Here is a 144,179-nt window from a genome sequence, read left to right on the forward strand (position 1 = left end):
TTCGTGCTAAAATATTTAATTTCAAAAAGTTTAGTGATTAAATAAAAGAATTAATAGTTGAATGATTAAAATAGAACAAATAGATTAGTCACTATTTTTATACTTTACAAAAAAATCTAACATGCTGTAGCTTTTCCTAGGACACTTTTATTCTGTCGGCATTGTGAAAGCAAAGCTCCTTAGCAAAAACAAAAATTATGCAATAACGTGATTCAAAAGCAAATTTGCAGGAGTATAAAATATTTAATGTATTTGTATAAATTGAACATAAATTTAATTTAAGGAAGAAAATAAAAGTGAAAAATAACAATCATGAAACTGAGCATATATAGAGAAGAAATGTAATATAATACCTGTTAGAGAATTATAAGATAAATAAAGATATTTCAACTGTGCTAGATTACCAATTTATTGTGGAATTACACCTACACAACAAAAATAATTTATTAAACAAATATATATATTTTATTTTACTTTTTAAAAATCAAATTTAAAGGTGAAGGCTTAATAGTCTAAATTTTATAAGCACCAAATGGATTTTGTAATTTAGACCAATTAATTTTTTTACGTCTAGCACCAAAGACATATAATATATTTGGATACAATTATTTTCAAATTTGAGTAGTAAATAATTTTGGTTTTTACCCCTTTCGTTTTCTCCTCTATTCTGTTTCTGTATTGTCTTTCTGCCTGCTGAGATATAGAGAAAATTATAAGTTAAAACACGGTATAGAAACGACGTCGTTTCGCCGAAAGTTTAAGAAACATTTGCGGCGTTTTTCGCCAAAACGCCACTAAAATTTAAAGTTAAAACAGAAACGACGCCATTTTATTAAGCTGTAATGCACATTTCTGGCGTTTTCTGAATAAACGCCAGTAATAATTAATTTGCTTAAGCTAAACGAAGCCGTGTAGGCAATTTTATGTCAGTTTTGCGGCGTTGGTGTAAAAATGCCACAAAAAATTAACAGAAACAGTGCTGTTGAATTAATATAGAGAAAATGCTAAGTATAAAAGCGTGTACAGAGACGATGCCGTTTAGTAAAAATTTTAAGACACTTTCACGGCGTTTATTGAAAAAACGCCGCTATAGCTTGTGTATTTGCGACTTTTCTTGACAAGCGCCACAAAGAATGAAGGTTCTAATCCGAAACGGAGCCGTTTTGCTTAGATTTTAATGCACATTTCTGGCGCTTTCCTTTAAAGCGCCACTAAAAATTAATTTCCTTAAGTTAGACGTCGACGTTTAGCCAATATATCAAGTCACTTTTCCGGCGTTTCATAAACAAACGCCACGAAAAATTAACATAAACGGCGCCGTTTAGTTAATATAGAGAAAATGCTAACTTAAAAATCGTGGACAGAAACCGCGTCATTTAGCAAAAATTTTAAGTCACTTTTGCGGCGTTTTTAGTAAAAATGCCACTAATTGTTAAAGTTGTAATCGAAAACTGCGCCGTTTTATTAAGCTTCAATGCAGAGTTCTGGCGTTTTTTTTAAAAACGCCACAAAATAATTATTTTACTTAAACCAAACGGTAACGTTTTAAATAATTAATTCTAAACGTTTTAAGTAATATTTATAAGAATTATATAAAAATATTAAGTTTAGGTTTTCTTGTTTTTTTTGTTTGTATTTTTATTTCATTTCTTATAATTTGGTCCTATATATATATCCAAAATAATTAATTATACCTATATATATATCCATCCATATATATATATCAATGTTTTTTTAACTTATTTATTAATTCTATTTAAACTAATATTAATTAAATACATCAATTGGTTTAGATTAAATTTTTAAAATATATTTTTAAAAAACTAATTACTCTAAACCCAAAACCCTGATCTGACCCCAAAATCCCTAAACCTTAAATCTCAAACCCTAAATCCATACAAGTGTCCACCAATCATTGCTATTCCATTAACATATGTAAGTTTAAATACAATTAATTAATCTGTTATTTATTCTATTTATTGATTTTTTTTCTATTTCTTTAAGAATTATTGTTTTATCGTGCTTTAATGTGGTGTTTTATTAATTATTTCAGATTTAGTTGGTTAATAATTTTTATTTATGTTCAAAAATATAAGAACATATTTAAAATATAAATTAAAAAAACTACATAAGATCTAAACCCTAAGTCCCTAACTGTTCACTTCTAACCCCTAACCCTATAACCCTAACCCTAAATTCATACAAGTGTCCACCAAGCTTTGTTATTCCATTTACATATGTAAGATCTAAACCTAATACCCTAACCCGACCCGCCTAAATCCCTGGCTAAACCATAAATCCCTAACTCCTAACCCATAACGTCTAACCTAGCTCCTGACCCCTAAACATTAAATCTGATCAGCTCTTACATCATATATATACACTCCTGATCAATTACAATAACCTTAAAATAGTAACCCGGCCCTAAATATGACCTAGCTAAAATCTTAAATTAATAATCTTATATATTATACTGAACCGAGCACTAAAAATACTGAACTGAGATGGGATAAGATGGGGATATCCTTTTGGATATAGCTTATATCGATTTTGAAGAACCAAATCTTCACACAATTTTAAAGATCCAAATTAATATTTTCTCTTTTACAATTATATAAGAAATTAATTAATATATAAATTAGAAAACACTAGTTAATCTAAACTGTAAACCATAAACCCTAAAATCATAAACCCTTAACACATAACCTCTAAACCTTAAACCCCAACCTTTAAACCATAAATCATAGACCAAATACGATAAACTAAATATATAATAACCTACATTATATAATGCATGGTTAAGACCAAAACTCTGCGTTTTGGTTAGGATATTTTTCGGCGCTTCTCAAAAAGCGCCGCTAATACTATGCTTTAGCGGCGATTTCTCGTGGATGCCACTAATTCCAGTATACATCAAGACTTAAACGCTGCGTTTTGGTTAATATATTTTGCAGTGCTTCTCAAAATGCGCCGCTAATAGTATGCTTAAACGGTGTTCTCCCATAAGCGTCACTAATTCTAATATACCTCAAGACAAAACTCTGCGTTTTGGTGAGGTACACTATGCTTTAGTGGCATTTTCCAGTATGTGCCACTAATTACTGTATACATCAAGACAAAAACGTTGCGTTTTGGTTACGAAATTTTGCGGCGCTTCTCCAAACGCGCCGCTAATAGTATGCCTTAGCGGCGTGTTCCCTTTGCGCCACTAATTCTAGTATACCTCAAGACCAAACTCTGCGTTTTGGTTAAGATATTTTGCGGCGCTTCTCACAAAATGCCACTAATATTATGCTTTAGCGGTGTTTTCCCTTAAGCGCCACTAACTGTAACATACACCAAGACCAAAATGGTGCGCTTTGGTTAGGATATTTTGCGGCGTTTACCCATAAGCGCCACAAATTCTAATATACCTCTAGACCAAACTCTGCGTTTTGGTTAACATATATTGCGGCGCTTTTCGTAAGCGCCGCTAATACTTGCTTTAGCGACGGGTTTTCGTAAGCGCCACTAATGCTAATATACAGCGAGACAAAACGATGCATTTTCGTTAAAATTGTTGCGGCACTTTCGACAATGCGCCGCTAATACTTCCTTTAGCGGCATTTTATCATAAGCGCCACTAATTCTAGTATACATCAAGACCAAAACGATGCGCTTTGGTCTTGAGATTTTGCGGCGCGTTATGGTAAACGCCGCTAATGATGTTCTTTTACGATGTTTCGCAAGATGCATCGCTAATGCCTGATATTTAGCAGCATTTTATTTTTTGCGCCGCTAATGCGCGATTATTAGCGACGCTTGTCATCCAAATGCCACAAAAGATGCCGCTAAAAGCTTGTTTTGGTGTAGTTCTGGATCAGTGATCGTTTAAGGCTTAAGGTGTAAAAGTGAGGTGTAAAAGTTAGAAATAAGGTGTGGGTTTAGCCAAATAAAGTCTGAATAATAATTTATTAAATGATTACTTAATTATGAGTATTTTATATTATAACATGCACTAAAATGTGATTAATTATGTATTATGAGTAGACATAGTGATTGACAAATTCCTTAAATGGCTTATTACCAAGTAAGTAATTTTGATTTGTTAAACCCGTAATGTCACCAATATGTTTGAGTGTTGTATTATGTTGGATGAAATTATATGTTTGACCTGACTCTCATGATATGTGATCATATGATAATTTGTGATTTAGTAAATCTGATTTTATGATGAAACATTGCTATTGTTCTGTTATTTTCTATTCTAGTAAGCATGTGAATAAAATCCATGCATACTATTTCTATTAACAAAAAAATATGATTTGCATGTTAAGCATGCCTATTATATTGTATCTATAATAAAATCTGATCGCATGTTAAACATGCCCTCTGAAATATTTTTGTTTTTGTCTCTCATATCACATGCATAGGGTTGGGACGATATTGAAAGGAGGAAGATTCTGACAGTTTAATGATATACAAATCCTGGTGGTTTAACCACATTTCTAGCTCTAGTGGCTTATCCACATGTTTTTGTATATGGCAGCTTGTCTACACTATCCGGTGGCCTATCCACAACTTTGGTATGTTATTGGATGGACGAGTTCTAGGAAACTCTTTATGGTGTGTAGCGGAGTTACGTAGGAATGTTTTTCCGAAAATTCTGTACTGGTTTCTGAAAAAATTTCTATCAACATCATCATGCATAATGATAGCTGTGAAATATGAATGCTTATATATTTTTTGTTATTTTTTGAAATGTATGTTTAAATTATTGTTGTATTTAAGTTGAGACTCACACTAAATTTTCATAAGCTCACTCCCCCCACAAAGTTGAACTTTCAGGTAACCTTTGAGAATAGACCTGAACTCGGCATTCAGAGCATTACCTTGGACATCAGACTATTTTAGATATAGTTTTTTTTAATAAGTTTTTATTGGTTTGCTTTGTAATTTTATGTATTCTGGTCTGTGGCTTGTTAACTTGTCATTTGGGGATTTTTTTTTTTTGCATGCATGGATTATTGAAACGTAATAACCGGTAAAAGCATGATATTTGGCCTAAGTAAAATCTAACATTGTTCATCAATTTCCGCTGCATTGGAAAGAAACAGTTTTCGAGAAGCAAATTGATAAGGCAACTAGATTTTCAAAACAACTCGAATAATAGTTTTTCTATTGCATTAGTTGACATCAAATTTTTACAAAGCAAAGCGATAAACAAACGGTTTTTCCAAAAACATCACTACTGATATCTTAAGTGTAGATGACCTAATAAATAAATGTTTTAAATTTACTTCAAGGTACAACCATGGTTTTCCTAAAAAAATTGATTTAAGGTTTTTAAAAGTGCTGTAGATTAGCTTAGTCATTTCGGTGGTTAATATAGCCTTTCAATCTCGCCAAAACTTTTAGACCAGGTTCGGGAGGTTGCAATGCACATATCAAAGGAAGATAAGACTAAAACATGTGTATCGAGAGGCCAATGAAGTTGCTGACTCTGGCAAAACTGATGATTCAGAAGCCTTAGGGACATATTGTTAGAGGATATTGTAGGGCATACCAGGGATTGTGTTACATCCCTGCTTTTTTAAACTAATTTGATGTCCTTTTGTTCCCCTCGAAAATAGGGTTTTATTATTAAAATAGAGATTAATTGTCTTTCTATAATTAGTGTGGAAAGACCTTCTAATATTTAGTAAATCTATCCATAGGTTAGATTGGATAGGACAATGTTTACTTTTCTTTGCAATCTTATCCAAGAGCAACTCAAACCATCTTAGCGACCCATTTTGCTATTTGGAATATTAAAATAATGAAAAAAATAATTTTCTATTAATATTTATATATTTATATAATTAACTTTAATTAATTTTTTTAACATTAAATAGGAATTTGGAGTACATCAGTCTAAATTTATTTTTTTTTGTCTAATGCTTAACTTAAAGAAGTTTAATGAAAACCTTAACATTTGGATAGATATAATAATTATTAAAAAATATATATAATCTAATGGAAAACCTTAACTTTTGGTATTAAGAAAGTATATTAGTATAGGATAACCCTAGTAATGCGCCCCCAAATCATTATATGAATTGATTCTCCAATTCTCAAATCCATGCCTCAGAGTTCTATCTCTTTCTCTTGTCAAAACAATCCATATCTAAGCTATAGTTGTAGAAAAATGAAATTGTTAAACTTCACAATCCAAATAAGTCCAAGTGCATTAAGTGAGATTGCTTTATAGCCTTCAAATTAGGCTAATAAGTATATGGGGTCATTAAAGAAAATGAGTAAAAGCAAAAACAAAATTTTCTCGTAGGGTAATGGAGAAGAAAAAGATCTATGAAAAAATATATAATTTTGATAAATAAATTAGTATCTATTTTTTATTTGAAGTTTTTAATCTTAGATATAACACCCTACCTTAGCTAAATAGCTCACCCAAAATGCACATTACACATCTAATCTCTTTTGAAAATGCAAAATTTCAAAAATTGACAATAGTATGCATGTCAAATTCATATAATTAGTTTCAATGATATGATATTTCAATTTAATTTTTGCTTTAAATTAAGTTTATTGTTTTTCTATATAAAAACAAAGATGAAGCGGGGGGATAGGGGTTTTCAATAGAATTTAATTAAAAAAAGAATAATTTTTATAATAAATGAGCACATTTATGCTTGTAAGGCTGATAAAGCTTTCATGGTCCATTTTGTACTAGTTCATATCAATTTTATATAGAATATCAATATCATTTTTACTTATTCAAGCCCAATTTTAGAAAAAAAAATTTGGGTTTGAATGAATGATTAGATTAATTTATATATATATAAATACAGCAACAAAATACATGCAAAAATTGTAATGATTTGCCGACACAAGGACATGGCAGGAAAGCCTTATGAACGGGCAACTTACACAAAAAAGCGCCTTTTTTTAAATTATCGAAATGGGCCTGATATTTAATTATTTACTGGAATGGGTCATTTTTCGGTAAATCGCGTCCACGTCAGCTCGATGTCAGGGGGCGTGCCAGCAAGTCGCGGCCACGTCAGTGCAACCGTCAAAAATTTGACTGTTGCCCCCCAACGGTCCAAAAAAAAACTATAAATACCCCTCAACCCTTTTTTTTCACAAACTCATCCTCTCTCAAATTTCCTCTCAGTTTCCTCTAAATTTCCTCTCAATCTGCTCTTAAATTCCTTCCAAATTTCTCTCAAATCCATATTTAATCTCAATTTGCTCTCAAGTTCCTCTTAAATTTCTCTTAACTCCCTTTTTTTAAATAATTTTAATTTTTTTTAAATTTTTTAAACCGTAAAAATTTGTACGATTTCAGCAATGGCCGGAGAATTGACTCGTCTTGATAAGCATCACATATCGGTGGAACAAATGAAAATGGTAAGTGTTAAATTTAATTTTTAAATATTATTTAAGAATTTTTTATTTATGCATTTTTAGATAATTATTAATTAATTATTTGTTATAAAAGTCTGTAGATCGGGTATTGGAATGCAATATCCGGAATATGCATGGTCCTCCATCACCGTTGGTAGAGAACTACTTGCGAGAAGCGGGTTTTTGGCACGTGGCGACGGTAGGCCGAGGATGCAAGGTGAACTCGAAACTAATCAGTGCATTGATCGAGAGGTGGAGACCCGAGACGCACACATTCCATCTTTCATGTGGAGAGTGCACTATCACTCTAGAAGATGTCAGTCTGCAATTGGGATTGCCGGTGGACGGGTACCCAGTCACCGAGTCAGCCCAATCTAGCGATTGGGGGCGGTGTGCTACGAGCTTTTGGGCGCTATTCCGGAGAAAATGGAGGGAGGTAAGATCGAGATGGGCTGGTTACGTGACACATTCCCTGATCCGGATGAAGATTCAACCAAATTTGAAAGAATCCAATATGCTCGGGCATACATTCTTCAATTAATTGGAGGTTATTTGATGCTCGACACGTCACGGAGCCTCCTACATCTAAGATGGCTGCTGAAACTCGTTGATTTTAGAGCAGCCGGTGAATTGAGTTGAGGGTCTGTCGTCTTGGAAACGTTATAGCAGGAGATGTGCGGGGCGACGCGACCGAGGAGAGCAAAAATCAGAGGTTGCCTGTCACTGCTGTAGTCATGGGCACGGTTTCGCTTTCCATTTCTACGTCCTCGAGTGGACCACCCATATACATTCCCACTCATAACGAGGTAAATTTTATATTAGATTTTACAATTATTGTGTAGATTTTAAAAAATAAAAGTATGCTAAAAATTTATTTAATTAGGTGGAACCATCCGGCAAGTCATGCTCAATTACCTACCTCTCTTGAAGATATACGACTTCTATTAGACCAATGGTCGGAAGCACAAATAAGTATTAAATAAAATAGATATTTCCATACATTCGCTAGTCGATTGGTATTTAGTATTTAGTATTTAGTATTATGTATATAACTAATATTTCTATCATGTTCATATAGTTTCATTGGACACCATACGAGGATCCAGCAATTCGGGCAGTAATTCCGGAAGAGTTCTTACAAAATTCGAACACTTGGCACGTGAAAGTCGCATTGATCAACTATGCAACCGTGGAGATGCACCAGTCAGACAGGGTGTTACGACAATTTGGATGTAGACAACCGATTCCCATGGATCCTGAGGTGTTTGACGATCACCACAAAATCAACCTTCGGTAAGCGAATACGGATTGGACGAGATTCTGGTCCGAGTACATCGAAATGTGGGAAGATCGGTATGCTTATATACCTAATACGGAACCGATCATCGTTCCGGAGTTAGCGTGCGTGCCGGAGTACATGCCATGGTTTAGGATCCATGGCAAGCTGTATTTACTATCGCCAGAGGAGAGGCAGCGGCAATTACGTATCCAAAGGGAACAACGTGGCCCTTTAAATCCAAGAAGAAGGGACGACAACGCAGGGCCATCAACTATGCCCAGAAATTTGCCCAGCCCATCATCAGCGCCCATAGAATCAACAGGCCCAGCGGGAGCACAGACACAGTCACCCGGCCCAGCAGTTCAACCGATAATACTGACGCAACCGCCTTTTCAGATGATGCCAAGTGCGTTTCCTAGCCCTTTTATGTATCCTAACCCTTATATGTTTCCTTTTCCGAGTCCTATGGCAGGTTGGAGCCAATGGCCCGGGTCAGCTCCATTTCCTGTTACGCCGAGTGGACCGCCGATGTATAGGCCAGCGACGCACGAGGGATCACAAGAGGGGCCATCGGGAAGCTCTTTATTTTACCAATCCCCACCACCATATGGTTTTCAATCACCATCGCTGTTGTTGATGCAAACACCTCCACATTCACTATTCTATCAAGCTGGCTCATCGTCCCAACTCCGACAACCAGATGTCGTACCCGAAGAACCAGAATCCCCGTCGGAGGAACCACAACCACGGCCAGAAGCTGGACAAAGGAGGAATCCAGCGCGTAACCGTCGACAGCCGCCATGTGGCACTGAATCCTGCGGGCACGGAGATTGATTTTTGTATTTCAATTTATTTGTACAAATATTTTGAATATTTTGATATTATTTGATGTAATAAAATAGAAATTTTTGAGTTATTACTAAAAAACCCTAAACCCTTAAAATTAAAAATCCTAAACCCTTAACTTAAAACCCTAAACTAATTTAATTAAAAACCCTAAGCCTTTAAAATTAAAAACCCTAAACCCTTAACTTAAAAACCTTAACCCTTAACTTAAAACCCTAACCCTTAAAATTAAAAACCCTAAACCCTTAAAATTAAAAACCCTAAACCCTTAAAATTAAAAACCATAAACCCTTAACTTAAAAACTCTAAACAATTTAATTAAAAACCCTAAACCCTAAACCCTAACCCTTAACTTAAAAACTCTAAAACCCTAAACTAATTTAAACCTAAAACCTTAAACCTTAAACCCTTAAACTTAAAAACCCTAACCCTTAACTTAAAAACCTTAAACCCTTAACTTAAAAACTCTAAACTAATTTAATTAAAAACCCTAAACCCTTAACTTAAAAACCCTAACCCCTTAACTTAAAAACCTTAAACTAATTTAATTAAAAACCCTAAACCCTTAACTTAAAAACTCTAAACTAATTTAATTAAAAACCCTAAACCCTTAAACTTAAAAACCCTAACTAATTTAATTGAAAACCCTAAACCCTTAACTTAAAAACCCTAACCCTCAACTTAAAAACCTTAACCCTTAACTTTAAAACTTTAAACTAGAACTTAAAAATCGTAACCCTTAACTTAAATTTATTTGATAATTTTCCTAACCATTAGTACAATTTTTTGAGTTAATAATTTTACATTCACATAATGTTAGATTTGGAAAAATGTTTTAACTGGTACTAAGAATTAATAATTTGACACCACTGCCATAATTTTACTAACCATTAATACAATTTATCAATTAATAATTTTACAAATATAATTTTTTTACAATTACATTCAACTATTGCAATTAGGGCATGATCGACTTGTATGGTCTGGATTCCTACACCATCCGCACAACTTTGTTTGACTGGTTATTTCTCAGATATCCATATTGTTACGTGTTCTAGTCGAGCAAGGTCAACCCTTTGGTTTGCGACGCAATTCTCTATCCGATAACAGCTTAAAAGGAGCAAGAGATATAGGCGGCCACTTACGTTTATTTAGGACCGGTGGGAAAACGTGTCTCCAAATGTTGTACATGTTTTCTAATTTGTACACTTCGTCCACATAACTCATCAAATCTAGACGGTGATTCTAACAAGCTGCAATAACATGAGCGCATGGATAACAAAGTGCATCAAACATCCCACAGTCGCAAGTCCTATTTCGCAAGTGTACACGATATTGCCCACCAACAACACTTTGGTGTGGTTTGTCAAACTTTGTCACGCGAAACCATAAGTTGTCTCGATCGTGACACACTGTGTGCATGGTGTTTGCCCGCGCCTTGGCCTTGTTTATTTCTTAAACTACCTTACTGCACCATACATGGTCTCCCTGCATCTGGCCTGCATAGCTTGCTACTCGCTTTCGAAATAGCGCCGCCAAACGAAAATATGTCTCTTGCACAACCGATGTTATCGGTAGATGGCGCGTTCCTTTAAGAACAGAATTTATGCATTCAGCCAAGTTTGACGTCATATGGCCATATTGTAGGCCACCGTCGTATGCTTGTGCCCACTGTTCGAAATGTATGTTACAAAGGTAGTACGCCCCTTCTCCGTTAATTGAACATAAAATTGCCAATATCTCGTGAAAACGGTCTTTGTTTATTTCATACCTTGCCAATATAAGTTCATAGCGAATATTATATACCACTTCTACCAATAAAACTAATTAAAATTGACAAACGAAATAACACAGATATAGACTAAATACCCATGTTGGTCACTTGTCGTCATTCGCTCTTAGATGGATATTGCCTATAGTAGTTGGAAGCAACGTGTCTTAGGCAATATCGATGGTGTGTGCACTGCCATAAGCTTCCCTATTGATCAAATGCAGCTAGTATACCGGCGCCCCGGTCTGAAATAACATAGATATCAAGTTGGGGGCACACATGCCTCCTTAACCTAGAGAGAAAGAAATGTTAGTCATTAGACGACTCCCCCGGTGTTATTCCAAATGCAATTGGAAGAATTCTCCCACCTCCATCCTGTGTCACTGCAAGCAATAGCCGATGAGTATACCTACCAAACATAAAGGTACCATCAATTTGTACCAATGGCTTGCAATATGGAAATGCGTCTTGGCATTGCTTAAAGGTCCAAAACAGACGTTTGAACACTTGGCATCCACGTAGCAATCGGCCATTGTAGTACGCGTTTTCCGTTTCAAGGTCTGTGATGGCACTTGGGACGTATCTCTCTAGCACTTGACACTACTGCCATATTTCATTATATGAGGCGTCCCACCCACTATGCATCTTCTCCAATGCCTTTTGCTTAGCTATCCAAGCCTTGCGGTAAGAGGGCGTGTACCCCATTTGGCTACGGATATTGGAAATTAACACCGGCATTGAAGTCCTAGGATCTGCTTTTATCATGGGCAGTATCAAGCTAGCTAACATAGCTAAATCCATCTTAGGATGATCTTGTGAAACACCTATAAACGGAGTACATTAAATAATGCAACATTACATAATAAAAGTATTATTCAGATACCGTCAATACTGTACCTGCAGTACATGTATGTGGACCTTTGTACTTTTTATCTCTCACAACCCTGTCCTTTTCCTTAACGAGGCGTAGATTTTCCATGAACATGTGCCGTCTTACACCGCATACTTCGCCTCAAACTTATCAGATTTCGATTTAACGACGTGGTAGTTAACGTCGTTTTTTTATGCTATGTTGTTTCAAAGCACCAATAAAACTATCCTTATTGGTAAACTGATTACCAACTTCAAATTCACCCAAATCTAGCCCTAAACTTGTACGATCACGCAACCGGTGTGGTAGATCTGGAAACTCTAACGCATCATCTGCAGACAGATCGACATTATGCATGTGAGCTGGAGGTGAGTCTACTCTGAATCGTGGATTTTCTTCTTCATCTGAACTCCTTTCATCATCTTCAGGTTCTGTTGGAATAGGCTCCGGTTCCGAAAATAAGCCAACTTCTGCACTATTGGGCCCGGGCTCTCGAGGTGGATCCACATCGAATTCATCTTCTAACCAACAATCATCTGCACATACGAGGTCCCCTCACCAGTTGACGTCGTAGGGAGTACATCATCCCTTCTTCTGGGTATCTCATAACGTCCCCAATTGGATGTAGATTGTCAACCACTAGAACTTGATGTCGTTCCCCAGTACGTATTTACAGCATCAAACATCGAGCCACCGACGTACATGTCCCATCCACCGACAGAGTGTCTTGCAGGGGATGTGCGTTCAACACCGCTACCAAACATGGGCTGTTCTGTGTTTTGTAACTCGCTAACCGAATGTCGGCCAGGAGTCGTGTATACATCTCGAACATCGGTCGCAAGTACACCACTTGGCGATGTAAATTGTACATATAACTCAATATAAGGTGCTCCACTAGCAAGATGAGTCTGCACCATTGCCTCTAAGCTACAAGCACCTTTTATGTCGAACGAGTCATATGTCACCGGATCAACAAAAGAGCAGAATCGATACTGTAATAAGGCCCAATCGGCCTGGGTCCAAACTAAACAAAAACATGTCAGACCCAACAAATAGGTGGCCCAATAGAGGCCCAATAACCGATTTGCAAACCCTAGCCCAGCAAAAATTAATTTGTTGAAACCCTAGCCTCATGTTCAGCGCCGCAAGCCCCCAGCAGTCTCCAGCAGACGTCCCAAGCACCGCACGTCTCGGGGCTGACTTCTCCACGCGCACCGTTCGCGCGCACGACACCTGCAAAGAACAGACTCAAAAGAGTCCGATTGAGATAAAATAGCAAAAATAATTAGCAGATATCTTTTATTTCTTTTGATTTTTCGGGCTATAAAAGCCTTTGAAAATCTGTAAAAAAGGGGAACAGAGGGTGGATACTGAGAATTACAAAAGAAAATATTGAGGAATACAAATATTTCTTTCGAAGGTGAATCGAGTTTCGGATTTTCTTTCTTTTTTCTTTTTATTTTCTGCTTATTTGTTAAAAAAAGATATTCAAGAGGGTGAGGGGCTTACCTTCGAAGCTCCGCCGATGAAACCCCTGCTTGCCGCGTCCAAATCAAAAATCCGGTGGAGGGTTGAGGCTTGAGGCAGTCGCGCGTTGCGGTGGCGGCGCAAAAGAGGGCTAAGGCCGAAACCCTATCAGAGGAAAAGGGGACAACCCTTTCTTTTTTATTTTATTTTTTTTATTCTGCAGCAAACTTTTTTTTTTACATTTTTGTGTTTAAGTGATATTTTCAAAACGGCGCCGTTTTCATTAAAGCAGACCCGCGCGGTGACCCGACCCGAAGGGGAGGATCTGCACGTTCTTGCTTTTGATGGTACAATTACACATTTAGCCCCTGCCATTTGCGATGCGTTTCAATTAAACATGTTTTGTTTTTTAAATTGAACCGCAAATTTTAGTTTTATTTCAATTTGGGCCCATCACTGCGCAGCGTTTTGGAAGGACAGGATAATTTCCCTTTTAGGTCCTCCACTGTTACGCGCGCATTCAAGTGACCCATTTTTTTAAAATTTTCATTTTAAATTCGGCCTTTAAGATTCTTTTATTTTTGATTTAATCCTTCATTAGTCATTTTAATTTTTTTAGTTTTTCTATTATTCTTATACATTTACACACGTTTATATAATATATATACATCTATACATATATTGGTTTTTTTATACATGCGCATTTTATATATATATAATTTTCTTTTCTTTTTTTTTTCTTTTTTTGCTTTCATATTTTTTACAAAACATATATGTTTTGTGAATTTTATTTTCAAAAAAATGATTTCCGTAAAATACATGCACATGCGCATTTGTTTTATATAATACATACATGCATATATTTATACATACGTTTTTCCTTATATCCTTATTTTATTTTCTTATTTTTTATATACTTTATATTATGTATACAGTTATATATTTTATTCTGTAAATATATACATATGCATTTTTATATACTTTTATTTTATTTTTAATACATGTTTTTTTGTTTGTTTTATTGGATACATTTCATTCCTTCTATTTGCATGTATACTTGTATATATGTGTTAGATATATGTGTGTTAGATATGTTTGCAACTTTACTGTTATATTGTATTTGTATATATATATTTGCAAATATTTATTCGTATATGTTATAAATTAAAATATCTGTACCATATTATACATTAACTTTTTAACATACCCTTTTAAAATATATTTTGGTTTTAACCATTCATCAAGTTTATTTTCTTGATTCAAAGGTTTTTTTTTTGAATAAAAGCATTATTGGAAGTTTGGGATTTTCAAGGGAAATTGAGCCCTAACGTATCGAGTTCTGATTTTCTTTGTCAATCTTAAATGACAGAGAATATTCTTTATTCAAAATGCATGAGCATAAAAATCATTTTTGGGAACTTAACTTGTCGTGCCCTAACGTATTGGGTGTGGCCTGTTATTTTCTTGAAATGAAGATTTTCGCATAAAATAAAAGTGATATTCAAAGTTCGAGGATTATGAGGAATTGTACCCTAACGTATTGGGACTCGATTTCTTTACATGACTTGAACAATTGGTTATCCTTTTGCAAATTTCATCATTCAAGCTTATTTTAAAATCTTTTTAACTTTCGACACTAAGACATTAAATGATCAATTTGGTACCGATTTTGGGCGTTACGAGGGTGCTAACCCTTCCTCGTGCGTAACTGACTCCCAAACTCGTTTTCTCAAAATTCGTAGACCAACATAATTTTTAAGGTAAGCCGATCACACCTTAATAAAGGATCGGTGGCGACTCCAGTTTTATTTTTAAAGTCAACAACCAAATTTTTGTTTTTCAAAAAATGGTTTCGACAGCTTGGTGACTCTACTGGGGACTTGAGAGTCGAGCCATGAACTGATTATATTTGTCTTTGTGTCGAAAATCAAAAGTTTTTTAAAAAAATTTCATGAGTTCCCTTCGCATTCATTTTTTTTTTATCTTGGTATGTTGGTAACTTTGCATTTGCATCTTACATTTTACCCTTTAAGTGGGAGCGAGAAACTAGTCATTGTGAGGTTTTCACCTCCGTGCAGGGTAGTGGACCACTTCCGGGATACATCCGTACCTATGTCTTCGTGAGATTTTCATCTCCGTGCAGCCATAAGGAAATGTATCCCCCTGAACTGAACTCGATCTATATGAGCTTATAATGGGTGAGGATCGAGGAATCTACTGGTTCGGGTACCCTTACTCTAGAAACTAAGCCTCATATAGTGAGCTTTAGGAACTTGACCTAGGTAGAACTATCCCAAAACCCTAGTGGATTCCTGATTAAGTGTTTCTTGCTATTTCATGTTTGTATTGGATTATATCTCTATATGTGATACTGACTTGGGTTTCTTTTGTTTTGATTGCATGACATCATGATTGCATAGCATTTCATCCTAAAAGGGCATTAGTTAATATTCGGTTGCTAGGTAGAAAGCTTATCATGGAAAAAGGGTTTCTTGATAAGGTGGAAGATAATGTGGCTGTCCAAACTTGGTTTGAGATAACACAGCAGAAGAAAGGTGATAGTTTGGCCGAAGGATATGTGTCAGAGTTGTGGGACTTCACTCGTGTTAGCGTGACTCAGAATAGCCTACAGGAACTAAAAGAAATTTGGGACCGGTGGAATGATGAGATTAAGCAGCTCTTCTACTCCAGCTATGGAGACCTACCTTACTTGCTCGACTTATAGGTGGATAAGCACTTATTTCGTGCCTTAGCCCAATTTTGGAATCCTGCTTATAGTTGCTTTAACTTTGGAAAAGTTGACTTAGTGCCTACGGTGGAAGAATACACGGCATTGCTTCATTGTTCAAAAATTCAAGTGGACAAAGCCTATTCAAGAGCTGCTAATGTTCCAACCTTTTTGAAGAAATTGATGAATATTACGGGGATGAGTGAGCAATGGGTCATAGCACGAATTAAACAAAAGGGAGATAGTAAGTGCATTCCTTGGAAGAACCTGAAAGATTTAATTCTAGCACACCCGGATACGAGGAAGAAGGTTGATGTCTTTGCCTTGGGTATTTACGGTTTAGTTGTCTTTCCTAAAGCTTTGGGACATATTGATGAAGCAATCACTAACCTTTTTGACCGTCTTGACAAGGGGTTACACCGGTTCCAGCAATTCTGGCAGAAACCTTCAAATCTCTGAATGAATGTCGAAGAGTAGGTGAGGGTAGATTCATTGGATGCACGCAGCTCCTTTTAGCATGGTTTCACAATCACTTTTGGAAGGTGGATAAGGTTTCCTATCGGGTTTTTTCTGAAAATAATTCGCCCTTGAAGGAAATAGTGGCATTACCGAGGCAGGATGATATCTCAGAGGAAAAATGGATGGCAACTCTTCAGAATCTTCAAGAGGGGGATATTGAATGGAGAGCTCCTTGGATGCTGTCAGATGAGATCTTATATTTGGGGGGCTATTGGCTATGCACCGTTATTGGTACTGAGACAGTATAGGTCAAGGCAGTTCGTACCAACAACCCATAGATTAGCTCAGTGTGAATTCTCGTATAAGTGTGATGGTTACAAGAAGAAGATACGAGAAATGACTAATGCTTGGAGGCAGACTCGCCGATTGAAAAGGTTGGCAGTAGGTCCATCAACGACGCCTGAATATATCGAGTGGCTAAATAGAAGGATCAATGATAACATACCTGTACCAGGTCAAGGAGACAGTCAATTTGTAGAAAAGCATGTACATATGGTCCTTTCTGAGCTAGAAATTATAAAGCAAGATTTTGAAAGAAGAAATTCTGAGCTTGAGAAGAAAATAGAGCAAATGGAAGAGGAGAAGATGAATTTAAGGTTGGACATAGATGTTCAGAAACTGGAAACCGAAGGCTTGAGAAAAGGGAAGTGCAAAGTCGAGGAAGATTTGAATAGCTTGAAGACGGATTATAAGAGACTACGTCTGTCAGTGAGAACTGCCGGATTGGGAAAAACCTCAGAGCAGTGGCGTCAAGAAGTTCAAGAAGAAAAGGTCAAGGCTGATAGGTGGGAAAAGATATTTCAGGAGGCTCAAAAGCAAAATAAGTCATTTGAGAGGAGTTTGTCAGAAAGCCAGAATGAAAGAGATAAACTAAAAGCTAGAGTGGCCGAACTTGAGAAGATTGTTTATCAATACCGGAATCGTAATTCAGTGGCGAAACTGTAAGCAAGTTTAAGCAGGATCGAGCAAATGAAGAAAACTATAGAGGAATTAGAGATAGCATTGCAGAACTATGAAGCCAGGATTGAACATCTGGAAGCAAACGAAGATCATCAAAGTGAACAGCTTCACTATCTCCAAGATCAAGTTGCAAGAAGGGATCACGTTATGGGAGAAGCTGTGGTTCAGATTCAAGGGGTAGCTGAGCACGTGCAGACTTTGGCAATACAGGCTGATATACTAAGTGTGAAGTACGAATCGGAATCAGATCGGGGGCAGAAGTTGGCATCATTACTTAGGGAGATTAAAGTTCTAAGTATTAGGGCAAGGCCTTATTTATAGCCATTTTATGTAAAGAAATTTTTTCTCTAGTAAAGTTTTCTGAGTGGAATTGAATTATAATTAACGCCTTTTTTGCATTCACCTCATGCATCGCATCATATGCATTAGCATCGCATTATATGCATTAAAGACCTTTATTAAATCCTAATAAGTCAAAATCATTGCTCAGTTAACCTGGAAACCAACCAACCAACCCAACACCGATACGGCACTCGAGCAAAGACAAAAGATATGGATCAGAGATTGGAAAAACTCGAACAGTGTCAGAAGGAGATGCAAGACCAACTTCAGCTACAGGTGCAGGAGCGGTTAGATAAGATGAAACAAGAGATGTCTGAGAAGATGCGAGAATCCCAAGAAGATATAGTGGCAAAGTTAACCCAACTGATAACTAAGGGAAGTGATAAAGGAAAGGGCCCCATGGCAAATGTCGATGAGGGAAATGATGATGAACCTCTCTATCCTCCAGGTTTCACCCCACCACATATGCGAACTCAAGCTGAATACCCGGTAAATCTACTGTCACCATCATGCCGCAACAATTTCGAGCTCGTGTTTTCCAAGCTAGATCGGGATCTAATCCCGAAAATAATCCTATTAACTCTGTCATTCCTGACTTTGATGAAATGGTTGAGAAGGAAAGAATGAAGGAGGAGTTATCGAAATAGTTAGAGGAAAGGTGTAGGTGGCTCGAGGAGAAGTTCAAGGCAATGGAGGTCACTGAGAGTTATCGAGGCATTGACGCAAAAGAGCTGAGTTTAGTGCCAGATTTAGTACTCCCTCATAAGTTTAAGATGCCTGAATTTGAAAAGTACAATGGGACAAGCTGCCCAGAAGCTCACATCATCATGTTCTGCAGGCGAATGGCAGGATATGTTTGTAAAGACTAACTCTGAAGATTGGTTCATGGAGGGACTTGGCACAATCGTTCATGAAACAGTATAGTCATGTGACAGACACGGCTCCTGATAGCATCACCCTTCAAAACATGGAGAAGAAGCCGAGTGAAAGCTTTAGGCAGTACGCACAGAGATGGAGGGAGGTCACGATCCAAGTTCAGCCACCGCTCCTGGAAAAGGAAATGACCATGTTGTTCATTAATACCCTGAAGGCACCGTTCATTACACATATGTTAGGAAGTGCCACAAAAAGCTTTCCTGACATAGTCATGAATGGCGAGATGATTGAGAACGCCATCAGGAGTGGGAAGATCGATGCGGGAGAGACTAACAGAAGATCGGCTTCGAAGAGGAAAGAAAACGAGGTGAGCAACGCGAGCATGTACAACAAAGGTTACTCGAAGTCAGTAACAGTGAGTCGGTCAGGAAAGGTGGCTGCCAATCAGCAAAGCTCGTCGAGACAAGAGGTCAGTGCAAGGCAAAATACTGAGAGGCCCCAATTCACGCCAATTCCTATGTCGTACAGGGAACTATACCGAAATTTATTTGACGTACACGTAGTTTCCCCTTTCTATCTGAAGCCCTTGCAACCCCCGTATCCCAAATGGTACGATGCGAATGCACAGTGCGACTATTATGTGGGAACAACAGGGCATTCCATAGAAAACTGTACGGCCTTTAAGAAGTTGGTTGAAAGGCTAATTGGTATGGGTGTCGTTAAATTTGATGACTCGACCAAGGCAGAAAATCCATTACCAAACCACACTGATGGTGGGGTAAATATGATGGGCGAAGACAAAAGAATCAAAGCAGACATTGAGGATGTGAAAACTCCTTTAAGATGGGTCTGGAAGAAGATGGTGAAAAGGGGACTAGTCGTCTCAGAAGGAAGTTGTGAAAAGAGGGGGAACTACTGTGAGTTCCACCATGAAGTGGGGTATGAAATTCAAGAGTGTACGGAGTTCAGAGCTATGTTACAAGGCATGATGGATAATAGGGAAATGGAATTCTGTGAAGGGGTTCAAGAGGAGAACCATGTATGCACGTCAGAGTTGGCATTGGGAGTTCCGAAGGCTACCCATCCTGTGGTCATTATCTCGCGACCTCAGAACAGTGAGGTTGGGGCACGAATAACACCAAAAGTAATCATTCAAAAACTGGTTGTGTTTGCATATAAGGATAACAGAAGGGTTCTTTAGAATTACAATTGTAATGTGACAATCCTGGGGAAGGAGAATTTAATCAGTAAAGAGGATCAGGATGAAGGAGGGCATTACGAATAGATGAAGGCTCGAGTAGAGCCAATAAGAGAAGAAACTTCGGTTGGAAAGAAGAAGAATACGGTCGAACCTGAATTATTGGTCAATGAACCAATCAAAGAGGAGGAAGCTAGAGATTCTTGAAGTTCATAAAGCATAGCGAGTACAGCATTGTGGAACAGCTGCACAAACAACCAGCTCATATATCTGTGCTAGCTTTACTCCTGAACTCGGAGGGACATCGAAATGCACTACTGAAGGTGCTAAATGAAACTTATGTGGCCGACGATATCTCTGTTAACAAGTTGGATCGACTGGTCGGCAATATAAGCGCTGATAACATCATATCCTTTAGCGATGATGAAATACCACCTGGGGGTATAGGATCTACTAGAGCTTTACACATCACTGCAAGGTGTAAAAGGTACACATTACCAGGAGTTCTGGTAGACAACGGGTCGGCACTGAATGTATTGCCTCTATCCATGCTCAACAGGCTACCTATGGATAGTTCACATATGAAGTTGTGCCAGAATGTAGTGAGAGCATTTGATGGCACCGAAAGGAAAGTCATGGGAAAAATTGACATACCCTTGTTAATTGGCCCAACTATCTATGAGGTGGACTTCTTGGTTATGGACATCAAGCCTTCTTACAGTTGCCTATTAGAAAGGCCATGGATTCATTCAGCAGGTGCGGTACCGTCATCGTTACATCAAAAACTGAAGTTGGTGGCAGAAGGCCGGGTAGTGACGATAAATGCTAAAGAAGATATCATTGCATCTGTGACCAACGATGCACCTTATTTGGAAACAAGTGATGATAAAATCGAGTGCTCTTTCCGTTCCTTGGAGTTTGTAAATGCAACATTCATCCGTGAGGGAAACAAGATCCCGATGCCTAGAATATCAAAGACCACAAAGATGGGTCTGCAATTGACAGTTGGAAAGGGAGCTTTGCCGAGAAAATGGTTGGGGAAATATCTTCAGGGCCGAGTTGAGACTCTAGTGTTGAAAGACAAGCAGGACCGTTTTGGCTTAGGATACAAGCCAGATGCTAGGCAGAGGAGGATAGAGCAACAAAAGAAGTGAGAGAGAAGAAGCGCTCGTTTGACAGGTGATGAAGTCAAATGGGAACCCATGACCTTTCTTCACCTATCCAAGACTTTTGTATCGGGAGGATTCGTCTATCAAGGAATGCTAGGGGTCGAAAGTATTGGCATGGAGTTAGAAAGTATTCATGTCGTGTATGAAGAAGTGACAGGAGGAGGAACATTGCAGGATATTCGACCTTATGAACCGGGAAGTGTGCTAAACAATTGGACTACAGAAGAAATACCTGTAGTTTTTAGGATTTCCTCAGAGTAATGTCCAGAACACCCTTATTGCTTTTAGCCTAGAAGTGATAAGGATTCCTTTGTGAAATAGGCTCATGTCCAAATCGTTATTTTAATAAAGTTCTTTTTGCAGTCATTTTTGGAGCAAATCTTTCTTTCCATAAGAGCAGTTATTTTGAATTTCTCCCAAACTACACTTGCATTTCATTCATGACCATATTGCACCAAACAAATTCCTGAATCCTTATTGTTTTTCATAACAGGTCCTACGATATCAATGATACAAATGTCACTCTTACAAATTTAGAGTCTCCTTTTGAACGAAACATGTGTTTAGAGGGATCGCATGATTTTGAAGATGACGAAGACTGTGGTTTGTCTCCTGACTTGTTGAAAATGGTAGAAAGGACTGAGAAGCAAATCCTACCTCATAGGGAATCAATAGAAATTGTGAGCTTGGAGGAAGGTAAAGAGGTGAAGATCGGATCGGATATCTCTGCAAAGACAAGACAAGACCTCATCAAATTACTCCGAGAGTTCAAGGACGTGTTTGCATGGTCATACCAGGATATGCCGGGGTTGAGTACCGACATTGTAGTCCATCGTCTCCCTATAAGAGAAGATTGCAAGCCAGTGCAGCAAAAGCTCAGAAGAATGAGGCCTGATATCGTGTTGAAGATAAAGGAGGAGGTCCAAAAGTAGTTTGATGCCGGATTTCTGCAAGAAGTCAAGTATTCTGAGTGGGTGGCTAATATCGTACCAGTTCCAAAGAAAGATGAAAAAGTACGAATGTGTGTGGATTATCGGGATTTGAGCAAGGCTAGTCCAAAGGACAATTTCCCATTGCCCCACATCGACACATTGGTAGACAATACTGCGGACTTTTCATTGTTTTCCTTCATGGATGGTTTTTCTGGGTATAATGAGATAAAGATGCATCCTGAAGACATGAGAAAGACTACGTTCATTACGTTATAGGGGACATTTTGTTATAAAGTGATGCCGTTTGGATTAAAGAATGCAGGAGTGACATACCAAAGAGCCATGGTAGCCTTGTTCCATGATATGATGCATAGGGAAATCGAGGTTTACGTTGATGATATGATCGTGAAATCTAGAACGGAGGGCGAACATGTACGGGTCTTGAGAAAATTATTCTTAAGATTGAGGAAGTTCCAGCTCAAGCTTAATCCAGCGAAGTGCACTTTCGGGGCCAGGTCAGGAAAGTTACTTGGCTTCATAGTCAGTGAGAAGGGAGTTGAGATTGACCCAGATAAAGTCAAGGCAATACGGAATTTACCTTCACCCCGCACTCAGAAAGGAGTTCGAGGATTCCTCGAAAGACTGAACTACATTGCTAGGTTCATTTCACAACTAACCGAGAAATGTGACCTTATATTTCATCTTCTGAAGAAACATAATCCTGGTACTTGGGATGAAGAATGCGAAGAAGCTTTTAACAAGGTGAAGCAGTATTTGTCTAATACTCCAGTGTTGTCACCACCTAGCCCGGATAGGCCCCTGATATTGTATCTGACAGTATTTGATAATTCCATGGGGTGTGTGCTAGGCCAACATGATGAAACGGGGAGAAAAGAAAGGGCGATATATTATCTCAGCAAGAAATTCACTGACTGTGAAATGAGATATTCGCCTATTGTAAAGTTATGTTGTGCTTTGATTTGGACAACCCGAAGATTAAGGCAGTACATGTTATACCATACGACTTGGATAATATCAAAGTTAGACCCGTTAAAGTATATGATAGAGTCAACTGCTTTGAATGGGAGAATGGCCCGATGGCAGATCTTACTGTCTGAATTTGATATTGTCTATGTGAGCCAAAAGGCTGTGAAAGAGAGTGCAATTGCTGACTTTCTAGCTAGTAGAGCTTTGGAGGACTACGAGCCATTGAGTTTTGATTTCCCAAATGAAGACCTGATGTGTATAGCGGCTACTAAGAAAAATCCACAAGAATGTCACGGTTGGAGGTTAAACTTTGATGGAGCCTCGAATGCTGTGGGCAATGGAATTGGGGCAGCCCTAGTGTCTCCGAATGATGATCATTATCCTTTTACTTGCAAATTGGATTTTGATTGTACAAACAACATGGCAGAATACGAAGCATGCATCATGGGTATTCGTGCAGCTATAGAGCGAAGAATCAAAGTGTTAGAGGTCTATGGGGATTCTGCATTGGTGATATATCAGCTCAGGGGTGAGTGGGAAACAAGAGATCCCAAATTAATCAGTAATCGAAAGTTGGTCCTTGAATTGATTAAAGAGTTTGAGGACATTACTTTTTGCTATCTCCCACGAGATGAGAACCAGATGGCTGATGCACTAGCTACTTTAGCCTCCATGATCAAGGTGAACAGACATGAGGATATGAAGCCTATCCAAATGAGTATCTATGAAGACCCGGCTCATTGTTACAATATCGAAGAAGGGGAAATTGATGATAGTCCTTGGTATCAAGATATACTACGATATGTAAAAAATCGTCAGTATCCTGGCCAGGCAACAAAGAATGAAAAGAGAACTCTGAGAAGACTAGCCATTGATTACGTCTTAGATGGGGAGATCTTATACAAGAGGAGAAAAGATCAGGTACTGTTAAGATGTGTAGATGCCGTGGAAGCAAAGAAAATTCTGGAAGAAGTCCATGAGGGCATCTGTGGAACGCATGCCAGTGGGTTCACAATGGCTAGACAGATTATGAGATTCGGGTATTACTGGTCCACCATGGAAGGGGATTGCATCAGTTACTCCAAAAAGTGCCATAAATGTCAAATCTACGGTGATAAAATGCATGCACCTCCTTCGCCTCTTCATGTCATGACCTCTCCATGGCCTTTCACCATGTGGGGTATGGATGTCATCGGGCCAATATCACCGAAGGCTTCAAATGGGCATCGTTTCATATTTGTGGTTATTGACTACTTCACCAAATGGGTAGAGGCTGCTTCGTATGCTAACATTACAAAGTCATCAGTCAGTAAGTTCTTGAAAAGGGAGATCATGTGTCGGTATAGAATGCTTGAAAGAATCATATCCGACAATGCGTTGAACTTGAACAACAGCTCAATAGCGGAAGTCTACAGTCAATTCAAGATCAGACATCACAATTCATCGCCGTATCACCCAAAAATGAATGGTGCAGTGGAAGTAGCTAATAAAAATATAAAAAAAGATTGTGGGGAAGATGACTGAGACTTACAGGGACTGGCACGAGAAGTTACCGTTTGCCCTCCTTGCTTATCGAACGTCAATCAGGACCTCCACCGGGGCAACGCCTTTCTCCTAGTTTATGGCATGGAGGCAGTCTTGCCCATCGAAGTTGAAATCCCTTCTCTCTGGGTTTTAACTGAGTTACAATTGGATGAAGCAGAATGGGTTCAATCTCGATACGATCAGTTGAACTTGATAGAGGGAAAAAGGCTAAAAGCTATTCAGCATGGTCAGATGTACCAGAAAAGAATGATGCGAGCCTACAACAAGAAGGTCCGACCCAGAGAATTTCACGAGGGGGACCTGGTGTTGAGAAAAATTCTTCTTCTACAAAAAGATTTTAGGGGGAAATGGATGCCGAATTGGGAAGGTCCTTATGTTGTAAAAAAGGCCTTTTCTGGAGGAGCCCTGATTCTGGCTGAAATGGATGGAAGAAACTTGCCTAATCCAGTAAATTCAAATTCGGTCAAGAGATACTTTACTAGAAGAAGGGAAGGAACCAAGGTGAAAACCCGCAAGGGGCACTCTGATTCCAAAAAAAATGGAGAGGCTAAGGTGAAAACCCGCAAAGGGCGCCTTAAGACCAAAGGGGATTTGAGTTGAAAACCTGAAAAGGGCGGCTCAAATTTTGATTGTCATATGGTAGTCTTGTTGTACCTAAATCGGCAGAAAGGAATAGACGACATCTTGGGGCATCAACAAAATACTGTGAATCTCCGAAACACGTGTTGAATTCAGAAGGGTCTTCGAAAAGCTGTATAGAGAAATTCAAGCAGAGATATCTGGGGCACCTATTCATAATATTTGTATTGAATTCGTTGTTTTAAAATATTTCATTCTTTTTCAATATAAATGTCCCCAGACAATTCCTCTATCATTGACAATCCATTGCGAGCTATGCTCCCAAACTAATTTTGTTTTATTCATCGTTATGATCTTTTCGCAAGCATGTTGCATTAGAATGACAATTAATGGACTAATAAAACTTTCACAATGGAAGTTTTTCATATTACTCTAGAAATTTCTAAATAATACAGGAGCCTGAAGCAGGACTATTATTTAGACTTCACCGAGTTAAAAGGTTGGAGATATCTAGGAGTCAAGAGTCAAGATTAAAATTTTCAAGTTTTGACGAAGCGTTGTTGTCACAAAGGAAGCCTTAATGATCAATAATGACTTTAAACATTCAATATTCATTTTTCATGACATAGTATTCAAATGTCATTCATACACGCCTAGTTAGGAGCATGTGATTCATTTGATCATGACATCCTAATCATTAGGCATAGTTAGGTTCATAAAGTGAATTATACAGGTCCTGTTCCCCAAAGAACAGATCGGCGAAATCATAAAGCCTTATCTCCCTGAGCAACAGTGGAGTAGGTTGAAAAGCAGCAAATCCTGTCTTCCTATATTGGTAACGAAGTGGATCGAATATACAGATCTTATCTTCCCATACTGGTGGTGAAGTAGATCAAAAAAAGCAGATCTTGTCTTCATGTACTGGCGTGAAGTAGATCAAAGAAACCAGATCTTGTGTTCCCATACTGGTGGCGAAGCAGATCGAAGAAAACAGATCTTGTCTTCATGTACTGGCGTGAAGTAGATCAAAGGTAACAGATCTTGCCTCCCCATACTGGTGGTGGAGCAGATTGAAAAAAAGCAGATCTTGTCTTCATGTACTAGCGTGAAGTAGATCAAAGATACCAGATATTGTCTTCCCATACTGGTGGCGAAGCAGATCAAAGGAAACAGATCTTGTCTTCATGTACTGGCGTGAAGTAGATCAAAGGTAACAGATCTTGCCTCCCCATACTGGTGGTGGAGCAGATTGAAGAAAAGCAGATCTTGTCTTCATGTACTGGCGTGAAGTAGATCAAAGATACCAGATCTTGCCTCCCCATACTGGTGGTGGAGCAGATTGAAGAAAAGCAGATCTTGTCTTCATGTACTAGCGTGAAATAGATCAAAAATACCAGATCTTGTCTCCCCATACTGGTGGTGGAGCAGATTGAAGAAAAGCAGATCTTGTCTTCATGTATCGGCATGAAGTAGATCAAATACAACAGATATTGTCTCCCCATACTGGTGGTGGAATAGATTGAAGATTACAGATCTTATCTCCCTAAGCAGTAGTGGAGCAGATCAAATATGGTGGATTTTACCTCCCTGATGTTGCAATGGAGTACATTGAAGCCAGTAATTCTATCTCCCTGGGCAACAGTGGAATAGATTGAAGATTACAGATCTTATCTCCCTAAGCAGTAGTGGAGCAGATCAAAGATGGTGGATTTTACCTCCCTAAGGTTACAGTGGAGTACATTGAAGCCAGTAATTCTATCTCCCGGGGCAACAGTGGAATAGACAGAAGAAATTAATCCTATCTCCCTGAAGTTGTAGTGGAGTGGATTAAAACCGCAGATCTCATCCCTCTGAAGTTGTAATAGAGCAGATTGCGTCAGGATTATAGCAGAACAAGTTGAAGCTATAAGACTTATCTCCCTGAAGTTGCAGTGGAGTAGATCAAAGATGACAAATTTTGTTCTTTTGAGAAGCTGCAAAGTATGAATCATATCTCCCTGGCATTGCAGTGGAATGGATTGAAGCACTAAGTTCCTATACCTCTGAAGATGCAGTAGGAAGGAATGAAGCTACTTGAAGAATAGAAGCACTGAAGAAGTTTAAGGCTCAGTGAGACCAGGCATGATTGGGCCTTGTAGTCTTTGCTCTATTCCCGTTACACGACAATGACCAAAGAGGGGCAGCTGTAATAAGGCCCAATCGGCCTGGGTCCAAACTAAACAAAAACATGTCAGACCCAACAAATAGGTGGCCCAATAGAGGCCCAATAACCGATTTGCAAACCCTAGCCCAGCAAAAATTAATTTGTTGAAACCCTAGCCTCATGTTCAGCGCCGCAAGCCCCCAGCAGTCTCCAGCAGACGTCCCAAGCACTGCACGTCTCGGGGCCGACTTCTCCACGCGCGCCGTTCGCGCGCACGACACCTGCAAAGAACAGACTCAAAAGAGTCCGATTGAGATAAAATAGCAAAAATAATTAGCAGATATCTTTTATTTGTTTTCGATTTTTCGGGCTATAAAAGCCTTTGAAAATCTGTAAAAAAGGGGAACAGAAGGTGGATACTAAGAAATACAAAAGAAAATATTGAGGAATACAAAGATTTCTTTCGAAGGTGAATCAAGTTTCGAATTTTCTTTCTTTTTTCTTTTTATTTTCTGCTTATTTGTTAAAAAAACATATTCAAGAGGGTGAAGGGCTTACCTTCGAAGCTCCGCCGATGAAACCCCTGCTCGCCGCGTCCAAATCAAAAATCCGGCAGAGGGTTGAGGCTTGAGGCAGTCGCGCGTTGCGGCGGCGGCGCAAAAGAGGGCTAGGGCCGAAACCCTAGCAAAGGAAAAGGGGCCAACCCTTTCTTTTTTTATTTTATTTTTTTATTCTGCAGCAAACTTTGTTTTTTTTTTTACATTTTTGTGTTTAAGTGATATTTTCAAAACGACGCGATTTTCATTAAAGTAGACCCGCGCGGTGACCCGACCCGAAGGGGAGGATCCGTGCGTTCTTGCTTTTGATGGTACCGCGCATTTAGCCCCTGCCATTTGCGATGCTTTTCAATTAATCATGTTTTGTTTTTTAAATTGAGCCACAAATTTTAGTTTTATTTCAATTTGGGCCCATCACTGCACAGCGTTTTGGAAGGACGAGATAATTTCCCTTTTAGGTCCTCCACTGTTACGCGCGCATTCAAGTGACCCCTTTTTTTAAAATTTTTATTTTAAATTCGGCCCTTAAGATTCTTTTATTTTTGATTTAATCCTTCATTAGTCATTTTAATTTTTTTAGTTTTTCTATTATTCTTATACATTTATTTACACACGTTTATATAATATATATATACATCTATACATATATTGGTTTTTTTATACATGCGCATTTTATATATATATAATTTTCTTTTTCTTTTTTTTTTTTTTTGCTTTCATATTTTTTACAAAACATACATGTTTTGTGAATTTCATTTTCAAAAAAATGTTTTCCGTAAAATACATGCACATGCGCATTTGTTTTATATAATATATACATGCGTATATTTATACATACGTTTTTCCTTATATCCTTATTTTATTTTCTTATTTTTTTATATACTTTATATTATGTATACACTTATACATTTTATTCTGTAAATATATACATATGCATTTTTTATATACTTTTATTTTATTTTTAATACATGTTTTTTTGTTTGTTTTATTGGATACATTTTATTCCTTCTATTTGCATGTATACTTGTATATATGTGTTAGATATATGTGTTAGATATGTTTTCAACTTTACTGTTATATTGTATTTGTATATATATATTTGTAAATATTTATTCGTATATGTTGTAAATTAAAATATCTGTACCATATTATACATTAACTTTTTAACATACCCTTTCAAAATATATTTTGGTTTTAACCATTCATCAAGGTTATTTTCTTGATTCAAAGGTTTTTTTTTGAATAAAAGCATTATTGGAAGTTTGGGAATTTCAAGGGAAATTGAGCCCTAACGTATTGGGTTCTGATTTTCTTTGTCAATCTTAAATGACCGTGAATATTCTTTATTCAAAATGCATGAGCATAAAAATCATTTTTGTGAACTTAACTTGTCGTGCCCTAACGTATTGGGTGTGGCCTGTTATTTTCTCGAAATGAAAATTTTCGCATAAAATAAAAGTGATATTCAAAGTTCGGGGATTATGAGGAATTGTACCCTAACGTATTGGGACTCGATTTCTTTACATGACTTGAACAATTGGTTATCCTTTTGCAAATTTCATCATTCAAGCTTATTTTAAAATCTTTTTAACTTTCGACACTAAGACATTAAATGATCAATTTGGTACCGATTTTGGGCGTTACGAGGGTGCTAACCCTTCCTCGTGCGTAACTGACTCCCGAACTCATTTTCTCAAAATTCGTAGACCAACATAATTTTTAAGGTGAGCCGATCACACCTTAATAAAGGATCGGTGGCGACTCCAGTTTTATTTTTAAAGTCGACAACCAAATTTTTGTTTTTCAAAAAATGGTTTCGACAGATACGTAATAGACAGAACTTTCATTGGCGTCGTTCCGAAAATTTTACACCTAATTCTTTTACGAAGTTCTGTCAAATCTATGTTCTGGTTAAAAACCAGTCGCACCGTATTTTCCGACAAAAAGAACACCATTCTCGGTGTGGCAAACCTCACCATCGTAGTAAATAACAGCACTAATATGTTCACTCATATTTGAAACTCTAACTTGCTTAGCCTCTCTAAATTGTTTCTGCTGTGACTTATGCATTCTAAGAACATTTTCTGCCTAATTTATAGCCTCAGCCCAAACATGCTACTATAGCAAAAGCGCGTTCACGAGGGCGCGCTTTCACAAATTCTTCTCAAATAGCATCCTGCTAGAAGCGATTTTATACTATTTGCTCAGAAACGTCAACTCGAAATTATTTCTTCCATGACCTACTGTTGTAAAAGCGCGTCCACGAGGGCACGATTTCACAAATTCTTCTCAAATAGCATCCTGCTAGAAGCGATTTTATACTATTTGCTCAGAAACGTCAACTCAAAATTATTTCTTCCAGGACCTACTGTAGCAAAAGCGCGTCCACGAGGGCGCGATTTCACAAAATCTTATCAAACAGCATTCTACTAGAAGCGATTTTGTACTATTTGATCAGAAACGTCAACTCGAAATTATTTCTTCCAGGACCTAAAATCCCTAAAAAGCCTGAACCCTAAACCCTAAAAGCCAAAAAACGTAACGTGGGAAAAACGGCAAAATCGCGTCCCCCGGAACGCGCTACCTGGCATGAAATCGCAGCCACGTCAGCGCGCTTTGTTGCCACGTCAGCAAAGCGCGCTGACGTGGCCGCGACTTGCTGGCGCGTCCCCTGACATCGCGCTGACATGGACACGATTTACCGGAAAATGGCCCATTCCGGTAAATAATTAAATACCGAACCCATTTCGGTAATTTAAAAAAAAAAGGCTTTTATTGGTAAATTACCCCTTACGAACACCCATTATTTTGTTTGCAGTTTTTTTCACGGTATCATCCAATAAGTGCAAGTCCTTGGGATCTACAACTGGGCTAAAAAAAACTACAAATTCCAAATACAATCAATTAAGAAAGCCATAGAAGCTTAAAACCATGTCCCCATGTTGAACTACAGAACCAAATGTTGTCAATTCATTACTAGTCTATTAGACAGAACTCCAGAATCTACTTGCAAGCATATGTTTTAGTTAGTACTAATCAAGGAACATAAGCAATCCTCATGCCAGCAATAAGATTAAAGAAACTGAAAGTGAAGGGATTCGTCTTTAAAATTAGAGCTAAAATGACAAATTTTATAAACATTAAGGGTTAAATTTATTATTTTTTGTTTTAGACTTAAGATTAAATTAATAGAATGTGTAAACATTGAATGGTTAATTTTGTTATTAGGACAATAAAAAAACTCACATTAAAATTCTGTTAGTGAGTTAACCGAAGAATAATTAAAATATTTAATTTCAAAAATTTAAGTAATTAAATTAAAAAAATTAATAATTAGATGACCAAAATAGAATTAATTACATAATTGAGTGGCTAAATTATATATTTTTTCAATCAATTCGCTGGCAGAAACTTGATGCTCATTTTCGTAACATTTGAACTTGATAAAAATAAAAATAGTTATTTAACTTTTGATTCAACCCATATTTTTAGGGTAAATTATAGAAATGGTCACTAAAGTATTGTCTACGTTCTATTTTGATCACTAAACTTTTAATTTTTTCTATTTTGATCACTAAACTATTCAAAATCAAATTATTTGGTCACCGAACATTAAGAGCGGTTTGAAATTTGATGGAAGTGCTGATGTGGGTGTTTTTATTGGTCTAATAACAAATTTAGCCCTCTAATGTTTAGACATTCCATCAAACTGATCCTAAATATAAAAAAAATATTCAACAAATTTAGCCCTTAATGTTTACAAAAGTTGTCATTTTAGTTAAAAATTTTGTAAAAGATTTTATTCAAATAAATTTCTATTATATTTTCATTCAAATTAAGAGTAAATTATAGTATCACTTAGCATTTTGTGAGTAGTTTGAAGCAACTTCATTTTAGTAACCTTCTTTATGGTAGCAAAGTGGATAAAAATGGGGATTAATCTGTTTAAATAAGAAATGAATATAATCTATCAAAGCCTGAGAAGAGAGCAGTACAGTTAGCTTGAAAATTTTCAATTATGTAAAAAGTAACAAATTCCAAAGATACATTGCTAATTTTGGTGACATAGTCAACCCTGGTGCAGTTCGAAGAGTTGGACCTGGAGTAGCAACCTCAACAATCGGAAGACTCTACCACTAAAATCAAGTTACTTAAAACTACTTCATACTATAATTTACCGAAAGGAGATTAATTTGAATGAAAATATTTTAGGAATTTATTTGATTAAAATTTTTCATTGAATTTTTTAGATTTGAATTAAAATGATAAATTTTGGAAACATTAAAGGTTAAATTTGTTAATTTTTTTAATATTTAGGATCAAATTGATAGAATATCTAAACATTAGAAGGTTAAATCTGTTATTAGACCAATAAAAAAAAGCTCACGTCAACACTTCCGTCTAATTTCAAACGGCTCTTAATGTTCGGTGATCAAATAATTTAGTGACCAAAATAAAAAATTTAAAAGTTCGGTGACCAAAATAAAACACAAGCAATACTTTAGTGATCATTTCTATACTTTATGCATTTTTTTTAATTAAGAACCAAAATTAACTAACCAACCATATATGCATATCATCTATACTATTTATAAAGCCCTTTATTGAGTTTGTATCACGAGTCAATTAGGCACCAACTTGATTAAAAAAATTATGACAATATTCTTCCGTAATTAAAATAAGCTTCAGCATACAAGGGTACTTTAGTCTTTTCATTTTAACAAAAATCAATAAAAAAAATACATATAATGAGATTTGAACCCATGTCAGTTGGATTAATAAAACCTTAAATTTATGACTCAATCAAAACTCATTTTGATATTTTATATACACTTTTATTTTAATATGCGCAATTCGATACCATCGTTAGTTGTATATATTAATAATATTGTTGATTGAGTCGGTACCATTATAATAATTTTACTCATTTAGAATTTTTAATATGAAGTATTTATGTGTTTAATTCCAAAATTAATGCAGATTTATTTTTGTTTTTTTGGTTTCAATCCCCCTTAATAAAACCCATTTGTATCCCATCAATATATATATATATAATATTGAGATAATTTAAAAAATTCATGCTAATAATAATTCAACCAAATGCTTAGATACACCTAAAATTCTAGAGTTGAATAACAAAGTAAGATTTTAAAAGACATTATTACTAGATTTGTGCATGAGTCAAGTAGGGTTTCTAACAAATTTTCACTTAAAATAAGAGTATTAAACAGTCAAAAGGATTAGGTTTAGTTTAGGCTTTTCATTTTCGTTTTCCCATTTTATTTTTAGGCTTTTTTTTTGTAGGTTGTTAGGTATTAAGCCCAAAACTGTTCCAGATTTGTTTTTGGTTTTGATCCCCTTAATAAAATTCTCTTGTTTCCTGTAAATATGTATATATATAATATTGAGATTATTTCGAAAATTCATACTACTAATAATTTGCACCCAAAATTCTAGAGTTGAATAACAAAGATTTTAAAAGACATTATTAGTAGAGTTGTCTATGAGTTGGGTCGAGTTCAAGCTGAGCCCTAATAAAAGTTTAACTCAATCCCAGCCCGACTTAAAAAATGGATCTAATTTTTTGCTCAAGCTTGATTCCGATAAAAATACTAAAATCTGGGCCCAGTCGTATTAATTTTTTGTTATTCTTTTATATAAAAAAAATTAAAAACATATTACATCAAATACACTAAAAACATTAAAATAAATGTTTTCAACAAATTGAAAATAAATTTAAAAATTGTTATACTTAAATAACACTAAGATAAATGCGACTTAACAAGCAAATATCTCTAAAATAGTAGCAAAATTAACAATAAAATAAGAGTTATATAATATCCAAACAATAACAACATAATAATGACATGGTAGCAAAACAGCGAGAAAACAACAAAACAATTTTTTTTTACAAATTTGGGTCTGGACCGAGAAAAAAACCTTATTCGAGACCCAATTTGTTTTCTAAATGAGTTTTTTTTTCCAAACTCATTATTCGGGCCTATACTTTTACCCAAACTTTTTTACATTTCGGACCAAATGACCTGGCCGTCTACAACTCTAATTACTCCTCAAACAGAGCTGCCTAAACCTATCCTAATGACATTCATCTCTAATCTGCTTCAAACCATAAATTCTCACCAGAAATTCTTTGGTGCTGGTATACTTCTCAACCCTCCATCTTTACCAGGAACCACAGCATCAGAGTATCTCCTTGATTTGTTTATCTTCATCTTAACACCAGGGACCTTACGTGCTAATGACTGCCATATCATCTGAACTGCATCCCCATCTTTTGCTGGATATTGATACTCAAACAATGCCTCCACTTCTTTCAACTTCTCCCACATTTGTGTCCATTCTTCCTTTCTTATGCTCCTAATGAGGTTTATAAGGAAATTTTCTTTGACAGCATCTGAAGTACGAACGAATACACAGAATTCCGAGTAGTCGAGTATGTCTTCGTAGGGGAGTTCGATGTCATCGCTGATAATCACGGGTACACAATGGCTGGCAATAGCATCGAAAAGGCGGTTCGATGATGGTGTATCCCCTGCTATGTTTAGGCAAAACTTGGATAAGCGCATGCCTTGGCCAGCTTTGATGACACCGTTGTTTTTGAGACTTCCAAAAGCGAAATGTACGTCCTTTTCATCTTTTAGAAGATAAAACAATTCTTGTCGAGCAAATCCACCCTACAAACACCACGAAATTCCTAAAGCATATACATATAAAATAAAATAGGAAAGGTTGGTAAGGTGGGGATACTTACATCTTTCCTGTAAATGGAACCTTGGAAGAACAACAAAGTTTGGCGGCTATCGAAATCGGAAGTATCATTGGCATAGCTTTCAACCATATGTTTGTAAGGAGCAATCACATCTTTGTCTACATTTGCAATATTTAATGGATACCTACCGAAATCAGCAAGTATGAAAATTGAAGGCCAAAGTTGCATCCTAGCATCAAGCATACTATTTGGATGGTGAGCCATAACAATATGGTCTCTTCCACCTGACATCTTCCATTCCTTTTGAGCCGTCAAAAACTTCACCAACTTGGCCTGCAACACTTTGTTCACGCTCTTCTTCTGATGGGGATTTTGCTTTGAAAATCGATTATAACTCAATGATGAAAAAAATGGTACAAATATAAGATCAGCTTCACTGGAATTTTGCACTCTCATTGCAACTCTGTTGTTTGGATTGTCGGAAATTTCAGAAGCTAAGAGGTCCAGTGTGAGCCAATATTCTATACTGTGTTGCAAATTCAATCCCTCAGGATAAGGGGGGATTTCAGTTCTAATATCAGGCCAAATACGATCACCTTGGGGCTTCCAATCCAACAGTCCAAAATGAAACTCTGGGTCTAAATCATACATGAAAATCTTAAGTGGTTCTTTAACATTGCCATTGCAATTCATTGCCCCATCTTTATCTTGGAACCCTTGTTCTCTCTTTGGAGGTTCTTCCTCTCTCCCTCCATTGTTTACAAGAATCGCTCGACTTAATCCATTTGATGATTGGGATTTGACATGGTGGAAAAAAGTGGGAAGCTTTTGAGTTGTCAACACTTTACGATCCAAAGGTCGAGGGCGCCCCGTTGAACGCAACACAAACAACCAGGATAATACGAACAACACTATGGTGGTCAAAAACAAGGCAAAGAAAGATTTTCTTGCGGCAGAAGAGCTCTGTTTCTCGGCCATGGTGATGTATCCAAATACCAAGAATCTATGCCATCTCTATATTCAACTCCATTACTCAAACTATGAATCAACAACCAAAGTATGTTTTAGCTAATTTCTTTCCAAAAGCTGACAAAGGAAGCAACCCCAGAGTGGAATAAAACCAATCCAGACTCTCGGAAGGGAAATTAAAACTATTATCAGTGAATTGTTGTGGGTGGACCGATGAACAAGAAAACACAAAACTGTATAAGAAAAAGAAACAGCAAGTAATTAGGCTTTGTTAGTTTTGATTTTGTGTTCCAGTTTTCTCTGGATTTTTGTTTGGAAGAGAGAATGGAGGAAAGTGAAACGTGGGAATAGGGTCTTACTGAAGAAGCGGGCTTTCTTTACAGTTAAGACTTCTTCCTTGTGCCTTTCCCCGTTCCAAATATTTATCCTTTAAATTTATTTATATAATTATGTAATCGATAAAATTACATATAAATTTATCTTTTTCATTTTTTACCAAATAAAATTTTTACATTTAAACTCTTTTTTTTTTTCATTTGTTTATCAAATAAAAATTCATTAGATACATATATTTATACTATTATTAAATTATAGCAAAAGAAAATAAAGTAATGATTTCTTTAAGTATCATCGATACTATTTATATTAATATTAAATTGATTGAGTGTGGTGCAATGGGTTAATCCGACATTTATTTATATTAATATAAATTAACTGAGTTTAGTATTAGTATGTTTTATAATAAAAAATTTCAACATTTAAAATTTTTAAATGTATTAAATCACCATAATAAATTTTCGTTTAATTCACATTTTTTTATAAAAATACGTTGAATAAAATAAGTATATAATTACTCGTCATTGAAAAGATTAAGTTAATTTTAATTTTTCAAACTATATTTAACATAAATTATTTCTTTAATTTTGTTAAAGAATAAAATATTAAAATTATTATATTTAGTTTTTATCCAAAATTATCTACAATGATATAAAATATTATATTAAAAATTATAAATTAAAATTATTTTCAAAAATCAAGATTTATTGTTATCAAATGACATAATTATATTCTGCACCTAATTCTTATTAACAAAACAAACATATTATAATATAAATATAATATAAATTCAATACTTATTAATACTTAATTTTTCATTACTTAATTTTTTTTAATTTATTAAACAACACATTAATTAAGAAAGAACATAAAAACGATTTTTTTTAAAAAAATGTTATTATAAAGGTCTTTTATTTCTAGTTTTTAATGTAATTTATTTAAATAAAATAATTTAAATCACTAAAACTCCATTTAGAAAATCTACTTTTATCTTGAAAATCTAACATAATTACTTAGATAAGTTAATATTTTTTATTTCTTTCAGCAATATGGTAATGTGATATAATCCCTATTAGATTATATTATGTAATAAATAAATTTAAAAAATGATATAAATAATAAGTAAGATTTTGATTGAAGGGTAAAGTGTTAATGTAAAAATACTAAAAAGGCATACGTGTATTTTTTTCTATTTTTCTATATAAAGGATATACAATGTTAAATTTTTTTTAAAAAATAATACAATTTACTTTATAAAATAAAGATATTTTTGTCTTTTTAACTAAATTAATACTCGGTTAATCCATGACACGGACTCAATTAAAAACTTTATAAATGTAAATATATTTAATAAAAAATTTAAAATAAGATTAATATTCTTATTTAAAAATTACAGATACAATTTAAAATATAAAAAAATAGCATTGACTATTTTCATTATAAAAAGATTTACAGATATAAAATAAATTCAAAGTTAAAAATGTCTTTGTCCTTTTTAGGCACACTTTCTAACCAAATTAAACCAGTGATTATTATATTTAAGTTTTTTTTACTGAATTAGTATCATAAATTAATTGGGTACAAATTTAAGTAAAAATTGACTAAAAAGGCATTCTTTTTGCAAAGTTTTTAAACACAATATATCTAAAAAAACTAGACTGTGATGAACTTGAACCTCAGTCTTTAAAGTATCAATTCTATCATTTTAACTAGAGATTCAATTTTTTATACAAAATTTCTATAAATATCTCTTACATATAATTTTTTACTCACATTGATGTTATGCCATAATGTAGTATGATATGAAAAAAAAAACTTTGCTTAAATCAAATAATTTGAAAAGAAAAATGAAATATGATGAAAATATTATATGAAAATTTACTTATAATATATATGTATATATAAACGTTTTAAAATCTACATAAAATAAACATTTGACATATTAAAATGTATTGAAATATACAAATATCTTAAAAGCATAAAAATAAATTAATATAATAAGTAGCATAAAATTAATATAAATTAATATAAAAATATTTAATATTACTATTTACATAAATAATAAGTAATTCTTACGACTCAAACTTGCAACGTAAATATCATATAAATAATTTTAACAAATAGACCAGAAAATCACAAATTTATTTGCTTTTAAGTAACTTTGAATTCAAATTAAATTTACAAGGATCTAAACCCAATAATGCTAAAGTTCAATAATATACATCATTTGGAATGCATGTTTACTCATTATCACATATAGAGGATGACTTCCAAAATTCCATGATTATTGTAGTAGGTTGAGTACACTAACCCTGTGCTTAAATAAGAGGATAAGTAGTGGTATCACCTTCATTCCTATCTAAAATTTATTATTTTTGTTATTAAACTAAGATGTTGTTTGCATTTATATTAATTATTTAAATAATATCTATAATATTAGATTAATTTATATTTAATGTATTGTTAAGAAGAAATTTTTGTGTTTATGTCGATGTCTAAAAAAAAATTGAGTTTGGAAGTCAATTACATGTAGGTAAGGTTGTAGCACTTCCATAACTCCCAAACTTGATACCTTTTAACTACATATTGCTCGAATAATTATGATCCCAAATATATTTTTAAAAAAATAATTTTATTTTTTCGAGTGAATCATATTATTATATAAACAAATATTTATTTTCATATCTCTCGATTGGATGAAACATAAGAAATTTTGTTTTTACATTTGAGAATTGTGACTCAATTTTGAGAAGGACATTCTTTCTTTAATTATAATAAATAAAATCTGTCCTAACAAGGTGAATGAATCATAAGTTATACAAAACATGAAAAATAATAACAATAGAGTTGAGGGAGGAACACGAAACGACAGGTCGAAATAGGGGTGTGCATAATTCGGGTAAAACCGAAAAAATTCGGTTAACCGACCAAATTCGGTTAATCGGTCGGTTAACCGACCAAATTCGGTTAATCGGTCGGTTAACCGAATTTTTTCGGTCGGGGGTCGGTTAATTTTTTTATGATTTTTCAGTTAACGGTTAATTCGGTTCGAAACCGGTCGGTTAACCGAAAATTTTCGGTTAACCGAAAAAATTAATAATTAAAATTATCCAACCCAACCCAAACTCAATTACCCAACCCAATAAAACTAAAACTAAAGTTTACCCAATTACCCAATCCAATAAAACTAAAACTAAAAGACAACCCAATTTACTAAAGTCTAAAACCCAATTTACTTTAATAATTTATAAATTTTTTAAATTTTAAAAATAAAAAATAAAAAAAAATCGGGTATTTTTCGGTAATTCGGTTAATTCGGGAAATTCGGGTAATTCGGGTAATTCGGGTAATTCGGGTAATTTTTAACCAAAAATAAAAAATACATAATTTTCGGTTAATTTGGTTAACCGACCTTATTAACCGAAAAAATTTCGGTTCGGTTAAATTTTTTTTAAAAAAATCGGTTCGGTTAACGGTTAAAATTTTTGGAAGGTCGGTTAATTCGGTTATAGTAATTTCGGGTCGGTTAACCGGTCGTTTAACTGAATGAACACCCCTAGGTCAAAATGGGGATATGTTCTTTGGAAGCTGAAACCGTCGGTTTTTTGGGAAATGAAAGCGCGGTTGGGCAGTTTTTATTCTTGTTTCTTTTATTTTGGATAAGTATTTTTATTTTATTTGATTAACTCAATCACATCAACTTAATTAAATGTTTAAAGTTAGAAGTTGGCAGAAATAATTTTTCGCAGAAATTAAATTTTAAAATAAAAATTTGAAATATATTGACCTGCCTTAAAATGCAATTCTGAATAAATAAGTTTGACATTTGCTTTTACAAATCATTGTTTGAAAATCTAAAAAAATCTAAATGAAAACTTTGCCATTAAAATCATACTGAATTTGAGCTAATTATTATTTTTTAAGTAAAGTACATTCATAATTACTCAACTTTGATTAAAATAACAAAATAATCATTAAATTTTGAAAAGTGATATATTAATTAGCGATATTGGATGTTAACTAGAAACCTAATTTAAGAATCCTAACTGCTGGAAGAAGAAAAAATATAAAAAAATAATAAAAAGAAAGAAAACACAGATACCCACTATCTATCTCTTTTCCCCAAAATTACGCCCCTTCGACTGCTCATGTCCAACATGGCTATTAGAGTTAACGTTCAGTATGTAAAAAGAAACTAGCCGCAGCCGATCAACTTCAAGATTGCATACACATTGAAAGAGATGCAAGAATATAAAATATTTATATATGGAATGCACATGAAAGTTACATCACATATCAGAACAGCTCAGTGAATCATGTAAGAATACCATTAATTAGTCTAAAGTGATACTTATATTAAGATTGTCAAATCACATACCATTTGCATTACCTAATCAGAGGAAATGGTATCTGTTCAGCTAAATGGAGTGAGAAAGGAGTATCATAGATAGAAATTTCAAAAGCCATATGCTTTTCTAACAGGCTCCACTATGTCATGTTCCCCCCCCCCCTTTTGTTTTTTAAGTACCCGTATCTGAAACATGATTGGGCATCCAAATACATTCAAAAACTTGAAAAACTTGAGAGCATAGCTAAATCAGACACATACTCATATCCGAATCTCATCCCAAGCCCGTGTAACAGCCACTATGCCTGTCCTTTCTACGTATGAAGATTTTTTATATTTTAAAAAATAATTATTGTGTTCTAGTCAAAGCAGAAAAGTTTTCTGGCATTTACTATCCTTCATTCCGAGAAAAGCTTATCAGTATTATCTGTCATATTTGTACTTGCATTGCGGCTATGCATGAAAAAGGGGAGAAAATATATCGGGACTTCATATTCCGATGAACCTTCTCTGCTCCTACGAGATTTACTGAAATCTGAGCCAGATAAAGAACGAAAGAAAACATGTTAGGAGATAGCCACATGAGAAAGGCAACAAACCTGGTTCAAAACGTAGTAGACTTTGAAGCGACCAGGGTACTTGGCAACAAGGCTATCCAACTCTTCCTGCAAATAAACCACTTGAATTTCACTTCTTGATCCATTTTCTAATTCTTGTGAACTAGTCACTAAGCACCCATGCCCGTATTTCATCCTCAGTGTGTACATTCACAGCAGCCATAATAATCATTGCAAATTGAATGTACAACATTAAAAAATAAATAAATCTATTCAAGGAAACTTGGAATGTGGTCTTTAATAATGATAACATGGAATGAAAATTATAAAATCCTCCATGATGTTTTTTATTATTTTATAAATTAAAAGTTCGAGTCATTCCAAGTCCTACGAGGTGACCCTAAAGGCCCTGCCCGGGGTAAGATATAAGCACCAACAGGCATGTGATCTGTTGGTAGAGTGTTGGACTCTTAGTTCCAGAGACCAGGGGTCACACTTCGGAGACATCAGAAAAAAAAAAAAGTAGGACATAAGCAAGGGTTTGGGCCAATCATATGCTCGGACCCTACTGCACCATAAAAAAGGGTCAGGCCTAGTACACAATTCCATTCAGGGCCCAATATAGCTCAGCATTGCTCGTAGAGACGAGCTATTCTATTCTCCATAATGGAAGACAGAAGAAGCCTGTCCGGGGTTTGTTACTTCGATCCAATTGAGTCGTTGAAAGATAAAAAAACAAAGTAGAAAGTAAAATACCTTCAAAAGAATGTCCTCATATGGAACATTGGCATAAATAAGGTGTACGTTTGTCATGTCTTTTGGGTTCTCCAACATGGCTCTGGCAAACTAATCACAAACCAAAACCAGAAAACAAATATCGGAGACATGTCATACAAATATTTAAAATTTTGCAACAGGCTAAAAATAAAAGAACTAGTTGACAAAAGATTGACATACTTGGAATGTAAGAGCCCATTTTTGCCCGGGCCCAAATATTAAAAATTACAGTCCATTAACAAAAATAGACCCAATCCAAAAGCCCAAAACTAATAACAGCCCAATAGCCCACAAGACTTAAAAATTTTCAGCCAAACCCTAAGTTCCCTAGCGCCGCAAGCTTCCATGCGTGGCCTCCTCATCTGCCACACCTCCAACGCACGCCTCTGCCACTGCGTCTGACACCTCAGCCGCCTCTACCACTGCTACCTGCAAGGAAAGGTGAACACGCAACAACCAAGAAGCCAAGCACAAGCACACAACAGAAACAAACAAAAATAGTAGAATAGAGAGTTGTTCAAATCGGCTATAAAGGCCTAGATCAGATCCTTGTATTTTTTTACGCACACCAGTTAATCGAAAACAGAACAAAGATTCGAAAAGGTTGAACCATCTTTTTTTTTTCTCTCTGTTTTCCGTTTCTTTTCATTTTTTATTTTATTTATTTGTCCAAATCTTTTAAAAATTAGTTTAATAAATAATAAAAGGATAAGAAACGGAAAAAAAAAATCGTACCTGGAATCGCCCCGTAGGCCGCCGCCGGAGATCTCTTTCTTATCATCGGATTCGGGTCAAAAGGGGCGCACGGGTTCCCTTTTCTTCGGCCTTCAGGTCAGGAAGGCCTGGCCTTCGAGCGTTTCTAAACGTGGCTGAAAAGCGCATCTCTTTGTGTCGTCGGTAGCTAGTCGACGGCGGCATAGCCGATCGCCGAAGGAACCCCAGGCCGGAAGAGGGGACTGCGTGAGAAAGAGGCCATGGGGACTGTTTTTTTTAAAATAATGTTAAACTACTTTTTGGTGGTCTTTTAGTTTTTATATCAGGCATAATACGGCGCCGTTTGAAGGGGAGACCTGCGCATTTTTGCCCTAATGGGTAATTCGCGCCTTTGGTCCCTCCAATTCTGCGGCACCTTCAATGTAGCCTTTTATTTTACTAAATTTCGGCCACAGAATTTTGCGCCTGTTTCAATCCAGTCCTGCGCAAGAACAATGCGCATAAGGGATGGGGAATATGCACAATCAGTCCCTTATGTCCTCAGCGCATTTCATTTCGGTCCCTCGCTCCATTTTTTTTGAATTTTTTAATTATGCCCCTCAATTTTATTCTGATTCCAATCATGCCCTTTACCTTTTAGCTCCATTTTTTTATATATATTCTTTAAAACTTTTTCTTTTATTATTTAGGATTTTCTTTTATGCATTATTTTATTTCAAATTGTTTTAGATCAATTAATATTTATCTCAAATTTTATATTTTATTTATTTCAAATATATGTGTGTGCACTATCCATTTTAAATTTATATGTACTATGTAATTTAAATTGTTTCTCATGCTATTTATTTTGATATTCTTTATATTGTTCATTTCCAAACTGCTTTATTTTTATTTATTTCAAGTTTTTATAAATTAAGTACTTTATACATTATTTTATCTCATGATGAAATATGTTATATATATTATATATATATGTTAATTATTTTGAAATTGTTTTATACTTTTTTTAATCTATTTTTTTTCCTTTAAATGTTTTATTTATTATCCATTTTAAGATTATTTGTCCTTATTTCACGATTTTTGCATGTACATATGCATTATTCATTTTAAAATTTTTCATATATAATATTTTTGAATTATTTTGTATATAGTTGATTCTCAAATTTCCCCTTTTTTACAATATTTATTTAAAACTTGTTTATTATTATTTTAAAATTGTTCTACATTTTATTTATTTTAATTTGTTCCATACCACTCATTTTGAAATTGTTATATATGTTATTTAATTCATTCGTCTTTAATTATTAATACTAGTATTCAAATAATGTATGTTGAGTGTGTATTGTCACTGTGTGTACCATAATTAGTTTACTCGTATTTTCATATTATTGTCATACATTTGTGTAATTATCCATGTATCATTATTCCATGTTTATTATTATATTGTTATTTCACGTCATTATATTGTAAATTAAACTCCGATATAGTTATCCAACTTAGGTTACTTTATTTTATTCCAAACAAAATAAATGCTTACCTTCAAATAGATTACCCGCTAGTATTCGAAATGGAATTTTGCTAAATAAGGCAATATTTTACATTTTGGAAATTCGAGAAATTGTATCCTAACTTATTGGGTCTCGATTTTCTCATTAAACCTAAATAGAAAAATATCCTTTTAAATTTCCAAACACATAAAATTCTAAAAATAAAGGTAATATTCTATATTTAGAAAATTTGAGAAATCGTGTCCTAACTTACTGGGCTTTGATTTTTCTCGTTGATTTTAAGTAACCGAATATCCTTTTAAAATTAAATAAATGAGGTTTAAATAAAAAGTGAAATGCAAACTCACTCTCAAAATATGAAATGTCGAGTCCTAACTTACTGGGTGTGACATCTTGTTACTTCGAGATAATGAGGCATTTTCCATTTTTGATTTAATTAAAGCATTTTAAAATCAACATTAATAAAAGAGGATCGTATTTTAAATCTTTTCAAACTTTCAGCTTTCGACATAAAGACATTAAATAATCAACTAAGGTACCAATTTTGGGCGTATCGAGGGTGCTAACTCTTCCTCGTGCGTAACTGACTCCCGAACCCATTTTCTCAATTTCGTAGACCCAAATCGTTGTTTTGATAAAATCAAATCGTTTATTAAAAACAACCACTTTTTAAGGTGATCCGGTCACACCTCATTAAAAAGGATTGGTGGCGACTCCTGTTTTTGTTTTCATTTTTAAAATCCAAGCCGACCCCGTTTTAGTCAAAAAAATGGCGTCAATAGCTTGGCGACTCCACTGGGGACTAAAAAGAAAGTCAAGCCACGAGTTGATTAATTTTTGTCTTTTTGTCGAAAATTGAAAATTTGGTTTAAATGTACGATCCTTTCATTGCATTTTGTCCATCGTTTTTGTGGTCTTTAATGTGTTTACCTTTTTTGTTCAGGCCTTTTGATATTTCTGCAAATTGCATTGCATGATCGTGGGTCGCACCTTTTAAGTGGGAGTGAGAAATTAGTCATTCGTGAGGTTTTCACCTCCGTGCAGGATAATGGATCGCTTTTGGGATACATCCGTACCTATGTCTTCGTGAGATTTTTATCTTCATGCAACCATAGGGAAATGTATTCTCCTGAACTGAACTCGGTCCGTATGAGCTTATAATGGGTAAGAATCGAGGAATCTGCTGGTTCGGGTACCTCGACTTTAGAACCAAACCGCATATAATGAGCCATAGGAGGCTACCCTAGGTAGAACCACCTCGATCCCTAGTAGTTTCCTGAATAGTAGCTTTAATTATTATTTCTTGTATACTTTGAATTTTAGTTTATTTTTATACTGACTTGCTTTGCTTTTACCTTGATTGTGATTGCATGGCATTCTCATCATAAAAGAGGTGTTGATCCGCGTTCAGTATTTAAATAAAGAGCTCAACATGGAAAGGGAGTTTCTTGGTAAAGTCGAAGATAGTGCGGTAGTCTGAGTTTGGTCTGAAAAAGTTCAGCAAGAAAATGGTGATAGCCTCATGGAAGGATACGTGTCAGAGCTATGGGATTTCACTCGAATCAGTGTAACTCAAAACAACCTACAAGAATTGAAGGAAATTTGGGATTAGTGGGGTGATGAGATCAGACAGCTCTTCTACAGTAACTATGGTGATTTGCCTTATCTACTCGACGTAAAGGTAGACAAACACTTGTTCCGAGCCCTCGTGCAGTATTGGAATCCCGCCTACAGTTGTTTCACATTTGGGAAAGTAGATTTGGTACCCACGATAGAAGAATATACGACCTTGCTTCGATGTCCGAGGATCTAAGTTGATAGGGCCTATTCGAGAGCAGCATATGTCCCGACATTCTTGAAGAAATTAATGAGTATTACAGGAATGAGCGAGCAATGGGTTGCGGCCCGAATTAAGCAAAAGAGAGACAGCAAGTGCATGGCTTGGAAAAATCTGCGAGATCTGATCTTGGCACATCTAGATGTGAGAAAAAGGGTCGATATTTTCGCTTTGAGCATTTATGGTTTGGTCATTTTCCCCAAGGCGTTAGGGCATATGGACGAAGCAGTTTCAGATTTGTTTGACAGGCTTGAAAAGAGGGTCACACCAGTCCCAGCAATTTTGGCTGAAACCTTCAGATCTCTAAATGCGTGTCGAAGAGTAGGTGAAAGAAGGTTCGTCGGATGCGCGCAACTGTTATTGGTATGGTCTCATAGTCACTTTTGGAAAGTAGAGAAGATCACTTATCGGGTTTTCTCAGAAAACTACTCCCCATTAAAGGAACTAGTGGCTATACCAAGACAAGACGATATCACGGAAGAGAAATGGATCATGATTCTCCAAAATCTTCAAGAGGAGGATGTCGAGTGGAGAGCCCCGTGGATGATCCCTAATGAGATTTTGTATCGATGTGGAGAGTTTGATTTAGTTCCTTTGCTCGAAATTTGGAGAGCTATTGGATACGCCCCTCTGCTAGTCTTGAGGTAGTACAGATCTAGACAGTTCATACCGGTGACACAAGAGTTGGCTCAGTGTGAATTTTCATTCAAAGAAGATAATTACAAGAAGAAGGTTCGTGAAATATCAAATGCTTGGAACCAAATCCACAGAATGAAGGTACTTGCTGTAAACCCAATGACAACTCCCGAATATAGTTTGTGGTGGGGAAGAAGGATCAATGATAACATCCCCGTATCAAGCCAAGAAGATGTTCAACCGATAGAAGAGCATCTACAAGTGGTTCCGTTAGAACTAGAGATCATTAAACAAGACTTTAAAAGGAGAAGTTCCGAGCTGGCTAAGAAAATTGAGCAACTAGAAGAGGAAAAGATACGTTTGGGATTAGATGTCGATATTCACAAGTTGGAAGCTGAAAAATTAAGGAAAGGGAAGAACAAGGCTGAAGAAGATTTAGATAGTCTAAAAACGGATTATAAGAAGTTACGTTTGTCGATAAGAATAGTGGGTTTGGGAAAAACATCGGAGCAATGGCGGCAGGAGATCAAAGAAGAAAGGACCAAGGCTGATCAGTGGAAGAAGAAATTTCATGACACCCGAGCTTGAGAGAGCGTTTTGGAGAAAAGCTTGTTAGAATGTCAGAATGAAAAAGCAAGGTTAAAAGCCCGGGTAACAGAGTTAGAAAAGTCGTTTCACCTACACCGTAATCGCAACTCTCTGATCGAATTGAGAGCAAGTTTAAGTAAGATCGAAGAACTAAAGGGAAGGATAGGAGAGCTCGAAGACGCATTACAAGATTCTAAACTGGGAGTGGAGCTTCTAGAGAGGAGTAATGAGTAATGGTAAGATCAATTCCATCATTCTCAAAGTCAGATTAGAGATAGAGATTACATTATGGGCGAAGCCGTGACTTAAGTACGAGAAGTAGCGGATCATCTACAAACCCTAGCAGTTCAGGCTGATGTATTGAGTTTAAATTATGAATCAGAATTAAGCCGAGGTCGAGAGTTAGCTTGGCTCCTGAGGAGTGTTAAGGCTTTGAGTATAAAGGCGAAGCCGTATATGTAGTCCATTTTATGTAAAGAAATTTGTTTTCTAAATCGAGTTCTTCTAATAAAATTGAATTAGAATCAATGCCCCTTTTGCATTCATGCATCTACATTACATTACATTACATTACATTACATGCATTAAGTTTCATAAAAGGACCCTAATAAATTAAAATTATGACAGTTACCCTGGAAACCAGCAAAAATCCACCAATTAAATATCACTACGGTACTCATCACCAAACGAAAGCAATGGATCAGTGGTTAGAAAGATTGGAACAATTACAAAAGGAGATGCAAGATCAGATGCAGGAACGACTGGATAAAATCCAATAAGACATGCAAGAATCCCAGAACACTATGATGAACCAATTAAAACAGTTATTGGCTGGAGGGAACGATAAAGGAAAAAGCCTTGTAGTTGATGCTGGGGAGGATCACGATGACCCTGCTTATCCTCCAGGTTTCACCCCAACTAACATCCAAGCACAACTAGAGGCGTACCCGTAGAGGGTACCTGTTACCATTAGACCTCAATATCTGGCTAGTGCCTTGGTACCAGTGCATTTTCAAATAGGCTCGGGTTCTAATCTCAGGAATAACCTCACCAATCCTGTGGTCCCGGATCTCGATGACGTGGCAGAAATAGAAAAGGCAAGAATGGACCTGCCAAAACAACTAGAGGACTGATGTAGATGGCTAGAGGAAAAATTTAGAGCCATGGAGAACATCGACTATCATTGTGGAGTTGACGCCAAGGATCTGAGCTTGGTCCCTGATTTAGTACTCCCACCTAAGTTCAAGATGCCGGAGTTCGAAAAATATAACGGGACTAGTTGTCCTGAAGCTCATATAACTATGTTCTGTCGAAGAATGATAGGATACGTCAACAATGATCAGTTGTTAATCCACTGCTTCCAGGACAGTTTGATCGGGTCTGCAGCCAAGTGGTACAACCAGCTGAGTCGTGCTAAAGTTAGTTCATAGAGAGACTTGGCGCAAGCTTTTATGAAACAATACAGTCATGTTACGAACATAACACCCGATCGAATTACATTACAGAATATGGAAAAAAAGCCTAGTGAGAGTTTCAAACAGTACGCCCAGAGATGGAGAGAGGTGGCAACACAAGTCCAGCCACCCCTGTTGGAAAAAGAGGTCACCATGCTTTTTATTAATACTTTAAAAGCCCCATTCATCAACCACATGTTGGGGAGTGCTACCAAGAGCTTCTTGGATATGGTAATGTCCGATGAAATTATTGAAAATGCAATAAGAAGCGGTAAAATAGACGCGGGGGAAAGCTCCAAAAGACCAGCCCCGAGGAAAAAAGAAAGCGAGGTAAACAACGTAAGCACGTGTAGCAAGAGTTATTCGAAACCAATTACTGTTGGCCCTCCAAGAACGATAGCCACTAGTCACCAAGGCCCCTCAAGGCAGGAGCCCAACACAAGGCCTAACACAAAGAGACTTCAATTCAAGCCCATTCCAATAACATACAAGGAACTGTATCAGAAGCTATTTGATGCGCACATAGTATCTCCATTTTATATAAAACCCATGCAACCTCCATACCCCAAATGGTATGACATAAATGCCCAATGTGAATACCATGCAGGGATATTAGGACACTCAATTGAAAACTGTACTAGGTTTAAAAAGGCGGTGGAAAGATTCATTAAGATGGGAATTGTAAAGTTTGACAACCTATCAGGACCAGACGTGGCAGGGAATTCGTTACCCAATCATTCTGATAAAGGGGGAAACGCGATAATCGAGGGCGGGAGAAAGAGAATCAAGGTCGACATTGCAGAGATAAAAACCCCACTGAGTTGGGTTTGGAGACAAATGATAGAGGGAGGTCTCATCAAACAAGATTCAAAGGAAAGGCTCGAAGGAACGAGGACGTACTGCGAGTTTCATGCCGAATAGGGCCATGACATCCAAAAATGCGCCGAGTTCAAAATCATGGTACAAAATCTGATGAACAACAAAGAGGAGGAATTTTATGAAGAGATCAAAGGACTAGAAGAATGAGAAGTCTATGCCTCGGAGGAAGGACCTACGGGAAAGGCCCAAAATCACCCAGTGGTGATTATTTCGAGGCCAAGGAGCTCAGGATCTGGAATACAAATGGCGCCAAGGGTCATAATCCAAAAACCGATATCCTTTCCTTACAAGGATAGTAAAAAGGTTCCTTAGAATTATGACTGTAACGTGACAATCTCGGGAGAGGAGAACCCGGTAAACGCTTCAGAAGAGGGTAGTGATGTAGGCTTCTATGCTCGTAGTGGAAAACGCTACGATCCAGCAAATGCAATAGTGGGGACCATAAATGGAAAAGCCTTAGCAATTGAAGCAAAGACGGCCAAAATTGAAGTCATATCTCTCTAAAGATGCCCTGAAGTGGATCAAAGCGATAAGACACAGTGGACTGGAAGGAGGCTTTGAAGAAGAGAAGCACCCAAAGAAGTTAAGACTAGGCAGGGCCAAGCAAAATTGGCTCTTTTAAGGTCTTTGCTCTATTTTCGTTACACAACAATGAGTAAAGAGGGGCAGCTGTAAGAGCCCATTTTTTCCCGGGCCCAAATATTAAAAATTACAGTCCATTAACAAAAATAGACCCAATCCAAAAGCCCAAAACTAATAACAGCCCAATAGCCCACAAGACTTAAAATTTTTTACCCAAACCCTAAGTCCCCTAGCACCGTAAGCTTCCATGCGTGGCCTCCTCGTCTGCCACACCTCTAACGCACGCCTCTACCACTACGTCTGACACCTCGGTCGCCTCTACCACTGCTACCTGCAAGGAAAGGTGAACATGCAACAACCAAGAAGCCAAGCACAAGCAGACAATAGAAACAAACAAAAATAGTAGAATAGAGAGTTGTTCAAATCGGCTATAAAGGCCTAGATCAGATCCTTGTATTTTTTACGCGCACCAGTTAACCGAAAACAGAACATTGATTCGAAAAGGTTGAACCATCTTTTTTTTCTCTTTCTGTTTTTCGTTTCTTTTCATTTTTATTGTATTTATTTATTTATCCAATTTTTTTAAAAATCAGTTTAATAAATAATAAAAGGATAAGAAAAGGAAAGAAATCGTACCTGGAATTGCCCCGCAGGCCGCCGCCGGAGATCTCTTTCTTATCATCGGATTCGGGTCAAAAGGGGCGCACGGGTTCCCTTTTCTTCGGCCTTCAGGTCAGGAAGGCCTGGCCTTCGAGTGTTTCTAAAAGGGGCTGAAAAGCCCATCTCTTTGTGTCGTAGGTCGCTAGCCGACGGCGGCATAGCCGATCGCCGAAGGAACCCCAGGCCGGAAGAGAGGACTGTGTGAGAAAGAGGCCATAGGGACTCTCTGTGTTTTTTTTTCAAATGATGTTAAACTACTTTTTGGTGGTCTTTTAGTTTTTATATCAGGCATAATACGGCGCCGTTTGAAGGGGGAGACCTGCGCATTCTTGCCCTAATGGGTATTTCACGCCTTTGGTCCCTCCAATTCTGCGGCACCTTCAATGTAGCCTTTTATTTTACTAAATTTCGGCCACAGAATTTTGCGCCTGTTCCAATCCAGTCCTGCGCAAGAACAATGCGCATAAGGGATGGGGAATATGCATAGTCAGTCCCTCATGTCCTCAGCGCATTTCATTTCGGTCCCTCGCTCCATTTTTTTTTGAATTTTTTAATTATGCCCCTCAATTTTATTCTGATTCCAATCATGCCCTTTACCTTTTAGCTCCATTTTTTTATATATATTCTTTAAAACTTTTTCTTTTATTATTTAGGATTTTCTTTTATGCATTATTTTATTTCAAATTGTTTTAGATCAATTAGTATTTATCTCAAATTTTATATTTTATTTATTTCAAATATGTGTGTGTGCACTATCCATTTTAAATTTATATGTACTATGTAATTTAAATTGTTTCTCATGCTATTTATTTTGATATTCTTTATATTGTTCATTTTCAAACTGCTTTATTTTTATTTATTTCAAGTTTTTATAAATTAAGTACTTTATACATTATTTTATCTCATGATGAAATATGTTATATATTATATATATGTTGATTATTTTGAAATTGTTTTATACTTTCTTTTACTCTATTTTTTTTCCTTTAAATGTTTTATTTATTATCCATTTTAAGATTATTTGTCCTTATTTCACGATTTTTGCATGTACATATGCATTATTCATTTTAAAATTTTTCATATATAATATTTTTGAATTATTTTGTATATAGTTGATTATCAAATTTCCCCTTTTTTACAATATTTATTTAAAACTTGTTTATTATTATTTTAAAATTGTTCTACATTTTATTTATTTTAATTTTTTCTATACCACTCATTTTGAAATTGGTATATTGTTATTTAATTCATTCGTCTTTAATTATTAATACTAGTATTCAAATAATGTATGTTGAGTGTGTATTGTCATTGTGTGTACCATAATTAGTTTACTCGTATTTTCATATTATTGTCATACATTTGTGTAATTATCCATGTATCATTATTCCATGTTTATTATTATATTGTTATTTCACGTCATCATATTGTAAATTAAACTCCGACATAGTTATCTAACTTAGGTTACTTTATTTTATTCCAAACAAAATAAATGCTTACCTTCAAATAGATTACCCGCTATTATTCGAAATGGAATTTTGCTAAATAAGGCAATATTTTGCATTTTGGAAATTCGAGAAATTGTACCCTAACTTACTGGGTCTCGATTTTCTCATTAAACCTAAATAGAAAAATATCCTTTTAAATTTCCAAACACATAAAATTCTAAAAATAAAGGTAATATTCTATATTTAGAAAATTCGAGAAATCGTGCCCTAACTTACTGGGCTTCGATTTTTCTCGTTGATTTTAAGTAACCGAATATCCTTTTAAAATTAAATAAATGAGGTTTAAATAAAAAGTGAAATGCAAACTCACTCTCAAAATATGAAATGTCGAGTCCTAACTTACTGGGTGTGACATCTTGTTACTTCGAGATAAAGAGGCATTTTCCATTTTTGATTTAATTAAAGCATTTTAAAATCAACATTAATAAAAGAGGATCGTATTTTAAATCTTTTCAAACTTTCAGCTTTCGACATAAAGACATTAAATAATCAAATAAGGTACCAATTTTGGGAGTATCGAGGGTGCTAAACCTTCCTCGTGCGTTACTGACTCTCGAACCCGTTTTCTAAATTTCGTAGACCAAAATCGTTGTTTTGATAAAATCAAATCGTTTATTAAAAACAATCACTTTTCAAGGTGATCTGATCACACCTCATCAAAAATGATTGGTGGCGACTCCCGTTTTCGTTTTCATTTTTAAAATCCAGTCGACCCCGTTTTATTCAAAAAATGGTGTCAACATGGAACATTGGCGTAATGCCAGAGCCTCCGACAATCATCCCAAATGCTCTAACTTGACCAAGTTTATACCTGAACCGCCCCGGGTAGAAAAAATTCATGGAACAACATTAAGAAAATTATAACCAAAGGTGAATTCTCAAGTTGAACAAGATTCAGACAAGGCAAAAAAAAGCCCTAGGCAGCAAGCCTTCAATAATACAAGGAAAGCATTTAAACAAACATGATGTGTTTGTATTCAATAGGAAATGCATTGAAATGGTAAGGTTGCAATTTATGGAGATAATCTAATATTTCAGGTTGCAATTGTAATACTCAATTCTTAGCCTGGGTCCAAAACCATAAATGAATACCAAATTTAAATTACAAACCACAGCCCAATTACAGTGTGGCCCAAAACAAAAATTTTCAAAGAATAGCAGAAACCCTAGGCAGCTTTCTTTCTTTAGCGCCGCAGCAACCGCCCCATCGCCCCCACTTCGCTGCTCAAACGCACAGTAGCCCCGCACAATGCATGTATTTCACGTACCTGCAATAAACCACGAGCCATAAATAGCAAGAATAACAGAAATATAGCAAAGAGATATTTTTCTTTTTTGGTAAAGATTCGGCTATAAAAGTCGATTGATAACATGGGGTTAGACGAATATTGTATCGAAAATATTGAAAGATACGAAAACAAAGAATCAAGGAACAATTTTGAAGGTGATTTGTTTTTTTCCCCTTCTTCGATCTTTTTTTTCATCAGTTTTTATCTTTATTTCATATTTTAAAAGATAATAACAGGAAAAGAGCGCTTTCTTGGTTTCGAGCACCGTATGCGGTGGTTCCACGGTTGGCACAACAACGGCGGCGTGAAGGTGCTAAGGTCGAAACCCTATCAGACGACTCATATCCCTTTCTGTTTTTTTTTAAAAGAATGAAATAGAAATGTTTTTTAAGAAATTTTTTGGTTTTTAATAATATAAGCAAAATGGTGCCGTTCGGTGAGGCAGGATCCGTGCGTCGACTCGACCCTCAAGCAGGGTCCGCACACTCTTGCCCTAAGTGGGAAATTTTCGTTTTTGATCATTCTGATTTGTTTCGTTATTTTAATTTGTTTTCTTTATTTTCTGAATTTCCCCCATTTATTTCCAATTTTATTTTTTTAAATCCCTTTAAAACGCAGTGTTTGAAAGGTTTGGGTAAATTCCCGATTGGCCCTCCAGGGTACGCGCACTTTGGGTAAATTCACTTGTATGGATTTTCTTCCAATTATATATATATTCCACTTATGTAAACTCTATTTTTAACTCTATTTTGGATATATTTCAAACTTATATATATTATTTAAAATTGTTGTACATTTAATTTATTATTTCAATTTCCATTCTTTTAAGCCATTTGTTCTCTAGTTTTTTTAAACTTGTACATTTTATGTATGTTAATTTACTTGATACTTCTTTAGGATTAATTCTTAGTTCATTGGTATGTTAATATCAATTAAATACATTTTGAGTCGGCTTTATAATGCATTTCGAGGTTTCGGGAAATAGGATCCTAACTTACGGGGTCTTGATTTCCATGCTAGCTCGAAATGACCTTTTTCAAAAGCATGTGTTTTTAAATAAAATTAAAGGCAAGTTACATGTCGCCTTTGGGACTTCGAGGGATCATACTCTAACTTACGGGGTTTTGACTTTCTCGTCGAACTAAAATGGCTAAATATTTCTTATCTTTCAAAAATCGCTAAATTTCAATAAAGTTTTTAAAGGTTAGCTCATTATTGAGGATTCAAATGTTGCATCCTAACTTACAGGGTACGACATTTCATTGCCTCGACGCGAGAAGGCCTTTTACACTCGTTCAAATTTATCCAAACGTTTTTTTTAATGTATAGTATCAATAAAATGGGAGTCATTTTTTCTAAAAATCTTGGATTTTCATCATTCGACTATAAGACATCCATTAATCAACTAGGTACCAATTTTGGGCATTTCGAGGGTGCTAATCCTTCCTCGTGCGTACCTGACTCCCGAACCTATTTTTTTCAAACTTCGTAGACCAAAATCATTATTTTAGTAAATCAAATATTTTAAGATGTCCCGATCACACCTCGAAAAAAGGACTGGTGGTGACTCCATTTTCGTTTTCAAAGTCGACGCCCGTTTTAAAAAAAAAGTGGTTTCGACAGCTTGGCGACTCCACTAGGGACTCCTTAAAGAGAGTCGAGCCATAAATTGATTAATTTTTGTCATTTTGTCGAAAAATTAAAATTAGTTTTAAATCACAATTTCCCCTTTGCATTCATTGGTTTTCATCATGATATGATTGCTTAATTGTTTTAAGTCTGTTAGTTTATTTGCATTTTGCATTTCATGGACAATTTTACCCCCTAAGTGGGAGTGAGAAACTAGTCCTTCGTGAGGTTTTCACCTCCGTATAGGATAGTGGATTGCTTTCGGGATATATCCGTACCTATGCCTTCGTGAGATCTCCATCTCCGTATAGTCATAGGGAAATGCATTCCCCTGAACCGAACTTGGTCCATATGAGCCTATAATGGGTGAGGATCGAGGAATTTGCTGGTTCAGGTACCTGTGCTCTAGAACCCAAACCACATATAGTGAACTTTAGGAACTCACCCTAGGTAGAATTACTCTTAACCTTAGTAGATACCTGATTAGGAGTTTTTACTATTACTTGGTTGTATTGTATTAAATTGATACTGACTTTTTGTGTTTTACTCTGATTGCATGGAATTACAATTACATGTCATTTCATTATAAAAAGGCGTTGGTTTGTATTCGTTGCTAGATAGAAAGTTTATCATGAAAAAAGGGTTTTTTTATAGAGTGGAGGATATTGCGGCTGTTCGAACTTGGTCTGAGATGATACAACGCGGAAAAGGTGATATCTTGTCTGAGGGATATGTATCGGAATTATGAGACTTCACCCGTATTAGCGTAACTCAGAACAACTTGCAAGAGTTGAAGAAAATTTGGGATCAGTGGAATAATGATGTTAGACAGTTATTCTATGCTAATTATGGGGATCTGCCTTATTTGCTTGATATGAAAGTAGACAAGTGTTTCTTTTGGGCTCTCGCCCAGTTTTTGAACCTTGTCTACGGTTGCTTCATGTTCGGGAAGGTTGATTTGGCGCCTATAGTAGAGAAATATGTGGCTTTACTTCGGTGCTCGAAGATTCAAGTGGACAGAGTCTACTCGAAAGCTGTAAATGTACCGACCTTTTCGAAGAAGCTAATGAATATAACTGGGATGAGTGAGCAGTGGGTTACAGCTCGGATCAAGTAAAAGGGGGATAGCAAGTGTATTCCTTGGAAGAATTTGAATGACCTTCTGCTAGCACACCCAGATACGAAGAAAAGGGTAGATGTCTTTACTTTGAGTATATATGGTTTGTTTGTCTTCCCTAAGGCTTTGGGACACGTTAACGAGTGGTTACTGACTTATTTGATCGAATTGATAGAAGAGTTACACCAGTCCCAGCGATTTTGGCAAAAACTTTTAGGTCACTGAATGCATGCCGAAAAACGAGTGAGGGTAGATTCATTGGATGTATGCAGCTCCTATTTGCATGGTTCCACAGTCACTTTTGGAAGGTTGATAAGGTTTCATATCGGGTCTTTTTTTAAAATTATTCTCCATTGAAGAAGATAGTTGCTACACCAAGGAGGGATGATCTCTCAGAGGAAAAATAGATGGCCATTCTTCAGAACCTGCAAAAGGAAGACGTTGAGTGGAGAGCTCCGTGGTTGCTTCCGGATGAGATCTTGTATCGGTGCGGATATTTTGACTGGGTTCCTCTGCTTGGAATTTGGGGAGCTGTTGGTTATACCCCATTGCTAGTGCTCAGGCAATATAGGTCAAGATAATTTGTGTCTACAACTCAGGGACTAGCCAAGTGTGAATTCTCATATAAGGGTGATGGTTACAAAAAGAAAGTTCGTGAGATGTCCAATGCATGAAATCAGACTCACCGAATGAACAGATTAGTTGTGGGTCCAATGACAACTCCCGAGTATAATGAATGATGGGTTAAAAGGATCAATAATAACGTTCCTGGGCCAAGTTCAGAAAATAGTCAGTCGATAGAGGAACATTTACGAGTTGTCCTTTCTAAGTTGGAGATTATAAAGCAGGATTTTGAAAGAAGAAATGCAGAATTAGAAAAGAAGATAGAGCAAATGGAGGAGGAAAAGATGAATTTGAGACTGGATGTAGACATTCAGAAACTTGAGACCGAAAAATTAAGGAAGGGGAAAAATAAGATCGAAGAAGATCTAGATAGCTTGAAGACGGGTTATAAGAAGCTGCGTCTGTCAATGAGAATTATCAGGCTTGGAAAAACTTCTGAGCAGTGGCGTGAAGAGATTCGAGAAGAAAGAAACAAGTCAGACAGAAACAAGTCAGACAGATAGGAAAGAAAATTTCAAGAGGTTCAAGCACGAAATGAAGCATTAGAAAAGAGCTTGTCAGAGAACCAAAAGGAAAAAGGCAAACTAAAAGACAGAGTGGTTGAGTTAGAAGGGTCTCTTCGTCAATATAGAAGTCGAAATTCTGTATAGAGTTGAAAGCGAGTCTAAGCAAGATTGAAGAGATGAAGAACATAATAGAAAAGTTAGAAACAACATTGCGAAATTGTGAGGTCTGGATTGAGTATCTGGAAGCAAATGAAGGTCATCAGAATGAGCAACTTCACTACTTTCAGAATCAAGTTAGAAACAGGGATCATGTTATAGGAGAAGCTGTAACTCAAATTCGAGAGGTAGCAGATCACCTGCAGACTTTAGCAGTACAGGCTGATACGTTGAGCGTGAAGTATGAATTGGAGTCAGACCAGGGACAAGAGTTGACCTCGTTGCTTAAAAGGATTAATGTCTTGAGTATTAGGGCAAAGCCTTATTTGTAGTCCATTTTATGTAAAGAGATTTATTTTCTATTAAAGTTTTCTAAACGTAATTGAATCAGAATTGATGCTTTTTTGCATTCATTTTCATATATTGCATCATATGTATTAAAAACTATTAAAATGTTCTAATTGATCAAAATCATTCCTCAGTTAACCTGGAAGCCAACCAGCCAACCAAACACCATTACGGTACACGAGCAAAATCGAAAAATATGGACCAAAGATTGGAAAGGCTCGAACAATTCTAAAAAGAAATATAAGATCAACTTTAGCAGTAAATGCAAGAGCAGCTCGAGAAGATTCAGCAGAATATGATGGACAAGATGATAGAATCCCAAGGAAATATGATGACTCGGTTAACGCAGTTGTTGGCTGAAAGTAAGGATAAAGGGAAAAGCCCTATGGCCGATGTTGAAGAGGAAGGTGATGATGGACCTCTCTATCCTCAAGGCTTTACTCCTCCACATGTGCAGACCCAGGCTGAAGTTTACCCGCGCAAATCTTCTGTCACAGTTAGGCCTCAGCAGTTTCAGGCCGACGCTTCGAGGTCAATAAATTTTCAAGTCGGATCAGACTTTAGTCTTGAGAATAATCCTGTTAATCCTGTTATCCCCAATTTTGATGCGGCGATCGAAAAAGAAAAAATAAAAGAAGAATTACCAAAGTAATTAGAGGAAAGATGGAAGTGGGTTGAAGAGAAATTCAGGGTAATAGACAGCACTGAGAGATATCGCGGGATGGATGCTAAGGATCTGAGTTTGGTTCCAGATTTGGTGCTCCCTTACAAGTTCAAAATACCAGAATTTGAGAAGTATAATTGAACCAGTTGCCCTGAAGCCCACATCACCATGTTTTGTAGGCGAATGACTGGGTATGTCAACAACGACCAATTATTAATACATTGCTTCCAAGATAGCCTCATAGGGGCAGCATCTAAATGGTATAATCAATTGAGCCGTGCTAGGATTAATTCTTGGAGGGATTTGGCACAGGCTTTTATGAAGCAGTATAGTCATGTGGCAAAAATGGTTCCTGATAGAATTACCTTGCAAAACATGGAGAAGAAGTCGAATGAAAGTTTCAGGCAGTACGCACAGAGATGGAGGGGGGTTGCAGTTCAGGTCCAGCCACCGCTTCTTGAAAGAGAAATGACAATGCTCTTTATAAATACGCTGAAATCCCCATTCATCACACACATGTTAGGAAGTACCACAAAAAGCTTTTCTGACATAGTCATGAGTGGTGAGATGATTGAAAGTGCTATAAGGAGCCGAAAGATTAATGTTAGAGAGAATAACAGAAGGCAAGCCTCAAAGAAAAAAGAAAATGAGGTGAAAAATGTGAATACATACAAAAAATCAATTACGGTGAATCAGCCAAGAAAGGTAGTGGCTAATCAACAGAGTTCATCAAAACAGGAATCTGGTGTAAGGCCAAGTACTGAGAGGCCCCATTTCACACCAATTTTAATGTCATATAAGAAGTTGTATCAGAATTTATTCAATGCACACGTTGTTACCCCTTTTTACTTGACCCCTTTACAGCCTCTGTATCCCAAATGGTATGATGCGAATGCACAAAGTGATTACCATGTAAGAACTACGGGGCATTCCATAGAAAATTGTACTACTTTTAAAAAGCTTGTTGAAAGGCTCATCAATATGGGCGTTGTCAAGGTAGATGATGCATCTGGTACAGGAAATCCGTTACCCAATCATACTGATAGTGGGGTAAACATGATGAGTGAAAATATGGGGAGAAGGGTCAAAGAAAGTATTGCTGAAGTGAAAAACCCTTTGAAATGGGTTTGAAAAGAAATGGCAAGAAGAGAATTAATCATCTTGGATTCAGAGGAAAGTTGTGAGACCAAAAATTATTGTGAGTTCCATCATGAGGTGGGACACAAAATTCAAAGATGTGAAGAATTCAGAGTGCTGGTCCAAAGCATGATGAATAATAAAGAAGTAGAGTTTTATGAAGAAGCAGAGGAAAAAGAAAGTATATGCATGTCAGAATCAATGATGGGGATTCCGAAAGTAGATCATCCTGTGATTATTATCTCATGCCCTAAGGTTAACGAGGTTAGGGCACAGATGACACCGAAGATTGTAATTTAGAAACTAGCAAATTTCTCATATAGGGATAGCAAAAAAGATCTCCTAGAATTATGAGTGCAATATAACAATCTCGGGAGAGGAAGCTTCGGTCAGTATTACAAAAGAAAACCAAGAGACAGGTTCTTATACGAGTAGTGGGAAGTACTACGATTTGATAAATGCCCAAGCAGAACCGGTGGAAGGAAAAATTATGACAGCAGAGCAAAAGAAGGAGAAGCCAGTTGAATCTAAGCCATTGATTAATAAGCTAATAAAGGAAGAAGAAGCACTGACTTCTTGAAATTTTTGAAGCACAGTGAGTACAGTGTCGTAGAGTAGCTGCATAAACAACCAGCTCGTATATCTGTGTTAGCTTTGCTCATGAGTTTAGAGGTACATAGAAAAGTGTTGATGAAGGTGTTGAACTAAAAATATATGGCTAATGATATTTCTGCCAACAAATTAGATCGGTTGGTCAACAATATAAACGCCGATAATTTTATCTTCTTCAATGATGATGAAATACCAGCTGGAGGTATGGGGTCCACTAAAGTTCTGTACATTACTACTCGGTGCAAAAGGTACATGTTGCCGGGAGTGTTGATTGATAATGGATCCGTATTGAATGTATTGCCCGTATCCACTCTTAATAGACTACATGTGGATAGTTCACATATGAAAACGTGTCAGAATGTGGTAAGGGCATTTGATGGAACAGAAATGAGGGTTATGGGAAGAATTGAGATACCATTGCTGATTGGCCTAAATACTTATGAGGTGGACTTCATTGTAATGGATATCAAGCCTTCCTATAATTATTTGTTGGGGAGACCTTGGATACACTCAGCAGGGGCTGTGCCTTCATCACTGCATCAGAAGTTGAAGTTAGTGTCAAAAAGACTGCTGGTGACAATAAATGCCGAAGAGGGTATTATCACATCAATAACTAGTGATGCACCATACGTGGAGACCGATGATGAGGTGGTGGAATGTTCATTTCGGTCCTTAGAGTTCGTGAATGCAACGTTTATTGCTGAGGGGAATAGAATCCCAGTGCCAAAGATATCCAAGACTAGAAAAATGGGTCTTCAATTGATGGTAGGAAGAGGAGCTGTACCGAGAAAAGGATTGGGAAGACATCTGCAAAGAGGAGTTGAGGCACCAGTGCTGAAAGATAAGTTTGATCGTTTTGGCCTAGGCTATAGACCAGACATAAAACAAAAGAGAAAGGAAATGGAAAAGAGAAAGGAGAGAAGAAGGGCACGCCTAAGTGGAAATGAAGTTAAGTGGGAGCCTATGGCTTTTCCTCACATATCCAAGACCTTTGTATCAGAGGATTCATTTATCTTGAGCAAAGAATGCTTAAAGACGAAAGTATTGAAGAAATCCTGGGAGATGTTCATATCAATGCCATAGACACAATTGAAGAAGGGACCTTGCTAGATATTTGTCCTTATGAACCTCGGAGCGAGCTAAACAATTGGATTGCGGAAGTGATCCCTATAGTTTTTAGAGCTTGTTCAGAGTAAGTTCGGAACATTCTAGTTGTTTTTAGCATAAAAATAGGAATTGCTTTATGGAATATGCACATGTTGAACGTTATGATTCTAATAAATACATTTTTGTATTCATTTTCGAGCCAGTAGTCTTTCATTCTTTGTTAGTAATTATTCTTTCATTCTTTTTTCACATCATTTTTTATTTCATTCATAATTATATTGTGCAAATAATTATTCATAAATTCATACATTCTCTGTATATTCTTTGGCACCTATTATAGGTCCCCGGATATCAATGATATGAGTGACACCACTTCAAACTCAGGATCACCTTTTGAGCAAGACAGGTGTTTAGAAGGATCGCATGATTTTGAAGATGAAGTAGACTGTGGTGTATCTCTGGACTTATTGAGAATGATAGAATAAGAGGATAAGCAAATCCTACCTTACAAGGAATCATTGGAGATTGTAAGCCTATAGGAGGGACAAGTGGTAAAGATCGAAACTGACATTACCGCAAAGACAAAACGAGACCTCACTGAATTACTCCGTGAATTCAATGATGTCTTCGCATAGTCATACCAGGATATGCCTGGGTTAAGCACTGATATTGTGGTACACCATCTTCCTATAAGAGAATATTGCAAGCCAGTTCAGCAGAAGCTCAGAAGAATGAGGCCTGATATTGTGCTAAAGATAAAAGAAGAAGTCAAAAAGAAATTTGATGCTGGGTTCTTGCAAGAAGTCAAGTATTCGGAATGGGTAGCCAACATTGTCCCTGTCCCTAAAAAAGATGGAAAGGTACGAATGTGTGTGGATTACAGGGACTTGAACAGGGCCAGTCCAAAAGACAATTTCCCGTTGCCTCACATTGACACTTTGGTGGATAATACGGCAGGCTATTCACTGTTTTCTTTCATTGACAGCTTTTCTAGATACAATCAAATAAGGATGCATCCGGAAGATATGAGAAATGCCACATTCATCACTTTGTGGGGGACGTTTTGTTATAAAGTGATGCCCTTTGGGTTAAAGAATGTGGGAGCAACTTATCAAAGAGCCATGGTGACCTGGCTTCATGACATGATGCACAAGGAGATTGAGGTTTATATTGATGACATGATTGCAAAATCCAGAACTGAAGAGGAGCATATTCAAGTCCTAAGAAAATCATTTTTGAGACTAAGAAAATTTCAGCTTAAGCTTAATCCAACAAAATGAACCTTTGGAGCCAGATCAGGGAAATAGCTGGGTTTTATAGTCAATGGAAAAGGAATTGAGGTTGACCTAGACAAAGTCAAGGCAATACAAGATTTGCCTCCACCACACACTCAGAAAGATGTACGAGGTTTTCTAGCAAGATTGAATTACATTGCTCAGTTCATTTCGCAACTAACTGAGAAATGTGACCCTATATTTCGTCTTCTGAAGAAACATAATTCGGGTGTATGGGATGAGGAATGTCAGAAGGCTTTTGACAAAATAAAATAGTATTTGTCTAATACTCCAGTGCTATCACCATCTAGTCTGGATAGGCCATTAATACTGTATTTAATAGTGTTTGACAATTCCATGGGGTGCGTGCTAGGCTAACATGATGAAGCAGAAAGGAAAGAAAGGGCAATATACTATCTCAGCAAGAAATTCACTGATTGTGAAACGAGGTACTCGTCACTGATTTCAAAGTTAGACCCCTTAAAATATATGATGGAGTCGACTGCTTTGAATGGGAGGATGGCCAGATGGTAGATCTTGCTTTCTGAATTTGACATAGTGTATGTGAGTCAGAAAGCCGTGAAAGGGGGCGTAATAGCTGACTTTTTAGCTAGCAAAGCCTTGGAGGATTATGAGCCTTTGAACTTTGATTTTCTAAATGAGGATTTGATGTATATGGTAACCACTGAAGAAAATCCCAAATGGATTATGTGTGGAAGCTAAATTTTAATGGAGCCTCAAATGCTGTGGGTAACGGAATTGGGGCAGTCCTAGTATCTCCAAGCGGAGATCATTATCCTATTGGTAGCAAACTGGATTTTATTTGTACGAACAATATAGTAGAATATGAAGCATGCATTATGGGCATTCGTGCAGCTATTGAACGTAAAATCAAAGTGCTAAAAGTGTATGGGGATTCCGCGTTGGTGATATATCAACTCAAAGGAGAATGGGAAACAAGAGACCCTAAACTGATCAGTTATCGAAGATGGTTCTTGAATTGATGGACGAGTTTGATGACATCACTTTCTCTTACCTCCCACGAGACGAAAACCAGATGGCTGATACATTGGCCACTCTAGCCTCTATGATTCGAGTGAACGAGTTAGAGGACATGAAGCCTATTTAGATGAGCATTTTTGAAACCCTGGCTCATTGCTATAGTATTGAGGAAGAAGAAAAAGATGACTATCCTTGGTACCTGAATATACTGCAATATGTGAAAAATCATGAGTACTCAGATCGGGCAACGGAGAATGATAAGAGAGCATTGAGAAGAATAGCCATTGACTATGTACTAGATAGGGAGATCCTGTGCAAAAAAAGGAAGGATCAGATACTGTTAAGATGTGTGGACGCAGTGGAAGCTAGAAAAATTTTAGAAGAGGTCCATGAGGGTATCTGTGGAACGCATTCAACTGGTTTCACAATGGCTAGGTAGATCACGAGATTTGGGTACTATTGGTCCAATATGGAAAGAGATGGCATTAATTACGCTAAAAAGTGCCATAAATGCCAGATTTATGGTGATAAAATACATGCACCTCCTTCACCTCTTCATGTTATGACTTCTCAATTGCCTTTCTCCATGTGGGGTATGGACGTCGTTGGGCCAATATTGTCGAAGGCTTCTAATAGGCATCGTTTCATCTTTGTGGTTATTGACTACTTTACCAAGTGGGTGGAAGCTGCTTAATTTGCAAATGTCACGAAGTCAGCAGTTAGCAAATTCTTGAAATAAGAGATCATATGTCGATATAGAATGCCTGAGAGGATCATATCCGATAATGCACTGAATTTGAACAACAGCACGATAGTGAAGGTCTGCAGTCAATTCAAGATCAGACATCATAACCCGTCGCCGTATCGCCCAAAGATGAATGGCGTGGTGGAAGTGGCCAATAAAAATATCAAGAAAATTGTAGGAAAGATGACTGAGACTTATAAACACTGGCATGAGAAATTACCATTCGCCCTTTTTGCTTATAAAACGTATGTCAGGACTTCGACCGGGGCAACACCTTTCTCTCTGGTTTATGGGATGGAAGCAGTTTTACCTATTGAGGTTGAAATTCCTTCTATCCGGGTATTGGCTGAGTTGAAATTGGATGAAGCAGAATGGGTCTAATCTCGATACGATCAGTTGAACTTAATAGAAGGAAAAAGGCTAAAGGCTATTTAGCACGGTTAGATGTATCAAGGGGAATGATGCGAGCCTACAATAAAAAGGTTCGTCCTAGAGAATTCCACAAGTGGAAGCTAGTGTTGAAAAAGATCCTTCCTATACAAAGGGATTTTAGAGGAAAATGGATGCCAAATTGGGAGGGTTCATATGTTGTAAAGAAGGCCTTTTCAGGAGGAGTTTTGATCTTGAGTGAGATGGATGGTAAAGATTTGCCAAACCTTGTAAACTCAGATTCAGTTAAGAAGTACTTTTCTTTAAAAAAAAGAAAAAAAAAGGGAAAAAAATGGAGAGGCTAAGGTGAAAACCCGCAAAGGGCGCCTTGAGACCAAAGAGGATTTGAGTTGAAAACCCGAAAAAAGTGGCTCAAATGTTGATCAAATGGGGCATCTGGTGATCTTGCTATATTTGAGTCAATGGGAAAGGGGACTCAACATCCTGGGGCATTGACAGAGTACTGTTGATCTTCTAAGCACATGTCAAACTCAGAATGATCTTCAGAAAGTTTGCACAGAGAAGTTTAAGTTGCGATATCTAGGGCGCCTAGCCTTTTCACTATTTATATTAAATTTGTCGTCTTGGAATACTTCATTCTTTTTCAAGACACGTGTTTCCAATTAATTTCTCTTTTATTCTTATTCTTGATAATTTATTCATCTAGAGTTTTGTTCTCAATAAAATTTCATATTGTCCATTGTGATAATCTTTTTCAAGTATTTTCCATTGAAATAACTATTAATGGGCTAATAATACTTTCACAAGGGAAGTTTTGCATATTACTCTAGAAGTTTCTAAATAATATAGGGACTTGAAACAGGGAAAAAGTTTAGAACACACCAAGTTCAAAAGTTGAAAATGTCTAAAAAGAAAAATTCTAAAGTAAGATTATCTTTTCGAATTTTGTTGTCCAAACACTGACTGAATAAAATGACAAGATGTTGTGTTGGTGACAAAGTTCTAATGAACAAACAAGCAATAATCACCTTGCAATAAGAAGAGGTTTCCTCGGAGAAGAAAATTCTTCATTTGTGCCTAGGCATTTGGTATTACACTCTGAGAATGGTGTAAAAGACCAAAGGGCTTCACATTTTGTATCCTAGATTTCTAATAGGAGAGGATTGAGAAAAAGCCACAGTTTTTATTTTGTGTCTTAGTGGATTTATCTTTGAAGTTCACAGTGGGGGGCAATCTAATTAAGTGTTTCTTCAGAGATGCTAATTGAGCAGGAGGAGGTTGTGGCGCGTCAGTGATACGACTTTAATAAACTTTGAGTAGTGACTACCTAAGTGTTAAAGAGGGATCATTCTCAGAAAAATGATATTCTGCATTCATTCAAATGTCATTCATGCATGTTTAGTAAGGAGCATTTGATTCATTCTAATCATGACATCCTAATCATTAGGCATAATTAGGTTCATTATACAGGTCATGTTCCTCAAGGAACAGATCGGTGAAACCACAAGTCCTATCTCTCTGAAGTTACAGTGGAGTGGAAGACACCAGTCTTACTTTTCTGGAATTGCAGTGGAATAGATTAAAGTTAAAGGTAGCGAATCTTATTTCCCTGGCATTGCAGTGGAGTAGATTAAAGCTGAAGTGGAATGAATTAAAGATGTGGGTAGCGGATCCTATCTCTTTGGCATTACCCTGGAACAGATTAAAGCTAAAGGTAGCGAATCTTGTTTCCTGGGTGCTGCAGTGGAGCAGATTAAAGCTGAGGGTAGCGAATCTTATCTCCCTGGCGTTAAGACTTACAATAGCTGAAATGGAGCGGATTAAAGCTGTCGGCAGTGAATCCTATCTCTTTGGCATTATCGTGGAACAAATTAAAGCTAAAGGTAGCGAATCTTATTTCACGAGCGCTGCAGTGGAGCAGATTAAAGCTGAGGGCAGCGAATCTTATCTCCCTGACGTTAAGACTTGGAATAGCTGAAGTGGAGCGGATTAAAACTGTGGGCAGCAAATCCTATCTCTTTGGCATTACCGTGGAATAGATTAAAGCTAAAGGTAGCGAATCTTGTTTCCCAGGCGTTGCAGCGGAGCAGATTAAAGCTGAGGGTAGCGAATCTTATCTCCCTGGCGTTAAGACTTGGAATAGCTGAAGTGGAGTGGATTAAAGCTGTGGGCAGCGAATCCTATCTCTTTGGCATTACCGTGGAACAAATTAAAGCTAAAGATAGCGAATCTTGTTTCCCGGGCGTTACAATGGAGCAGATTAAAACTAAGGACAGTGAATCTTATCTCTCTGGCGTTAAGACTTGGAATAGCTGAAGCGGAGCGGATTAAAGCTGTGGGCAGCGAATCCTATCTTTTTGGCATTACTGTGAAAAATATTAAAGCTAAAGGTGGCGAGTCTTGTTTTCCTGGCGTTGCAGCAGAGCAGATTAAAGCTGAGGGCAGCAAATCTTATCTCCCTCGCGTTAAGACTTGGAATAGCTGAAGTGGAGCGGATTAAAGCTGTGGGCAGCGAATCCTATCTCTTTGGCGTTACAGTAGAACAGATTAAGGCTAAAGGTAGCGAATCTGGTTTCCCTGGCGTGGTAGCGGAGTAGATTAAAGCTGAAGGCAGCGAATCTCATCTCTCCAGCATTAAAATTGAAGAAACCAATCCTATCTCCCTAAAGTTACAGTAGAGCAGATTAAAACCACAGATCTTATCTCTCTGAAGTTGCAGTAGAGCATATCGTGTCCAGTCTTATCTCTCTGAAGTTGCAGTAGAGTAGATCGCATCAAGTCTTATCTCCCTAAAATGACAGCGAAAAAGATTAAAAATAGCAAATCGTATCTCCTTGAAGTTGTAGTGGAGTAGATTGAAGTTGGTAGCCAACCTTATCTCCTTGAAGGTGCAGTGGAGCAGGTTGAAGCAACAAGTCTTATCTCCCTGAAATTGCAGTGGAGCAGACACAGGTTATAAATTCTATTTCCCTGATGTCACAGTGGAGTGGATTGAAGCACCAGATTCTATACCCCTGAAGATGCAATGGGTAAGAACGAGGCTACTTGAAGAAGAGAAGCGTTGAAGAAGTTGAGGCTCGGTAAGACCGGGCACAATTAAGTTTTTTAGTCTTTGCTTTGTTCCCGTTACACGACAACGAGCAAAGAGGGGTAGCTGTAATACCCAATTCTTAGCCCAGGCCCAAAACCATAAATGAATACCAAATTTAAATTACAAACCCCAGCCCAATTACAGTGTGGCCCAAAACAAAAATTTTCAAAGAACAGCAGAAACCCTAGGCAGCCCTCTTTCCTTAGCGCCGCAACAACCGCCCCATGGCCCCCACGTCGCTACTCGAACGCACAGCAGCCCTGCACAACGCACATCTTCCACGTACCTGCAATAAACCACGAGCCACAAACAGCAAGAATAACAGAAATATAACAAAGAGATTTTTTTTCTTTTTTGGTAAAGATTCGGCTATAAAAGCTGATTGATAAAATGGGGTTAGACGAATATTGTATCGAAAATATTGAAAGATACGAAAACAAAGAATCAAAGAACAATTTTGAAGGTGATTTGTTTTTTTCCCCTTCTTCGATCTTTTCTTTTTTCATCAGTTTTTATCTTTATTTCATATTTTAAAAGATAATAAAAGGAAAAGAGCGCTTACTTGGTTTCGAGTGTCGTATGCGGTGGTTCCACGGTTGGCACAACGGCGGCGGCGTGAAAGTGTTAGGGTCAAAACCCTAGCAGACGACTCACATCCCTTTCTTTTTTTTTAAAAAAAAAGAATGAAATAGAAATGTTTTTTAAGAAATTTTTTGGTTTTTTATAATATAAGCAAAACGGTGCCGTTCGGTGAGGCAGGATCCGCGCGTTGACCCAACCCTCAAGTAGGGTCCGCGCGCTCTTGCCCTAAATGGGAAATTTTCGTTTTTTATCCTTCTGATTTGTTTCGTTGTTTTAATTTGTTTTCTTTATTTTTGAATTTCCCCCGTTTATTTCCAATTTTATTTTTTAAAATCCTTTTAAAACACAGTGTTTGAAAGGTTTGGGTAAATTCCCAATTGGCCCTCCAGGTTACGCGCACTTTGCAAATTTGCCCTCTGTTTCAATTTATTTTTGTTTTTTTTAAATTCTGTTTTGATTACAATTTAATCCTTTTTATTAGTTTTTACTAATTAAGTTTAATATTAGCTTGCTACTATTATTATTATTATTATTATTATTATTATTATTACTCTATTGTTATTATTTTCATTATATTATATTTTACTATTATTCTTAGTATTATATATTTGTTTATATTTTCATTTATTTTTCAAATATATATGTATTATTTTACTATATACTATTTTATTTTAGAATTACTTTGTGTATAGTTTTATTTCAAGTTGTTTTGTATATTAATTATTTTAAAATTATTTTCATATAACATTTATTTAAACTTCTACTACTTATTAAATCATTTTACTCATCTTAGTTTAAATTCTATTTCTTTTTTTGTTCACTGCAACTTTATGTATATGTTAATATGCATATATTATTATATTAAGTTCTCCATTTTATATGTATTACTTCTCTAGACTCATATATACATATATATATATATTTACGTCACTTGTATGGATTTTCTTCCTATTTTATATATATTTTCCGCTTATGTAAACTCTATTTTTAACTCTATTTTGGATCTATTTCAAACTTATATATATTATTTAAAATTGTTGTACATTTAATTTATTATTTCAATTTCCATTCTTTTAAGCCATTTGTTCTCTAGTTTTTTTAAACTTGTACATTTTATGTATGTTAATTTACTTGGTACTTCTTTAGGATTAATTCGTAGTTCATTGGTATGTTAATATCAATTAAATACATTTTGAGTCGGTTTTATAATGTATTTCGAAGTTTCGGGAAATAGGATCCTAACTTACGGGGTCTTGATTTCCATGCTAGCTCGAAATGACCTTTTTCAAAAGCATGTGTTTTTAAATAAAATTAAAGGCAAGTTACATGTCGCCTTTGGGACTTCGAGGGATCATACTCTAACTTACGGGGTTTTGACTTTCTCGTCGAACTAAAATGGCTAAATATTTCTTATCTTTCAAAAATCGCTAAATTTCAATAAAGTTTTTAAAGGCTAGCTCTTTCTGGAGGATTCGCATGTTGCATCTTAACTTATAGGGTACGACATTTCATTGCCTCGAGGCGAGAAGGCCTTTTACACTCGTTCAAATTTATCCAAACGTTTTTTTTTAAATGTATGGTATCAATAAAAGGGGAGTCATTTTTTCTAAAAATCTTGGATTTTCATCATTCGACTATAAGACATCCATTAATCAACTAGGTACCAATTTTGGGCATTTCGAGGGTGATAATCCTTCCTCGTGCGTAACCAACTCCCGAACCTATTTTTTTCAAACTTCGTAGACCAAAATCGTTATTTTAGTAAATCAAATATTTTAAGATGTCCCGATCACACCTCGAAAAAAGGATTGGTGGCGACTCCATTTTCGTTTTCAAAGTCGACGCCCGTTTTAAAAAAAAAAGTGATTTCGACAGCAATAAAAGCAAGATAAGTAGCTCGCCTAAAAAAAAAAAGCTGTTGCTAACACCAAAAGCAATGTTAACAAAGAAACATGCAGGAAATGGAAAGGAGTACACTATAGACAAGAGCACTCTATGCATTCATATTTAAGAAACTGTATACCTTGAGACCCTTCACAGCAAGATAATCACCAACACGCAACTCTCTGAAATGGTGTGACATCCTTCCTTGAGGATACATCTACTTACAAGAAAATTTCCATCATACAATTAGAAAATATCGCACTAAAGTTCGCTCCAACCAGCAAGAAATTTCAGGAAAGTACCTTAATAACTAATTCAAAATGACCAACATCAGAATCTAATGTAGTAGGCGTATATGGTTTAATAACCTCCTCACCTTGGCTATCCTTGCCCCTGTTAAGATGAGAAGCATCTAACTTGCATAGTAGTCCAGTTCGCAAGCATTTGGGAAGTATCTAAAACCATAATCTAAGAAGAAATACAAAAAGGATGAATACAATAAACTGAACCTGCAATTTATATGTTGTTCGATGGTAAGACCCAAAACTAAAGTAGGAGTCTTCCTATGGTTCAGGTTCATTCTTGACATTTTTAGACCTTGTGTGAAATAATAAATCAGACCCTTTTAAAAAAAATTATAAAATGTAATATAATAAAATAAAATCATACTAGTAATTTTGTTAAAATAATACATCAAGTGAATAACTAACAAAATTAAAAATATATATATATATCTCACCAACTCAACTCCATGTGTAATAAGATTTATTATTATCAAATGGCATAATTATATTTTGCACTTAAGTATTATAATATAAATTCAATGCTTAATATTTTAGCACTTAATTTTTTATTTATCAAACAACCCATTAATTAAGAAAAAAAAACATAAAAACAATTATTTAAAAAAAATAGAAATGTTATTATAAATGTTTTTTATTTCTAAGTTTTCATGTAATTTATTTAAATAAAATAATGTAAATCACAAAAACCCCCTTTAAAAAATCTTCTTTATCTTGAAAATCTAACATAATTACTAAGATAACTTAATTTTTTTTTATTTCTTTCAGAAATAGGGTGATGTGATATAATTCCTATTAGATTATATTATGGCTATTGAGTGAAAAATAAAACTATGTGTAATAAATAAATTCAAAAAAGAATAAAATAAACAATAAGTAAAATTTTGATTGAATGGTAAATTATTAATGTAAAAAAAATTAAAAAGGTATGGGTTTAAATTTTATTGTACATGTATTTTTTTTTTCTATTTTTCTATATAAAAGATATACAATGCCAAAAATAACTTTAAAATAAAACAATTTATTTTATAAAATAAGGGTGTTTTTATATATTTTTTAATTAAATTGATACCCAATTAACTATCGCATCAACTCAATTAAAAGCTTTATAAATATAAAGATATTTAATAGAAGAATTTAAATAAAATTAATATTCTTATTTAAAAATTAGATAAATCTATTAATAATCACAAATTCTTAAAAATGCAATTTAAAATATAAAAAAAATAGTGTTGACTATTTTCATTATAAAAAGAATTACAGATATCTCCATCAACAATTAAATTAAATTCAAAATATTTTAATTATAACAACTACGAAAATAAATTCAAAGATAAAAATGTCTTTGCTCTTCTTAGGCACACTTTCTAAAATAATTAAACTTATTATTATATCAATTTTAATATATCTATAGTTATTATTATATTTAAGTTTTTTGATTGGATTGGTATCATAAATTTATTGGTTACAAATTTAATTAAAAATTGACTAAAAACTCATTCTTTTTGCAAAGTTTGATATACTACTACTATGATCATACTTTTCTATATATATATATATATAAATTATTTTAAACACAATATATCTATAAAAAAATCAACATGTGGTGAGATTTGAACCTTAGTCTTTAAAATATTAATTTTATCATTTTAACTAGAGAGTCAATTTTTTTATACAATTTTTTTATAAATATATAATTTCCATATATTTTTTACTCACATTGTTCTAATACCATAAGATAGTATGATATGAAAAAAAAAAGACATTGCTTAAATCAAATAATTTGAAAAGAAAAATGAAATATGATGAAAATGTTATATGAAAAATTACTTAAAATATGATGTATATATAAACACTTTAAAATCCACATAAAATAAACATTTGACATATTAAAATGTATTTAAATATACAAATATTTTAAAAGTACAAAAATAAATTAATATAATAAGTAGCAAATCATACATTAATATCAGTAGCAAAGCACTACTATTTATATAAATAATAAGTAATCCTTACTACTCAAATCCGCAATGTAAATATTAGATAAATAATCTTAATAAATAGACCCGAAAATCACAATTTTAAGTTACTATGAATTCAAATTAAACAATATTCACCATTTGGAATGCATATGTACTCATTATCACATATAAAGGATGACTTCCAAAATTCCATGATTGTTGTAGTAGGTTGAGCACATGAACCCTGTGCTTAAATAAGAGTATGTAAAATTTCATGGTAAGAGGGCAACGAGGCAACAACTAGTGGTGTCACCTTCACTCCTGCTCCTTTGGTTACTAAAGCATTTTTCAATCTCAAAATGTATGATTTTTTTTTTGATTTTTAAGTAAAATTATTGTCAAAAAAAAAAAAAAAATTTTTCACCTTAACATAAAAGTTGGAATTTAGGTGTTTTTGATTTTTAGCTTTTATGTTTTGAAGTGAAATTATCAAAATTATTTATTTATTTTAATTAATAATTAGAGAAGGGAAATGAGGTTGCTTGAGATCAAACTTAAACTCTCGTGCCTAGAATTTGCTACTCGTGTCATTGGGCCAAAGAGGTTGTTTGCATTTATATTAATTAATTAAATGATATCAATAATATTAGATTATATTATTAAGAAGATAACTTTTGTGTCTATGTTGATGTCTAAAGAAAATTGAGTTTGAGAGTCAGTTATGTGTTGGCAAGGTTGTAGCACTCCCACAACGCCCAAATTTAGTACCTTTTAACTATATGTTGCTTGAGCTTCGAAAATTAAAAAAAATCAAAATTTCATTTTTAATTATAATCCCAAATATATTTAATGAAATTCAAGTGAATCAGATTATTATATTAACAAAAATACATAAATAAATATCTTTTCCTCATATCTCTCAAGTCGATGAAACATAAAAATTTTTGTTTTTATATTTGAGAATTGTGAGAAGGATATTCTTTATTTAGTTATAATTGATGAAATCTCTCCTAATAAAGTGAATGAATCATACAATTACATGTGTTATGGGAAACATGAAGACGTAAGAAATAATAACAATAAACTACATATGTTAAAATCCCATTACTATTAATATGTACATATAAATGTTTAGGACAATATGTTAAAAATATTTACATATATATATTAAAATAAATACCATGTTAGTATACACATGTACCGGAGCATAGCATAAATAAAAATATAATTAATTAAACAATCATGTTGTACTCTGTTGCTGTAAGGGCTTTTTTCTTTCTTTCATAATATTGATTGATAGTAGATGAAGTTTAGGTTGTTAGAAATATATTACTGTAAAATAAATTTGTTAGTATTGATTAAAAAATAAACCAAAAATTAAAAAATTAAAATTTATTGTGCCGTGCAAAAATTAATGTCAGATTAATTTACATGATTACACTGTAAAATAAATGAAGTTAAAACAATGTTTCAATATTCGTACTCTCAAATAAGAAAAGTGGAACACAATTGGTATTGCTCTTATCAGGGAAATCATACTAGGATCAATTCTCAAGAAAGTTTGGAGGGGTCACAGTCGGTCTCGCTTAAAATCCAAACTCCTAGGCTGAAATTCCTCTAATGTAATTTAGGGGAAAATGCTAGAATTTTAAAAGGGATGGAAAAAGTGGTGAGAAGGAGGAAAGAATTTTTTTGATTGCTGTGTTTTGCTTTCTGTGTAAAAATGAGGAAAATAGCTCTCTATTTATACTAGTAACAGAAGATTAAAATAGTAAATACGTAGGGGAAAAAGAGTAAAAAATCGTAGGGTTTCGCGCAACAGTCAAAAATATTTTTTTTTCCAAATTTTCGTAACAATCAAAAATCCGTGCGTGTGTTAGGCCTATAGCCCAATTACTCAATGAGATTAAGAAGTAAGGCTATAAATAAACCCTCTTAATAGTCTATACTTAACCAATGTAGGATATACCCACTACCAACAATCCTTAGGATATACCCACTACCAACAATCCTTTGCATATTACCAACAATCCCCCACTAATGCAAAGTGATTTGATTTTTTTTATAAACACGAGAAAGAGTAGAAGTTTTTCCAATTAAAATGTGAAAAGAGAAACAATGAAATTAGTCGCTTAAACGCTAGTATCTTGTGGATTTGAACTAGTACATAGTGAAATCAGTGATTCTTCTCTTTAACAAGTGAACGAATCTTTAACTTCTTAAGGTAGGAGTTAACTCATGACACACAACTAATCTCAGATCTAATTGGTGTTCGTTGATGAATCAACAAGTTTCAGCCAATGCACTTCAGGATGCTGGTAAGTGCTCTAGAAAAATTGTCCAAATGTTTTTCATAGGAGGTAGCTAGTCCTTCACACTTATGTAAATGATTTCATCAAGTCTATCTCAATATAAACCACCCGAATCATGACTATGAAATCATTAAGAGTATTTATTAAGCTCATCCTCTCAAATTTAGATTTGATGAATTCATCAAGTCTGTCTCAATAGGACCACCCAAACTTTGGGCTATGAACTCATTAAGAGTAATAAACTCAACAAGTCAATGAATTCATCAAGTCCATCTCAATAGGACCACCCAAAATCTAGGCTATGAATCCATTAAGAGTAATAACTCAACCTTATGCATGTACATCGTTCGTCATAGGGATAGGTAAAATGTACACTATGAGTCTTTTCATGGTTTCGTTTGACCACATTGAACTTAGAGAACTAAGTTGGGTATCCACCATGAATTCCTCAACCATTGGGCTTAAGATTCATCCCCTTCGACGAATCAAGAACCATTTTCCTACTTAACCCTTTAGTTAGTGGATCAGCTAGGTGAAACAACCCGTTTTCCTGTGGTGTTAGGAACAGTAGTTTTGGAACCACAATTCTGACGTGTCAGTCCCGAAGATCTGAGGACCGGATTGGTAATGATATATTTGTAATTTGAAAGCTTATCGAAAACTTAATTTGGAAATTTAAAAACTAAATTTTTGAAAACTTAAATGTCTTGAGAAACTTTGAGAAACTTTTTGGAGAAACAACTCAAATGGGTAAAAACTAGTTCTGCCTTTCATTCACAAACTGATAGCCTTTTATAGAGGGCTATTCTCTCTTTACATCACCTGAATCGGGAAATCATTACATTTGAAACTTTTGAATAAAAATTTTCAGAGAATATATTCTCTGATTACAAAATACAAATTACATAACTATTCACTTGTCTTTCCTTGCAGGGAATATTTGTTGCAGGGAATCTCTTCTGTTCACGCATTATTTTGTTGCAGGAATCTCTCCTATTCACGCATTATTTTGTTGCAGAGAATCTTTCCTGTTCACGCATTATTTTGTTGCAAGGAATCTTTCTTGTTCACGCATCATTTCTTGCAGGGAATCTCTCCTGTTCACGCATTATTTTGTTGCAAGGAATCTCTCCTGTTCATGTATTATTTCTTTTTAGACCTGGTGATGGTTACCGACGTGGTATCATCTGCAAGATCCACCGTTTTGATTGAGGATGCCGGAGATTCATCTTCAGATTCGGAGTCTAATGAGCTGAGCATTTCAACCATGAGTTTTTTGTATTCCTTTTTGGTCTTGGCTTGAGCTAACATTGCACTAGCTGTCGACTTTGCTTGAAGAAATTTTGCTGTGGTTTGATCCGGGGCTGCGGACTTACATAATCTTGGATTCTTGTTGAAAAAATTATCCAAATATTTTGAATCATATTTTTCATCATTAAATTTGTCCCACCATTTAGTCCTGTAATTGCGAACTAATAATGGAATTCTAGTGTGTTGGTCTTGCTCATAAGAATAATTCCATGAGACAATCCAGGAAATGCATAGTTTTGAGAAAAAATGGATTGTCCTGTAAATATGTTTTTGATCTGGTTTAGGATGAAATTTGTCAAAGAATTTGGGCCATAAGTTTTGAATTTTTTCTTGTAGTATCTCAAAGGATGATGGTCCATACCAATTCCACCATTCTTGGAACCAGTTTGGGAATTTGAATTGGGTGCCATATTTGAAATATATGAGCCAAGAATGTCTCATATGTTGGTTGTTCATTAAAAAGGCATTGTACCATGCCATTTGGTAATCCCAATATGTAAAATATGGGTAATGGTCTATTTTGGTGGTAAATTTGGCTGGGAATTTCTTTGGAGAATTTGGGTTTTCACTCCAATCTCTTGGTCAAAGAATTTTTAATATTTGGGCTGTTGAATGGGTAATAAAATTTGGATCTGTGTAATGTTTGAACAATACAGATCCAGTTTGGACCAGTATATTTTCATAATACTGTTGGGGTTTTTGAGAATCCAATGGTTTGAAATGCCATCCATTGAAAAGTTCTTTTGCCAATATATGTGGAGGTTTTTCTGAAAATTCCTCTTCCATAACAAGAAATTTTTCAAAATATTTGTTTGGAAAATATTGTGAAGATTTTTGTGTAGCAGTTTGTGAAGACACCGCTATCTCTTTTGGAAAAACATCTTGGAGAGAAGTCTCTTTTAAAACATTTTTAAGAGATTTTGGTTTGTGTAAAATAATCTCTTTATTTTTTGAAACCTTTGCTGCTGAACAATTTGTTTGAGAGGAGTTTCCTCTTTCATTTGAGAAAAGGCCAATGCTACTTCTGGAGATTGAGATAGGGACTCAATCCATTTTTTGATTTGAGAACCAATCTCATTTGGATCTTGTGCATCTTGAATTATTGTATTTTTGGAGGATTTTGACGATGATGATGATTTCTCATCTTCTTCATGGCAAATTTCATACCATGTTTTAATAGGTTTTGATGTGATTTGGGTTTTGGATGGTTCTTCTATTTTCCCTTTTCCTTTGTCTCGGAGTTTGGGGGCATTTTTGAAGAAACTCTCTGGTGAGAAAATCAGGCAAAGTATTAGTTTCTCCTTTGATGTATTCAATATCAAAATCAAATATGCTCAAAATTACCTCCCATCTTGCAAAAATCTATTTTGAGGCAATGTTTTGAACATCTTTTTGTAAAACTTCTTTTGCTGATTTGCAATCGATTCGCAAAAGGAATTTTTGATTTAATAAATCACTTTGGAATTTTGTAATGAATAAAACAATTGATAAAATTTCTTTTTTAATAGTATTATAATTTTGCTGAGTTAGATTCCAGTGTCTGGAAGTAAACTGGACTACTTGTTCTTTTCCTCCTTTAACTTGTTTTAGGACCCACCATACCCTATTTCAGAAGCATCTGTTTCAACTATTTGGGGGCATTTGGATCAGCTAGATATAAACAAGGAAGCTTAGTGATTTGTTTTTTGATTTGAGTGATAATATTGGTATGGTTTTTTGTCCAAGGTTATGGATTCTTTTTGAGTCTATCATATAATGGTTTACATAATTTTCTAAGACCTGGATAAAAGTCTATAACATAATTGAGGCTTCCTAAGAACCTTTGTAATTGGACTTTATCAAGAATTTGGTCTGGGAATTTGCTAGCAAATTCTATAGATCGTTCTATTGGGGTAATGGTTCCTTGGGTAATATAATGACCTAAAAACCTTACTTTAGTTTGGAACAAACTTATTTTAGATTTAGAAACTACTAAACCATTATTTCTTATGACTTTTATAAAGATTGATATATGTTTAAAGTGTTTTTCTAAATTTTCTGAAAATACTAATACATCATCGATGTATACTATTGTGAATTGAGAATATTGGTAAAAAAAAATATCATTCATTATTCTTTGGAACTCAGATGGAGCATTTTTTAACCCAAAAGGCATTACATTCCATTCGTATTGTCCAAATGGTACAGTAAATGCTGTTTTATATCTTTCTTCTTCTTTTATTTGGATTTGCCAAAATCTAGATTTCATATCAAATTTTGAGAAAATATTTGCATTACAAAGTTTTTGTAGCAAATCTTTCTTATTTGGTATTGGGTATCTAATCCATTTTAAGGCTTGATTGAGAGGTTTGTAATTAATTACTAATCTTGGCGTTCCTCTTTCAAGTTCTGCATTTTTTATTACATAGAATGCTGAACAACTCCAAGGGGAACTGCTCTTTCTAATTAATTTTTTATTAAGAAGGTCTTGTATTTCTTTTCTACAAAATTCTTCCATTTCTTTGTTCATTTGTATAGGTCTTGCTTTTGTGGGTATTTGTCTTTCATCAAAATCGTTTTCATATGGTAATGTTACTTCATGTTTCTTTCTATTCCAAAAGGCATTAGGAATGTCAGAGCAAATCGTTGATTCTATTTCTTTTTTAATTTGATCTATTCTTTTTTGTATTTCTCTTTTTCTTAATTGTTCAGTTAATTTTTTAAAACATATTTCTTCTTTTAGGAAAGAGATTTGCTTCTGTTTGTAATTAATTAAATTATTAATTTGTCCATTATGAATGGATAAAGATTTTAACAGGTTGAGATTTCTTATTTTCGGTTTTCTACAAAAGGAAATTCTACCTTAGTGTTTAAAACTTTAGTGGAAATAAAATTATTTGTTACTTTATAAGGTTTGAGTAAGGATATGAATGGGGTTCCTAATATGACATCCTGGGTAATATATTTTACCATTAAAAAACATGTTTGATATTTTATACCTTTGTTGGATATTTCTGCATTGGGAATTTTGTAAGTAATTTTTAATTTTTTACCATTCGCAGCCTTAAGAGATTCTGATGTTTTATTATAATATTTTGTTGGAATTATTCCTTCTCTAATGCAGTTTTGGTCTGCTCCTGTATCAAAAAGGGCTATTGTTTCTAATTGAAATTCATTATTTATGACAATATTTATTTTTATTAAATATCTTTGAATAGATACTTCAGTTAGAACCATCATATATTCTTGTGTATTTTCTTCAGGTTCAGGTTCAGTTTCTGATGAACTTTTTTCTGAGGTTTCGTGTTTTAAGGACCTAATTTGTTCTTTCATTTCTTGTTGTTCTATTTTAAGCTGAGAAAGTTCTGATTTAATCTGTTTTATTTCCAATTGTAATTCAGAGTTTGTAATTTGTCTTGGTTTTATTTTTTCATATTTATTAAATATTATGTCTTGTATATTATACATTTGTGATTGACTAGAAATGATTTCTTTTTCTTTTTCTGGTTTATCTTTTAATGAGGATTTTAATTTCAAAAGGTATTCTCTTTTAAGCTTTAGGCCTTGAATTTTATCAATGACTTCTATCATAAATTCTTGATCTTTAGTTAGCATATTAATTGAAGGTTAATTCTCACCTCCAGAAGACTGGGATGTTGTATGTAATTCGTCTATTTGTAATTCATCTGTTTCAGTAGATATATCATTTTCAGAAGAAGTTGTTTCTAATAGGATTTCATTTAATTTTTGTTCTATCTCTTCTTCTAAATTTAAGTTATTGATTTTTCTTTTGATTTTACAATATTTTGAGATATGTCCTGGTTTTCCACATCTATAACATTTTATTGTTTTGTCAATTTTGTTTTCTGTTTTTTGTTGTTTCTTCCCTTTTCTGTATTTTTTATATTTAGGTTTTTTATAATATTCTGAAATATTCTTTTTCCTATTTTTTGGCTTTTCAGGGCAACATGTTTTAGAAGAAGAAGGCTCATTCCTGATGTCAAATTGGTGGCAGAATGATCCTAATTCCTTTCTACATTGATATCTTTCTTTCTTGAGTTGTTTTTGTAATTTTAAATCTTGACAAATTTTTAGTCCTTCTTTTTGGGTGAAACTAATTAGTTCACCATATGTAAGCTTTTCATATGGAATAATACCTTTGTAATTTTCTCTTATTTGATTCCTAACTTTTTCTCTTAATAATGTGGGAAGTCCTGCTAGAAATTTTTCTTTCCAAAATGGTTGTTGGTTATCAGATCTTTGCATGACTCTAGTCATAAAGACATCTTTATACCATTTAAAATCGGTTAATTTTTTACATTTTAAATTTGATAATAATTCTGAATTTCTATCTTTAGGATGAGAAGGATCTCCAATAAAGTGTTTAGAGATTGAGAAAATTAAAGTTGCTACTGCATCTTGGATTTCTCTTCCTTGTTCGTCTAAAATAATTCTATCTTGGTCATCTTTTTTTATTGCTTTTAAAATTTCTTCTTGTTGGGTTTTAGTGAGTGCATGATCCCACCATCCTTTTAATTGACCAGTAAATCCAGCAACTAAAAGATTAACTATAACATGATCATTGATTAATCCATTTTGATTTTGGGTTTTATAAACATTTGAAACCATTGTCATTTGTTGTAATAAACTAAGAATATTGTATTCAGACATTCCATCTATATTCCATTCATAGATTGTATTAGCATTGTATTTATTTTGGAAAACAGGTTTTTCTTCTATGTTAAGATCAGGTGCAGTGATTTTTGGATAATATAATCTTTTTTGTTCTTTTCAAGCCATCTTGTTAATTTGTTGTTCATCTAACTGATCCAAGTCAGATTGAGAGGATTGGTGTAATGTATTTACTGAATATTGGGTTTGTATTGGGGTATCAGGGGCAATTAATTCAGACTTGTAGTTTTCTAAAGCATTAAGTCTATTTTGGATTTCTGTTAGGAAATCATTTTGGGATTTTTGGAAAACTTTTGGAATCTCATAAGGTGTGAATATTGGTTCTTTGGAACTTTTTTCGATTATCTCTTTTACTAGTTCTTTCTTGATTGGTTGACTTTCTACCAGATTCTCAATATAATCTAATTGTTTTCCTATTGTATGAAGATTAATATTTGTATAATTGTTTTGTTCTACTATCATTTTGATATCTTTGATAAGATTTGTTCTCCTGCATCGGGAGCTCTCATTCTTAAAGGGTTTACTTTTATTCCAGTATTCTTATGAAGATATTGAACCTCCATTAAAGGGGGATGTCGAGATTCAACTTCTCCTTTATTAGTCTGCCATCTAGTATTATGTCTTATTGTATTAACAGATCTTAAATAATATTCTTCAAACCATTCAAAGAATTTTATATGGACTTTATGAGTATTCATAAATCCATAATATTCTTGAAGAATGCTTTCTTTTTTATCATTATAATTTTTAAAGTAATCTTCTCTTTTTTTGCTTATTTTGTTGGAATAGAAGTGCTTTCTACACCATTCTTTATTTATTTCAAACAAATTTTCTAAAACAAATATTTCTGAATGTTAGTGTTGCATTAAACTTTGGTTAAGAAATTTTAATGTTTAGATAGTTAATTAATTAAAAAGGATTAAATCGTAAAAGTTATAAAGTTGCATGTTATAGATTTCTCTTAACTAAATAACTTAGATAATTAAATTCGGGGGTTTTATGTTGCAATTAGACCATAAGAATGAATTATGGCCGATTAGTGGATGTATGAATTGAAAATTTTATAATTTATTATATGTTTATTAATTAAATATAAGTTAAGGTAATAAAATAAAACAAAAAGGCATCCATCATTTCTTTTATTATCTTAGTCGGCCACTATTGTAGGGAGGGGGAAGCTTTGGTTTTTCTATTTTTCCTTTCATGTAAGTATTTCTTGACTTGCTTTCTCATGAATTTTGTGTTTTTTGTGATTGTTGTCTTGATATCTAGTTAAATTAAGGATTAATTTATGAAACCATCAAACGTTTAGAAATTTACTATTGATGATTTTGAATGTCTTTTTTATGTAAATTGGTTTTTTTGGAAGCTTGGTTGTTAGATACGATTAAATTGTAAAGTGATTTTTAGAGATTTTGAATTTAGGGACTAAATAGGTAAAATGATAAAGTTCGATTGGTTTTCTTGAGAATTTTTCAAATTTAAGGATTGTACTAAAATAGAAATAAATTCGGTCAGCATGGAAATTTTCAAAAAATTGATAAATTTGGAATTTCAGGTTTAGGGATTAAATTGAAAGAAATGTGAAAGTTTAGGGAAAATGAGTAAATAATAAAAAATTAATGGTCATATGCATAAAATTAAGTTGGGATGTGTATTTGAATTTGATAAGATTGAATTTAATTGATCAAGGTTTGATTCATACGGAGGATAAACATGGAAAAGCTAAATTAACGGGTTAGTCGCCGACCTTGTTTTTGCAATCGTGTTCATCTAGGTAAGTTCATACTGTTTAATTTAGTATAATTTGCAATATTTTAATGACATGTGATTTATGATGTATTTAATAATTATATATTTAATGAAATGATTATAAAGGTGATTCAAAATGAGAAATGTAATTGAATTGTAAGTTATGCAATTTTGTATATCGAGCCGGATGAACATATGATAGGATACAATTGGCATGCCAATAGGTTATATTGCGTGCTGTACGGATTTGATTTGAGATGAGATGATGATTCCTGATTTACTCCTATTCACTGACTATATCGGAGTCCAGCATTTGTTGCGGACTATCGTGTTATATTTACAGTATTTCTGGTGTGTTATCGGGGGCGAACGTAAAACCTTTAGGCTTGACACTTGGTGCTGAGGTGTGTTACTGGAGATGTTAGCCTACGGGCTAAGCATTTGGTGCCAAGGTGTCTTCACGTATCTGCTTATACCGTTCATCGAGTTGAATTTTTAATAGTTAAATAACCTAATGATAATATGTAACTAATACTCTATTATAATTTCTTGTGAAAGACTTGTATATGTGTTCATGATTTCTGAAATTATATCATGACTTGATAATGGTTGATACTATATAAATGAAATGATTAAATGACTTGCATTTACGAAACTCACTTGTTGAATGGTTGTGATTGACAGAGTTAATGATAGCCATTAATTTTGTTATTTATAAAACTGTGATTGTTTAGTAAGTTATAATGTTTTAACCTGTGAACTTACTAAGCTATATTAAAGCTTACTCGTGTTGTTTTCCTGTTTCCTTGTCGATCTTGTTTTGTGGAACTGGGCGATCAAATCAAATAGAAGATCACACTATCTAGCTTTATTCTGGTAGTTTTGAAACTGTTATACTTGGTTTTGTGGCATGTAATAGGAGTGTTTGAAATATGTAATAGGAGTATCTAGTATATGTTTTAAGTACTTATTACAAGTGGTATGTTCTATACTTGTGTGATGAATAAATACTTTAGTTAATAATGTGCTAATTCATGTTTTGGTATAAAAAAATTCAAGTATAGTGTGGAATTTGTCATGTAATAGGTGAAATTTGTATATGTTTTGATTGTATGTTATATGTGATATTGGTTAGATAGATAAAATGATATTTATGTTCTGTAATAGCTTATATGTGATCATGTTTTATACCTTGGTGTGTTTATGGCCTTGTTGTGCTAATTGATCACTTGATATAAACTTTACAGAGTTGTTTGAATTATTGTACAAATGAATGTGGTATGAAAAGAGTAATCGTAAGTTTTGACATGAATTAATGTATGGTTTTTTTAGCTTAAATGCAAACCATTTGGTATATGCTTGTGACATGAAAGTATAGGCTTGGTTTTAATTTATTTTGGTATATAAGTTATTGTGCCTTTGGATGGTAAATTGGTTAGAATTTATAGGTTGATTGAATTGATATGTTTTGAATGTGTTTGAAGTTTGTTTTGGTCATATGAATGTTAATAGAATCAGTGTGTCTTGGTGTGCAACTTTTGGTTTTGAAATAGCTTGTTTTAGGGGTAATTTTTGCTAGACACGGGCTATCACATGGCCATGTGCCACACACGACCACACCACACTACCGTGTGTCTTTATTTTTTTAAGTGCAGGATTTACACGGCCTGCGACATAGCCGTGTGTCTCAAAGCAGTTTGTTGCACGACATGCAACATGACCGTGTGGCCCTATTTTGAATACTCACACAAGCTAGAACACAATCATGTGTCTATACTTCGAATGTTCATACGGCTTGGGTTATGTCACATGGCCTGGCCACACGATCGTGTGACCTTTATTTTCAAAATTTTTATGCTTTTCTAAAATTTTTTGTTTTGTTTCAAGTTGATCTCAGATTGCTCCCAAACTATTTTTAGGGCTTTATAAACTCGATTTAAGACTCGTAAGTATATTTGTGTTATAAATGTAATATGTGTTTGAATGTTAGTATTTAATTTAAACAATAGCTTTTATTTGAAGTTAAATGTTCTGAATTGTACTATAATACTCTGTAACCTTAATTCGGTAACGGAGACGGGTTAGGGTTGTTACACTATGTTCTTTTCAGACCTTACATACTCCAACACAAGTACTCCATTATTTATTAAAAGTCTCACAAATTCATGTCTTATTCAAATATGCCTCTTCTTTCCATTATAAGATTGGCTCTTAGCAACGCAAATTGTGTCTTGTGAGTCACATAATAGAGATACGGTAGGTACTAGTTTTCCCCATAAAGGAATCTCTGCAAGTAGATTCCTAAGCCGCTCAACCTCTTTCTGATTAAGTCAAGAGCTATAAACTTTGACTTGATCGTGGAGCGAGCAATACAGGTCTATTTAGCATACTTCCACGAAATGGTTGCTCCACCCAAAGTAAAGACATACACACTTGTAGAGCTTACCTCATCATTATCAGTTACCTAGTTTGCATAACAATAGCCCTCAAGGATTGTTGGTTATCCGACAAGTTCCAACTACCAAGTTATTGTACCTTTAATGTATTTAAGCAAACGTTTTGGAGCATTCTAATGCTCATTGCTAGGATTATGGGTATATCTACTTAGTCTACTAATTCCATAAGCAATGTTTGGACGAGTGTAGTTCATCAAGAAAATAAGACTTCCAATAATCTTAGCATACTCTAATTGAGAAACACTATTTCCTCTATTCTTTAACAGTTGTATACTAGAATCATAAGGAGTTCTCACAGAGATTACATCAAAGCTATTAAACTTTTTTAACACTTTCTCTATATAGTGAGATTGATTTAATGCAAATCCCTTTTTTTTTAATTTTGTAACCTTAACTCCTAAAACTACATCTACCTCTCCCAAATCAGTCATTTCAAATCTGGTAGATAAGAAATTCTTGGTTTTATTAATGGCTTCTATATTGGAACTGAAAATTAACATGTCATTTATATACAGACTTATGATGACATAATCAGAACCAAACATCTTAGAATACACACATGCATTTGTACCATTAATAATAAAACTGAAACTGAGAATATCTTACGGAATTTCTTATACCATTTTTTGGAGCTTGTTTGATACCATACATAGATTTTTTGAGTCTACAAACTTTATCTTCCATACCAGGTGCCACAAATCCTAGAGGTTGCTCCATGTAGATCTCCTCATCCAAATCACCATTCGAGAAAGTTGTCTTCATATCCATCTAATGTACCAGCAATTTGTGAATGGAAGCTAAAGCAAGCAAAACATGAGTGGTTGAGATCTTAGTCATAAGAGAGTATGTATCAAAATAATCTGCTCCTAATTTCTAAGTAAAACCTTTAACAACTAGTCTTGCCTTATACTTTTGTATTGACTCATCTGGTCTAAATTTCTTTCTAAGGACCCATTTATTACTAATAGGTCTAAAACCTTTAGGTGAGTCTAGTGATTCCCAAGTGTGATTAGAAATAATAGATTCAAGCTCGTTATTGATAACATCTCTCCAAAAAATAGCATCTATTGAATTTATGGTTTCATCATAGGTTTTTGGATCCTCATCTATAAAAAATGCATGAGCAATAGAATCACTTATTAAGTCTAAATCATTAGTCTCAATTACAAATGAAGTAAAGAAATCAAGTTTAAAATTAGTGGTAGTCCTTTGTCTTTTACTTCTCCTAGGTTCCACATCATCATTAATAATATCTCTATTATGTGTACTAGAAAAAGAAACATGTTCATCTAATTGTATATCGAGATTTAAGTCAAATTTCTTTAAAAGAAAAATATTTTAAAAAATCATCTCTAGATTCACATACAAAAGAATCATGCCAAGATATAAATCTATATACAACACTGTTTAGAGCATAACAAACAAAAATAACATCAATAGTTTTAAGTCTGATAGTGTTCTGTTTAAAAGCAAGTAAGCCTCCTTTTTCTAAGCACCCCTACACTTTCAAGTATTGAAGATTAGGGGCATAACCTTTCCACAATTCGTATGGGGTACAATCTAATTTTTTATGAGGTACTCTATTAAGAGTGTGGTTTGTAGAAAGTACGACCTCCCCTCACATGTGGTCAAGTAAACTAGAATAAAGTAGTAAATCATTCATCATCTTTTTAGAGTTATGTTTTTCTTTCAGTTATGCCATTTTATTATGGAAAACAGGGAGTGAAAAAATCATGTATAATTTCATCTTTCTCACGAACCTCTTTAAGAAAGTTAGTGTCATACTCGCCACCTCTATCGGGTCTAAGATGTTTTATTCTTTTATCAAGTTGGTTTTCTACTCTCTTTTTTTATAAAGGAAAAAAGTTTGTTCAATTTCATCTTTTGTTCTTAGAAGATATACCTTTGTATCCCTAGAATAGTCATCTACAAAGGTAATATAATAGTGTTTTCCATTCTTACTTTATGTGTTTCTAAAGTCTGTTAGATCAATATGAATTAACTTTAAAAGTTCAGTCTTCCTATTAGTAATAGTCTTTAAGAAAGGTCTAACATGTTTGACTTCAACACAAATTTCACATTTATTAAAGCTGCTATCATCTAGATTAGGAAGTAGATTCATTTTTATGAGTTTTTTTTGGAAAATGAATATTCATATGTCCTAATCAAGCATGCCACATGTCAAATGATTCAACAATATAAGTAGAAGTGGTGGCTTTATTATTATTAAACATAGTCTCAATCACAAATAAACTTCCACTCAAATAACATTTCCCCATATAATCTCCATTTCAGAAAAGTACAAGTTTATAGAATTCAAAGACTAGTTTAACACCTACCTTATTCAGTAATCCACCATTAATAAAATTTCTACGCAAGGTAGGTACTTAAAGGACATTATTCAATGACAACGTTTACTAGAAGTAAGTTTGAGTAAAATATTTCCTTTACCGAGTACTTCCGAAGTGCTAGAATTACCCATGTAGACTTGTTCACCTTCAGCTGCACTTTCAACTTCGGTGAACATTTCTCTGTTGGCACAAAAATGTTTGGAGGCACTTGTTTCTACAATCCACTCGACATTATTCTTGACTAGGTTCACTTCGAAAACCACAACAGCTATAACCTCATCTGGATTTTCAACTATATGCGCTTGTAGTTTATTTTGATTCTGGTGGTCAGAACGTTGGTAGCATTGGTATGCTTTGTATCCAGCTTTTCCACACACATAGCATTTCACATGGTCATTTTTTTTTATTCCTAGGTTTCTTTAAGTTGATAGCTTTCTTATTCTAGAGTTTTATTATTTTCTTTGAACTCCTAGTGTCTTTAAACTTGTTAAATTTGGGACCAGAACCAGATTTGACAATGTTAGCTTTGAAAGGAAATTGAGTTGAGGTTACTGAAGTCTTATCTTTAAGACGATTGATTTCATTAATCTTCATATGGCTAATCAGTTTTTCCAAAGGAATGTCTCGTTTCTTATGCTTTAGGAGATTACAGTAGTCAGACCAGGATTTCAGCATTTTTTCAATCAAGATGTTTGCTTGAAGAATTTCACACATCTCCATCCCTTTCGCTAGGATGTCGAAGACCAACTTCTCGTATATATGAGCTTGATCCATAATCGACTTATCATCAGTCATCTGGAACTTGAGCCACTCTCCAATAACATATTTCTTGACCCCAGCATCATCGACTATGTATTTCTTCTCTAATGTATCTCAAATGGACTTAGCTGACTTATTTTTGAAAAACAAGTCGAACAGGTTGTTAGCCATATGGCTCAACATGTGACCTTTTACCATTTTGTTGTCCTTTTCAAACTTGGCTTTTGTAGCTGCGACATATGAGTCTTCAAGAACTGTGGCAAAACCTTCGGATTTCTCGGTGGCAGGTGGATTGAAAATGACATAGTCAACTTCAAGTTGTTTGAAGAAGTTGACCATCCTTTGAGACCAGCAGTGGTAGCTAGTTTCGTCAAGAGGTTCGAGCTTGGAGAGATCAGAGATGTATTTGTTGATCGAGGCAGACATGTTTAAACAGTAGTAATTCGTTTCTAAATTGTTGGAAATATACTACTGCAAAACAAATTTGTTAGCACTGATTGGAAAAACTAAACCAAGAATTAAGAAATCAAAATTTACTATGCCATGGAAGAACCACTGCCTTAGAAACGAATTCACCTTGATCGATGTAATTGTGTAGTGAACGTCGTCCCCCAAGGTTAACACAATGCTTCAATATTTGTTCGCACGAATAAGAAATGTGGAACACAATTGATATTGCTCTTCTCAGGGAAATCACACTAGGATCAATTCCCAGGAAAGTTTGGAAGGGTCATAGTTAGTCCCGCTTAAAACCCAAACTCCTAGACATAATTTTCTCTAATGTAATTTAGAGAAAAATAGCAGAATTTTAAAAGGGAATGGAAAAAGAGGCAAGGAGGAGGAAAGGGTTTTCTAATTGTTATGTTTTGCTTTCTGTGTAAAAATGAGGAAAATAACTCTCTATTTATACTAGTAACAGAAAGATAAAATAGTAAATATGCAGGGGTAAAAGAGTAAAAAATCATAGGGTTCCGCACAATAATAAAAAATATATTTTGTTCCAGATTTTCATAATAGTAAAAAACCATAAAAGGTACAACTGTTTTTATTTTCTTGAAAATAATATAAATTTTTTTATCCAAAAAGAAATATTCAACATGGGCACGAGCCAAGCGAGCAACGACAGCGCGCTTGTGTTAGGCCTATAGCCCAATTATTTAATACGATTAAGAAGTAAGGCTATATATAAACTCTCTTAATAACTACTACCAATGTGAAATATACCCACTTACCAACAATCCTTTCCATTACCAACATAGATCATCAAAATTCTAAATAATAATTTGTGTATCAAAATTTATAATTTCCATATGCTTAATAAAATTTTTAATATATAATAACTTTCTATTCGCATAGTTGTTATACCGTATCCAACAGCCACCATTTAAATTATACTTCTATTAAAATTATTTAATTATTTATTAACTTAAAATTTTGTAATTAATGCATTGTTTTTATAAAATTAAAAAAAAACTCAATAATTATATATGTATATATATTGGTAGAAGGAAACATAGGCCAAGCCTAGATACAAGAAAATATGCTAACTACTAATTGACTCCTCAAGAATACTCGAACGAGTATCCTCTTCTAATAAGATCTTGATTTCATGCGGCGGCTCCTCAAGAACCACAAATGCTCAATATCACTACTAGTCATCTTGGCTAAAAGATCTGCCGCTTTATTATTTATTCTTCAAATACTTTTGAATTTTAGTCTCCAATCTTTGAGACATAAGTCATGAATCAATTGAATTTCAACAACACTACTCACCAATAAGCAAAGTATTATCACTCTCAAATTCCACTTGCCTAAACTCTTTGTTCCAAGCTAGTCTCAAGCCTTCGAAAACAACTTTGGCTTCAATTTGGAAAATATCTATGAAATTTACTGACACCTTGAAACCAAACAACCAATCACTGCTTTGTCCTCGAGCTACTCCGCTAATTGTTGCTCTTGAACCGCATCTTGATAAGGAACCATCAACATTAATTTTGGTCCATCCAATAGCTGGTTTTTTCCAACTGTTTAACGACATAATAGTGCATGCCCATCGTCCAATTGCACCTCCAATTGCTAGGATTTAGTCCAAACAATAGCGGAAGAAATAATATCTCTAGTATTCCTGTTCACTCTGTTAAAAATGGCATCATTCCTGCTTTTCCAAATAAACCAACAAGTAATCCCAAAAAAAACCTCCCATTGACCACAATTAAAAGCATAATTACCCTTGTTCTTTAAGTTCCACTTGATCCACTTTTCAAGGGAAAAGCTGAAAAAACATTCTCCAAAATTTCATAGGGAGACCTGCTTTCCAAATTGATTGAGCAGAAGAATGGTCCCTAACAGCGTGTAAAGCAGACTCCAATATAGCACCGCAATGTTCACAACATGGAAATGATTCATACCTCGTTCCTCGTTTGTCAATAGACGGCCTCTAATAAGCAACCACAAAAACATCCTGACTCATTGAGGTGCTACAGATTTTCATATTATCTTGTCGTTTCTAAAAGATCCTGAATCAAACTCGACAAAAAGATGCTTGTAAGTCTGTGGTAGAGAACTTCCCTGCTTATGTCCATTTCCAAGAAATAGAATCCGATCTAGCAACATTAGAAGGCGCTTTATGGGCAATAATATGTGTTACAACTTCACGGGGTAGAACAGAAGATAACCACTGCATGTTCCAGATTCCATCCGAAAGTGCCACATCGCGTACTAGGATGGATTCATCTGGTTCTCCGGATCCAAGGTAGAATTGTCTAAGAGGATCAATTTCTCGCTCCTAGATTAGAAGACGCTCTATGGGCAATAATATATATATATTTAAATTCAAATGCTAAATACTGACTAATGATACTGATTAACAATTTAGATATAGATGAAAACTTAACAAAAATTGAATGGCTTTTTACTGAATAGAACATTTGCACATCTTTCTATTGCGAAAGAGAGAATAATAAAATTAATAATTGTATAATTGAAAATTACGTAATTAAAATATAAGTGTATGCTTGGTTTAAAGTTAGTCACAACATAACGACCTCAATGAAAAAATGTATTAAAATATTAAAAATTATATTAAAATCAAAATAATGCTTTGATGGATGTAATAAAATTTAGGGTTTATAGATGTGAGTTATGAGTTTAAATATTACTATTTGAGTTATGAGTTTCCAATCCGCCCGGCTAGTCCGGTTCAAACAACACTGATTGTTTTTTCTTTCTTTCACGTTAGTCTATTCCATTTCTGGGTTTTGAAATCCCATTACTTGCTTCATCAAATAACCCCTGATAGAGCAATTATCAACTTGTTTGCCTTAAAAGAAGATACGTTAGTACTTCAGCCATTGAAATAGCAATGAGTTGTTCATTTTGAAATTGTTGAAGTTCTAACAAATTTGGTATAATTCCAGATTATGAGACAAAAGAAAAGAGAACAATTTTAAAACATGTTTAAATAAGTAAGAAATTCCTTTGGATTCTACAAGACACAAACTTTTTACTGCCAAATGCAAGGACAAGAAATCATTGTTTGACAATCTAAACAAAAATCCAAATGAAAAAGGAAAACCCCAAGAAAATGAAACTTTTAATGGAAAAAAAAAAGGAATCCAAATAAAGTTTTTGCGACACAAGGCTACATTGTAAGCTTCTTGGATAGGAAGTTATATTTATAAGTTGCAAAATGGGGATAATTGAGTTAGTAATAATAATAAATGAAATGAAAAATATAAAGGGTCTACTTGCTTCAATAACTCTATATTATTCAACTACATGGCCATGGAAAACCCTTGTAATAACAGTTAAAAACATCTGAATCTTGGTTCCAATGCTTAAAAAGTTCCAATTACAACAAGAGTTGATAGCAAATGGTTTTGTTCTCACCAATGAAGAAGATTAAAATTGGTCTGAGTAAAGCTTGACCTCATCTAGCGGGATTAGAACTGGAACTGAATCTCAGGTGAATAGCCGAGAGCATCAAGATGGCCAGCCATGGCTTTGTTCATCGGTGGAGGGCCACACCTTAGAATCTACAGGTTGCAATATCAAATTAAAATCAAAATATTTTGTTTCCATGTCACAATGCCGGGAAAAAGAATGTAAAGTACCTTGATATCAGGAGCTGGTGCTGGGCAGTGGGTCTGAATCATTTCCTTTGACACAAAGCCGGCACCTCCATTCCAGACTTCAGGAGGCTGAGAAAATAATATCATAGTAAAGTAGTTTGTTAATAAAATGGCTATTAGAGTTAACGTTCAGTATGTAAAAAGAAACTAACCACAGCCGATCAACTTCAAGATTGCATACACATTGAAAGAGATGCAAGAATAGAAAATCTTTATATATGGAATGCACATGAAAGTTACATCACATATCAGAACAGCTCAGTGAATCATGTAAGAATACCATTAATTAGTCTAACGATGTCATGATTTTCAAGACAAAGTGACACTTATATTAAGATTGTTCAAACCACATACCATTTGCATTACCTGATTAGAGAAAATGGTACCTGTTCAGCTAAATGGAGTGAGAAAGTTGTATCATAGATAGAAATTTCAAAAGCCATATGCTTTCAGATAATTTCTCTAACAGGCTCCACTTTGTCATGCTCTTCCCTTTTTTTTATTTTAAGTATCCATATCTGAAACATGATTGGGCATCCAAATACATGGAAAAACTCGAAAAACTTAAGAGCATAGCCAAGTCAGACACATACTCATATCAGAATCTCATCACAAGCCCATGTAACAGCCACTATGCCTGTCCTTTCTATATATAAAGATTTTTTATATTTAAAAAAATAATTATTGTGCATTCTAGTCAAAGCAGAAAAGTTTTCTGGCATTTATTATCCTTCATTCTGAGAAAAGCTTATCAGTATTATCGGTCATATTTGTACTTGCATTGGTGCTATGCATGAAAAAGGGGAGAAGAATATTTCGGGACTTCATATTCCGATAAAACTTCTCTGCTCCTACGAGATTTACAGAAATCTGAGCTAGATAAAGAATGAAAGAAAACATGTTAGGAGATAGCCACATGAGAAAGGCAACAAACCTGGTTCAAAACATAGTAGACTTTGAAGCGACCAGGGTACTTGGCAACAAGGCTATCCAACTCTTCCTGCAAATAAACCACTTGAATTTCACTTCTTGACCCATTTCCTAATTCTTGTCAACTAGTCACTAAGCACCCATGCCCATATTTCATCCTCAGTGTGTACATTCACGGCAGCCATAATAATCATTGCACATTGAATGTACAACATTCAAAAATAAATAAATCTATTCAAGGAAACTTGGAATGTGATCTATAATAATGATAACATGGAATGGAAATTATAAAATCCACCATGATTTTTTTTATTATAAAATAAACTAAAAGTTCGAGTCATTCCAAGTCCTATGAGGTGACCCTAAAGGCCCTGCCCGGGGTAAGACATAAGCACCAACAGGCATGTGATCTGTTGGTAGAGTGTTGGACTCTTAGTTCCAGAGACCAGGGGTCAAACCTTGGCAACATCAAAAATTAAAAAAAAAGGACATAAGCAAGGGTTTGGGCCAATCATATGCTCGGACCCTGCTGCACCATAAAAAAGGGTCAGGCCTAGTACACAATTCCATTAAGGGCCCAAAATAGCTCAGCATTGCTCTTAGAGACAGGCTATTCTGTTCTCCATAATGGAAGACAGAAGAAGCCTGTCCGGGGTTTGTTACTTTGGACCAATTGAGTTGTTGAAAGATAAAAAACAAAGTAGAAAGTAAAATACCTTCAAAAGAATGTCCTCATATGTAACATTGGCATAAATAAGGTGTACGTTTGTCATGTCTTTTGGGTTCTCCAATATGGCTCTGGCTACCTAATCACAAACCAAAACCAGAAAACAAATATCGGAGACATGTTATACAAATATTTAAAATTTTGCAACAGGCTAAAAATAAAAACATGTGGCAAGGCAACATGTCTCTAATAGGACCAAATACATTAAAAGAAGAACTAGTTGACAAATGATTGACATACTTGGAACATTGGAGTAATGCCAGAGCCTCCAGCAATCATCCCAAATGCTCTAACTTGACCAGGTTGATACCTGAACCGCCCCTGGAAGAAACAATTCATGGAACAACATTAAGAAAATTATAACCAAAGTTCAATTCTCAAGTTGAACAAAATTCAGACAAGGCAAAAAAAGCCCTAGGCAATAATACAAGGAAAGCGTTTAAACAAACATGATGTGTTTGTATTCTATAGGAAATGCATTGCACTGTTTGGTAAGGTTGCAATTTATGGAGATAATCTAATATTTCAGGTTGCAATAAAAGCAAGATAAGTAGCTCGCCTAAACAAAAATTTGTTGCTAACATCAAAAGCAATGTTAACAAAGAAATAGGCAGGAAATGGAAAGGAGTACACTATAGACGAGAGCACTCTATGCATTCATATTTAAGAAACTGTATACCTTGGGACCCTTCACAGCAAGATAATCACCAACACGCAACTCTCTGAAATGGTGTGACATCCTTCCTTGAGGATACATCTACTTACAAGAAGATTTCCATCATACAGTTAGAAGATGGGAACACTCGGATATATAAATATCACACTAAAGTTCACTCCAACCAGTAAGAAATTTCAGGAAAGTACCTTAATAACTAATTCAAAATGACCAACATCAGAATCCAATGTAGTAGGTGTATATGGTTTAATAACCTCCTCACCTTGGCTATCCTTGCCCCTGTTAAGATGAGAAGCATCTAACTTGTATAGTAGTCCAGTTTGCAAGCATTTGGGAAGTATCTAAAACCATTAATCTAAGAAGAAATACAAAAAGGATGAATACAATCAACTGAACCTGCAACTTATATGCTGTCCGATGGGAAGACCCAAAACTGAAGTAGGAGTAGGAAGTTCAAATGTGAACTTCGCCACATTATGACTCAGCTGCTGGCGCTTGACAAGCTTAAACTCTCTGAAATTTTCCGGATCGAGGCAGCCTAAAAGCACATATGACAGCATGAGCAACTTTGTAATCAAACAACACAGTAACGAAACTTATGGAAAGGAAAAATTTACACTGAAGTAGATTAAGTCTCAATAAGTCAACTTTCATAGGGGAAAAAAGGGTGATTGCTTTGCATTATCAAAGAAAAATCCATTTACAACAGAGAATAATACAAGGAACTGAGGATAACCAGAGCTCAGCAAGTGCTAACAAGCCAAATTCAAATAGATATGTCACCTAGACTGCTTGAACCTGCAACTTTGCCTAACCTAGAGGTCATAAGTTAAAACGAACACAACAGATTTGTCTCTTGAAATGTATGAATATGCAACTTTGATCAGAAATTCAGAACAATTCACATCAAAATATTGCCCTATATTGACGCCAGTAGTTTTTAACATTTTTCTATTGCTCCCAGCTTACACTGTTCTTCATAAGCATTAAGCACCACATAATACCAGCCTTAACCAATGATAAAGCTAACCCAGCCAAGTTATAAGATTCAGGACACAGGAATGCAATTTTTTACTAAGAAAAGGAAATAAATTAGTTTGCAATACTTGCTTCTGACAACTGTATTTGAATATTTCAAATCCTAAGATTACCTTATTAAGTGTTGGATACATAAATGTATCTGGCATTGGTATAGTTGCAATTTTCTAAGTTTTTCCATATATTTGGAGGACCCTTGGAGTCAAACATGGGTACATCAAGAAAAATGAAGAGTCCGAGCAACATAGCTTCATGGACCAATACCTTACGGATAAAGTATCAGCCCGTGAAGAGTTACACACAAACACAGCCATTCCATCCAGAAAACAAGCTGTTAATATTTTATGTGACAGTCATTCACCGTCAAGCATTTCATTCAAACTACATAAGAAACAGAACTCAATCCTATACCATATATTCAATCAGTATGCCAAACATTCAGAAACACAACAAATCACGACTACCGGAAAACAGTCTATTATTCACTACATTCTTAACAACAAACCATTAAATCCATTTCAATACCTTACATGCCCTAAAAACCCATTGACCAAAATACAAATAAACAGGCCAAAACATACAAAACACCCCGGATTTATGTACACGGTATACCTATTAGTTAACATTCAAGGAACAATCAATCAACGGGGAAAGAAACGAAGAAACACTCTTTGAACAAAAGAAAAGAAATTTAACTGCTAAAAAAACAGCATAAAAGACAATTGAGGGTAAAATCAAAACCTTTGGGTTTCCTGGAGGAAAAGAGATAAGCAGCAGCAACAAGAATGGCTAAAACAGCTACTCCTACACCCACAAGAATCTGAACATCCATGGATTGCAGGAACTCCAAATCCATGATCTTAAGAACAAAACCCAACCCTTTGCAGCAATTTATAAAGAATGGGCTTAATTCCTAGTTTAAGTTTTGCTTGCAGAGAGGGGCTTTGGTTGGGTTTGGTTTAGAGGGAGAGAAGAAAAGATAGAGATGGGGAAAATGTTAGGTGTAGGCACAGTTCATAACTCTATGCAATGAGACCAAAGTGAAGGCTCTGGTGTACCTACCACCGAAGCATGACCCTCTTCCAACTTACCTTTCTCTCATAGAATACAAGATATGATAAGGTAATTTATTATTTTTCCTTTAATTTTTTATCATCCATAGTTCATCTGTATTTAAAAATCAAAATTATATATTTTTTTAATAATACAATATATCTTATAGCAGCCAATATTTACTATTTTTTTTATTTGAAAGAAAATGACATTTAATATTAATCACTGTATCTTTCTAATGTTGCAATGGCAACCAAAGCTTGTTTTAAAATTTTTGTAACAAAATTAATTTATCTGCATTTGAATTGCTTTTATTTACCCATTTTTTATACTTAATACCTTTTTGGGTCTCATATTATAGTTAAATTATCATTTTGGTACTTATATTATTTTTTATCAATTTGATTTTTATGTTTTTATTCTATATAGCTCCTTATATTAACTCCATTTTCTATTAAAACAATTAAATCAATCAATCCCACGTTGTCATGTGTTAAAAAATTTAAAATTTATTTAAAATTAAAAAACATTAAAAATTCAAAAGAAATTTAAAATTATAAAAACTAAAAAATAAAAATATGTTTTTGAATATTATAAAAATACTTTTTTAATTATAAGGACACGAAAATTTAAAAAAAATAAAAATTCCATAAAATTTTAAAAATGCATTTGTTTGGAATTTAGGTTTTTAGAAACTTTTAGCATTTTATGAAAATTTTAAAGAACTTTATGGTTTTTTTCTGGAAAATTTAGGGATTTTTTTTTTTTTGCATTTTTATGAAATCTTTTATATTTTTAAGGAATTTTGAGTTTTCTAAGTAAAAAAATACCTAAAATTCTTTAAAATGTTCATAAATTTCTAATTTTTTTTAAAAACCCTAAAATTCCAAACAAACAAATTTTAGAAAAATTGATTTTTTTATATTTTTGAAGTTTTACGTACTTGTAAATTTTAAATAATAGATTAAGAATTTTTTTAGTTTTTTAATAATTTTATGAGTTTTAAAATATTTGGGAGCTTTTCAAAAAAAATTATGATGTTTTGGAGTTTTGATGAATTTTTTTAGTTCTTTTATTTTTTAAAATTTCAAGTGAATCTGAAAAATTTTTTATACATGACAGTTGTCATTGGTTGGTTTTGTGTATTAGGGATTACAAAATTAAAGTGCAGGAGTCAAATTGATATAAAAAATAAAGTATAAGGGTCAAACTGATAAAAAAAATAATACAAGTATCAATGTGATAATTTAGTCAAACTGATATTTGGAATTAATCAATTTTAAGATTAAGCATTGAAAAAATAAGTACTGAAAAATTAAATATTGAAGTTAAGTTATAAAAGATATTTGGTAAATTGTCTAAAAATAAATATGAAATGTAATTAGATTGTTTGATAAAAGATAATATAATCTTAAAAGAAATATAATAAAAAAATAATTGAACTTATTCTCTATTCACTGATAAATTATCTATTTATCATTTTTTTACACTTTTTTGTAAAAAATAAAATTCTATCGGATAGTTTTTATTATGAATTATCATATATATTTAAAAAGTTTAAGTTACTAAAAATATTAATTTTTAATTAATTGAATTAGTTTTGTATTTTGTATATTTTTAATTTCATTTCTGGACATTTTCCAACCATTTTCCCTTAATCCTTTTTGTACAAATTCAAGTCTTTTTTCCTCAAAATATTTTTTTATTGTAAATCTCCATAAATAATATTTACATTTTGGAAAATTTGAGTGAACCAACCAATTGGGATTAGATTTATTAAATAAAGAAATAAGGAGCATTTATTTACGTTAAAAGTTGCAAAAGCCAACAGTTTCGTCCGCACGTGGTTTTGGACTGCCTCATCTCTACTATTGGAATGCCTTTATGAGCTGACCGTTACAATTAGATCCAATCATATTTAATTTTTTTATTTTATTTGGATAAACTATTAAAATAGTTATTTTTATTTGAAATGTTACGTTTTAGTTACTTACGTTATCGTGTTGTAGCATTTTAGTTACTGAACGTTAATTGTCGTTAATAGTGTAACGATAAGCTAACGTGACACATTAAATCATTATTTTTAAACGAAAATTTTAGGTTAAATTATACAGTTAGTCCCTATATTTTTTTCGTTTTGGGTAATTTAATTTGTTTTCTTTTACATTCAAAGATATGGGGAAGGGAGGGAAATAGAGGGGAAAACAGAAAAGAATGAAAAAAAAAAGAAAGTTAAAAGAACATAAAAAAAATGAAGATCAATTGTATAATTTAACTTAAAATTTTTGTTTGAAATGATGATTTAACATGTCACGTCAGCTTATAGTTACACCATTAATAGCAATTAACGACTCAGTAACTAAAATGTTATAACATGTTAACGTAAGTGGCTAAAAAGTAATATTTCAAACATAAGTGATTAAAATATAATCTGAAGAAAATAAAAGTGACTATTTTGATAGTTTATCCGTTTTATTTTTATTCAATTACTGACATAAGCCTTTCAAATCACTATTTTGAAAATAAAAGTTGAACTGATGGCAACGCTGGCTACACTTTCAATTGTTGCAATATCTAATGAAACCATAGATGCCACTATTTGGTTATTTTAGTACATTAAATGAAGCAATAATATATCCGAGTCACATTGAAGTAGTGGTGTTTATAGGTCTAGTCAGACTTAAGCATGATGTTAGAGTTGTGACCTAAATTCTTATTAAAATAAAATACAAGTGGTAAGATAAGGTGATCCACAAGAGCGAAGGTTGCAGCCTATCGTGAATCCCTAATAAGTAAGATACGGTACGGTACAGGCTGCACAAGAAGAACAAGAAGAATCTGTATAGAAGTTTCCTTCCTCTGTTTGATATTGATTTGAATAAGGTGTTTCAACATTACTACATTACTTCTATTAGATGTTGATTAGAAAAAGGTTTTCTAAACCTATAAATAGACGCAATCTATACGCCTTGTAATCATTCGAATTCGACATAGTGAATTTTCTTCTCCTTTACCTGTGATTTTTTTCCTGAAAAGATTTTTACGTAAAATCTATGTGTTCTTTTTTTTTTCTCTTTTTTTCTTGCCATTGTCAACATTCTATTTTGACACGTGATATTAATATATCCAAGGAGCATATTTTGATTTTACCAATATAATACAATCTTCGTGGAGTTGGGTGATATATATTATATTGAGGCCTGACAAGTTTGGTGGATCTTCTAACAATTGAAGTAGGAATTGTAGATGGAGTCCACCATCTACTAGTTCTTTTAAATTAAATGTTGATAGAGCCCGCAATTTGTCTTCGAGTTTCACATCTTCGACAGCAATGGCAAGAGATGAGTATAGTAGGTGGTTATGGGAGATTGAGAGATATATTGGAAGATGTAGTATTGAACAAGCTGAACTTTGGGCTATTTATGACGACCATAAACTAACATGGGATTTCAAGTGGAAGGATGTACATGGGATTTCAAGTGGAAGGATGTTGTCTTTGAGACTAACTGCGCTTTGGTTGTTAAAGGTATTCATGGTGGTCTTAAAGGACAAGCAAATGAAGACTTGATTTTACGAATACAAGAACTGTGCAGACATGAATAATGAGTGGTCATTAAGCAAATTTCAGGAGAAACAAATCTTGCGATTCACATTCTGACGGGATTAATGAAAGAGTTTCCGATTGATCCTCAAATTTTCCATGTTGCTCCTGCTAAAGTTATCGATCAAATTCGATTAAATAATTAGTCTTTGCTGTCTAATTCTAATAGTGTCTCTATTAATTTGTAATTGATTCTCTCCAATTTCTTAATACCAAAAAAAAAAAATACAAGTCCAATCTATTAAATCAACCCCATCAAATATCATCTTCCATATCACACTTACACATAAGCCCTTCAAAACACTATTTTTTTCCCTTAATGTTAAAGACTTACAAAAAGTAAAAACGTTGAACTGACGGCAATGCTGGCTGCACTTTCAATTGTTGCAATATCTAATGAAACCATAGTTGCCACTATTTTGTTTATTTTAGTACATTCAATCAAGCAATAATATATCCAAGCCACGTTGAAGTAGAAGTGTTTATGGGTAAGTTGGGGTTTGGGTTAGACTTAAATATAATATTAATATATTTTATATTTGTTTAAATTTGATTCAGTTCGAAATATGAGTCTAAATTTTACCTATGTTTGTAAATTACTAACTTAAACCTATTATAAACTCACTCATATTATTTTAAAAAAAATTAAAAATATATTTATATTCATTTTAATTTAATATTGAAAAAATTAAAAAATTAAAAATATATTTACATTTATTTTAATTTAATATTGAATAAATTTATATATATTTTATTTATTATTGTTTTATATATAGTCATTTTAATTTTTTTAAATGTTTACATTATAGTAGTATTATATATTACCATAGATTTAATTTTTATGTGTTACAAATTACATAATATAAAGCATTACAAACTTGAAAAACAGGTAGAGCTGAGCCAAGCCAGGCTCAAGCATTGAATGTTCAAGCTCGAGCTCAACCCATATTTCAAATGGGCTTAATTTTTTTTGCCTAACTTATTTTTCGAGCTTACTATTTTTTCACAAATCCTCCAAATTTTAGAGGAACCTTTGAATTTAGATAAATAACTCGATCCATGAACATCTCTACATTTAATTGTAGCTCTCAAATTATGTCCACCATTAAATAATTGCAATGATAGTTTTTTTTTTTTTTTGCATGTTCTTGACTTCACTTAGGTTTTAATAAATCTATATAAGAAAAAAAATCAATAAATTACCTTTTTGTTACAGAACCATACTTTTGAAGTAGTTATTTCATCTTTTATATTGGGTTTCCTTAACATGGCCTTCAAAGAAATTGGTAAAGTAAAACAACATTCATGTTTCATTCACTCGCTTCGGCTTCGACTCATCCGTCTCCATTTGTTGGTTCCACCCCGTCACTTTCTTTATGTTTTAAGTTAACTCCATGAAGACAATCGTAATTCCATCTTTTTCTTCCCGGATAAAAATAAAAAAGAAAATACGGTATTGTAATTTGTGTTCTCCCAAAATATTTCCACCACCCTTTTACTTCTATCAAAGAAAACCCATTACCTTTCAATTAAAAAACAAATGTCATTTAAGCTTTGCTTTAGTAAAGGGAAAAGAAAATTGGAAAGCTGAAAATTAAAGGTATAGAAATATATAAATTTTCTTTTTATATTTTCATATGAGTTTGGTAGGAAATTGTTTTTTTCATTAGTGTAATACCAGATTTTGGCCCGGGTAAAAAAGGCCCAAGTTACAAAGAGGCCTGCAAGGGCCCAAATTAAAATGAAACAAAAGGGCCAAAGCTCAGTGGCCCAAATCGGTTGCAGAAACCCTAGGGTTTCTGAGGAGATCTTTGCGCTGCAGCACCATAGCCCCGAATCTTCATACCTGCGCGTCAAAAAGAAAAAAAAAAGGAAACACAATCAAATATTTGAAAATCAAATAAAGAAATAGATTTGTTTCTTCTTTAGATTTGTTTCTGCTATTATGTTTGCATTTGGCTATAAAAAAGCCACAAAAACACTGTAATGGAAAAGAAAAAGATCAATAAAAAAGGAGGAATTTTTACAGCACTAGCAGAGAATCAAACGAAATCTAAGGTTGATATATATTCTATTTTGTTTTTATTTTTACAAAATAAAATAAAGGTGAGAAACATACCTTCATCAGAGTCGGTCGCGCCGTTGGAAGGCCGAGGTCCGTCTCCGAGAATAGACGGTTAGAAATTGAAAGGTCTCTAGGTTTTTTAGGGCTTCTTCGTCGATTTCGGGAATTTTGAGCCCGGATCTAGGTTTATTGGTTTCGAAGGGACAACTAGGAGTTTTTTTCCCTTTTCTGGCCACCGCATACGGCGGTGCCGGCGCGGTGGCCAGTGACCGGACCCTGGTCGAACCCTGGCCGGACTTGATGGCTGAGAGAGAGGAGAGGAAAGTTTTTTTGTTTTTTTTTTAAAAGTAATGAAATGATTATTTTTTGAAGGGAATTTTTGGTTTATATAGCTAATCGAAAACGACGCCGTTTAAGGCCAGGGTTGACCCGAATCTGACCTGACCCAACCATAGGATCCGCGTGTTTTATACGGAGGGGAAAATTGCATTTTTAGCCCTTCCGCCTTTTAATATATTTACAATTAAGTATTTTTATTTTTTTAATTCGCCCTTTAATTTATTTTCAATCTCAATTTAGCCCTACTTGAACGACGCCGTTTTAGAGGAGAAGGGAAAATTTCCCTTCCAACCCCTCTATGTAATTCGTGTGTTCGATCTAGTCCTTTTGGCTTTATTTATTTGCAGATTTTACCCCAAAATTTTTAATTGCAATTCAATTTAGTATTTTTTTTTATTTTTTTTAATTAATTAATTCTAATAATGTAATTAATAATTATTTTATTTTATTTATATTTATATTTTTTTATTTTTTGTAACTTTTATATGTAATTATTTTTTAGGTACATAATTATTATTTTAAACTGATTTTTTATTTATTTATGTATGTACACATATTGATTTTTGATAATGTGTTTATTTTTTTTCCTAACAAATATTCTTTTATATTTATATAAACATGTATATATCTATGTTTTTCTGTATCTTCGAAAATGTTCAAATATATATATATTTTTAAACACCTATTTTATAATCTATATATATGTTTATATATATTTTCTTTATTTTCATAAATATATTATGTATTGTATATATATATAAGTTCTATAACTCAAAAATTTATTTGTAAATCATATGTATATTTTTAATCTTCATAATTTCCATGTGTATATTATATATCTTCTTATCTTTATTTTGCTTGCTTTCTTCATTCTTTATTCAATTGTGTTTACATTTATTCATGTAATATTTTGCATGTCATGGATTATTTTATTTCGTTTATTTATTTGTTTATATTGTTTCTATGCCATTGATATATTTGTTATTGTGACATTTATGCATACATTCAATCACGTCATCTTTTACTCGAACTTAAAAAAATAGAACTTTTCAAAATAGAGACAATACTTGTATTTAGGATTTTCAAGAAAGTTGAGCCCTAACGTATTGGGTTCCGATTTTCTTCGTTAAATCCAACAATCGAGAATTACTCTTTGATCAAATAAAATAAAACTTGTCATCGGGAATTCGATGTGTTGTGTCCTAACGTATTGGATGTGACACGTTGATTTCTCGAGATAAAGATTTTTAAAAATATATATATATATAAAGGAAATATTGAATGTTTGGAATTTTAAGAAATCGTGCCCTAACGTATTGGGCTACGATTTCTTCATAAATTTTAAACAATTAAATATTTTCTTAAATTTTATTAAACGAGTTTTTTGGACCAACTCATCTTGAAGAGAATAAAATGTTGTGCCCTAACGCATTGGGTGTGATATTTTTCTTTTCAAAAAGAGAAAGTCTTAATAAATAATTTCATTTAACTAAGGATAGTATTTTTTTAAACTCTTGACTTTAAGACATTAATTAATCAATTTGGTACCAATTTTTGGGCGTTACGAGGGTGCTAATCCTTCATCGTACGTAACTGACTCCTGAATCCGTTTTTCTGAAACTCGTAGACCAAAGCTATTTTTTAGGTGATCTAATCACACCTTAATAAAAGATTGGTGGCGACTCCAATTTTCATCGACAACTAATTTTTGTTTTTTTCTCAAAAAAATAAAAATGGTTTCGACAGTTTGGCGACTCCACTGGGGACTTTTTGAGTCGAGCCACAAAGTTGGTTAATTTTTGTCTTATAGTCGGAAAATGAAACTTGTTTTTAAAAAAAATCCTCTTGCATTCATTATTTTTATGTTTAATTGATTTAAGTACTTTAAATTGTTTTTTTTTTCATTATACATTACATGTGTTGGATAATTTTACCCTTTTAAGTGGGAGTGAGAAACTATTCCTTCGTGAGGTTTTCACCTCCGTATAGGATAGTGGATCACTTTCGGAATACATCGGTACATATGCCTTTGTGAGATTATCATCTCCGTATAGTCATAGGGAAAATGTGTTCTCCTGAACCACACTTGATCTATATGAGCCTATAATGGGTGAAGATCGAGTAATCTGCTGGTTCGGGTACCCTTACTTTAGAACCGAACCGCATATAATGAGCCTTAGGAGCCTACCCCTGGTAGAATCACACCGAATGCCTAGAGGTCACCCGAAAACTTGGTTTAAATTTACGATCATTTTGTTATATTTTGTCCATTTTTGTTACGATTATAATTACTTCAGTTTGTAATTACTTTATTGGTTTGAATTTTGATGTTTCTACATATTGCATTACATAACCACTCGATTATATCCTTTTAAGTGGGAGTGAGAAGCTATTTCCTTCGTGAGTTCTTCACCTCCGTGCAAGATAGCGGATTGCTTTCGGGATACATCCGTACCTATGTTTTCGTGAGATTTTCATCTTCGTGCAGCCATAGGGAAATTTATTCCCCTGAACTGAACTTGGTCCGTATGAGCCTATAATGGGTGAGGATCGAGGAATCAGCTAGTTCAGGTACCCTTACCTTAGAGCCAAACTACATATAGTGAACCCTAGTTGCCCACCTTAGGAATAATTACACCAAACCCTAGTGGTTTCCCGAGTAGATGCTCAATTTGTTTCTTTCTTGCTTGCTTTTGTTTTGCACTAACCTGATTCGTTTTGTTATGGTTATGATTGCATTGCATTTTCATCGTAGAAAAGAGGTGTTGATTCACGTTCAGTATCTAAATAGAGAGCTTGTCATAAGAAAACGGATTTCTTGATAAAGTGGGAGATAATACGGTCATCCAAATATAGTCCGAGAAAACGTAACGAGAGAAAGATGATGGTCTAAAGGAGGACTACGTAACTTTGCTTCGTTGCCCGAAGATTCAAGTTGATAAAGATTATTTGAGAGTCGTCAACCTCCTGACCTTTTAAAGAGAAGCCAACGAGCATTACGAGGATAAATGAGCAACAATTCACGACCCAGATCAAGCAAAAAGGAGATAGAAGAGACACCTTTTTTGGAAAGTTTACGAGATTTTAACATCCGGATATGAAAAAATGGATTGATATATTCACCTGGAGTATGAGGGCAAGGCCGTAAAAATATCCATTTTATGTAAAGAGATTTGTTTTCTAGAAAAGTTGTTCTAATAGAATTGAATCAGAATCATCGCCTCTCTTCTTTTGCATTCATGGCATTCATTGCATTAGCTTTGCATTGCATCATATATATTAAATCTCACAAAATGACTCTAAAATTTTGGCAGTTATCCTAGAATATCGGTACACGAGGAAAAAACAAAGTAATAGACCAAAGATTGGAAAGACCTGAACAACTCTAAAGGGAGAGGTAGGACCAGCTAATGCTGCAAGAGCGTTAGCTAAGGTCCAACAAAATATGATGGACAATAAAAAATGAAGGAGTTAAAAGAAACGTTCACATCAATGTCATAACAACTGAAAAGGGACCTTGTTAGACATCTACCCTTATAAACTTGGGAGTGTTCTGAATAATCGGACTACAGAAGAAATTCCTGTAGTATTTAGAGCTTACTTAGAGTAATATTCAGAACACACTTGTTGCTTTCAGCCTAGAGGTAATAAGAACTCATTTGTGAAATAGGCTAATGTCTGAACGTCATTATTTTAATGAAATGCATCTTTGCGATCATTTTTTAGCCAATATTCTTTCATTCTTTACAAATAATTATTTTTTATTCTTTCATTCTATTGGATTATCTTCCAAATAAATCTTTCATTCATAATCATACTATACAGATTCTTAAATTCATACATTCTTTGTATAATCTTTTGTACCTACAATAGGTCCTTGGATATCAACGACGTGAGTGACACTGCTACAGACTCAGAATCTCCTTTTGAGCGAGACATGTTTTTAGAGGGATCTCATGACTTTGAAGATGACATAGATTGTAGCCTATTTCCGGACTTGTTAAGGATGGTAGAACAAGTCGAGAAACGGATCTTACCCTACAAAGAATCATTGAGATACATGACTTCTCCTTATGTGGGGCATGAAGGTCATTTGGTCGATCTCGCCAAAAGAATCTGACGGTCATTGATTCATCTTTGTGGTCGTCAAGTACTTTACTAAATGGGTGGAAGTTGCTTCATATGCCAATGTCACAAAGTCGACAGTTAGCAAATTCGTGAAGAATCATATGTCAGTATGGAACGCCAAAAGGATCATATCTAAAAATGTACTAAATTTGAACAACAGCACAAATCAAAAGTTTGCAGTCTGTTCACGATTAATGCCATATTGCCCAAAAAAAGATGGCGCAAAAAAAATCTGCCGGGGCAATACATTTCTCTTAGGCCTATCATGACTCTTTCTCTCTGAGTTCTGGATCCAATTTCATTTGAAGAGGAATGTTCAAAGTTTTCCATCATGGTCAAATACGCAAAAAGCAAATGATGCAAGCTCATAAAAAGGTCCACCCTAGAGAATTCCTCGAGAGGGACCTGGTATTGAAGAATATATTTCTCATACAAAAAGAACTTCATCCCAAGCTGGGAAGGACCTTATGTGGAAGGCTTTATCTGGAAAAGCATCGATCAGAGGGGATAACAATGACATGCATAATTCTATGAGTTCAGAGGCCAAGGTGAAAATCCGCAAAGGACGCCTTGAGACCAAAGGGGATTTCAGTTGAAAGCCCGAAAAGAGCAGTTCAAATATTGATCAGCATGGGGCATAAGGTGATCAGAACAGTTCAAATTTTAATCAGATAGGGGCATATGATGATCTTGCTATACTTGAATCAACAGGAAAGGGTAGGCGACATCTTAGGGCATCGACAAAGCATTGTAGATCTCCTAAACACATGTCAAACTTAGAATGGTCTCCAGAAAGTTTGTACATAGAAACTCAAGCTGGGATATCTGGGGCACCCAATTTTCATACGATTTATATTGAATTTTTTGTTCTTGGAATACCTCATTCTTTTCCAAGATACACATTCTCAATCAATTTCTTTGTTATCCTTATCTATTCCTTTCGAGCTATGCTCAGAACCAATTGTATTCTCATCCATTGTTATACCCTTTTTGCAAGCATGTTTCATTGGAATAATGATTAATGGACTAATAAAACTTTTACAAGGGAAGTTCTGCATATTACTCTAGAAGTTTCTAAATAATACAGGAACCTGAAACGGGACTATTGTTTAGAACGCACCATGTTTAAAGGTTGGAAATTTGAAAAGGAAGAGTCTAAATTAGGACTTTCTCTTTGGATCTTATTATCAAAAACATTGATGATAAGATGTCGTGTTGATGACAAGGCTTAAATAAACAAGCAAGCAATGATCACAGACAATAGGAAGAGGTTTCCTCGGAGAAGAAAGCCTTCATTTGTGCATGAGCCTTTGGTACAACACCCTGGGAATGGTGTAACAGACCATAAAGATTTAGATCCTGTATCCTTGAATTGTGATAGGAGAGGATTGAAGAAAAGCCATATACCCTTGAGTTACAGTGGGAGAACGATGGTATGAATTTTTGTGCCCCAATGGATTAAACTTTGAGGTTTACAGTGGGGGAAACCTGACTAAATGTTTCTTTAGAAAAGCCAGCCAAGCAAGAAGGTGTTGTAGCACGTCAGTGTTAAAGCCTTAATAATCTTTGAACAATGAAAACCTAGGTGGGATCATTCTCGGAAAAAGAAAACTATGTATTCATGCAAACACCATTCACACATGTCTAGTTAGGAGCATTTGATTCATTTTATTCCATCCTAATCATTAGGCATAAATAGGTTCGTTATACAGGTCATGTTCCCCAAAGAACAGATCGGTAAAAATAGCAGATCTTGCCTTCTTGTACCGACAGCGAAGCAGATCGAAGACACCAGCCTTGCCTCCTTGGGTTGCAGCGGAGCAGGCTAAAAATAGCAGATCTTGCCTTCCTGCACTGACAGCGAAGCAGATCGAAGACACCAGCCTTGCCTCCCTGGGTTGCAGCGGAGCAGGTTAAAAATAGCAGATCTTGCCTTCCTGCACCGACAGCGAAGCAGATCGAAGACACCAGCCTTGCCTCCCTGGATTGCAGCGGATCAGGTTAAAAATATCAGATCTTTCCTTCTTGCACCAACAGCGAAGCAGATCGAAGACACCAGCCTTGCCTCTTTGGGTTGCAGCGGAGCAGGTTAAAAATAGCAGATCTTGCCTTCCTACACCGACAGCGAAGCAGATCGATGACCCTAACCCTATCTCCCTGGTCAGCATTGGAATAGATTAAAGAGCTCTATCTCCCTGGTTAGCAGTGAAATAGGTTAAAGATTGTGAATCTTATCTCCCTGGCCAGTAGTGGAATAGGTTGAAGATTGAGAATGCTATCTCCCTGGGCAGCAGTGGAATAGATTAAAGAGCCCTATCTCCCTGGTCAGTAGTGGAATAGGTTAAAGATTGTGAATCCTATCTCCCTGGACAGTAGTGGAATAGGTTAATGATGGCAAATCTTATCTCCCTGAAGTTGCAGTGAAGCGGATTAAAACCACGGATCTTATCTCTCTAAAGGTACAGTAGAGTAGATCACATCGGGTCTTATTTTCCTGAAGTTGTAGTGGAGTAGACCCAAGAAAGCGAGTCTTATTTCCCTGAAGTTGCAGTGGACCAGACTCAATGAAGTAAGTCTTATCCCCTGAAATTGCAGTGGGGCAGACTAAATAAACAAATCCTATCTCCCTAAAGTTGTAGTGGAGTGGATTAGAAGGTTGGATCTTGTCTCTCTGAAATTACAGTAGAGCAGATCGCATCAAATTCATCTTTGAATTGCAGCGGATCAAGTTGAAGCTACAAATCTTATCTCCCTGAAGTTGCAGTGGAGCAGATTTTGTTCTCTTGAGAAACTACAACAAAAGAATCCTATCTCCCTAGCATTGCAGTGGAGTAAATTGAAGCAGATTGAAGACATCAACCTTGCCTCCCTAGGTTGCAGCGGAGCAGGTTAAAAATAGCAGATATTGCCTTCCTGCACCAACAGTGAAGCTGATCGAAGACTCCAGCCTTATCTCCCTGAGTAGCAGTGGAGTAGGTTGAAAATTACAGATCTTATCTCCCTAAGCAGTAGTGGAGTAGATCGAAGTCCCCAGCCTTGTCTCTCTGAGCAGTAATGGAGCAGATCTAAAGTTGCAGTAGAGTAGATCGCATCAAGTCTTACCTCTCTGAGGTTACAGTGGAGCAGACTGAAGAATAGAGTAGATCGCATCAAGTCTTATCTCCTTGAGTTTACAGTGGAGCAGACTGAAGAATAGAGTAGATCGCATCAAGTCTTATCTCCTTGAGTTTACAGTGGAGCAGACTGAAGAATAGAGTAGATCGTATCAAATTCATCTTTGGGTTGAAGCTATAAGTCTTATCTCCCTGAAGTTGCAGTGGAGTAAAGTAAAGCACTAATTCCTGTACCTCTGAAGATGCAGTAGGAAGGAATGAGGCTACTTGAAGAAGAAGAGTTCCAAAGTCCAGCACGACCGGGCAAAACTGGGCATTTTTAAAAGTCTTTGCTTCGTTCCTGTTACACAATAACGAGCAAAGAGGGGCAGCTGTAATACCTGATTTTGGCCTGGGTAAAAAAGGCCCAAGTTACAAATAGGCTTGCAAGGGCCCAAACCAAAATGAAACAAAAGGGCCAAAGCTCAGTGGCCCAAATCGGTTGCAGAAACCCTAGGGTTTCTGAGGAGACCTTTGCGCCGCAGCACCATAGCCATGAATCTTCATACCTGCGCGTAAAAAAGAAACAAAAAAGGAAACACAATCAAATATTCAAAAATCAAATAAAGAAACAGATTTGTTTCTTCTTTAGATTTGTTTCTGCTATTATGTTTGCATTTGGCTATAAAAAATCCACAAAAACACTGTAATGGAAAAGAAAAAGATCAATAAAAAAGGAGAAATTTTTACAGCACTAGCAGAGAATCAAACGAAATCTAAGGTTGATATATATTCTATTTTGTTTTTATTTTTACAAAATAAAATAAAGGTGAGAAACATACCTTCATCAGAGTCGGTCGCGCCGTTGGAAGGCCGAGGTCCGTCTCCGAGAATAAACGGTTAGAAATCGAAAGGTCTCTAGGTTTTTTAGGGCTTCTTCGTTGATTTCGGGAATTTTGAGCCCGGATCTAGGTTTATTGGTTTCGAAGGGACAACTAGGAGTTTTTTTCCCTTTTCTGGCCACCGCATACGGCGGTGCCGACGCCGGAGATCGGTTGCCGGCGCGGTGGCCAGTGACCGGCCGATGACCGGACCCTGGTCGGACCCTGGCCGGACTTGATGGCTGAGAGAGAGGAGAGGAAAGTTTTTTTTGTTGTTTTTAAAAAGTAATGAAATGATTGTTTTTTGAAGGGAATTTTTGGTTTATATAGCTAATAGAAAACGGCGCCGTTTAAGGCCAGGGTTGACCCGAATCTATCCCAACCCAGCCTTAGGATCCGCGTGTTTTATACGGAGGGAAAATTGCGTTTTTAGCCCTTCCGCCTTTTAATATATTTACAATTAAGTATTTTTATTTTTTTAATTCGCCCTTTAATTTATTTTCAATCTCAATTTTGCCCTACTTGAACAATGCCATTTTAGAGGAGAAGGGAAAATTTCCCTTCCAACCCCTCTATGTAATTCGTGAGTTCGATCTAGTCCTTTTGGCTTTATTTATTTGCAGATTTTACCCCAAAATTTTTAATTGCAATTCAATTTAGTATTTTTTTTATTTTTTAATTAATTAATTCTAATAATGTAATTAATAATTATTTTATTTTATTTATATTTATATTTTTTATTTTTTGTAACTTTTATATGTAATTATTTTTTAGGTACATAATTATTATTTTAAACTGATTTTTTATTTATTTATGTATGTACACATATTGATTTTTGATAATGTGTTTATTTTGTTTTCCCTAACAAATATTCTTTTATATTTATATAAACATGTATATATCTATGTTTTTCTGTATCTTCGAAAATGTTCAAATATATATATTTTTAAACACCTATTTTATAATCTATATATATGTTTATATATATTTTTCTTTATTTTCATAAATATATTATGTATTGTATATATATATAAGTTCTATAACTCAAAAATTTATTTGTAAATCATATGTATATTTTTAATCTTCATAATTTCCATGTGTATATTATATATCTTCTTATCTTTATTTTGCTTGCTTTCTTCATTCGTTATTCAATTGTGTTTACATTTATTCATGTAATATTTTGCATGTCATGGATTATTTTATTTCGTTTATTTATTTGTTTATATTGTTTCTATGCCATTGATATATTTGTTATTGTGACATTTATGCATACATTCAATCACGTCATCTTTTACTCGAACTTAAAAAAATAGAACTTTTCAAAATAGAGACAATACTTGTATTTAGGATTTTCAAGAAAGTTGAGCCCTAACGTATTGGGTTCCGATTTTCTTCGTTAAATCCAACAATCGAGAATTACTCTTTGATCAAACAAAATAAAACTTGTCATCGGGAATTCGATGTGTTGGGTCCTAACGTATTGGATGTGACACGTTGATTTCTCGAGATAAAGATTTTTTAAAAAAAATATAAAGGAAATATTGAATGTTTGAGATTTTAAGAAATCGTGCCCTAACGTATTGAGCTGCGATTTCTTCATAAATTTTAAACAATTAAATATTTTCTTAAATTTTATTAAACGAGTTTTTTGGACCAACTCATCTTGAAGAGAATAAAATGTTGTGCCCTAACGCATTGGGTGTGATATTTTTCTTTTCAAAAAGAGAAAGTCTTAATAAATAATTTCATTTAACTAAGGATAGTATTTTTTTAAACTCTCGACTTTAAGACATTAATTAATCAATTTGATACCAATTTTTGGGCGTTACGAAGGTGCTAATCCTTCCTTGTACGTAACTGACTCCCGAATCCATTTTTCTGAAACTCGTAGACCAAAGCTATTTTTTAGGTGATCCAATCACACCTTAATAAAAGATTGGTGGTGACTCCAATTTTCATCGACAACTAATTTTTGTTTTTTTCTCAAAAAAAGAAAAATGGTTTCGGCAATTAGTTACTTGGTAAAATTGAAAAAAATTTGAATTAGCACACATATCTCTCTCATTTTGTCTCCTTTCATAATTCCAATTTGAAAGGATCAATTTTTATCTATTAAAGTGAAAAATGATCATCTCTCATATTTCCTTTACTCTCACTTTTCTTTCCAACCAAGTCCACTCAAAATTTATTGTCTTTCCTCTCTTCTATTCCCTCATTCCATCTATTCACCTTTCCACCCAACCAAACACACCTTTAGGAATGAATTTACTATCTCAAATAAAAAAGAGTGGCTCCTAATGTGATGCAAAAATTGGTCATCATGACAGTTTTTTTCTAAATTCAAAATTCTTACTCTTTTCTTTTTATTATTGTGAATGTACTTGAGAGGTCTCTCTATATAGGGATCTAATCAAATTAATCCTTCTATTATTAAATAGATTAATTTAGCCCATGTACTATTAAAAAAGAATCAAATAAGGTCAAATTAGAATGTAGTTAACATTTACTATATAAAAAATGTAATTTATTGTTTCACAATGTTAATATTTTTAAAGTTTTTATGGTTCTGTAAATGAAATCTTTTATTTGGAATTGAAATGCAACTGGAAAAAAACAATTTTCAAAATATTTTATTATACACTACTTATTTGTTTCTTTTTAATAATATAAGGACTAAATTGATCCATTTAACAATAAAGGGACTAATTTGATCAAATCCTATAATACAAGGACCTCCCAAGTACAACCTTTTTTTTTAACTTTTAACTTGAAGTTTTCTTAACTTTAAAAATATTAACCATCTTTTTGGTAGTATTTGAATAAAAATTTTATACTACTTGCTATTGAATATGATGCTCTAAGTGTAGTATTTTCATCTAAATACACTTGTAATTGTTCCAACAGATTGGTTAATAACATTATTCATGAATTATTTAATATAAATATTGAACTTTATTATTTGGAAACAAAAAAAATATTGGGTTGAATTAAATTATAAAGTATTGGGTTAAAAGCCTGAAAAGTACTTGTAATTGGACTCGGTATGGAAGAGGCCCAAAAGTCCCTTATGTTAATAAGGTGGACGACTAACCCTAGTTAATATTAACTAAGTCTGTCGCCAACTATACTCCTAATTAGACAAGGAGTTCATTTTTCTAGTTGAAATAAAATTATCTAATTCAACAAGGCATAATGACAAAATTAGCCCATAACGTTTGGGTGTTGGGTCACTTTGGCCTTTAAGGTTTTTTTGGAGCACTTTCATACATAGCATTTGTTTTTTTTTTGGTCAAATTCGTCATTTTTTAACGATCTTGCTGACGTGGTCGTTAAAGGACTAATGACGCTGACGTGAAATTTTTTTTCTACCTAAGCGCCACAAGTATGTAGATGCTGACGTGGCATATAAGAAAAAAATGCCACATCAGTAAATGAATTTAAACTTAAAAAATAATTAAAATTAAAAAAAACATTTAAAACCCCTAACTAACACACACGGGTAGAATTAAAAGAAATTAGTAGCTCCTAAATAAAGAACCCTAAATCTCAAATCCTCTCCCTCTTCATTAAAATTCTTTAGAAATTGAAGCTTGAAATTTCGTGGGTTTGTAAAAGAATCAAAAATATTGTTTGAATAAAGTGATTGGAAGCCATCAATGGAGAAGTTGCCTTATTCGAAGCTAGTTTCATCATCACGAGGGGAATTCGTTTATGATAAAGAGAAAAGAAGATGTTTTTGTAATAAGTTAGCTCCGAGAGAGATATCGTGGAATGATTTAAACCCAGGTAGAAGGTATAATGGTTACTCAGATTTTCAAGTACGCATATATTTAGCTTATTTGTTTTAGGGCTCATAAGAAATTGAGGATTATTTATTTTTTGATTATTGTTTGGGCTGGACTAAATTGGTGCTACAATTCATCATAGAATTAGGATTGGAGTAGTCATTGCATATTTAGCCGATTTGTTTTAGGGTTCATAAGAAATTGTGTGATTTTTTTTATTTTTTTAATTGGATATTGATGAAACATTTCTTTCCCATGCGTGAAATGTATTCGAGTAAGTATATTTAGCCGATTTGTTTTAGGCTTCATAAGAAATTAGAGATTTTTTTATATTTTTTATATTTTTAATTCGATATTGATGAAACATTCCTTTCCCATGTGTGAATATTAGAGTAGTCACTATATATGAACTCAGTTGTGGATATTTCATTTTTCTTGAATGATGTTATCAGATTACGAAGTTGACAAGTATGACATTAGAACTACATTTGGTCATTTTGAGATAGGTGTTGAGCATGTAAGCTCAAACATTGACCTCCATGAATTGTGTTAGGTTTTCCATTTTTAACAAAATGATTGTTCTTGTATTCTGGAAGTGTTGGGTAAATTTGAATTGGGGATGTAAAAATTGTGTCATCTTAAAATTTTGTATGTAGAAAGACGGATAAATTTATCATGGAATTATGATATGTGTAAAAGAGTATTTAAGCTTTTCTACATATACAAAATTGCATATGGGTAAATTATATTTTTTTGATTATTGTGTCGGCTGAACTAAGTTGGGGAATTGTAGAGTTTATATAATAAAAAATTGATTTTTCTTGTGTGAAATGTAGGTTGGTGGATGTAGATTTTTTAAGTGATATGATGATAAGCTGTGTAACAGGACGAATGAAGTAATACATGAATTACATAATAGCGAAAGAAAACTTGCAAAAGAGAATACAAGACTTAGGAAGCATATAATGAAGTGTGGAAGTGGTGAGATGTCTGAGAGTGGAAGTGTGCAACATGTGGGTAAGGACAACCAAACAAAAAAGGTGAATCATGATGTTGTGGATAACATTGAATTAAACACAAAGATTAATAGCTTGAAGCAAAAATGTAAGTCACTCAAGAAAGAGAAAGAGTTTTATAAGAAGATGTTTATTTGTAGTGTACTGCTTATCTTATTTGTCACATTATTTTGGAATGTTATAATTTGACCCATTTATATGTACTAAATGTTCGGGGATTGCAAACATTTTTAATATTTTTTTAGGCTTTGGTAGCCTTAAAGGAACCTTTTTAATGTTGTGGATTATTGTTGGATCATTAGTTGTCTGATGAACAGTCTATCCATAATATGGATGATAGTGTTACATGAAGATAACCATTAGATTAAAACTTCCAAAAATAAAGTCTTCTAAGATGGTTTTGGACAGTTCCATTTTTATTTTTATTGGATTAAAACCATTAGATTAAAACTGCTCTCTATAATTTAATTTTTATTAGATTTGGTCATTCCATTATGCTTTGTTTTGATTTCAGTTTCATGTATTTAAGCAGCTTAACTAAAACTAGCAAGCAAGGCTGGCATTAGTATAAAAATATTCCCCCACAAAAAAAAATCTAATAGACTTACCAATTTCGTGTTCACTCTTTTCATATGTGGGGTTACACCAATTTCATGTTAAAAAAAGCTACTATAGCAGTAGTGGTATACATCTTTCAACAAATCATTTCAAAAAACAAACAAAATATGTTATACTAACAAAATGATCCTATAACAGTAAAATGTTAACCAATCATTTCAAAAAACAAACAAAATATGCTATGCTAACAAAATGATCCTATAGCAATAAGATGTTGACCAACCATTTCAACAAATCATTTCAAAAAACGAATAAAATATGTTAACCATCTCAATTCATTTCTTCATCTTCTTTGCTGCAGTGGATTCTTATAAGCTGATAGGTTCCTGATATGCCATCCTTTTTTGGCTTCTAGTTCTCATGCTTATACTAGACTGAGAACAAAAATCAGAACCCCAAATTAGATTTAAATAATTTGGAATTGACATTAAAAAAGTATTTACGATATACTTGTGATCCAATTGTGTTAGGCAGAATGCATAGTGTCATGTTGTTCTTTTTTTGGCTTCTAGTTTGTGTACTCATACCAGGCTAAGATTAAAAAAAATCAGAACCTCAAATTAGATTAAATTATTGTTAAATTGACATTAAAAATAGTGTATACGATATACCTGTGATCTAGTTGTATTAGACTGAATGCTTGGTGTTATGTTGTTATTTTTTGGGCTTCTAGTTTTCGTACTCGTACAAGACTAAGACCAAAAAACTCAGAACCCAAATTAGATTTTAATATTTTGGAATTGACAATGAAAAAATGTTTACGATATACTTGTGTTCCCATTGTGTTAGGTTGACTGCATGATCTTTTGTTGTGACCCTCACCACCACATTTCCTGCATCTCATAATTAGACCACCCCTACTGAGTTGTCCAGACTTCACTTTTTTCGGTTCATTTTTTGCCTTCCTTCTATTCTTCTTTGGCTTACTAGGCATTGTTTTCTCAATTGGTGGAAGCACGGGCTCAATACCAGATTTAGTCCATTCATGTGACGTATTTATTGGTTGCAAATCATATTCATATGCTTTCAAATATGTGTCCTTGTGGTAGTACCTATGTAAGTAGTCATCAGGATCTTGTTCAAGATGTCATATAGCACAACAGGCATGGGGACAAAGGATCCCAGATAATTTCCACCTTCGACAACTATAAGTTTTATGCTCTACATTTACTAGATACTATTTTCTACCTTTCTTAACTCCACACCCATTTTCCCCATTCTAGATCGTCTTCCAATCAACACATTCCTTCTTGTTGTCAACACATTTCTTCTTTATTAGTGGACCATAATTATATTTTTATGAACTGTATTGCTTCCTCTTAGCCACTATTCTGATCATCATATTAACTCTAATTTCCTCCAACATGGTTATTATGCTCTTAAATCTAAAGTCCACAATGCTGGAGTTAAATGCTTCATAGAGGTTATTGTCTACAATATTTGGCAACTAGTGTAACCTTTGAAAGGCCTTGGTCCAAGCTTTTGAAATATTAGAGAACAAATCCTTTGCAACACCTTCATCAAGCTTATACAAGTCTTCTTTGTTTTGTTCCCACTCTCTCTCTGTTGTAGACTTCATAACTTTCCAAAAAGCAAATTCGAATGTCTTTGCTTTCTTCCTACCAAACCAGTTTGATAAGACATGGCTAGCATAATTTCTATGTTCTACTCTAGGTAGAATGTCATTAATGGCTATCTCAAGATCCTGTAAATTAATTTACAAAATATAAGTAAATCATCAGTAATAATTAATAGTATTAGTAATAAATAAATGCAAAATAATTAGTTTACCTTTTGTTGATCACTAATGATGGTATACCTAAAACCATCTTCCATTCCTAAGCTTGCTGTCAATAGACTAAGAAACCATGCCCAAGAATCAATGCATTCCCCCTCAACAATAGCCCAGGCAACTGGGTCCATCTGATTGTTTCCATCTTTCCCAATAATAGCCAACAACAAACCCTTAAATGGACCTTTTAAAAAGCAACCATCCAAACCTAGTATAGGTCTGCACCCTTCTTTCTGACCTCTTTTTAGTGCTCCAAAACAGACATAAAGCCTTTTGAAATGTGGTGGAGATTCAAGTGTGACTATTCACTGCCATCTTTATAGTATTTCTAGGGTTCTTTAGTATCAACTCATTAGCATAATCCCACAGCATAGGAAATTCTTGTACGATGTTTCTTACCAACTTATCATTCACCATTTTCTTAGCCCTTCTACACCTTGTCATATTAACATTGACATGCATTTCTGAAGATACCCTTCTTTGTATCTCTCTTAGCTTCATTTTTGGGTGGTCCCCAATAGTAGCTTCAAAATGTTCTGCAATAACTTCTACATTGACCATTTTGTTTCTAAATCTAACACAATAATGGTGCTCATCATGAAAAATTTTCACCTACATGCATCTTGCCATGTTATTGTAACTTGCAAATATTCCCCATTTACACTTTTTTGATGTAATACATTTAACTCTAACCCTATTTGGTTCATTCCTGATTATCTTAAGTTCCCTTTTACAACACATTGAGTACTTACGAATTGTGGATTTGAACTGCTCACCATCTTTAAATAACATCCCAATATAGAAGTGTGGACTTGCTGAGTTTGGATTGTATGTGGGGAACCTACTTCTTCTTCTACAAACATCAGTATTGTCATCATCTTTTGTCACAAGTATGCTCCCATGATTATCACTATTAAAATATTCAGTCTCATTTCCACCTTCTTCCTTACCAGCACTATCATTTAGTCCTTCACCATTGATTTCTTTAGGGACCTCAACCTCAAATTACTCTTTAGAGCTTTCACTTTCAGTCTCATCAAGTACTGTTTCCTTACCTTTCTCACTGGTTTCCCCCTCTACTTTCTTTACATTTTGCCTAGCTTTTTGAAGCTCATCATCATCATCACCATCTGGTAAGTACATAACCTTTATCAAATAAGCATTCTCATCCTTTGAATCACTATCACTTTCATCCCTAACCCCCTCCTCACCACCTCCATCACTCTCACCACATTCACTGACAGCAACACCAACCCCCTTCTCACCACCTTCGTCTCTCTCTCCACCTTTATTGACATCAACATCATCACCCTTCCCACCTAAACCTTCAGCAACCTCACCACCCTCCTTAACACCCTGACCTTCAACACCCTCACCAACTTTCTTGCTAGCAACCTCACCACCCTCCCCCTCATCACTTTTACTGCCAACAACCTCATCACCTTTATTACCATCACCACCACCAAATTGCAAACATGCTACAGCTAACATTGAGTCATCATAAAAAAAAATAGTATTGTCAATCTCATGCTCTACATATAAGTCTATCTCCTTATGTTTAACCTAGTAGTTTATCATGCCAATAGTGCTACTATCATTCCACACAACCCTAAGGTTATCATGGAAAGTCCTACTATCAGGTACATGGAAATAAATTAGTTGCACTATATTAAACCCTAACCCATCTTTAACTATTTTACACAACTCAAAATGTGATATCGTATTTGGATCCTCTTTAAGCCTCACCATCTCACCACCTAAATACCTAACATAGGGATCACATACAAATTTACCTCCAACATGCAAGTTGATGTAATATTCCTCCTCTACAGACATCTGCAGTTTAAAGAATAAAAAAATATAAGCATAATGAAAAATAATATGCAGCAAAAAAAGGTATATACGAACAAACTATTAAATAATATAAATCATAAAATGATTTAATAATTATATATATGTCATAACAACACAACAATAAAACATGGAGGGACTATTTCAATTCCTTGTGCAATGAAAAATCTAAAATTATTGCCCCCACCAATATTATTAGCAACAATAAACAAAAACAGTAACCAATAGACATATTAAATATAAAGCTTGTTCTTTAAAAATGACATGTTGAAGGCTACATACTGGAGGTTATTGTTTATAACAGTGTTCTTGAACTTAGAGTTACAAAGGATGGTAGGGAAATAATTGGTGAAGGAATAAGACATATTTGCCAAATACATTAGTAAAGTCCTTGGAAAATTGTCTGTACCAAGGATGCAAAACTCAATGAAACTAAGAGTTAACATTGCAAATGCTGAACCTACAAAAGATGGGATCTCTAGTTTGGCAAAGCAGGCAGAAAAAATTCTTAGCAAAAGGAACTGCATATAGAATTCAATTTAAATTAAAAAATAAAAATTATTTACTAAATATAAAAAATTATTCTTAAACCAAACAAGAAGTAGTAGTCTTTTTTATTAGCTCAACAAAATTGTAGTTATATTGGTAAAGTGAGTATCAATTGACAACAATTGTGAAGGCTCAAATACTTTTCAATTAATTAACTCTCCAAATTTGTAGTAATAATAGGAAAAAAAACACGATATAATATAATTTATTAAACTATTAAAATTATTAGAGAACATTTTACATGGCTAAGCCATTCAATTATATACCATTATAGTAACTAAATTTTAGAAAAATAATAATAATTCAAATCTTCCAATTATCAATTAATGATAATTAAAAACCATAGAAAGAAAGATAATATTTGAACAAATAAAGAAACTACTATAGTACTAGGTTTTCATTTATTTAATTTTCCCAAGACATTAGGCTGGCAGACAAAACTGCCTTTATACACCAAGTTCAAGCCACATTACCTAAACATGGAGAGGCTTATAATTTAAGCTCAGTTTAAATTTCCAGAATCTTTTCAATTAATAAATAAAATTGTTTTTAGTGATATTACTTTTACATTCCATGACAATTTCAATCAGCAACACAAAGCAAAATGATGGAATTCAAAATATGGCAAAGAGGATATATCTATGTTCAAACCTAAAAGCTTAAAAAATTTTCAAACTTCAAATTTTTATTGCTTTTCCTTCTCCCTCTCTCTCACTTCTCTCTCACTTCAAAAATGTTTTATTATTTCATATTAAACATATTAGCTCGAGGGGAATCTTCCTTTAGTTAGTCCTCAATGTACAAAAAGACAAGATACACACAAGTTTATTGGGGGAAGCTTACATAAACTAATTTATCGAGGGAAATATTTTTTTAGACAGATTTATTTAACTCCAAACACATGAAAAGCTACAGTAAAGTAAAAAAACAAAAGTAAGTCCCAACAAATACAAAAAGAAACAATCATACAAAACAAAGCATTAAAATGAAGAATAGTTGTTTGTTTTTTTGTACCTTTTCTTCACTGTGATTTGGAGTATGAACCTTCATGAATCTTTACTACAAAAGAGCAAAGAAAAAACACATTATAAATGAAACCTAAACTCAAAATTCCCCAAAATCAACAATCCCATAACCCGAAAATCCCTAAAAATTCCCAAACCCAAGAATCCTAAACATTAACTAAAATAACATACATAATAGTTTGAAAGTGAAAATTATAAAAACATACCCCAATTTTTTCCTTTCTTGAGTTAGGATTCTAATATTTTGTTTTGATTAACTGATTCAAAAGTTAGGGTTCAATTTTTTGTTGTGATCGATTCGACTTTTCTTTTCTAGTTAGTGGCTAACTTGTTTTAATTTTTTAATTGTTTTAATTACGGGTAAACCCTAAAAAATTTCTAATTTTTTTTTAATTTTAATTATTTTTAAGTTTAAATTCATTTGTTGACGTGGCATTATTTTGTCTTATATGCCACGTCAGTATCTACATACATGAGGCGCCTAGGTGGAAATTTTTTTCCACATCAGCGCCGTTAGTCGCTTAATGGCCATGTCAGCAAGGCCATTAAAAAATGACCAATTTGACCCAAAAACAAAGTTATGTATGAAAGTGCTCAAAAAAAAACCTTAAGGGCCAAAGTGACCCAACACCCAAACGTTAGGGGCTAATTTTGTCATTATGCCATTTAACAAGGGTTCTACCTTCTCTCACTATAAATAGATGACATCGGTAGAGCTATTTATGCAACTTAAAGATATCATTATTCTGCCTGAAAATAAAGAGACTTTTATTCTCTTAGAATTAAATATATTTTCCAAAATAACAATTCTACCAATTTCTATTTGGGAAGAGAATTTTTCTTTCCACATAAAAGAAAAGAATTTCTAGTTCTATGTTTTGATTCAACTGGTTCGAGCCCACACTCAAAGTAGTTCGTGGTATGAGAATAGCAGAGAAGATCGTTTGGTTGAAAGCTAGAAAACGTTAAGGATCCTGTTATTTGAAAATACAACTATGATTTTGGTCTAAGGTTTATTTCTATAAATATCACAAATTGGATCGATTTTCAAATTTTTAATTTTTTGTTGTGCAATAAAATCATTTTCAAACTGGATTTTTCCAACTATTGGTATCAAAGCTACGGTTGTGCTATGTTTATAGTGTAAACTGAGATCGAAACTCTCCTTCATGTATGATTATATATGATAAGATGCCACATTCTCATAATTGTATGCATGTTTAGGAGAATGTATGCGAATGAATGTATGATATACTATTATTATAAATGATAAATTAAGTTTCTCAAAGTTGCGATTCTTAGAAATTTAACTATAGTTTATTATTATCCTAGGTATGTATTGTTTAGATCGTACACTATCACCTCTATGCAAGGTTTTATTTTATTAGTTATTTAGATTAAAATATGTGAGCCAGAAACGAAGATAGGAATTTTGTAACCTAATTTTTCCTGGCAAAACCTAAAAAAATAAGACGCATCTAAACTTATCGGGATGATGCAAACTCAATCCAGACAAATCGAAAAGTGACGAACAATGGTCCCACGGTGGTGGTTGACGGTGGTTGATAGTGGACGACAGTGGTTTGACCTGATAGCAGCGACACGAAAATGGTGGTGAAAAGACAATGACAATAGAAACGTGAACCGGTATCGTAGCAAAAGTTTGTGGTGGAAAAATTGAAAACCCACAGTATGCTTTGGGATGATTTTTGTAATTTTACAATTTTTATCTTCCTCAGATGGAATCATGGAAACTTTGGTTGGTCAGAGTCATTTAACTTTATGCTTTTAATTTTATAAGATAAACATGATGATAATTATATGACTGAATGTATGTTAATGTATATATGAGATAAACATGTCATATAGATTAGGGGAGAATGTCAAATGTACTTGTTATGTATATGTTAATCATTCATGATTGAATTGAGTGGGAGAATGTCCTTAAACAAGGCCTACAACCTCCATCAATGGTCTCTTGTGATGGCATGAAACGAACTAGTCCTAAAGTAGACATTGTAATGTGGATTTCACTGAGGAGACTTCCTGAAAGTAAGCTGGATTTTCTTATAACTGTATGATAATTAGAATGACCTTTGGGGTCAGTATTGTCTTTCGGTATATCAAGAAATTCTATCTTCAAAGAGGACAACTAGTCATAACATGCCACTCGATAAGATTGTCTCGGGATGACTTATTCGTGGTGCATGATGCGATAGGTGTTGAGTTAATAGTTATACACTCAAGATCATCTAGTTAAGTAACTCCCCAAAGAGCTACACTGAGGTTATAATGATGGCCAAACATTACACAATTATTAATACATGTGAATGCCCAAGGAATTAGATTCATGTACTAATTGCATGGAAATCCATGTTCTTACTAGTTGATCATGATCACCCCGAGGTGGCTTGATTCAATAGGTGTAGGAATTATCGTTGCAACAACTTACAAATGTTTTCAATGTTTAACGTAAGATGCATGCGCCATCTTATTGCATAATGTAATGTTGCAAAACATTTTCAAACATTTGCTCAATACAAAGATATTAATATATGAATGTTTTTATTTTCAATTCGAAAATTGCACCAACTCTCTTATTGAATATACTCACTGAAAACAAACTGAACGAAAATAACTATAAGGTATAGAAAAGGAACCTGATAATTGTCCTGAGCTGTGAGAAGCTTGAAACAGTCCTTGGTTCCCTTCGATCATTCAAGCTGAGGCTAGAAAAAGCTAGGAGGAGTCTAATGAGATAACTCTTTGTTATATGCTAGCAAGTTCGACTAGCACCCTATATAAGCAACTGGAGAGTTGTAAGACTGCCAAAGTGATTCTAGATATGCTAGAATACATGTTCGAAGGCCAAGCTACCTTGACTCAATAGTTTGCTATGAATAACTTGGTGAATGCTAGCAAAAATTCGGTACTCCGATTAAAGACTATATGCTACCTCTTATGGGATACTTTACCGAGGCCGCGAATAATGAGACCAATTTGGACCAGAACACTAAAATTGAGATAGTGTTCAAGAGCTTGTCTAATTACTCTACTGGCTTTTGAGCCACATATAACATTGGCAACAAAAACCCGATGCTTATACAACTCATGAAGGAATTACAATCCTATGAGTTGATGTTAAATGACAGTCAACTAGTCTGAAGAGTATAAGCAAATATAACTGTCGCTTCTTTCTCAAAAGGGAAGGGAAAATGCACCAAGAAAAGCAAGACGAAAGTCTCTAAGCGACCACAACTGGAAAGGAAGAGAACCAGTAACCCTAGAGGTTTATCTAAGTTTAAATGCTTCTTCTGTTGTAATAAAGGGCACTTCAAGGCAAACTGTAGAGAGTGGAAGGAATACTTGGCCACCAAAGACAAAGTTATGAAACTCTTTATTGTAGAAGCTTTTTTTGTAGAGGATTCAATAGATCACTAGGTCATTGATTCGGGAGCCACTAATCATGTTTGTGTTTCTCTACAGGGGTTTGAGGAGACAAAAGATCTTACAGATAAGAAACTGTCATTGCGGATCGAAAATGGGACAACTGGCAGCTAAAGCAGTGGGAGATGCACATATTTATTTTGATAATTTTAAGAAGATTATTTTTAAAGACATTTTCTATGTACCAAGTCTCAAAAGAAACTTAATTTTAGTTGCATGTTTATATAAAGACAACTTAACTGTGACTTTTAATAATAGAATTACAATATTTAGAAATCGCAATCTTACCTGTAATGGATGAATGCAAAATAATATCTATTTTATCAAACAAAAAATCTACACACCACTTGAGACTGAATTAAAGAATAAAAGACTTAAAACTTCTCACTCTAATGAGGCGTACCTTTGACATTTAAGACTTGGTCATATTAACCAAGAAAGAATCACTAGACTTGTAAAAGACGACATCTTAAGTTCACTTAAAAAATTGATCTTCCACAATGTGAATATTGTTTGAAAGTTAAGATGACCAAGCGATCTTTTAATACAAAAAAAATGAGGACCGGAAAACCCCTAAAACTTGTGCACATTGACGTATGTGGCCCCATGATCTTTTAAAAAATTTTATTGCTATAAATATCACAAACTGACTTAGTTTTCAAAATTTTAATTTTCCGCTGTGACAGAAAAACATTTTTAAACTGGACTTTTTCCAACAAAAATGCTTGTGTGTATTTTGAGCTTCATGATGTTCTTGATTTTTTTATGGTTGATTGTGAAGCTAATTGTTTATATTTGGTTGATTGCTTGTTTGATTGTATTGAAGTTTTTAATACACTAGAATTGAGCCTCTAGTGGAAGATTTAGATAGATGAGGTCAAGAGGTGAATTTATCATGTAGAACTTTGATATGATTGTGTCGAGTAGACAGACTGAAAGGAGATCTATGTGCCTAGTTGAGACCAAGAGGAGAACCTAGGGGGTAGCTTCTAGTTTAGAATGAGTCCTAAAGAAGGTTCCTATTACAAGTGACAAAAAATATGACCAATTCATGTGTATTAACTTAATAAGTAATTAGGAGATCAATAAACCATATACATAGTTTAAGACAAGAAAGAGGAAAGTTAGGATAGTGTGTTTACTTGATAATGTAGATTTAATTTCTTCATAATTTCTATTTTGTTTGCACTAATAATGTCCGAAATGATTAGATTAATAATCACTTGACTAGTACTTGACTTGACTATTGCATTTCCTCTTACCAATCCTTTGGGTTCAATGCTCAGAATACTTTTGTATTTTTTTGTAAAACAAAATTCATTATTACAATTTGACATTGTACGCTTGCAGTATAAGCGCAAGTAAATTGATTATTTATTTTTTCTCATTTGTTATGCCTGTACAAGTGTGGTCATTTACTTAAGTAAATGTTATGATTTTGGTTTACTTGGAAAGGTATTTGGATGCCCGGTTGATCTCAAACCAAAATTCATCCAAATTACATTTATTGCCACATATGCCTATACCTTTAATAGAAAAAAAGACCATGACCATGAATTATTAGAAGATATTACTTCATTCATAAAACTCATTGTAAAGCTTCTATACCTAACAATTACAAGACTAGACATCTCATTTGTTTTGCAATGTTAGAGTCAATTCATGCAAAAACCAAAGAAGACACATTACAAGGCAACACCCAAAAGTGTGAGGTGTATCAAGAAAAATCATGAACAAGGAATCCTACTAATAGCTTCAAGTTCTCAAGAGTTAATAACATATTGTGACTCAAATTGGGCTGCATACCCCATGACATGGAAAATGGTTTCTATTTTTTTGTATAAAGATTGAGGGGTGTCTTATATCTTGGAAATATAGAAACCAAAGCACTTTGTCCAAATCATCTATTGAAGCAAAATATAGAAGCATATGTGTAGCTGTTAGATCTGATGCCCTAAGTGTAGTATTTTCGTCTAAGTACACTTGTTAATTTTTGGAATAGATTGATTAATAAAATTATTCATGAATTAAATTAATATACTTTGTATTATTGTCCTCAAAATGGTTTTTGCATGTAAAGAAAAATGGAAGCAAATGTTGCTCATTGGTTGTCTAATGTTTAACTAATACTAAGTATTATTATGTGGTTGGATTGTAGTACATAAACACAACTTGTATTAGTAGATGAACCTAAACATGTCCTTAGTTTGATCGGAAATGAGCAAACCAATTAAAAGACTAATATATTGTATATCAAGTCCAGTTAAGGAGATGCATTGTCTTAGGCATCGGAGCGAATGACTCCTAAAAGATAGAGACACAGATGTGACTGACAGGACCCAAGCATAATAGATCCTGAATTTGTTTATGGATTTATTCACTTGTGACATTAATAGTGTGGCATACCTAAATCCTGAGTGGATAGCGTATGCATGACTCATACACTTTGATGTAGGTAAAAGCCTGAGTTCAAATCGGTAAAGAACTGAAAGTTGGTGCGTTAGGTGTATGACTTCTGTACTATGTAGTGTTATTCACAACAGTGGAATTCATAGCCCAAAACATTGGTAAATGATATCCTCTCATTGACATTACATGGTTGGTGAAAAGTAAACATGACCACGGGTCGTTTGTCTTTGTGATAGATGACTTGATTACTATTTGATAGTGATTGACTTTTCCTGAAGAAAGATATAATGATTACCATGAGATAAAGTAGGATCATATTGGGAGAATGGATATCATCCCAAAAAGATTAATGACATCTTATAAGGGTAACACACTTATGACAAGATCATTGGACGAGCACTCAGTAATTGCTTTCGTAATGATATGTCGTTGGGGAAAGCTCAGTCACGGTACTATAGTAGAATGACTACGTGACTAAATGAGTTTATAACTAATAGGCGAAAAGTAAGAACTTAATTATAAATCATTTGAGCCTCAACTACATATGTCCAATCGGTTCATCCGCTAGCTCGTTAAAACTAGAAATGAATTGTATGTTTGAAAAGAAATGAACATAATGGATAAAAAAAGAGAAGTGAGAAACATTTATGAATTATTATGATGTTCTCCAAATTGGAGAAATGGAATCATTTGGAAATGAATGTAGGCTTCCAAAAATGGAAATAAAAATAAAAATAGAAAATTGCAATCTTTATAGATTACTTGAAAAAAGATTAGAAGAATAAGTTTATCTTTTTGGACTGTTTTTGATTCGAGTTCAGTTGTTGTTAGTTCGAGTCGTATTAGTTTACCCGATCGTGAATTTTGAGTAAGACTATGTTCGTTTCAATAGGGGAGAAAAAGAATAAAAATAGGCTTCAAACAAAGGTTTAAAAGTAAGTTGGTTAGACAAGGAATGGGTAATTCGGCTAAGGGCAGAGAATGAACCAAAAATAGTGTGATTGTTGACCCGAGTGTCAAAGTAACTGTCCTTGAGGCAGCTCAATTGGTTCGGTGGTAGCTTCCCGAGCTAGGATCGCATCAATTTTGAAGCTCGAAAATGAAAATAAACTATTTGATCATAGTAAACATGATGAGTTGTGAAATATTAAACATATTTTATCAAAATTTTACCAGGGACAAAATCTTCAAAATTTTACCAAGAGTAAAATCGTAAAAAAAAATTGCTAAGGGTAAAATAAGGATAAGAAAGTTGTTTTATATATAAATATTAAAATTTATTTTGGGAAAGAGAAAAACTAGATCGGGTTGATCACATTACAGAGTATTAGGTCAAAAAGGTTTAGGAAGTACTCGTGATTGGACTCGATGTGAAAGAGGCCCAAAACCCCTCATGTAACATGAAGGGGGCAACAACCCTAGTTGGAATACTAGGGTGTGCCGTCCAGCCTCTCCTACTCTAAGTAGGATATTGTTTTTCTTTGAAATAGACCACTACAACTCAACAAGGGTTTTACTTTTTCTTCTTATAAATGGATGGCACCAGTAGAGTTTTTTACACAACTTGGAGCAATTGTTATTCTGTTGAAAATAGAGAAAGTTTATTTTCAACTATTACATATATTTTTCAAGAAAAACAATGTAACGCCCCATAACCAGGCTTAGAATTTTAGACAGAATTTTGGAGGTTTCATTTATCACCAAACTGATCGTAGGAAAATTTTGGTTCAACACGTGAAGAAACAAACAGTATTTTGGTTACGTAAAAATTTTCAGTTAACAAATCTCAATATTTCAAAATACAGTTGTTCAAACCAAATAACGTCTACTTGCAGTTAACACAAAGTTCCATACCATAATATTTAAAACAGAACTTACAGTCCAAAATGGATTACATAAAAAAAACTTAGATTTACAGAAAACACTTTATTCAGTTTAAAAAAAGCGTGACGCTTTCGAGACCTCCGCATACCGAGTCCAGCTTCAGAATATTCAAATGTGCCTGAAAGGGGAAAACACTAAAGGGGGTGAGCTACACGAGCTCAGTGTGAGTTCGACATGACTAAAACAGAATTATGAATCTCAAATACAATAGCGAAACAGACTTACAGATAGACACAGAATCAAAAAGTAAACTTGAAACCAACGTCCCAATAGAACATAACAACTCAAGCAGACAAAGTCACACGTAGACACATAGTCACAAGTGTTATTCAGTTAGACAAAATACAGTCAGGTAATATTACACCCAGAACACTTAAAAAAATGCGTATGAATGCAATCAAGTAATAAAAACCCACCCATCCAGTCAAAACACCACTTCGTCCCTCGATCACACCCCAAAAAAGCTATTTAAGTTCATCCAACCAAATACACCACACAGGACCTCGGAAAGCCCATCCAACCCTACACACCATGTATGTGGACTAAGCCACTCAGATGTTAATACGCAGCAAGGCTGGTGTATATGCAGTATAGTGCAATGCAATAATCCACTGTAAAGACATGTTGCAGTTTGAACTTCCAGATCAAATAATGGTACTCAACAAAGCTGACGTACGTGCGGTACAGTGTGGTCAACCATTGTACGAATAAGTTACAGTTAAACTGCCAGATCAGATTAGAATCAATCTTTTTTCTCTTCATAACCAACCCTAAAATTTCTTTATGCAAGTGCATGTATGCTTACAACCTCACAGAAATAATGAAAACATCGACAGACAGTCAGACAAAAGTAGATATGCACTCACACCCAGCTAACTAGGTTCAGGATCAGGCATCTCACACAACAGTTACAAATAACACATAAGCCGATACCCAGATCAGAGTTTTAACTACCCTCACTAAAGCCTAGCCAAGGGTCGGAACACTCAGACACATTTTTAGATAAAAAACATACACAAAACTAAAGTTGATTACTCTGGACCACACGATCATGTGCTCTTGCCGTGTGGAAATGCTTAGACTATGTGGGGTATCAACACGCCTGTATGGGGGTCAACAAGCCCGTGTGGGAGGAGGCACACGGTCGTATGGATGAGGCACATGCCCTTATGGGCTAGGGACATGGTTATGTGAACAGGCCATGCAACTCACTGTCCATTTGTGCTAAGATAGAGTACAGGGCAGTCACAGCCGTGTAAGGATTTGACACACCCGTGTGCCTATCAGACATGGCCGTGTGTCTAAAATACTTGCCCATGTGGGATCCCTAAATCTTAAATTAGCCACACGACTGTGTGGCACCAAATCACTAAATCCCTAATTTCCAAACACCCATGCCTGTGTGCCCAGGGGATACGGCCGTGTGAAAATCAACAAAAATTCCCACATCGGCCACACGGCTATGTGGCACCAAAATTTTCCTAGAAACCCTAATTCCTATCTGTACACGACCGTGTGGACCACCTGTGTGGTAGCACAAGCCCGTGTGGCCACCTGTGTGGTCACAAAACCACCCACAATCAACTTGGAAATCGTATTTTTCGATCACTAAATCTATCTTCAATCATGGGATTTAGAAACACACCAACATATACAAATTTCCATGCCATTCAGCAGAATTATCGAACATTGACAACTAATTTCCAAAGGCACATAGATTGCCACATTCCACCAAAATCAAACTTACAATTCACAAATAAATTTGAAAAGTCTCGAAACCCACACCTAATTTGCGACTAAAGACGTCCAGACACTTACTCGACAACAGAAGAGCGAAATTCTTCAATATCTACCAGCAAAGCCATTTTCAAAGAAAGAAAAGAAAAGAAGCAAGAACTAAAAAGAAAAGAAACCCAAAAAGACGAAGAAAAGAACGTCCAACAAGAAAGGTAAAATAAGTATAAATATAATAATATTAATAAATATAAATGGTTATATATTTTAACTTAAAAAACTACTATTTAACAAAACAAAACAAAATAAAAAAAATATTTCTTCAAAATGCACACACAAGAAATCAAACCCAGAACCCAAAGGTTCACTAACACTTATTTAACCACCAGACCAGCAGGCCCATTCTGTCACTTAAATGCGCAACTAAACACAATAGTGCAACCTTTTCACTGACCTTAACCACAAAACTTGAAACTTTTAACCCCAAAATTTGAGGTGTTACAAACAATTTTACCAGTTTCTATTGAGAAGAGAGAAAATTTCATTTTCACCCTAAAAGGAGAAATAACTTTTTCTTGTTCTGTGTTTCAATTCAATTGGTTCGAGCCTACACTCAATGAAGTTCGTGGTACGAGAATAACAGAGAAAATCATTTGGTTGAAAACCAAGAACAACGTATGTTCGCTAAGCTGAAAACACAAGTACGAATTTGGTTAAGGTTTATTGCTGTAAATATCACATGTTCTTACTAGTTTATCATGATCACCCCACGGTGACTTGATTCAATGGGTGTGGGAATTATTGTTGCAATAACTTATAAATGTTTTCAAGGTTTAAAGTAAGACACGTGCATCATCTTAATGCATATTGTAATGTTGCATAATATTTTCAAACATTTGCTTAATACAAAGATATTAATATATGAATATTTTATTTTCAGTTCAAAAATGACACCAACTCTCTTATTGAACATACTCACTGAAAAACTGAATGGAAATAACTATAAGTAATGGAAAAGAAACCTAATAATTGTCTTGATCTGTGAGGAACTTAAAATGATTTTTGATACTAAGTGCCCTCCGACCACTCAAGTTGAGGCTAGAAAACGCTGGGAAAAGTATGATAAGGTAGCTCCTCGCTATATGCTGGCAAGCGTGACCAGTATTCTGTACAAGCAACTATAGAGTTGTAAGACTGCTAAAGTATTTCTGGATAAGCTAGAATACATGTTTGGATGCCAAGTTACCTTGGCTCAACAGTCTTTCATAACTAGTTTGATAAATACCCAACAAAATCCCAACAACTGGTCAAAGACCATATGATCACTCTTATGGGCTAATTTTCTGAAGCCGTGGACAATGAGGCCAATTTGGATCAAAACACTCAAATTGAGATGGTGTTCAAAATTTTGTTAAAGGATTTTGTTGGTTTCGGGTCTCATATAACCTTGGAAACAAAAACTTGACGCTTACACAACTTATGAAGGAATTATAATCCTATGAGTTGATATTGAATGACGCTTAGTCGGTCTGAAGAGCAGAAGCGAATATAACCGTCGCTTCTTCCTTAAAAGGGAAGGGAAAACACACTAAGAAAGACAAAACTAAGGTCTCTAGGCCACCACAAGTGGAAAGGAAGAGAACCAGAAAGCCTAAAGACTTATCTAAGTCTAAATACTTCTTCTGTAGTAAGAAATGAGATTTTAAGGCAAATTGTAAAGAGTGGAAAGAATACTTAGCCACCAAAGGCAAAAGTATGAAACTTTTGATGATAGAAACTTTTTTAGTGGAGGATTCAATAGACCACTAGGTCATTGATTTTAGAGCCACTAATCATGTTTGTGTCTTTCTACAAGGGTTCGAGGAGACAAAACATTTTAGAGATAAGGACTTATCATTATGGACCGAGAATGAGACAAGTGTAGCAGTTGAAGTAGTAAGAGATGTACATATTTATTTTGATAATTTTACGAAGATTGTTTTAAGAGACGTTTTCTATATATCAAGTTTCAAAAGAAACTTATTTTCCGTTGCATATTTATATAATGGAATTGACCATGACTTTTAATAATGGAATTTCAATATTTAGAAATCATAATCTTATCGGTAATGGATGAATGTTAAATAATCTCTATTTTATCAAACCAAATATGTAGACACTACTTGAGACTGAAATATCAAATAAAAGATTTAAAACTTCTCACTCTAATGAGGAGTACCTTTGGCACTTGAGATTTGGTCATATTAAATAAGAAAGAATCACTAGCCTTGTGAAAGACAATATATTAAGTTCACCTAAAGGAGTTAGTCTTCCAAAATGTGATTCTTGCTTGGAAGGTAAGATGACTAAGCGATCTTTTAATACAAAATAAACAAAGGCAGCGAAACCCTTAAAACTTGTGAATATTGATGTATGTGGCCCCATGAGTATTAGTGCGAGAGGTGGTTAAGAGTATTAGGTAACATTTATTGATGACTATTCTAGATATGAGTATGTATACCGGATGTATTGAAATTGTGAAACCTTTGATGAATTCAAATAGTTTCATACGAAAGTGGAGAAACAACTAGGTTTACCCATAAAGACACTTCAATCGAGTCAATGTAAGGAATATTTATCTGATGAGTTCTTAGGGTACCTCATAGAGAATGAGATTCTATCCTTTTAACTACGCTGGGCATTCCACAACAAAATAACGTGGTAGAGAGAAGAAATCAAACGTTGTTAGACATGGTATGTTCAATGTTAAGTTATTCAAAGCTGCCAATCTCTTTTTAGGGATACGATGTACAACCAACTTGTTATATTTTGAATGATGTTCCATCTAAGGTAGCATCAAAAACCCTATAGGAATTGTGGCATGGCAGGAAGTCGAATATAAATTATTTTAAGATTTAGGGATGCCCGACCAACGTATTGATAAAGATTCGAGGAAGTTGGACTCATAGATAGAATTGTGCATGTTTGTAGGATATCCAAAAGAAGCAAAGGGTGGTTTATTTTATAACTCGAAAGAGAAAGCTATTATAGTCTCAACTCGTGCTACTTTCCTTAAAAAAAGTTACATGAATGAGTTCAAACCTTGGAGTAAAGAGATAATCAAAGAGCTTTCGGGAAATATACAAAACCTTATAGAAATGATTTTAGAATAAACTCCTAATAGTAAACTTGAAAATGATTAACAACATAGGAAGCCTCGTCGTAGTGGGAGAAACTCTTGTACTCCTAAGTTCTTCCATTCTAGTGAAAGTGTTTTTAACACTAAGTCTACTGAACAAGAACTTAATAACCCACTCACATATGACGAAGCAATGCAGAGTACTGATTCCAAGCTTTGGAAAATAGCTATGAAAGCTAATATGGACTCTATGTATTCCAACTCAGTGTAGGAACTTGTAAACATATTGGAGGGGATAAAACCCATAGAGTGTAAGTGGATCTACGAGAGAAAAATAAATATAGATAGAAAAGTGGAAACTTATAAGACCAGACTTGTAGCAAAAGGTTATACTTAGAAAGAAGGTATCGATTACGAAAAAACATTTTCTCTAGTTGTCATGCTCAAGTCAATCAACATATTACTATACATTGTGGCAACTCTCGATTATGAGATCTAGCAAATGGATGTCAAGACAATATTTTTGAACGACTATCTTTAAGAGAGCATCTACATGTGCAACCCACCGGATATATAGCTAAAGGAAACGAGCATAAAGTTTGAGAACTACTTAGATCCATATATTGACTTAAGCAAGCGTTCCACTCATGGAATCAAATATTCTTTCAAGCGATGAAGACTGTTGGATTTGTGCAAAACGTAGATGAACCTTGTGTTTATAAACCTTTTAGGGATGGAAAAATGATCTTTCTTGTTCTATATGTTAATGACATTCTTTTCATTAGAAATGATGTATTGACATTGTCATCGGTTAAATTGTGGTTAACCCAACAGTTACCATGAAAGACTTCGAAGAAGCTAATTTTTTTTAGGTATTTTAATCTTAATGGATTGTAAGAACAAAATGATAGCATTGTATTAAGCTTCATACATAAACAAGATATTGGAGCGTTATACAATGACCGATTTAGAGAAAGGAAATCAACCCTCCGATTGGGATTTCATCTCTTTAGAGGGCTGTCCTAAGATAATGGAAGAAAGAAAGAATGTGAGAAAGGTTCCTTATGCTTCGGCAATAGGAAGTCTCATGTATGTTATGCTATGCATATGCCCATATATCTGTTTTGCAATAGGGTTGGTAAGTCGATATCAGGCAAATATAAGACCTAGGCACTAACAAGCAATTAAGCATATGCTCAAGTATTTACAGAGAATGAGGGATTATATGCTTGTGTATGCTAGAGAAGACTTCACTCCTATCAAATATACTAATTTTAACTTCCAAACATGTTGGGATTCGAGGAAATCAAAACTAGGTTATGTTTTTGTCCTAAAACGGCGAGTCCATAATATGAATGAGTGTCAAATAAGGTGACACTGTTAACTTCACTATGAAGGGCCAAATATGAGGTATAAAAAAACGGTATAAAAAAACTATGGCACTATAAAGTGATAATATATCTAAATCTAAAAGAAACCACATGAGGATAAAATAAACATTAAGTGAGACGGTAGTGTTTGACGAAATGGTAGACGTAGTCAAAGATCGCATGTGAGGACAGACCTCAAGGATTCGTTTAGCCAAGACTCTTATAGCTAGAGAGCTCGTTGGGAAACATATGGAGCGGTACAAGAATGCGAAACATGACTCATTTACTTTACTAGGGAAAATGGGAGACTGTTGGATCTTGTGCCCTAAGTGTAGTATTTTCGTTTAAGTAGACTGGTAAATTTTTCGAACAAATTGATTAATAAAATTATCTATGAATTAAATTAATATACTTTGTATTATTGTCCTTAAAATGGTTTTTGCATGCAAAACAAAATGGAAACAAATGTTGTTGATTGGTTGTTTAATGTTTAACTAATACTAAGCGATATTACATGGTTGGATCATAGTACAAAAAGAAAACTTGTATTAGTGGACGAACCTAAACATGTCCTTAGTCTAATCGAAAATGAGCAAACTGATTAAAAGACTAATATGTCATCTATCAAGTCCAATTGAGGAGATGCATTGTGTTGGGCATCGGAGTGGATAACTCCTAGAAGATAGGAACATAAATGTGACTGACTGGACTGTCAGTACATTAGACAAGACCCAACCATAATAAATCCTGAATCTGTTTATGGATTTATTCACTTGTGACGTTCATAGTGTGGCATACCAAAATACTGAGTGGATGGCAGACTACGTATAAGTGACTCATACACTTTGATGTAAGTAAAAGCTTGAGTTCAAATAGATAAGGAATTGAAAGTTGCTGCGTTGAGTGTACGACTTTTGTAGTATGTACTGTCATTCACAATAGTGGAATTCATAGCCTAAAACATGGGTAAATGATATCCTCTCATTGGCACTATATAGTTGATGAAAAGTAAACTTGACCACGGGTATCTGTCTTTGTGATGGATGACTTGATCTCTATTTGATAGTGATTGACTTTTCATGAATATGTAATGGTTACCATGAGATAAAATATGACCATATTGGGAGAACGGATACTATCCCAAAGAGGTCAAGGATATCCTATAAGGGTAACACATTTATGACGAGATCATTGGATGAGCACTAATTAGTTGCTTTTGTAATGGTATGTCATTGGGGAGAGCTCAGTCACGATACTATAGTGTAATGACTTCGTGACTAAATGTGTTTATAATTAATAGGTAAAAATCAGGAACTTAATTATAAATCATTTTAGCCTCAACTACATATGTCCAACCGGTCCCTCCACTAGCTCGTTGAAACCAGAAATGAACGGAATGAATAGAAGAGATATGGGAAACATTCAGTAATAATTATAGTTTTTTTCGAAATAGAGAAATGAAATTATTTGGAAATGAATATAGGTTTCCAAAAATGAAAATGAAAATGAAAATGAAAAATTGCAATCCTATATAGATTGCTTAAAAAATGAATAGAATAATAAGTTTATGTTTTTGGATGTTTTGAAGCCAGAAAAATGAAAATAAACAATTTAGTTATAGTGAGCATGTTGAGTTTTGAAATATTGAACATATTTTCTCGAAATTTTACCAGTGGCAAAATCTTCAAAATTTTACTAAGGGTAAAATCGTCAAAATTTTGTTGGGATAAAATAAGGATAAGTAATTTTTTTAGACATAAATATTAAAGTCTATTTTGGGAAATAGATAAATTAAATCGGGTTGGATCACATTATAGAGTACTGTGTCAAAACTGCCCAGGAAGTACTCGTAATTAGACCCGATGTGAAAGAGACCCAAAACCCCTCATGTAACATGATGGGGGCGGCACTCCTAATAGGAATACTAGGGTGTATCGTCCACTTCTCTCCTACTCCAAGTAGGTAGTTGTTTTTTCTATTTGAAATAAACGACTACAACTCAATAAGGGTTCTACTTTCTCTTCCTATAAATAGATGCCACCGGTAGAGCTTTTAACATAACTTGGAGAGATTGTTATTCTACCAAAAAATAGAGAGAGCTTATTCTCAATGACTACATATATTTTTTTGGAATAACAATTTTATCGGTTTCTATTAAGAAGAGAGAATTTTCGTTTTCACCCTAAAAGGAGAGAAAATTTTTTCTTGTTTTGTGTTTCAATTCAATTGGTTCGTGCCCACACTCGAAGTAGTTCATGGTACGAGAATAGCAGAGAAGATCGTTTGGTTGAAAGCTTGGGACAACGAATGTCTGCTAACCCAAAAACACAGGTACAAATTTGATTAAGATTTATTGCTATAAATATAATAAACCAAGTCGATTTTCAAAATTTTATTTTTTCATTATACAAAAAAATTGTTTTTAAACCGAGTTTTTTTTCCAACAATAGCAATTACAAAAATAATATGGATAACTAGCAATTACAAAAATAATATGGATAACCGAGTTTTTTTTTTCCACTAAATCTAATGATATTGATTAATGGCCATTGATTTAGCATTTATAGTTAAGCTTAATAAATTTATGGAGAGAGATGAAATAATTCACTTAGCTTATTCATTTTCTTCTCCCACGACATAAGTAAAGAAAGAAAGAACCCAAAATTTGCATGTTTTCTTCTTCATCTAGTCGTGTATTCTAACTGGCTTTATTCCCTTCGGTCATGTACTATGATCCAGGGTGGTGATATTTGTATATATACGAGTTGCGTTTGTTGTTTAATCCGCTTATCTATCTTGACTTCGTGTCCGGTTAATAGGGCCACAATATAAGTACTAAATTGATAATGATTCAATTTTTATGTGAACTAAATTACTTGAGTAGCTAAATTTAAGTTGATCATTTTGATATCTATACCAACTAAATAGTTGATAGCATGTGAAAAATCATGCGAAATGAATAATTACGAGCCTTGGGGGCCAATGAGGATATAAATGAATTAATATATTCAATTGGTAAAATGAGATAGAAATGACATGAAAATCTTGAGACAATGCTACCTAATGTAAGCTTATTTATAGTTATGAGATTACAATTAGTTTTTATACTTAATTGGTTTATGCACTGCGCTGTTTTCAAATTATGTTAGCACAATTAAACTCTTTTGCTAGGGTGCAGGTTGATTGTTTTCTGTGAGCAGGTGACATTTAAATATTGTATTGATTGGGGAGTGTGGACAACATCCAAATCCCAAGTCTCAACTTAAGTTTACTATGTAAAATTTTGTTATTGTACAGGCCCAATTTCCGCCCGGGCCCAAATCAAATCCAAAACCCCTACCCATTAACCCGAACCAGGCCTAATACCCCAAATTAGGCCCAAACCCAAAACCCAACTAGTCAGACTAGGGTTTCAGAGACTGAAACCCTAGCGCTGAGCCCCTGACCTGTTGCCACCATCCTGGTCACCTCAGCCACCTGCTCCAGCGCCACCTACAAAACGAAAAAGAACACGCAATGGCAGCAAAAACAACAGAGAAGCAGTAACAAACAGAAAAAAAAGTAAATAGGCATTTGGCTATAAAAATAAAAAAAATTCAATGTAAAGGGGCTTCATCACTGTAATCGGGGGATTTTCCTTTGATTCTTTTCTTTTCTTTCGGCTAAATCCGAATACGCTGTAAAAAGGGGGTTCTTTTTTCCCTTTTGATGAACAAAAAATAAAAACATAACACTTTCAAACAAGGATTCAAGCAAATCAGCAAAAAAAAAGAGATAAAAAAACAAGGGCAATACGCAGTGCTGGAGAGGGGGAGAGGAAATTTGAGAGCTTTTGTCTGCTTTATTTTGAGAAAGAATGAAAAATGAAAATTAAAAAAAAAACAAATTGGGCTTTATAGCAACATTAAACAGCGTTGTTTTGAGCCAAGATCACTAGTGGCAAAACGGCGTCGTTTTGCCTTAAGACCCGAAGACCCGACCCGCCTGCCCCAGGATCTACGCTTTTTTTTTTTGCTTCTGGGGTATTTACTGCTTTGGTCCTTCCACTTTTGTATTGTTATGCAATCTCGTCTTTTTTATTTTTTTAATTTGGCCTCTCAATTTTCTGCGTGTTCCATCTTAGTCCAGGCTGAAACGTTGCGTCTGAGGGCTAGAAATATTGCCTAGTTGGTCCCTCCTTCCTTAAACGTACCTCTTTTCGATCCTACACCACTCCTTTTGTTTATTTGCAGATTTAGACCCCCAAAGTTTGTTTTAGAATTCAATTTACCCTTTTTTATTTTGGTTATTTCCTTATTAAAATTAATAAATTTGTTACTATTATCTTGTATTATCATTATTATTAGTTACTCATTTGTACCTTTTTAATTTTAGATTTAATTATATATATATACATATCTTTGATTTATATATATATACTTATATATATATATTTATACTTATAATTTATATATACATACATACATACATTTTTGTAATATATATATACATATACATACCTATATATATTTTTATATTTCTTAATTTTTATACATATCTATATACATGTCTATATATGTATTTTATTTTCATAAAAATATATATATTTACATATTCTTCATATTTTTAAGTATGTATTTTATATATGTTCTTTATATTTTATGATTTACATATATCTATGTATATACTTTTTATATTTTATGATAGTTACATACGTATATATGTATATGTTTACTTATATATATTTTATATAATAATTTTAAAATATGTACATACATATATTTTTCATATTTCCATAATTTTATGTATATACACATATATATATCATATATATTTTTATAGTTTTATACATTTTCTTTGTTTATTTCTTTATTTACATTTTCATTATTTGTTTTGAAGGAATGTTTTAATTTTATTGCTTATATGCTTGTGATTGTGTACTATATTAGTTTGTCTTTGTATTTATTTTATTTTCAAGCCCTTGCTTGCATCATCGTAATTGTCATTCCATTACGTTAATTTTTACCCAGATTCAAAAAAATTTAAGAATATAAGTAATACTCGATATTTGGGATCTTCGAGAGAATTGAGCCCTAACGTATTGGGTTTCGACTTTCTTTGTTGAATCTAAATAATCGAGATTACTCTTTTAAAAACATAAATAAAGCTCATTATCGGGAATTTAATACGTTGTGTCCTAACGCATTAGATATGACACGTTGTTTTCTCGAGATGAGGATTTTTCTAAAAAATAAGTAATGCAATGTTTTGCGTTTGGAAATTCGAGAAAACGTGCCCTAATGTGTTGGGATTCGATTTTTCTTGTTCAACCAAATAGCCAAATACCCTTTCAAAAATTTCAAAATAAGGAAATGTTTTGCGTTTGGAAATTCGAGAAAATGTGCCCTAATGTGCTGGGATTTAATTTTTCTTGTTCAACCAAATAGCGAAATATCCTTTCAAAAACTTCAAAATAAGGCAATGTTTTGCGTTTGAAAATTTGAGAAAGCGTGCCCTAATGTGTTGGGTTTCGATTTTTCTCATTCGTCCAAATAGCCAAATATCTTTTCAAAAATTTTAAAATAAGACAATGTTTTGCGTTTGGAAACTCGAGAAAACATGCCCTAATGTGCTGGGTTTCAATTCTTCGTTGGACCAAATAGCCAAATATCCTCTTATATCTTAATCCATGTCATTCGAGTTTTTTAAGGATCGTATTTTTAAAAATTCTCCAGAGTTTTCAATTTTAACATTAAGACATTAACTAATCGACTAGGTACCAATTTTTGGGGCGTTACAAGGGTGCTAATCCTTCCTCGTACGTAACCGACTCCCGAACCCATTTTTCTAAATTTCATGGACCAAAATCGTTGTTTTAATAAAATCAAATTGTTTATTAAAAATAACCACTTTTCGAGGTGACCCGATCACACCTCTTTAAAAAAGATTGGTGGCGATTCCCATTTTCGTTTTCATTTTTCAAAACCCAAGTCGACACCATTTTTATCAAAAAATGGTATCAACAGCTTGGTGACTCCACTGGGGAACAAAAAAAAAGAGAGTCAAGCCATGTGTTGATTACTTTTTTGTCTTTTTGTTGAAGGTTGAAAACTTGACACGATCTTTTTGTTGTATTTTATTCGTCCTTATTTCGGTCTTTAGCATTTTGTTCATAATTACTGCGTTATTTTGAGTTTAGATGTATATTTCTAGACATTGCATTGCATGACCATTGGTCACACCCTTTTAAGTGGGAGTGAGAAACCACGCCTTCATGAGGTTTTCACCTCCGCATGGGAAAGTGGATCGCTTTCAGGATACATCCGTACCTATGTCTTCGTGAGATTTTCATCTCCGTATGGCCATAGGGAAATGTATTCCCCTGAACTGAACTCAGTCCGTATGAGCCTATAATGGGTGAGGATCGAGGAATCTACTGGTTCAGGTACACTTACTTTAGAACCGAACCTCATATAATGGACCTTAGGAGCCCCGTAGGTAGAGCCACTTCGAACCCCTAGTGATTCCCCGAATAGATGCTCTATTTGCTTCTTTCTTGTTTACTTTTGCTTTGTACTAACCTGTTTCGTTTGTTTTGTTTATGATTGCTTTGCATTTTCATCATAGAAAAGAGGTGTTGATTCAAATTTGATTGCTAAAGAGAAAAGCTTGTCATGGAAAACGAATTCCTTGATAAAGGGAATATAATGCGACTGCCCGAATATGAACTGATTAAACACAACGAGAGAAGGCTGGAAGCCTGTGGAGGAACATACGACTATGCTTCGTTGCCTGAGGATTCAAACCGATAAAGATTATTCGAGAGCTGTCAGAAAACTAAAGAACGTCGCGGGGGAGCAATGGGTCATGGCTCGGATCAAACAAAAAGAAGATAGTAGAGATAAATTTTGGGAAATTCGTAAGATTTGATCTTAACGTCCGGATATGAAGAAAAGATCGGTGTCTTCACCTAGAATATGAGGGCAAAACCACATATGTAATCCATTTTACGTAAAGAAATTTGTTCTCTAGAAAAGTTATTCTATTGGAATTGAATTCAGAATCAATGCCTCTATTTCTTTTTGCATTCATTTCATGCATTTGCATTACATTACATCATGAGCATTAAAGTCCACCAAAGAGCCTAATTGATTAAAATTATTTCAATTAATATGGAAAACCAACACCCTTGCGGTATCCGAACAGAAACTAAAGGAATGGACCAAAGGTTAGAGAGATTAAAGCAGATGCAAATACAAATGCTAGAGCAATTGACCAAATTTCAACAAGATATGAAGGATCAGATGCTAGAAGTCCAAAGAAATCTAATGAGCCAGTTAACCCAGTTATTGGATAGAGGGTTAGAAAAAGGAAAACCCTTATAGTCAATTCTGGAGATGAATATGAAGACCTTACCTATCCCCCAGGTTTCACCCCAATAGGCATCCAGGCCTAACCCGACGTTCATCTACAAGGGGCGCCCACTACTAACAGACCCCAACGATATCAGGTCGGTACCTCGGTGCCAATGAACTACCTTACAGGCTCAAGTTCCAATCTAAGGAACGATCCAACTGATCTTGTAGTTCTTGATTTAGACGAAATGGTAGAAGCAAGGGTAGAACTACCAAAGCAACTCGAAGATCGGTATAGGTGGGTGGAAGAAAAACTCAAAGTAATGGAGAATGCAGATTACCATTGCGGGGTTGACGCTAAGGGTCTAAGTTTGGTCCCAGATCTAGTATTCCCGCCGAAATTCAAGGCTCCAGAATTTGAAAAATATAATGGGACTAATTGTCTTGAAGCTCACATCACAATGTTCTGTCGAAGAATGACAGGATACATTGATAACGATCAACTGTTAATTCATTGCTTCCAAGATAGTCTGATCGGGTCTGCTGCCAAATGGTACAACCAGTTGAGCCGTGCCAATATCCACTCATGGAAGGACTTGGCACAGGCTTTCATGAAGCAATATGGTCACGTGGAAGACATGGCACATGATAAAATTACACTGATGAACTTGGAAAAGAAGCAAAGTGAGAGCTTCATGCAATATGCCCAAAGATGGAGAGAGTTAGCGACACAATTCCAACCACCTCTTTTGGAGAAAGAAACCACGATGCTTTTCGTCAACATTCTGAAAGCCCCATTCATTAACCACATGTTGGGAAGAGCTACCATGAGCTTCTCAGATATGGTAATGTCTGGCGAGATGATTGAAAACGCCATAAGAAGTGGGAAAATAGATTCGGGAGAAAGCGTCAAAGGATTAACCCTAAAGAACAAAGAAAATGAAGTAAGCAACCTGAGCATGTATAATGAAGGATATCCCAAATCGGTCACTATGGGCCAACCGAGGGTCATAACCGCCGGCTATCAAAGCATTAACATCGTATCTAAAAAGGGGGTTGGTGAGGAGAACACACTTGGAATTGTTTTGAATAGTGGGACTGCAGAAAAGATCCCTGTATTTTTTAGAGCTAATTCAGAGTAATGTCCAAAACACGCTTATTGCTCTAAGCCTAGGGGCAACAAGAATCCTTTTGTGAGATAGGCTTATGTCCAACATCTTTATTTCAATGAAATGCATCTTTTTTTCTCACTTCGAGCAAATATTATTTTATTGTTTCCATTTCATTCATAATCATACTATACAGATAAATATTCTT

The 144,179-nt window shown here is 34.3% G+C and overlaps 5 protein-coding genes across 7 annotated transcripts; 1 reads left to right on the forward strand and 4 right to left on the reverse strand.

Moving 5' to 3' along the window:
- Positions 1 to 33,967: 33,967 nt before the first annotated feature.
- On the reverse strand, positions 33,968 to 36,258 carry LOC107913625 (probable arabinosyltransferase ARAD1). Its single transcript, XM_016842273.2, has 2 exons — positions 34,928 to 36,258; positions 33,968 to 34,850 (listed from the first exon to the last, which is right to left on the reverse strand). The coding sequence occupies exons 1-2, from the start codon at positions 35,861 to 35,863 to the stop codon at positions 34,293 to 34,295; spliced, it is 1,494 nt and encodes a 497-aa protein (XP_016697762.1). The 5' UTR covers positions 35,864 to 36,258; the 3' UTR covers positions 33,968 to 34,292.
- A 4,171-nt stretch (positions 36,259 to 40,429) lies between these two features.
- Positions 40,430 to 70,972, reverse strand: LOC107913624 (NADH--cytochrome b5 reductase 1). 3 transcript variants are annotated; one of them, XM_041104210.1, is made up of 6 exons: positions 70,902 to 70,972; positions 70,695 to 70,785; positions 70,533 to 70,609; positions 52,977 to 53,058; positions 41,852 to 41,941; positions 40,430 to 41,203 (listed from the first exon to the last, which is right to left on the reverse strand). In XM_041104210.1, exons 1-6 carry the CDS (start codon positions 70,970 to 70,972, stop codon positions 41,105 to 41,107), a joined length of 510 nt encoding a protein of 169 aa, XP_040960144.1. In that variant the 3' UTR covers positions 40,430 to 41,104. The 3 variants fall into 3 exon arrangements, 1 of the variants encoding a protein (XP_040960144.1); XR_001688582.2 differs by lacking the exons at positions 52,977 to 53,058; positions 70,533 to 70,609; positions 70,695 to 70,785; positions 70,902 to 70,972 and adding exons at positions 42,053 to 42,301; positions 42,608 to 42,869 and having other exon boundaries at positions 41,036 to 41,054; positions 41,138 to 41,203; XR_001688581.2 differs by lacking the exons at positions 52,977 to 53,058; positions 70,533 to 70,609; positions 70,695 to 70,785; positions 70,902 to 70,972 and adding an exon at positions 42,053 to 43,028 and having other exon boundaries at positions 41,036 to 41,054; positions 41,138 to 41,203.
- A 16,977-nt stretch (positions 70,973 to 87,949) lies between these two features.
- Positions 87,950 to 88,693, reverse strand: LOC107911186 (uncharacterized). Its single transcript, XM_016839065.1, has 2 exons — positions 88,456 to 88,693; positions 87,950 to 88,371 (listed from the first exon to the last, which is right to left on the reverse strand). The coding sequence occupies exons 1-2, from the start codon at positions 88,691 to 88,693 to the stop codon at positions 87,950 to 87,952; spliced, it is 660 nt and encodes a 219-aa protein (XP_016694554.1).
- A 3,299-nt stretch (positions 88,694 to 91,992) lies between these two features.
- LOC107913623 (NADH--cytochrome b5 reductase 1) lies at positions 91,993 to 96,958 on the reverse strand. The gene is made up of 9 exons (XM_016842272.2): positions 96,510 to 96,958; positions 95,127 to 95,268; positions 94,919 to 95,009; positions 94,734 to 94,811; positions 94,295 to 94,375; positions 94,044 to 94,133; positions 93,332 to 93,397; positions 92,380 to 92,466; positions 91,993 to 92,301 (listed from the first exon to the last, which is right to left on the reverse strand). The coding sequence occupies exons 1-9, from the start codon at positions 96,622 to 96,624 to the stop codon at positions 92,209 to 92,211; spliced, it is 843 nt and encodes a 280-aa protein (XP_016697761.1). The 5' UTR covers positions 96,625 to 96,958; the 3' UTR covers positions 91,993 to 92,208.
- Positions 96,959 to 143,035: 46,077 nt separating this feature from the next.
- Positions 143,036 to 144,004, forward strand: LOC121223197 (uncharacterized). The gene is made up of 2 exons (XM_041104316.1): positions 143,036 to 143,546; positions 143,655 to 144,004. Exons 1-2 carry the CDS (start codon positions 143,036 to 143,038, stop codon positions 144,002 to 144,004), a joined length of 861 nt encoding a protein of 286 aa, XP_040960250.1.
- Positions 144,005 to 144,179: the final 175 nt, after the last annotated feature.

Source organism: Gossypium hirsutum, chromosome D11 (genome assembly GCF_007990345.1).
Source record: "Gossypium hirsutum isolate 1008001.06 chromosome D11, Gossypium_hirsutum_v2.1, whole genome shotgun sequence".
Taxonomy (NCBI): Eukaryota; Viridiplantae; Streptophyta; class Magnoliopsida; order Malvales; family Malvaceae; genus Gossypium; species Gossypium hirsutum.

Excerpts from the sequence above, each read along its gene's own strand:
- LOC107913625 (XM_016842273.2), bottom strand. The coding sequence starts at position 35,863 with ATGGCCGAGAAACAGAGCTCTTCTGCCGCAAGAAAATCTTTCTTTGCC. Across the intron at positions 34,851-34,927 it reads GTTCCATTTACAGGAAAGAT|GGTGGATTTGCTCGACAAGA; the intron begins GTAAGTATCCCC and ends TGGTGTTTGTAG.
- LOC107913624 (XM_041104210.1), bottom strand. The coding sequence starts at position 70,972 with ATGAACCTGAACCATAGGAAGACTCCTACTTTAGTTTTGGGTCTTACC. Across the intron at positions 70,610-70,694 it reads ATTTTGAATTAGTTATTAAG|ATGTATCCTCAAGGAAGGAT; the intron begins GTACTTTCCTGA and ends TCTTGTAAGTAG. Across the intron at positions 53,059-70,532 it reads CTTGCTGTGAAGGGTCTCAA|GGGGCGGTTCAGGTATAAAC; the intron begins GGTATACAGTTT and ends TTTTTTCTACCC.
- LOC107911186 (XM_016839065.1), bottom strand. The coding sequence starts at position 88,693 with ATGTCTGCCTCGATCAACAAATACATCTCTGATCTCTCCAAGCTCGAA. Across the intron at positions 88,372-88,455 it reads GGACAACAAAATGGTAAAAG|AGAAGAAATACATAGTCGAT; the intron begins GTCACATGTTGA and ends GAGATACATTAG.
- LOC107913623 (XM_016842272.2), bottom strand. The coding sequence starts at position 96,624 with ATGGATTTGGAGTTCCTGCAATCCATGGATGTTCAGATTCTTGTGGGT. Across the intron at positions 95,010-95,126 it reads GGACAGCATATAAGTTGCAG|GGGCAAGGATAGCCAAGGTG; the intron begins GTTCAGTTGATT and ends TCATCTTAACAG. Across the intron at positions 92,467-93,331 it reads TCTACTATGTTTTGAACCAG|CCTCCTGAAGTCTGGAATGG; the intron begins GTTTGTTGCCTT and ends TTATTTTCTCAG.
- LOC121223197 (XM_041104316.1), top strand. The coding sequence starts at position 143,036 with ATGAACTACCTTACAGGCTCAAGTTCCAATCTAAGGAACGATCCAACT. Across the intron at positions 143,547-143,654 it reads GAACTTGGAAAAGAAGCAAA|CCCCATTCATTAACCACATG; the intron begins GTGAGAGCTTCA and ends ACATTCTGAAAG.